At 37.8% G+C, this 144,179-nt stretch overlaps 1 protein-coding gene and 1 pseudogene across 2 annotated transcripts; both read left to right on the plus strand.

Moving 5' to 3' along the window:
- Positions 1-1,515: 1,515 nt before the first annotated feature.
- On the plus strand, positions 1,516-75,039 carry LOC133876196 (probable leucine-rich repeat receptor-like serine/threonine-protein kinase At3g14840; annotated as a pseudogene).
- A 6,009-nt stretch (positions 75,040-81,048) lies between these two features.
- On the plus strand, positions 81,049-94,586 carry LOC133875082 (probable leucine-rich repeat receptor-like serine/threonine-protein kinase At3g14840). Of its 2 annotated transcripts, XM_062313080.1 has the most exons (24): positions 81,049-81,255; positions 81,564-81,714; positions 83,457-83,528; positions 83,626-83,697; positions 83,857-83,928; positions 84,016-84,087; positions 84,263-84,334; positions 84,478-84,549; positions 84,662-84,733; positions 84,826-84,897; positions 84,991-85,062; positions 88,658-88,729; positions 89,485-89,544; positions 90,325-90,378; positions 90,467-90,496; positions 90,615-90,658; positions 90,851-91,227; positions 91,320-91,518; positions 91,889-92,035; positions 92,364-92,482; positions 92,596-92,806; positions 92,916-93,153; positions 93,553-93,703; positions 94,000-94,586. In XM_062313080.1, the coding sequence occupies exons 1-24, from the start codon at positions 81,168-81,170 to the stop codon at positions 94,396-94,398; spliced, it is 2,988 nt and encodes a 995-aa protein (XP_062169064.1). In that variant the 5' UTR covers positions 81,049-81,167; the 3' UTR covers positions 94,399-94,586. The 2 variants fall into 2 exon arrangements, with proteins under 2 accessions (XP_062169064.1, XP_062169065.1); XM_062313081.1 differs by lacking the exon at positions 84,662-84,733.
- The last annotated feature ends 49,593 nt before the right edge of the window (positions 94,587-144,179 follow it).

The following is a 144,179-nucleotide window of genomic DNA, read 5'->3' on the forward strand; positions in this document are numbered from 1 at the left end:
CTACCATGAAGAAAATACACTTTACCTATCTGAATTATCACCACATTTTTATTTATGCATTCCGACTATAAAAAGTGACATTGAAGCCCCTTAAACTACCACTTCATGTCAAATTAGACACTTTTACATTTTTCTCTTAGAAATACACTTGTAGTTATCAAAAAATAAAATTAAAAAAATTAATAATAACCATTTGAAAAAAAATTAAAGGGGCTAATATCAAAAGGGCCACCTCTTTTTGGTATTTTCAATTTTTCCCTTTTTTGTTTAATTATTTTCAAATGGTAATTTTTTAATAACTTTAAGGGTATTTTAAGAAAAAAAAATATGAAAATGTGTCGAATTTAACATGTGATGATAGTATGAGTGGCCATGATGTCACCTGTTAAAATTTGGAGGCATAAATGAAAATATGATAATAATTCAGAAGTTTAAAGTATATTTTCCCTATCTACCACTAAACATGTGGGTTTCACATATTTAATTGTGGATTTCTACTTTTTTTGTATGGGATGGATAAAGGATGAGTAATAGATGGAAAACAAACATTTTTATGATATTCAAATATATTTCACATTGTGAAAAGAACCAGAAAATATAATTTGATTAGAAAAAAAAGTTACAATTTGTATCAGGTTAGTCCACTCTGAAGTTCTTAGGCACAATTTGAATAGAAAAAAGTTCTTTAGGTTGCTGAGCCTTTAAACTATGCTTTTATGAATAATGCTAGAGTTACTTACAAACTTCTACAAAGAGAAGTTTACAAATTGACATGGAATATGAGGTCGCATTTTATTAATTAAAAAATTCATTAAATCTTCCTCAACCGCACTGCTCTAGCCACGTCACAGATATTCGGCAACCACAGGAAACCGGCGACAAAAAAAAATCAGGCGACATAGAAAGAGAGAGAGGAAGAGAGATCCGGCCTGAAACTCACGCACATCGGCCGGATCTCTTTGTCAACCCACGCATGGTCGGATCTCTCTCTGTCGCCAGTGGTGTCGGGGTCAGGGTCGGGAGCGCCGGATCTCTCTTTTCCTCGCCTGATCTCTCTCGGTAGCTGGTGGTCGGGGACTGGGTTGGGAGCGCCCGGTCTCTCTTGCCCTCGCCGGATCTCTCTTTCGCGAGTGGTCAGGGTTTGGGTAGACAGCCGGATCTCTTTGTTGCTGGTGTTTGAGGTCTGGGTCGGGAGCACCGGTCTGGGTAGACGGCAGGATCTCTCTGTAGCCGGTGTTCGTGTTCGGGTCGTGGTCGGGAGCGCCGCATCACCACGTCACCGACCACCCCGTGAACTCGCCGGATCTCTCTTTCCTTCACCGGTAAATTCTGACGTCAAGTTTATAAATAGGCTTATTAATTTTTTCAATTAAAAATACGCCACATCATATACCACGTCAGTTTGTAAGCCTTTTTTGTAAGCTTGCCTTTGTACCTGTAGCAGCTCTCTGATTTTATTGTCATATATGTTAAGAAAATTAAGCCCGGTAACTAAAAAACCTCACTCTCTATTGGATGTACAGAGTTCTCAAAGGACAAAATCTTGCAGGCACACTCCCATTAGATTTAGCCGGGTTTCCTTCCCTCCAACAAATGTAAGTAGTCATAACAGAGATAAGATGCACTATTAGAGATAAAGAAAAAAGAATAGTTTTTCTTTGTATATAGTTAGACGGTTACTCTGTTATATTAGTTCTTTTTCTGTTGTATTAACTCGACTTTAGTTAGCTTTAGTTAACTGCAGTTCTCAGTCTATATATATGTAATCTTTTAATCCTTTGTAATTAACTTTACTTCTCATAATAGAATCATCTTCTGTATTTGTGTTCTTTCTTCCTCTCTGAACTCTGAGTTCGACATGGTACATGGTATCAGAGCCAGGTCTTTGAGCTTAAAACGCTCATTCAGCAGTGAAATAAAAGAACTAACAGCATGAGAGTCATTACTTGCTATGGCAACATCATCAACATAAACAAGTAAAGCAGGAAATGAAGAACCTTGAAGTCGAGTGAAAAGAGAATAATCAGCTTTGGACTATACAAATCCAAGATCAATAAGGGTGGATGAAAACTTCGAGAACCATTGTCTCGAGGCTTGCTTCAAGCCATATAGAGACTTAGTGAGCCGACACACTTTGGATTCCCCCTTAGTGCCAAAACCCAGAGGCATCTTCATATAAACTTCTTCATGCAAATCTCCATTCAGAAATGCATTATTAACATCCAATTGATGAATAACCCAGTTCTTGGCAGCAGCAAGAGCTAAAAGACACCTAACAGTGGTCATTTTAGCTACCGGAGAAAAGGTATCATGGTAATCTAAACCCTCACACTGGGTATATCCTTTGGCTACTAACCAAGCTTTATACCTCTCTATGCTACCATCTGCCTTATGTTTTATCTTGTAAACCCACTTGCAACCGATTAGGTGTTTATTAGGTGGAAGATCACAAACAACCCATGTATGATTTGCCTCTAAAGCTGAAATCTCAGTAGACATAACAGCACGCCAGTGACTAAACTTAACAGCCTCATGATAAAATGTAGGTTCAGATTGAGCAAAAATAGAAAAACAAAAGTGTTTATAAGCAGGAGAAAGTTTATCATATGAAAGATAACTAGATAAAGAGTAAGGAATACCTGAATTTGATGCTGTGGAGGAAGGCAGAGATGGGAAAGAAGAAGCCAGTTGACAATGATATTGCTGCAGATATCTAGGTTGAGTTTTAATTCAAGTAGATCGACGAAGAGGAGATGAAGGCATAATAGGTGATGAAGAAGAAACAGGAGATGTAGAATGTTGTAAAGCAGAATGTTGTGGTGTAGAATGTTGTATAGTAGATTGTTGTGGTGTAGAAGGATGAGATGCGGAAGGCGTAAGTGAGGAAGGAACCGAATGTGTGGTAGAAATAGGTAAAGAAATCGGAAATTCAAGTACAGGTATAGGCAAAGAAATTGTGGAATGCTGTGAAGGCTGAGTGGTAAAACAACCATCAGATGAAGAATGTATGAGATTTAAAGCAAAGGGAAAAAGGTGTTCATGAAAAACAGCATCCCGAGAAACGACAATGGATTTTGTATGTAAATTGAAAAACTTGTAACCTTTGATGCCAAATGGGTAACCAATGAATACACAAGGAATGGCTCGAGAATCAAACTTAGTTCTATTGCGAGACAAAGTAGAAATATAAGCAAGGCAACCAAATATTCTTAGATGGGAATAAGATGGAGAAGTGGAAAAAAGTAATTCATGAGGTGACTTATTTGATAGAAGGGGGGTAGGTATACGGTTTATAAGATATGCAGTGGACAAAATGCATTCTCCCCAAAAAGAAATAGGAACCTAAGATTGAAATTTTAATGCTCTAGCAACATTAAGTAAATGTTGGTGTTTTCTCTCCACAACAGCATTTTGCTGTGGAGTTTCAACAGAAGACAATTGGTGAATGGTTCCATTAGAAGAAAAAAAAATCATGCATCTTGAATTCAGAACCATTATCAGAACGCAAACACTTAATTTTGAGATTGAATTGTGTTTGTACAAGGCTAAAAAAAGATTTAATAAGAGAACGAGTTTGAGACTTGCTTTTCATGAGATGCACCCAAGTAAACCGGGTATAATCATCCACAATAGAGAGAAAGAAAACTGAGCCATTTATTAATGGAGTAGCCATTGGCCCCCAAATGTCACAATGGACAATTTCAAAAGGCATACGAGTATGAGTAGTGTGTACAGGAAAAGGAATTCTATGTTGCTTAGCCAAAGGGCAAACATAACAAATGTCTTTATTAATATAGGAAATTTCAGGGAAACTATGATGTAAAGACTGCATTCGTGATGCAGAAGGGTGACCTAATCTATAATGCCAAACATCATGAGAAGAGGTCTTTATTGTGCTATTACAACTAGAAATTGAAAAAGATGAAAGAGGTGAAACCTTCAGTTGCTGCATAAGATAGAATAGACCACCTTCTTCCTTACCCACTCTAATCGTCCTCCAAGGATACAAATTCTGTATGAAACAAAATCCAGCAAGAAAGATGAGACAAGCTTTCAAGAACTTAATGATTTTACTTGCTGAAATGAGATTAAACGAAAAAGAAGGTACACAAAGAACTTCAGTCAATATAAGATTGTTTGAAATAAACACTGTCCCAATGTGTGTAACAAGGACGATAGATCCATTTGGTAATTTGACAAAAGAAGATACAACTGCGGTAATTGTGGTAAACAATGAAGGGCAATTGATCATGTGATCAGTTGCCCATGTGTCAATAATCCAGGGAGTGGATTTGGAATGAAAAGATGGAGATTTTGTTAGGAAAGCAGAGGAAAAAACTGAATACTGAGGATTAAGAGTAGTAAAAGAAGAACCACAACCTGACATTTCAGAAGAAGTGGAAACTGGAGCAGAGGAAGAGGCATGCAAACTACCTGCCATGTTTGCAAATGCCTAATGAGTAAAATTTTGCTATTGAAGAAGGGACAGAAGCTGCTGGCACTGATCAGGCGTGATGGTGAGCTGAGGTACAGCTTGTTGAGGTAGATTCTGCTGAGGAACAGAGTTTAAATCAACCTCTTGCACATGATTTGCAGAATGAATAGGAGCAGAATTCCAAAGATTCTTTGTGAACTTGAACCCCAGTGGAAAACCGTGTAGGCGATAACATTTGTCGGCAATGTGACCTGGCACGCCACAATGATTACAAATGGGCTTATCCTTGCGATAAGGCTGTTTGGTGAAACGAGCCGGTGGTCCAGTAGATTTCGTCATAAGAGCAGTGGACTCCTGATTGAGGATGTGAGACTTGACCGAAATCTCTTGTTGCTTCTCTTCTTGAATAACTAAAGAGAAGACTTTGTTAACTGATGGTAAAGGCTCCAAAAGTAAAATCTGACCACGGATGGCAGCAAAGGATTCTTTGAGCCCCATCAGGAATTGATAAACATATTCCTGATGATAGTGAGCAGCGACCACTTGCATTCCACCACAAGAACAGGGAGGAATATGCCTATAATTGCTAAGCTCATCCCACAGAGACTTAAGCAATGTGAAGTAAGAAAAGAGTTTCCTTGCGAAAGAACATAAATTGATTTCTGTAATTGAAAAACCCTAGGACCATTTTTCTGAGAAAAATGTTCCTTGAGATCAAGCCACATACCGTGACAAGAGTCGATATAGATGATACTGTCTGCAATCTCCTTCGAGACTGAATTGAGGATCCAAGACAGAATTATATTGTTGCAGCGCACCCAAGTGTGATGTTCAACACCAGCATCGATCGAAGGCTGAGGAAGACTTCCATCAACAAAAGCCAATTTGTTCTTGGCCGTAAGAGCCATTATCATAGAGGGGCTCCAAGTATTGTAGTTTTCGCTGGTGAGCGATTGAGTAACAAGAATCGCTTCTGGACTTTCATTTTGAGGTAAGTAAAAAGGACTCGATGGATTAGTGAAAACGGATGGTGAAATGGTGAATTGAAGAGGAGGATTATCAGTAGGAGGAATCTGGGAGGAAGAGGAAGAATCATCATTCGCCATTGTTGTATGCTTTGATACCATGTCAAACTCAGAGTTCAGAGAGGAAGAGAGAACACGAATGAAGAAGATGATTCTATTATGAGAAGTAAAGTTAATTACAAAGAATGAAAAGATTACATATATATAGACTGAGAACTGCAATTAACTAAAGCTAACTAAAGTCGAGTTAATACAACAAAAAAAGAACTAATATAACAGAGTAACCGTCTAACTATATACAAAGAAAAACTATTCTTTTTTTTTTTTTTTATCTCTAATATGCACACATGCTCTACTTTCTTTCATCAACTGACTCATTTCTCTCTTTCCCTCTTGTATTAGTGACCTCACTTGCAACTACCTCAAAGGTTCAATCCCTTCGGGATGGGGTTCTTCTACGCAGCTGGTCCACATGTACTCTCTGTCTCTCTCTCTCCCGTATATATTATCCATGGTTTTTGTAAGTGTTTTCTCGAATCGATTCTTTGATGAATGATGATTTTAATTATGTAAGGGTCTTATTGCAGTTCCCTTATTGGAAACCGGTTAACGGGTTCTATCCCCAAAGAGCTGGGAAACATCAAAACTCTCAAAAACTTATGAGTTCTGATCGCCCATTTGTTTCTATTTGTGATTTTTTTTTTTTTTTTGAGTTCTGTTATCAAGGAATTCAGTTTATTATTTGTAGTATGGTGGAGTTCAATCAGCTTTCCGGAAATCTTCCTCCAGAGCTTGGCAATATGCCCTCCATAGAAAGATTGTAAGACGATTTTAAATATTCCCTCTTTTATTTGGTGTGAGAATTACTTGGATTGGCTTTTCTATGGAAAGATGTTGAATCCTTAGGCTGACAGCTCAATTGGTTTACTCTTACTTATATGTTTTTGTTGATGTTGTTGCTATAGTTTCCTCAACTTGAATTATTTTACTGGGGGGCTGCCTGATTCATTTGCAGGCCTGATCACATTGAAGGACTTGTAAGCTATTGTTTCTTTCTTTCTGTATTACGTTTTTCATATGCTTGCAATTAGTTACTAATTTTTGCGTTCTGAGATTAAGTAACTAATTGTATTCTGAGATTACAAATGATATTTCTTTCCTTTTTTTTATTTTTTTAATTATTTTGTCCATTCAATGTAATGCAGTCGGATCAGTGACAATCAATTTTCTGGAAAGATACCCAATTATATTCAAAACTGGAAAACCTTACAAAATTGTGAGAGCTTTGTTGCTTTTTCTTTTTTAACTGTGTCAAATGATTTTGTCGTGATTTTTAATTTTGGCTGTTATGTGTTATCCCTCATTAAATCAAAATCTGGCGATAACAGACTGATTCAGGCAAGTGGTTTGAATGGGCCAATTCCTCCTGGCATTGCTTTTTTGGAAAACTTAACAGACTTGTGAGTATCAATCTTCTATGTCACAGGTATAAATCATTTTCAGATGGAATTGCATTTGAATTACATTATTCTTTGTTGAATTTGATATGCAGGAGAATTAGAGACTTGATTGGATCTGAAGAACCTTTTCCAAAACTTAATAAGCTAACACAGTTGACAACATTGTAAGTTAAATGTTTCAATGATATGATTTTCCAAAGTACCCATGCTTATGGTTACTCAAGGTTACATCGATACATATTTTTAATTTTTTTTACAGGATATTGAGGAGTTGCAATAATACTGGACAGCTACCTGATTATTTCGGGAATATGGCAACGTTGACAACCTTGTTAGTACAGTAGCCACTTTTTCCTCCGTTTTTCTATTTGCTGATATTTCAAAAATTCTCTTGAAAATGCTTTTATGCTGATTTATGGCTCATTCAGTATTCTTGCATGGCTCATAATTCATTTTCTTCTCCTGAATTATCTTCTCCTTGTATTGATTGACATAATCATCTTAGGTGGCATTCTTGTTATCACACATCCATAAAATTTGAATTTGAACTTCTGCAGAATTTTAAATTCTGTAGATATGGTGCTGAGTATGTTTGAGTTGAGTGCTTTGTCTGAGAACTTGGTTCCGTGAGCAATCCTCTTTCCTCTTGTTTAAATGGTTGTTCAGTATAGGAAGTCTTTTTGCAATTGTCCATGCTAGCACACCTTCGGCTGAGTCCTTATCCAATTGCACATGCTCCTTCAGCTTGTCATGCAGCAGACAAAATCGAATAGCAGCATGTCCTTTGGGGAAGATATCAGCTGGCTGATCAAGAGTGGAAATGTAACGAACTTGAATGTCCTTGTTGTTAACCTTCTCACTAGGGTCGGAACCAGGATTTTTCATCTGGAGGGGTTAAAGTATGAACGAGGGGTCAATTTTTAGCGGGGGTCTAGCCTAGTTTTTAAGCCTTAAAATACATATATATTTAACTTAATAAAAAAATTTAAAACCAAGGGGTGGCCCCCCTTGTTCTATACATGGGTTCGTCCCTACTTCTCACAAATAAAATGAACATCAACTTCAATAAGCTTAGTATGAGTGTGAAAAACTGGATTTGAAGCGAGTGCAAGAGTTCCAACATTATCACACCATAGAGTAGTGAAAAATAAATTTATGACTTCTAAATACCAAGTGTGTGTTCGTATGCAACAAAATATTTTAAATGCAGAAAATTAAAGAGACTAGATATTTGTTGATGAAGTGGAATCTTTTTGAAGAGAAAAACTACTCTGGGGCAGCCAAACCCAGAAAATCGACTATCGAAAGACAAAGCAAGTTACAAAGCACACGTACTCACAAAACCTATTGCAGTAGTCAAACCTTTAACTATAACATGAAACCCATCGTAAACACTTCCCAACCAAGTCTCCTACTTGAAGGGGTCTTTGATAAAATCATTTACCTTAGGGTAGACCCCTAAGATAGACTTCACATGAAATGTTGAGCACACACCGGCAACAGCTAGAGAGCTAGTGGATCTTCAAATCTCCCTAAACACCCTCTCTAAGCACTATGAAATTCTATACTGAATTCTTACAAATAACAAGCCTAGAGTCATCTATTTATAAGTTTTAGAAAACCTAATTCTAGACAAATTTGGACTCTGGCTGTGGAGCGTCCGGACGGTAACTTACCCTGGTCCGAACAGTCTTCTGCGACTGCCTTTCCAGAATAGCACGATTCTTCCAATAATAGGAGCACGTCCGGATGGCTTGGCTAAGCGTTCGAACGGTCTTTATTGTCACTCCTTTCCGCGTCCTTAAAGAAAACCTGGAATATTCTAGAACGTTGGGTAGTGTTCGGATGAGTTGCCACGTCGTCTGGACGTCTTGTAGAAACTTTCCAAATAGTGTCAACTGAAATCCAACTCCGTGTAAAAATTGGAGAAGCTTGACCTAGCGTCTGTACGGTGTTGCTCTGACGTCCGAACGTCTTTAACGCTGAAACTTCTAGACACTGAGGGGCGTCCGGACACCTTCAAAGGCCTGTCCGAACAGTTGCACAGGAACCGGTTGATCTGACTTGGAAAAAACATGGAATCTTCATAGACATCTTCTAGAAACTTGTGACCAGTCACATGGCTTGAAACAAAGACTGTCTATATAACTTGAAGACTTTGAATAAAACCGATAAACCTGTTTAAAAAGCAACCGTTACATAAAGTGTTTTTGTCATCCAGAATGTGGCCAACATAAAATACTAACAAACTCCCTTTTTGGCCATTCTGGGACAAAAAACACTTGACCGGTTTGGAAATACATTGCTGGTCCAAAACAGAAAATACTCTCCATTTTTGTCACAAAAGGACAAAGGGTAAACAGAGTAATAGAGAAAAGCCACAATTATTAAAATTCAAAACAACAAGAATAATAGTAAAGTGTCTCATCAAAAGCTTAAATCATCATAAGAGAAAACCACAACCTCAAGATATCACATCTTCTAAATTTGAGCCACTTCGGCTTGCTCTTGAAGCCGGGAAACCATAGACTGAAAATCTTCAGTCACTTGAGTCATCTAGCCCGAAACCAATCATTCGTAGAATGAAATCCTCTAAACAAGTGGTCTGCAAGATGATAAAGAAGATTCACTACTGAATCTCTAGCTGGTGTAAATCTAGAGGAATAAGTTACGGAAGACTCTGTATGAGCAGGGGGAATGAGCTTATCTGAAATCTGAGACCTTTGAAATTTTGAACATATGACTTCAACACTAGTCAGTTTTCCAAAGAGTCCATTGTTTAACACTATGCTGGAAGACGCAAAATGACATATTCCTGACAAGATTAGACAGAAATACCAATGGTTTTCCTTTATCCACAAGAAAATATTAGATCCTATTAGTTCAAAAAGCATATGGTATAAAGACGATTGTCAATTGGATGCACAAATGAATGCAAAAATAGAGCAATCCAAAAGACACAGATATATCAATATACATCATGTACAAAGATAGAATAATCATGCACAATATCTCAAATCAACATCTCAAATAACGATTATTCCAATATTCTCAAAAGGACCAAAGCTTAAAAGAATAAGAGAAGTCAAAGAAAATACCTTGGAATGAGAAGAGACGTACAGAGAAAATTTGCGTCCGTAAAGGAAACCCGGAATATTCGTTGGGTAGCATCTGGACGTGTTGCCATGTCCGGACGTCTTGTAGAAACTTCTCAAATAGTGTCGACTGAAATCGAACTCCATGTCGAAATTGGAGAAGCTTGACCTAGGGTCCGGATGGTGTTGCTCTGACGTCTGGACGTCTTCAACGCTAAAGCTTCTAGACACTGTGGGGCGTCTAGACGCCTTCAAAGGCTCGTTTAGATGGTTGCATAGGAACCAGTTGATTTGACTTGGAAAAAACATCTTCATGGCTTCAATCGAACACTGTCCATTTAACTTGAAGATTTTGAATAAAACTGATAAATCTGGTTAAAAAGCAGCCATTACATAAAGTGTTTTTGTCATCCAAAATATTGTCAACATAAAATACTAACAAGTAGGAGGAGCAAACGATGGAACTTGAAATTCTCAAAAAAGCATACGGAGCCAAAATAATTTTGTTGTGGCCATGGACCTCTATATTCTGCTTCGGTGTTGCACCATGACACCACATGTTGCTTTTTGGCAGACCAAGAAATCAACCAAGAGCGAAGAAAACCAAATTCACTTGTTGAGCAACGATCAACAAGATTCTAGCCCAATCAGAATCACATTAGGCATTTGAAAGAAAACATAAACCTAAAAGAAATTAACGGTAAAATGCGGAATAATTAAATAGAGACAAGAGATTTTACATGATTTGGTCTATGACCTACGTCCACAGGAGAAAGCCCAAAGCGCTACATTATACTCTTATTTCTCTTCATTTAGTTACAATACATGAGACTCCTATTTATAGGAGAATTGTGGTAGATAAATATGGTAATCAAATCAATGTGATTTGATTTGATTACCATCAAATGAATGTGATTGATTACTATATAACCTGATTACAGTCAAATCAATCTCATATATTCTCCTACCAAATCCAATCACAATTATATAGAGAATATATTCTCTAAACTTCCCCCTCGAACACAAGGTGGAACAATCTAGAAGCTTGAGTTTGCAATAAATTCTTCTTCTTCTTCTTCTTCTGCTTTTCTTTTTTTTTTGGCTGGAGATGACAATGATTGACGATGGTCAACGGTGATGATTGCAGGCAGTTGGCGACAGTGATTGGAGATGCACCTTAAATTTCAATAGGCCAACTATGAGCCCAAATCAAAGCCAATTATGAGTTAAAATGGGTTTGGATTTTAAAGAATACCACGAATGCCAAAAGAAGATGGGCTAATTATGAGTTGAAATGGACCTGGGATTTAAACAATACCAAAATGGTTAAGCTTGGATTTTGAACAATACCAGAAAGGCAAAAAGAATGGGCCTACTCTGGACTAAAATAGGAGCCAACTATGGGCTAAAACGAGTGCCAACTATGGGATGAAATGAGAGCCAACTGTGGGCTGAAATGGGCAATGTAGCAGCTCTTTTGATTTTTTTTTTCTCCACAGTATTCCTATTTTTTTTTCCACCACATCTTGTATCTTCCACAGTGTACGAATACACTTGTATTTCTGAAGCACGAAGAACAAAAATTGCATTGGTGTGTAGAGAGACGTCTTCACATCTAATGGAAGAGGCAACAGGTGTTGACGTGATATGAAGGTGGCGGCACAGCTAGTGTGACAACTTTTCTGGGTTGTAAAACTATTATGGGTCTGCCATCGTGATGCCATCTCAAGCCACGGCCAGTGAGTTGGGAAGATGACATGGAGAGTAGATAGTGAGTCAGTAGCAGTGACTCAATTGAAAGGCGGTTTTCAGAAGTTCTAGAAGGTTGTTTGGTTATTTGTTTATTTATCATTTTATCCCTAGATTCTATTTGTATTTCTTATTATTTGGTAGCCGTTTAGAGGAGAGAGAAATGATGTTATTTCCAACAGAAGCGCCTATATATGGAATCTTGTAGTAGAAGGTAGAGCAAAATTGAATATTGAATTGAAAAATAATAGACTCCTAATTTACTCTGTGTGTGTGATCAATTTGTAACAAAATATCTAAATGTAGAATTTAAAGAAGATATATATTTTGTTAATGAAGTGAAAACTTAATTAAAAGAAAAACCACTCCGGGCCAACCAAACCCAAGATATCCACTGTTCAGAAGACAAAGCTAGTTACAAAGCAATAGCACTCACATACCCCTAATGTAGTGGTCGTACCTTGAAATCTGACATTTAACCCAACGTGAACGCCTCCCAACCATTTGTCCTACCTGAAGGGGTCTTCAATGGAATCCTTTAGCTTAGGGCTCCATCCTAAGCTAGACTTCGAAGTTGATCAAATCACACAGGAGCTACCTTAAGAGAGCTAGCACATATCACAATCTCTGCTTAAACACCATCTTTTAGTACAAAGGAATTCAGTACCGAATTCACTGAATAATACAAGCCTAGAAACCTCTATTTATAAGCTTTTGAAAACCTAATACAACATAGATTTGCAGTTCTCTGGGCGGCGTCCGGACCTAAACATAGAGCGTCCAGACGACAAGTTGCAACCGACTTCCATAATGCGCTTCACTCGTTTCGTTATTAGTCTCTGCGTCTGGACGGTGTTGACCTAGAGTCTGGATGTTTGCTAGCTATCTTCACTAAACGTGTCTGCTACATAGTTCAAAATCTTCTCGAACACTGAGTAGAGTCCGGACAGTGTTGCCCTATCGTTCGAACGGTTCATGTCGTCGATGCTGAGTTGTTTAGAATATTCTCGAACACTGATTGGCGTCCGGACGCTTCCACAGGGCCGTCCGAACGGTCAACTAGGGATCCGACTTTTGCTGTGTTGTAAACTGCGTAGAATATTCCTAGAATCTGGAAATTGCTTTCTTGATGCTTGAACACTGATACTTGTCATATTAAGGCCATTTCCATATTGGAGAAATAATCTCTGAATATTTTAAAGACTCTAAATAATTACGGCGTCCCTGTTTCTGCAGCACACTTACATGACAGAGATTTTGTCAATAGAATGTAGCCAATAAAGCTAACAAATTTTCCCTTTGGCCATTCTGTGACAAAAATCACTTGCCCGGTTAAAAATACAATCCCTGTCTAAAATAACAAATACTCCCCCTTTTCGTCTCAAAAGGACAAAGGGTAAACAGAGTATCTAAACCGCACACAAAAAGTTCTAAAATCCAAAAATAATAGGGATAATAGAGAAGTGTTTGCAAGTAGCCCAAATAATCAAAAGTTTGTAAAACAGATAGAGGAATGAACAAAAATCATCCATGTACCAAACCCTGATGATCCATTGAAACCAAGTGACAGAGAGAGATCTGTACAATTAGCTGGATTTATGCTACTTCAACTTCTAGCTCTTCAAGCTGGGTACCATAGACTGAAAACCTTCAGTCGCTTGAGTTTGCAACTGATTGTCGGCAGGTTGAAATCCTCTAGTCAACTGGTCTGCAAGATAAATGAAAAGATTCACCACTAAACCTCTAACTAGTGCAGATCTGAAGAAAGATGCTATGGAAGGCTCAGCATGAGCTGGGGAAAAAAAGCTCATCTAAATCTTGAGACATTTGGAATTTGAGCATATGACTTCAAAAAAACAGTTTGTTTTCCAAATGATACATCTATCGGACATTTTGCTGGGAGCCATTGGCTGTCATATTCCTGAAAAGATTTAAACAAAAATATTTTAAAAAATACTACCACAAAGAAAGAGTAGATCCTGTTAGTTCAAAAAACAAAATGTGGTATTATGAAGGTTGTCAATTGGATGCCAAGATTACATAAGTAAATATAGTAATTCAAATGGCATAGATATATCAATATCAACCCAACACATAGACAGAATAGGATTTTCATGCACAATATCTTAAGAAAATATTCTAATCAACAAATATTCCAATATTCTAAAAAGCACAAAACTTAAAAAAACAAAAGAAGACAAAGAGAATACCACAGAACGAGAAAAGACATGCAGAGAATGCCAAAATCTCAAGAGAAAACCACGAAAAAAACACACACAACATGACATGATATATCAATAAAAATGCAGTGCTGTGCGGCTAGCCGAGAAAGAAAGCGATGGATAAACACCTGTAAGGATCGCGTCTAGACATGTTACCAACCCGTCCGGATGGTCCACTGCCAGATTAGCAATCGACAGGGCTGCTTGCATCCAGATTGTAACTCAAGTTCGTCTTGACACTTCACATTGAAAAGCTGAAAATCAAAGAAAAATTTGCAGAAAAATAATTTTCCCTAAAGTTAGCTTCAGAACACGCATGTATAAATAACTGATAAAACAGTCAAATAGCAATTAAAAAATATGCAAAGATATAGTTGGGAGTTAAGTATTCAATAAGCAAAAATTTCCCTACAGATAAAATTTTTAAACAGATGACTTAACTCATGCTATGCATGTGTGTGTGAAAGATTTCTCAATAAGTTATGATGTTCGCTGATATGATTTACAACAACTGAATTTTTTAAATAAGAGAGAAATTCAATGTTAGATCAATAAAAAGTCAAACTTTATTTTACTAGTGCCTAGTACCCTCATCTGATACACTCCCCCTAAGAAACAATACTTTTCTTTTACTTAGTCCATTAGTGACCGTCTGTTTCCACAATGAATTGGTCATTGACTGTTTCTATAAGGACAAGTCCAAGAACATTTTTTAGCACATTCATTAGTGGATCTTTTGAATCAATACTTTCTCATTTTTTTAATGGTTTATTTATTATTTGTGATGCAGCCTAGAGAGAATGCTAGAATTTATGAGTTCTAGGTTCAATTAGCGAGTTGGTCAATTTGACCATTTTAGCAAAAAAAATCTCTCTTCAGAATTTTCAGAAGCTAAAAATTATAGAGTAAAAAAAATGTACCTTAGAGGAGCTTTGGATAGTGCACAATTTTTTCATCACATGAGAAAAGCAACTATTTACCATTAACTCTCAATTATATATAAGCATATTCAATCAATGCACAATGAATTGAGATATCAGACAAAAATACATACAATATCTGAAAAGCTATCAAAAGAAAAAAAAAAAAAAAAAAAAAAAAATTCTGCATCTTCTCCGCCGATTTTTTTTTGTTATGTTGAAAAAAAAATAAGACAGGAAAACAACAAAAACATACTTATGGCGAAAAGAAATAATATCTAGTCCTAGCATGTAAGGTAAGAGCAAACTTGACCTCAGGGAGAGAGGTTTGGAATTACCAAGACAGAAAAGCAGCCGTATGATGTGTTTTTTTTGTCATCCCTATTAAATACCTGTAAAAAATTTTCTCAAGGCAAACAAGACAAAATATGGGGATAGAAAATTATGGTTCCTGACATGCACTAGAATTTAGGAACCAAAATCCTAGGCATAGTGTGACTTCACCTATACTAAGTGAGTCCACTCCCCCTCATGAGGTGAATGGTCTCATCATTCTTGACCCATACTTGCTTGACCAGTGGGCTACTCGTAAAACTCCCTCACCAGCCAGGGATAAACTGTGCAAGCACAGTTGTCTAGATAGCCCCAATGATTGTTCCTGATGGTATCAGCAATAAAATCCAAAGGAGCAACAATCACATCAACTCTAAGGACATTCCTCTTTGGAACAACTTGCTTGTTCTCCACTTTTGTTAAAGAGGCAGCGTGAGCTTCTTCGATCCTCTATTGGACCCTACGCTGAGAGTTGTTGGCAAACATAGTTCTGCAAAAGAATATTCAAACATTTTGCCAAAAAATAACACCAATGAAATTAGATTCTATTAATCCTCAAAAATTTCGGCATTACGATGGCAGAAAAATGGACTTCCCAGAAATTACAAACACAATAAATATCTCAAAATAGTCCAAATATGTGACATAACAAGTATTCCAATCTCAACAGCAGAGAAAATAAGCAATAATGTGCAATATCCAACTCAAAAAATATCTTAAAAATCTAACAGTTAAAATGAACTGAAAAGAATGCAAAAGATAGAGCAAAATACCTGAAATGGAGAGATAAAACATAAAGTGACAAAAAAGGACGAGAACTCGTGAGAAAAAGGACCAAAAAGACAAAAGACTCCAGAAAAAATCAAGAGAAAAGAGAGAAGGTGTGGCAGCTAGAGAGAAAGAGATGTGATTTTAAAACCTGTAGGGTAACCGTCCAAACGCTGGCTTCCATGTCACCCTGCGGCAGAATCGCGCGTGTCCAGACGTGTCACTTGATCGTCCAGCTGTCTGAATTGCACCTGTCCGGACGTAAGAGACTACCGTCCGAACACTTCACATTGAAAATCTGAAACATGACGAAAAATTGCAGAAAAATATATTTCCCTAAAAATAGATTAAGAACACGCATGTATAATCAATTGATAAAACAATCAAATAGGATTTCAAAAATATGCAAAAACATATTTGAGAGCTAGGAGTTCAATTAGCATAAATTTTTCTGCATATAGAAATTTTAAATAGATTACTCAACTCATGCAATGCGTGTGTGTGAAGACTTTCCCAATAAGGCATGAATTTCACTGATTTGACTTAAAGCAACTGAATTTTCTAAACAAGAGAGAAAATCAATGATAGATCAGTTAAAAGTCAAACCTTATTTTACTAGGGCCTAGCCACCCTCATCTGATACACTCTCCCTAAGATGCACCACTTTTTTTTTTACTTAGTCCTTTAGTGACTGTCTATTTCCGCAATGATTTAGTCACTGACTATTTCTATAGAGACAAGTTTAAGAACAGATTTATAGCACAATAAACAGTGGATCTTTTTAATTATCCATATTTATTGATTTTGGAATGCTTTTTATCACTTGGTGCTACAACCTAGAAAGAATACCAAAAATTTTAGGTTCTAAGTTCAACCAGTGAGTTGGTCAATTTTACCATCTTATAAAAAAAAATATCTCTCATAAGAATCTTCAAAAGCAAAAAGTTAGAGAGAAAAAAAAAATGTACCTTAGGGGAGCCTTGGATAGTACACAAAATCATCGCATGAGAAAAGTAACTATCCAGCATTAAGATGCACATGAAAACTTAGCAGATATAATGCATAAACTCTCAATCATATATAAGCAAATTCAATTAATACACAATGAACTGAGATATCAGGTAAAAATACATGCAATATCTAAAAAGCTATCACAAGGAAAAAAATAAAGTTCTCTGCATCTTCTTCCCCAATTATTATTTATTTATTTTTATAACAAAGAAACAAAAACATGCTCTACGAAAAAAAACTAGAAATTAAATTGAGCATGTGTGGCAAGATCAATCCTGTCCTCAAAGAGAGAGGTTTAGAATATCAAGACAGAAAAATAGTTGCCTAACGAGTTTTCTGTCATCCCCAAATAGTACCTGCAGTAGATTCTCAAGAACAATAAGAGAAATAGAGGGATACAACAATGATGGTTCCTAGATTGCAAGGCAAATAAAATATGTCATGGAGAAAATAAAGCAATGCAATCAAACCTGATGCTCTAGGATTAGGAACCAAATCCTCGGCATGTGTACCCTCACCATCTAAGTGAGTCCATTCCCCTTTAAGGGGTGAATGTATTCATCCTTTCTGATCCATGGCTTCCCTCCCTGTGGTGGTTGATGACAGGACTTCATCTACTGATCCATCCATTGTATCATACTCTGCATCCATTTAGGCAGCTCCCTACGGAATTGATCATCCTCAAGCTTCTGCGGCTTATTCATGTAGTTCCTTGATTTTTTTTTTCTTGGGTTTGCTATTCTGATTGGCATTGACAAATCATTGTTGATGATGCTGATGCTGAGGAGCCTGATGCCATGGGGCTTGATGTCGGGGAGCTTGATGCCATGGAGCCTAATACTGGGGAGCCTGATGTTAGGACAGAGGTTTAGTGCTGAATGTAGCCTATCTTGGCACCTCTTTCTTGACATTTGATCTCTGAGCTTTGAGAAGGGAGCACTGAGGCTGGATGTGACCACTTAACCCATAGTGGTGGCATATAGGAGGCCTTCTAACAATAGTAGGCTTCTAAGTGGCCTTAGAACTAGCCTGAACTTCTCATCAGTGACCCTCAACAATTGTAGCTGTGTCTCCAGTAGCTTCTCTTCTAGATCTTGTATCTTGAGCAGCAAGGAACTTTACTCAATTTGTAAACTGTTCAGCTCATGGATGTGCTACTTGCGAGTTTCCCTCAACTTCTCGAACTGTATATAAAGGATTTTATAGGCGTCTTTGAGTTCTTCCTCATCTTTATTACTGTGCTCAGAGTAGTAGGATTGAGAATTCTCCTGGTCTTCATATGGAGCCACAAAGGCTAGAAATTGATCTTGAGCAGAAGTTTCTTTTTCTTCTAACTCATCATTGAGAGTCGCATTATAGGCCTTCCCTTTTCCCTGCTTGAGATTCTCAGGTCCCTCATTTTAGTGTAAAACTCTCTGAATGTCTTATCCTCAAGTATCTTAATCTCTTCAAATCTAGAAATCAACATTTGGAGTTTGGCAGATTTAACAAATTTTGTGCCCTCATATGTTGTTTTTAAGATTTACCATGCTTCTTGAGCGATTTTATAGTTTGAAATTTTTGCAAATTCAGACAGTGAAAGAGCTTTACAAAGAGCATGGAGGGCTTTATCATTAGTAGGTCGTGCGTTTCTTGCAGGAATTAGTTCGAGAGTTGCATCCTCTAGTTTAGTCCAACCAAATTCAACAATTTTCCAACAATCAATAGATTTTAAAAAGAAACACATGTGAGCTTTCCAATAGCCATAGTTTGTACCATCAAAGGTAGGAACAGTATTAAGATTTTGAGACATACCAAGATAAAATAGAAGTCAAAAGGAAAACACTCAAGAATTAAATCTAAACAGAGTGTACCAAGCTTTGATACCAATTGAAAAATAGGTGACTTCTAATTTAACTGCGTGTGTGCACAACGTGTAACAAAATAATGTAAATGTGGAATCTAAATGACACAATTATTTTGTTATTGAAGTGAAAACGAAATTATGAGAAAAACCACTATAGGCAGCCAAACCCAGGAAATCTACTATTAGAAGACAAAGTTAGTACATAGATAGTAATACTCACATACCCAATGCAGTGATCATATCTAGCACTGACACGTATCCCATCGAGAACGCCTCCCAACCAAGTCTCTTATTTGAAGGGGTCTTCTATGGATTCCTTTACTTTAGGGCTCCTCCCTAAGATAGGCTTCAACAACGAGCACATCAACAGCACACAACGGAAATGGCTTGAGAGCTAGCAGATTAGCACAATATCTCCCTAAAATATTCTCTCTAAGCATTAAAGAATTGAATACTGAATTCAGTAAATAATACATGCCTAGAGACCTCTATATAGGCTACAGAAGACCTAAATCGACTTTGATTCAGTTTTCTCTAGGCAGCGTCTGGATTGTAGCTGAAAGCATCTGGATGGACAACTGTGCAACCAGCTTTCCAAAAAGCACTGAAAATCTTTCCTGAATAAGGCCGCGTCCTGACAGTGTTGCCCTAGTGTCCAGACGGTTGTTCTTCTCTTGCATGCAATTTCCATGATAAGGACTAGCATCCGGACGGTGTTGCCCTGACGTCCGGACGGTTGCAATTCTTCTCCACATCTTGCCTTATCAAGGATAGTGTCCGGACGTTGTAGACCTGATGGCTGGACGGTTGCAACTATCTTCACATATCTGTGTCTGCGAAGGAAATCCTTTTACTTGTTGAACACTAACTTATGTCTAGACGGTATTGCCACGCCGTCCGGACAAATGCACGTTAACAGTGGATTCTTCTCGAACTCTGAAGAGCGTTTGGACGTGTTGCTGAGACGTCCGAACAGATACAAGCTTGAACAGTAGACAGTGATAGGTGTCCAGACGCATGATTGGGCCATCTGGGCGGAAGCTTAGGATTTGACATTTTCTGACTTGAAATCTGCACAAAATATTCATTGAACTTTTTGAAGTACATTTCTGAAATGAAGACTCTGAAATAAAACGGTATCCATGATCAAATGACAACATTACATACAGGTGATTTTGTCAAACAGAATGCGGTCAATTAATCTCAAACTAACTGAACCATTAAAACGATCGTCATGCCCATTTCGATGACCACCAGGAGCATCAACCAGGAGACCAACTGTTCCACACCAGGCCGTTGAGGTTTGACTTTCCTCGGTTCGATGGGGACAATTGAGCAGGATGGACGTATAAGGTAAATCAATTTTTTGATTACTACCAAACACCCATATACTTGCGAATTCGAATGGCCTTTTTCCACATGAAAGGAGAGGCTCTCATTTGGTTCCAAGATGCTGAGGAGTCCGGGCAATTTCCAACTTGGGAAGCTTTTGTCCAAGCTCTCCTTGTTCAATTTGGCCCAGCGTATGATTACCCCATGGAGGCCCTGATGCGGTTGTAATAATCCTCATCGGTAGCCAAATATACATCTCAGTTTGAGGCCCTGTCCAACCGGTTATGTGGAATTTTTGAGAAGAACAAGCTCAGCTATTTCTCAGTGGTCTGAAGGATGATATTTACCTACCTGTGCGGATGTTAAATACTACAAGCTTGGTGGCAGCGTTCGGCCTGACTAAACTCCAGGAGGAGTACATCACGAATTCCAAACGACCCTTACATGCTTCTTCCTTTCCTTATAATCGGCAGTCAAATTGGAATCCTCCTACATCACAACTCCCACCTTCATCCTCCCAATTTGTTCTTCCGGCCAAACCAGCAGTAGGTCTTCCTGTCCAATGGATTACACCCGCACAAATGAAGGACCGTTGGGATAAAGGTTTGTGCTATTATTGCGACGATCGTTGGCTGCCTAGTAATAAGTGCAAAGCACCCAGACTTTATTTGTTATCTAGGTTATCATTGCCTTCAGAAGACACTAGCGAGAAGGTCTATTATAACTCCTTTGATGCCACTGGTCATATTCTCGAGTTTGACATAGTGAAGTGCAAGGAACCTGAAATCTCTCTCAGTGCCATTTCTAGCTCTCTGGGTGCTAAGTCTATGTGGTTGATGGGCCGTCTGCAAAACTAGCAAGTCAGCATCCTGGTAGATTTAGGAAGTACCAATAACTTCCTAGATCTGGCCTTCTTAAACAAAGTCCAGCTCCAATACATTTCCACTCCTCTACTCCAGGTTAAAATTGCTGATGGAACCATTGTCCAAAGTTTGGGGAAGGTCACTTTTGTCACAGTCAAGGTTCAGGGCTATTCCATTTCCACTAGCGTTTATCTAATTGCCTTGGGTGGGTGTGACATGGTTCTCGGGGTGGAATGGTTGAGCACCCTGGGACCAATCCTCTGGGATTTTACCTTGATAACCATACAGTTTACATACTTGGGTGTTCCACAGTTAAGCATACTTCTTCAAGTGTAGTACTGGGATGGGTGACCTCTTGGGAAGTCTAGTTCGGGAGAGCCAAAAGCAGACAATATTGTGTCGCTGAGGGTGGTCATGCCAAATGGTATCAGAGCCATTGCCCAGCCTGAGATGGAGGGAGTGTACACAAGCTCATGAGGGTCGCCAGCGGGCACTCGTTGGGATGCCAAGACTGGGGTGATCCCATAATGGTTGCTAGCGGGGATGTTGGGTCCTAAGAGGGGTTGATTGTGACATCCCACATGGCCTGGGTATGGGAATATGTATGTGCTTATATGTATATTCGTACCCTTCTTGACACAATGCGTTTTAAAGTCATGGTGGCAATGAACCTATCAGAACTCCGCAGTTAAGTGTGCTTTTACGACAGTAGAACATGGATGGGTGACCTCTTAGAAAGTCTGGTTCTGGGGAGCCAAAAGCTGACAATATTGTGTCCTTGAGGGTGGGTCGTTACTCTCTCCCTGCCTCCATTCAAGCCCTTCTCACCACTTTTGCTCATGTGTTTACCAAACACTCCGGTCTTCCTCCGTCCTGCAGGTTAGATCACTAGATTAACCTCAAAAACCCTTAACCTATCAGTGTTCAACCATACATATACCCCTACTTCCAGAAATCTGAGATTGAAAAAATATTTGGGAGCTCTTATAGTCGGGTGTGATCTGCCCTAGCCAGAGCCCTTTCTCTGAGCCCGTCCTATTGGTACGGAAAGTGGATGGCAGTTGGCGGTTATGCCTCGATTATCGGGCTCTTAACCAAGAGACGATTAAAGGCAAGTACCCCATCCCTATCATCGACGAGCTGTTGGATGAGCTCCATGGTGCAGTCATTTTTTCAAAGATGGACCTCCACTCCAGATACCATCAAATCCAAATGCAGGCTGATGACATCCCTATGACTGCCTTCCGTACTCACGAAGGCCACTACGAGTTCCTCGTAATGCCATTTGGGCTTACAAGCGCCCCTTTGACATTCCAGGCTCTCATGAATGATGTCTTCAAGCCTTTCCTCTGCCACTTTATCCTTGTCTTTTTCCATGACATTCTCATTTACAACAACTCCTTAGCTGACCATTTGGTTCATCTGCAGGCTGTGTTGGAGGTTCACTGCACCAAAAGCTTTTTGCAAAGCTTTCCAAATGTCGATTTGTGGTAGAAGAGGTGGATTACTTAGGACACCTGATTTCTCGGAAAGGGGTACGAACCGATCCCTCCAACTTAGAAGTCATGACCAATTGGCCTCTCCCACACACGGCCAAGTCTTTATGGGGATTTTTATGCCTCACCGGATACTACTGAAAATTCATCCAAAATTATGGAATCATGGCTGCACCATTAACGGCTCTCTTGAAGAAGAACGCCTTCAAATGGACACTTTCGGCCATGGTAGCGTTTAACATGATCAAGATGGCAATGCTTACTCCCCCAGTGCTTCACTTGCCTGATTTCAACCAAACATTTGTGATCGAGTGTGATGCCAGTAGTTCAGGTCTTAGCACTGTTTTGATGCAAACAAGGCAGCCAATAGCCTTCCTCAGCAAGGCCGTAAAGGGTTGTGCTCTCCTACTCTCCACTTACGAGAAGGAGTTCCTCTCCATAGTACCACAGTTCAGCATTGGCGTCCCTAATTATTGGGTCACACCTTTACTGTCAAAATGGATCATCAGGCTTTGAAATTTCTTCTTGACTAGAATATTGGGACCCCCTCTCGGCAACGTTGGCTGTCTAAATTAGTCGATTACAATTTTGTAATTGAGTCTAAACTGGGCAGTGACAACTACGTGGCGGGTGCTTTATCCCGGCTTTCGGAGCCCAGTTCTCATCAAGAGGAGGCCTCCATTTCCCTCATCTCTTTTCCAACCCCTGCTTGGGTTTCGAACTTGAAGTCCTCCTACCTTACTGACCCACAAACAATGGCATTATTACAGTCTCTTCAACAAGGTGACTCTGGTCCTAAAGGTTTTTCCCTGCAACAAGGGATTATCATCCGCAAAGGTCGTTTATGGCTTCTGAAACACTCTCCATTCCAACACCAGGTTTTGGAATTCATTCACTCCAACCCCCCAGCAGGCCATTCGAGGTACCACAATATTGTTCATGAGGCTAAAGCCAATTTCTATTGGCCAGGAATTCGCAAGGATATCAAGCAATTCGTCTGGGAATGCCCTATTTGCCAGGAGAACAAGCACGAAACTTACTCCCCCCTAGTTTACTCCAACCCTTACCAATCCCTACTCGGGTTTGGTCCTACATCTCAATGGATTTCATTGAGGGTCTACCCCTTTCGCAAGGTTTCTCAATTATTTTCGTGGTAGTTGATTGACTCATGAATTATTGCCACTTCATCCCTTTGGCCCATCCTTTCTCTGCCTCTAAGGTTGCTTAGGTGTTCATGGCAAATATCCTTAAGTTACACGGCATGCCTACTACGATTGTCTCTGATTGGGATCCAATTTTTACAAGTTCTTTCTGGAAATAGCTCTTTAATCTTTACCTATAAAAAAAAAAAAAAAAGGAGCTCTTTAACCTTTAGGGAATTTCCGTCGCCTTTAGTTCAGCTTATCTCCCACAATCAGATGGTCAGACTGAAGCCCTCAACAAATGCCTGGAGACCTACTTATGTTGCTATGCCGGTGCTAACCTAAATATTGGAACCTATGGCTGCCTTTCGCAGAATGGTGGTACAATACCAACCACCATTCTACGATGGTTTGTACTCCGTTTAGAGCCCTCTATGGTTACCTTCCTCCTACCCTTTTATCATATGTTCCAGGCACGTCTGGGAATCTGGCAGTGGACTCCCAATTGTGGGATCGTACCACTATCATTTCTTTACTCAAGGAGCATTTGTAGGTTGCCCAAAATAAAATGAAGACCCAGGCGGATAAACACCGCACTGAGCGTGTCTTTATGGAAGGAGATTGGGTTTACCTGAGGTTGTAGCCATACTGCCATAAATCCTTAGTCTTATGCTCTCCGAGATTTTATGGCCCTTTTCAAGTTTTTCTCTGCAATGGATCGGTAGCATACAAGCTTGACCTACCTCTGGCCACTTGCCTTCATCCGGTCTTCCACGTCTCTTGTTTGAAAAAGAAAATTCAAGCATTCTGCCTCTCCCATTCCCACCCTGCCACCTGTGGATGCCGAGGGCAAAATCCACCCTAAACCTGAGCAGATTGTCAATCGACGCCTAATCAAGAAAAATGGTTGTTATGCGACAAAAGTTTTAATTCGTTGGCAAGGGGTTTCTTCGGAGAATGACTCGTGGGAGCTACTTTGGACATTGCAATCCCAGTTTCCGCACCTTGTAGGCAAGGTGCTCTGATGGGGGAGGCCCAATTATGGGTCTGGCATGGTGATGCCATCTCAAGCCACGGTCAGTGAGTGGGGAAGATGACATGGAGCGTGGATAGTGAGTAAGTAGCAGTGACTCAACTGAAGGGCGGTTTTCAGATGTTCTAGAAGGTTGTTTAGTTATTTGTTCATTTACCATTTTATCCTTAGATTATATTTCTATTTCTTGTTATTTGGTAGCCGTTTAGAGGAGAGAGAAAGGATGCTATTCTGTTGGATATATTCCAATAAAAGCACCTATATAAGGAATACTGTAGTAGAAGGTAGAGCAGAATTGAATATTGAATTGTAAGTCGTACCTTGAGAGTTTGTGCCTCTCTAAGAGCTCTAGCTTATTTTCAGTAAAATCGTCGGTAGTTTCCCTTCTATTTCCTTACAATCTGTCTGCATTTCGCCACTTGTTGGTTAACCCATGACAGAAACAAGAGGATTTGTGCTTAGGTGGAACAAAACTAAACAATTATAGGGATGGATCCAAAGAACAGTCACCCTCTTCTTCTTTTTTTAGGAAAATTACATTTTAGCCCCACAAACTACTAGCTGTTTTAGAAGTAGCCCTCTAAACTATCAACCCTTGGATTCTGGCCTCCCGAATTACGAAAAAGTTTCAAAAAGACCCATTTTGTCAAAATATGCCCATAATACCCCTACCATGTATCATTTTTCAATTAAAAAAATAATAAATTTAAATTTAAAATAAAATAATAGATATATATATTTTTATTTTAAAAACTAAAACAAATATGGGGGTGGCCGGTCACCCCCATTTTGGCCAAGGAGGTAGCTACTGGTTTGGGGGTGGCCGAACCACCCCCATGGCCCTTAGGGGTGGTTCGGCCAACCCCAAGGAGCAAAATGGGGGTGCTTGAAACCACCCCCAAGAGCATTGGGGGTGGCCGAACAACCCCCGTTTGGCCTAGGGGCGGGGCGACGCCAGACCTGAACCATTGGTCCCATCTGAGCCTTAATTTTGGCAATGGCTTGGGAGTAAGAGTCCACTGTCTGATCCATCTTGCTCATAAATTTCAACAGCTAATCGTGAAGGTCAAAATCCAACTGAGGAAATGGTGTGGCCTAAGACTGCTGTTGTAGAGGCCTGTATGTGGAAGAAGGTTGATAGGGCTGCCTGTTAGATAAGCTTAATTGTAGACCCATGGGACTGAGTTACTTGCAGCTTGAGCCTTCCATGAGAAGTTGGGATGATTTTTCCATCCTGGGTTATAAGTATTGGAGTAAGGATCATTACCCATATGTGAAAATGCTGCATTAACCTCCTCAATTGAAACATTAGAAAAATTTGCAACCGTAGGACAATCATTGACTTGGTGCATAGGATTCGAACAAAATGAACATGGTGAGTGCTGTGTATTTGTGCGAGTACAATGAGGAGCAAAACCAGCCACTATCAATTGATCGAACTTCTTATTGATAGCATCAACTACTTGATTGGCTATATCCGAAGATTGTCCTACTTTAAAAAGACCGTCGGTCTTTGGTGCTTTAGGTGCAAGTGCTCTACGTCTAGTGGAATAAGTGGATGCATGCTGAACGGAATTATTACTCAAGTTTTCAAACAAAATCCATCGCTTCATCCTCACTTTTCATCATGAATGTTCCCCCAAAAGATGCATCTACAATTTTTCTATTAGGCTTGACGTTGGGACAGCGTGGTGTGGGCATGATCTAAGTAGGTCCTTGAGTCTTTCCCAAGTCTCATTCAATTGTTCTCCCTCATATTGAGAGATACTAGTGATAGCTCTCCTAATATCATTGGTCTTTCCTATGAGGAAATACTTCTTCAGAAATTCTTGTTGCAATTAAGCCCAAGAAGTAATGAAGTTTGGTGCTAAGGAATGAAATCAATGTTTGGCTCTTTTCTTGAGGGAGAAGGGAAAGAGATGCATACTTAAAGTGTCCTCAGCGAACCCGCTCAATATAATGGTAGAACAGATTGCTAGGAATTCACCGAGAAAGTCGTAAGGATTTTTAGTACTAAGTCCTAGAAAAGATGGTAAACTCTAGCTCAATCTCATAGTGGGCTGCCATCACATTCGGCAGCCTGAGATATGTGGGAGGAGTGTATGTGGTTGGGAGATAGTGATCTCTCAAAGCCATAGTGTTATTGTCACCCATAGTCTCAGTGGGGCACTCTCCAAGCAAATTAGAGTCCCTTTCGGATTTAAGTTGTCTAAGAGTGCGTTCAATGTCGAGGTCACAAGAAATTAAAGGCAATGATAGAGAATGACGACCCAGCATAAAACAAAAGATAATAAAGATAAAAACAGAATAAAAAGCTCACAAACTGCCTGTAGGAATGTTGGAATTTAGCTGCTACAGATGCTGATGGCACTAAGTGAGAAAAACTTAGAGGAAAAAGAAAAAGGAGAAAAAAAAAAAAAAACACTAAAAGCAAAATTAGAAACGAAAATCAAGAGTAAAAATAAAAATGAAAAGAAACATAAAATACTGAAGCTAGATTTAATCTTTAGAGCTTAATAACGCAACCGTTAAGCAGTCCCCAGCAACGGCACCAAAAATTGATGTGGTCATTTTGTATACAAAAATATCAATAATAAAATTATAACTCACAATAGTACGAATCCTTATAGGATAGGGCTATATTGAGGGTGTTGAACCTCAAGGACTGCATAAGAATTGCTATCAAGTTTTTCAAGATTAAATATAACTTAATTAAATGAAGTTCGATTTTATTTTATTTATAACTAAGTTAAATGCATAAAACTAAAGACATAAAAATAAAGATTGTAATAATGAGAGAAAGAATAGGGGATTGATTTCACTACTCACCGCATAACAATGGTGAATCATAAATTAACAAGGGAAATTTGTACTATGCATGATATAGGGCTCGTTTCACTCGAGTAGTCAAGAAATTACCTCTAAAGAATAAGTATAATCCATCTTTAGTTGGCACAGACTGTTAACCTAACCACTAAAATGCAGTACAACCCGTCTTCCTTAGATATGGATTAGCTACGTCTTTAATAGGATATACACAATCAATGAAATAGTATAACGCATCTTCTGTTGGTACGAACTGTCTACCGAAATTACACTAAACTAGGGTGTAGTACAATCTGTCTTCCCTTGGCATGGCCTATCTAACCCTCTTGATCATATATCAGTTAAAACAGTTGTATAACAATCATTCACATAATCACAGAAAATATGAAGGATTGAGTTCAATCAATATAAAAGACTTTCTAAGACAAGATAAGAAATTCATAATGATTGAATATAAACATTAAGATCAATTCTCACAGTTATACAACCATCATGCATATAGAAAGTCCAAAATTAAAATACAATTAAATCATTGTTACTTGGAAAGGGCTACATCAACACCCAATTACGAGTTTAGCTGCTCAATGTGGTGCTGGAATGACCTCTTGCCATGTCCTTCTCCTCTTCAACTTGTCAAGCCTCCAAGAATAATTTTTTGTCTAAAGGTAAGCACATCTTCTCTTGAAGCTTAAGGGTCTATTTATAGAGATTAGGAGAGGCCTAAAAGACATAACTAATTCAAATGATTAGTTATTTGTTATGCCAATGTTATTCCTCTAATAAGTTACTTAGCTACATCTAAGATATTGATAACAGACATCACTGATTTCAAATTTCATACCCCACAGCCTACGTACTAGTGTGCTTGTGAGAATCAAATTGAAACAAGTAATATCTCATGTTGCCAAAGAAAATAACAAAACTTCTTAATTTCCTAGTCAAGTGATCATGTGTTCATCATGTTAAGCTCACCAATGAAATACAAATCAAAATTAAAAGTTCAACCAAATTCTTAGAAATAACATGATCAGGCAGTCACAATATCTACAACAGGATAACAAAATGTTTTTCCCACTCCCAAACTTAAATGATACATTGTCCCCAATGTACAGATAGAGATACAATACCAGGTGGAAGGCAAAAAAAAGTGGGGATGGTTGTACTCCCCAAAACTTCAAAGCAAAACTGCTTGTCTTGAAAAACAAAGCACTACTCTAGCTGTATAATAAGTATCAAGAAAATCAACAGGAGAAGTTTTAATAAAGTGGGTTGCCTACCGTTAGTGCTAACTTTAACGTCTTCAACCAGACAAACCAAATCCACAAAGAAATCAAAAATAAAAATGAAGAAGGGTAAAAACCAAATCCACAGATATATTTGTTGAAGTTTTTATTAGCTTTCCAACACCACCATTGTTATTGGAATCCGAGATATGAGCAGAAAGTTATGATCCAAACACTGAGACGTGTGTAGAATCCAAATTTGAATCCAATCCGATTTTGACTCTTATTGGAGAAATTCCGATTTAATCATTCCCTTGATTTGATTAAACTTAACCACATCATATTAGTCTTCTATTATGATTGTTAAGCTTACCAATATCTTATAGGTCTTCTCAAAGTGTACTTTAAGCCCAAAATCAATGAAATTAATTGTATGTTTACTTAAAACCTGAAAACAATAAAACAACACAAAATCAAACAAATAACAATGCAAAGAAATTAACATATGCAAGTTAAGGGGCTTGAATGTACAACATTCACCACTTATCACGGACGGTTGCAAATTGTCTGAACATAATTTCCTTATTAAGGACCACGTCTGGATGGATGCAGGCTTTCTTTCCATACATGTCTAAAAAGGAAATCCAAATACTTCTTGAACTCTGACTGGCGTCCGGATGGTATTGCCCTGTCGTCAGAGTGTATGCATGCTAGAGCACTAAGAATCTTCTAGACACTGATGGGTGTCCAGACACATAACTGGGCTATCCGGACGGAAACAAAGGATCCGACTTCTCTGAGTTGGAATCTGCACAGAATCTGCTTGGAACTTTTGAAATAGCCTTCTTGAAGCTTGTGATACTACAACTTGTCATAATAAGGCTTTTTCCGTATTAGAGAAATAAACTCTAAATAGTTTGAAGATTCTGAAATATACGGCATCACTGTTAAAATAGAGACATTACATAATAGTGACTTTGTCAACAGAATGCAGCCAATAAAAAACAATCAAATGATATTCCAAGAAATGCTCTAGAAAAAATTTACTTTATAAGGCTTTAAACAAAAACCAAAACCATGACCTCCCAGTTCCACCCACTTGCAATCTAAACCAAGGCCTGGGATCTGCAAATGTTTTTTAAAAAAGAATTAATAATTCACTCTAAATTAGTGTGGTTTTGACTTTGTTTATGACATTCTTATATAAAAACGACTGTCTTTTCTCGTTTTGATAATTTTAATATGTTGTTTTTTTTTCCAGGAAATGACTAATTTTTAGGGTGTTATTTGTTTTCTAATTCATTTAATTATAACTTTTCTTGCAGAGATCTCAGCTTTAACAAACTAAGTGGAGAAATACCAAAAACCTTTGTCGATCTTCGAAGGACGAGTTTCATGTATGCAGTTTAAATTATATGAATATTTTCTTATATCAAATTGTAGACGACCATTTCTGTATACCTAAGAGGCATTGTGTGATCATTACCTCATTAGTGGCGATGAAAAAGAAATAGTTTGTTGGTCTGATCAATTAGGCAATCTCCAATTTTATTAATTAGATGGCTCCTAGATTCTGGCCTTAAAAGGCCTCGAGTATAAAATCAGACAAAACTATTAGTTTGACATTGAAGTTAAACTCAAAACAAGCCTTGGGCCCAGAACAGAATTATCTGTGACCAACTTGACAAGATGTTTCAAGGGTCAAATAACTGAATGGCTTGTAGAATAGAACGTGGCACTAATGTGGCTTAAATGCACCAAGTCAAGCTTTTAGTTATAAGGGTTCTGTAAAATATTTGAAGTATTATCATCCATATGGGTAATTGAGTGTTGAAGATGTATTCTCTTAAATACCTACCTAGTAGTGTGTCTGCTAAAGGCTAAAATAGAAAATATAAGTCCTTTCATGTCATTGAATTTATAGGTTTCCTTTAGTTAAATACTAAATGTTGATATCCACATAAGGATTTTTCAAATTTACTTCCTAGTTAATGTTGTTCCTCTTTCAAATTTCCATCCTCAATGACAAGTTTACCTGATGATCTGTAATGCACAAACTACAAAATGATGCTGAATTGTTAATATTGATTTTGTTTAGATATTTAACCGGCAACTTGCTAACTGGAAAACTGCCTATTGGGATGCTGAAAGCGAGTAACATGTAAGCTTCTCTACCAAATTCTATATATTCACTTTGTTAATTAACCAAAAATGTTGACATATTTTTGTCCTAATCATTCCGTGGTATTTCATTAATAATGATAATTGTGCCTCTAACATTGTTGTCTCTCTTCTGGAACTTTATTTGCCTTTTTGACTAGGTTAGTTTTACTTTAATTGAACAAAATGTATCTATGTATGACCTTTGGTAATATGTAGTTAGTTGCGTGCTTTGATAGCACTTCTTCCATTTGATTGGTCTAAATATCATGTTGTACAAAGGACCACAATTACGATAAATAAGACAAAATAATCACACATGAACACCAAGAATTTACGTAATTCCTTCAATGTGAGGTATGTCCACAGGCAGAGGCGATTATGGAGAAATACCATAAAAAATGGAAGACAAAACAATAAAAAGAAAATCACTCAAAACCCAAATCCCCAATATGCCCAAATCTCACTTACACACAAGAGATTCTTCCCCAAATGTGATGACAAACAATTTTCAAGAAACTCAAGCACGAGGAAGAGCCTTATTCTTTAGCAAGAGACAGAGAGAAACGTGATCGAAAAGCACCAGAGAGGTGTGGATTTGAGTATTTGGTATAGACATAACATCACATTTATCCATGGGTGAACTTTGATCATCAAATTCCACTTCCACGACTTGTTTCCTTTTTTGGCTATCAGTTGATGTTGCATCCTAACTGTTTCCTAACATATAGGGCTTATAGAATCTAAGAATATAATTGTTTATATTTGTTGTTGTTCCTTCAAGCTCAACGATATAGGATTGATATTGAGCTTTTCTCGAAGAAAACCAAAACGTGAGAGGATGAAAGAGGCTTTGTAAAGATATCCACTAGCTGATCTTTGTTAGAGATGAACTTGATGTTAATGATTTTTTTCGAAACCATGTCATGAATGAAGTGAAAGTCGATCTTGACGTGTTTTGTTTGTGCATGGAACACGGGGTTGTACTGCAAAATAAAGTGGGTTCAGAGAAGAGATCACCTTCAAATGCCGATAAATGAGTGGAGGAAGCCATAGGAGAATTAACCAGTTTTGCTTCAACCATCTTGGTTTGCTTAAAGAGGTCAAGGATGTACCAGTGCTAAGAGAGAATAACACCACCAGAGGAGGGAACGACTTCAATGCCTAGGAAAAAGCTGAGTTTGCCCGAGTCTTTCACAACAAAGTCATGATGCATAGCATTCAGTAGCTCATCAATTGCTGAGGAATTTGAACATGTTATCAAGATGTCATCTACATAAATCAAAACAAACGTGGTGTATGCAATAGATTTATATATGAAAAGAGATGTATCAGACTTGGAGCTATGAAATCCAATCTCTTGCAGTTTGCATCTAAGTCTGGAGAACCAAGCTTAGGGTGCTTGTTTGAGGCCATACAAGGCCTTGTTGAGTTTAAAGAGTTTTGTAGGATGCTGAGGTTGAGCAAATCTTGGAGGTTGGGATAGGTAGACCTCCTCAATCAAATGCCCATGAAGAAATGCATTATGAATATCAATTTGGTGTATAGGCCAACCACCAAAGATAGCAATGGAGAGTACAATAATTACGTTGTTGGCTTGATTACGGGGCTATAGGTCTCACCTTAGTCAATGCCGACATACTAATGGAACCCCTTGGCAACGAGGTGTGCCTTGTAGTGGTCAACGAAGCTATCAACCTTCCTCTTTAAGCGAAACACCCATGTGCACCCAATGATATTGGCAGCTGAATCGAAAGGAACCAAGGTCCATGTGTGATTTTTTAGCAAGGCATCAAATTCAACATTCATTGCTTGCCTCAATTCGCATCCTTGGTAGCTAATGAATAACATGTGGGTTCCAGATCCATTTGAGAGGGTTCAGCAAGAAGAGCATGGGGAAGAGGGTACCAAATGGTGCCATTTGCGAAATTTTAGGCCTGGAGACATTATTTCGAGCACGAGTGACCATGGAGTGAGGGGAGATATGAGGGAGTAAAGGATTGGGTATTTCTGAGGTAGGCTTGGCAACAGGTTGAGAAGATGCACTCGGGGCTGTGGTATGGTTAGAAACAAGAGGTAAACCAGAAAAATTATGAGGGACAAAAGGCAGTTGAATAGGAAGAATGAAAGGAACATCACCTTGAGCACTAATCTTGGAAGGAAGTTGTGAAGTAGCTTTATCCTTTGCAGGGAAGAAATCTTCATTAAAGATAACATGTCTAGTCAAGTAAACTTTGTTAGCAACAGGATCCAAACATTTATAGCCAGTATAGTTGTAACCTAGTAAGGTGAGGAAAACATTTATAGCCAGTATAGTTGCCCCTATCAAGCCAAAGGGTTAGAGAGGAGGATAGCAGAGGCAACCAAAGACTCTAAGAGTTTGATAGTCAGGTTCACGATTATGGAGTTTAAAGTAAGGTGACTTGTACTTAAGAGTTGGAGTAGGCAGCCTAATGATTATGTGCACAGCGGTGAGGAAGGCATCAACCCTATAACGATTTGAGAGATGGGAGTGGGCTAAAAGTGTCAAACTTGTCTCTAAGATATGTCTCAATTTTCGCTCAAAAATTCCATTTTGTTGTGATGTATAGGGACAAGATTTTCTATGTAAGATACCATGCTTGGTCAAGAAGGATTGAAAATGAATTGAGGTATATTCACCTCCCCCATTTGATTGAATTTGTTTAATCCTAGTAGTGACTTGATTTTCTACTAAGATCTTAAATTTGAAAAAAGTTGCAAAGACCTCAGATTTATGATAGAGAGGATAAATCCAAGTATACCGTGAAAAATCATCTATGAAGATAACATGGTATTTGCATCCACTGATGGACTGAATTGGTGATGTCCAAATGTTAGAGTGAATCAATTCTAAAGGTTGAAGAGTAACATGATTTGAAGCATGCAAAGGCTTCCTTTTACTTTTGCCTAATTGACATGAAATACAAGTAGATGTTTTATGGAAATCAGATTTAGAAACAAGTAGATGTTTTTCCTTAACCACACACTGAACAATATCTAAAGAAGGATGTCCTAGTTTAAAATGCCACTGTAAAATAAAGACTTCTAATTTACCGTGTGTGTGTGAACAATGTGTAACAAAATACCTAAATGCAGAATTTAAACAAGAAAGATATTTTGTTAACAAAGTGGAAACTCAATTAAGAGAAAAACCACTCGGAGGCAGCCAAACCCAGGAATTCCACTATTCAGAAGACAAAGCTAGTACCACTCACATACCTTGATGCAGCAATCATACCTTGCACTCTGAAGTGTACCTATACACGAATGCTTCCCAACCAGGTCTCCTACTTGAAGGAGTCTTCAATGGATTCTTTTAGCTTAGGGCTCCTCCCTAAGCTAGACGTCACACAATCAAGCCACACACCGGACAACTCTTATAGAGCTAGCATATTTACACAATTTCTACCTAAACACCCTCTTTAAGCTCTAGAGAATTCAATATAGAATTTTGTAAATAATACATGCCTAGAGGTCTCTATTTACAGGCTTTAGAAAACCTAAATCGAGTCTGATTCGAATTTCTCTACGCCACGTCCGAACTTAAGCTGAGAGCGTCTAGACAGAAAACTGCAACTGCCTTTCCATAACGGCCTTCACGTGTTTCCTTATTAAGGCCACGTCCAAACGGTGTTGCCCTAGCATCCGAACAGTTGCAACCTGTCTTCCAAATCTGTGTTTGTAAAGGACTCTGGATTCTTTTCAAACACTGAAGAGCGTCCAGACGATGTTGCCCTGTGGTCCAAATGGATGCTTGCTGAGTTGGCAGAATCTTCTTGACACAAAGAGGCGTCCGGACACTTCACAGGCCCGTCCATATGGAATCAAGGGATTTGACTTTTGCTGAGTTGGAAATGGCGTAGAATCTTCCTAGAACTCTAAAATAGCCTTCTTGATGCTTGTGACACTAAAACTTGTCATATTAAGGCTCTTTCCATATTTAGATAAATAATCTCTGAACATTTGAAGACTCTGAAATAAAACGTTATCCCTGTTAAAGCAACAACATTATATGATAGTGATTTTGTCAATAGAATGTAGCCTATAAAACTAACAATCTCCCCCTTTGGCCATTCTAGGACAAAAATCACTTGACCGGTTAAAAAATACAATCCCAGTCCACAAAAATAAAAATACTCTCCCTTTTTGTCTCAAAAACACAAAGGGTAAACAAAGTATTGAAAAACCACAGCAATACAATTCTAAAGTCCAAACATAGGTAAAAGAAAACTGTAAAAAGCCCAAAAGAACATCTTGTTGAACAGATAGAGGAAGACAACAAGGTTAGTCCTTCACAAGTAAGGCAATACACTTATGTATCTAAACCTAAGATGTCTCTAATGTACATTTCCGCTAACTTGGGTACCGGGTCGGTGATATGAAATGGAATGAAATGAGCACTTTTGGTAAGCCTATCGATCACAACCCAAATGGAATCTTGACCACCGGGTGCCTTCGGTAAGCCTACAACAAAATCCATGGCAATCTGATCCCACTTCCATTCTGGAATACTTAAAGGTTGAAGAGGCCCTGCAGGTCTTTGATGTTCAGCTTTCACTTGTTGGCATACATGACATTGAGCCACGTATTCAGCAATATCTCGCTTCATGCCTTGCCACCAAAACTTCTTCTTCAAATCTTGATACATCTTGGTACTCCCCGGATGAATTGTATACCGCGTTTTGTGGGCTTCATCTAAGATATCTCTTCTCAGTTCCACATCGTTAGGTATGACAATCCTAGCGTCAGCCATTCTCAACAAACCGTCATCCGTGAAATAAAATCCAGAAGCGCTGCTATGATTAGCCTTCTTCACCAAACCTTGCACTTCAAGATCATTCTCCTGTGCCACTTTGATTCTATCAAAAGTTAGGGGATGAACAACCAAAGTTGCTAAGACTGCTTGCTCCTCCGCGACGTTCAGTCGAATCACTTCTAGTCGTTGAGCCAGTTGATCTGGGGTGGTGATAGAACTTAAGATTCTACCGCATGACTTCCTACTTAACGCATCTGCTACAACGTTTGCTTTCCTAGGATGGTACATGATATTGCAATCGTAATCTTTGATTAACTCAAGCCATCTTCGCTGCCTCATATTCAATTCCTTTTGCGTGAAAATGTACCTGAGACTCTTGTGGTCAGTGTAGATCTCTACGGTTTCTTGAAGTAGGTAATGTCTCCAAATCTTCAACGCGTAAATGATGGCTGCAAGTTCCAAATCGTGCACAGGATAATTTCTCTCGTGGTCCTTCAGTTGTCTTGACGCGTAGGCGATCACCTTGCCTTGCTGCATGAGCACGCAACCTAGGCCTTGAAGAGATGCATCGCTAAAGATAACGAACTTCTCCGACTCCTTGGGAAGGGTCAGGACAGGTGCAGATACTAACCTTTGCTTCAGCTCTTAAAAGCATTCTTCACATTCATCGCTCCAGATGAAATGAGCATTCTTCTTCGTCAACGCAGTCAGAGGCCTTGAGAGCTTAGAAAAACCTTCAACAAATCTTCGGTAGTATCCCGCAAACCCTAGAAAACTTCGTATCTCATTTACATTTGATGGTCGCTCCCAATTGGTCACCGCTTCAATCTTTCTTGGGTCAATTGCTACTCCTTCTTCCAAAATTACATGACCTAAGAACGAGACTTCCTTCAGCCAAAACTCGCACTTCTTAAGCTTAGCAAAAAGCTTCTTCTCTCTCAAGATGTTCAGCACTGTTCTCAAGTGCTCTTCGTGATCTTTGCTAGTGGCAGAATAAACTAAGATGTCATCTATGAATACCACCACAAACTGGTCAAGGTACTTGTGAAACACTCGATTCATTAAGTCCATGAATACAGAAGGTGCATTAGTCACTCCAAATGGCATGACTAGGAACTCGTAATGTCCGTAACGCGTACGTATTGCCGTCTTCGGAATGTCTGCTTCCTTTACCTTAAGCTGATGATACCCCGATCGAAGGTCGATCTTGGAGTATACCGTAGCTTCCTTCAATTGGTCAAAGAGATCGTCAATCCTTGGTAACGGATACTTGTTCTTGATTGTCACTCGGTTGAGTTCGCGATAATCAATGCACATACGCAGGGATCCATCCTTCTTCTTTACAAACAGAACGGGTGCTCCCCATGGTGAGACGCTGGGGCGGATGAAACCCCGGTCTACCAAGTCTTCAAGTTGCTTCTTCAGCTCCTTCAATTCTGAGGGCGCCATACGGTATGGTGCTTTATGAATGGGTTGAGTTCCTGGCATCAGATCGATAGAGAATTCGATTTCTCGATCAGGTGGCAATCCGGTCGAGATCTCGGCGAAAACGTCTGGATATTCGCGCACTACAGGTATATCTTCCAGCTTACGTTCTCCTTCCGACTCAGCCTTGACATAGGCTAAAAATGCTTGTGCACCACAACTAATGCTTCGCCTTGCCTGAATTGCAGAAAGAAGGGGTGGAGTGGCTCGTACTCGAGATCCACAGAATTTGAATTCCTCTTCGCTTGGAAAGCGAAAGACAACTTCTTTCTTTCTACATTCGATATTGGCATAGTGCTTCGACAACCAGTCCATTCCTAGAATTACGTCAAAACCTAACATTTGAAATACGGCTAGGTTTGCCGGTAGGACTCTATCTCCTATGACGATGGGGCAATCTTCAATGGATTTCCTACAAGTAACTATATTCCCAGTAGGTGTGGATACAGTTATGCTTTGGTTCAAGGGTCGAGGAGTCATGCTACATAATTTAACGTATGTAGATGATATGAAAGAATGCGTTGCTCCTGAATCAAAAAGGGTACTTGCTATTTTACCAAAAAGAGGGATGGTACCTGTTACCACATCCGCATCCTCTTCATCACCTTCGACTCCTTCTTCTCCTCCGGGCATAAGAGAGTACACGCGTGCCTGAGTTCCGCTTCCTTGAAATTTTGCTCCTCTCGCAGCATTCATAGGGCAATCCTTCAGAAAATGCCCAGACTTACCGCATCTAAAACATGTGGATGCTCCTTGCTTACAATCCCCTTGGTGCGTCCTTGCACATTTGCTGCAGACGGTCTTCTGGTTCGAAAGATTCTTTCCCAGGGTAGGCTTGAAGCCACTTCCAACAGCTTGCCTTTTGATGGGGCGCGTCAGCGGTTGTTTCGAACGTTTCTTCAATTCATATGCTGCGGCCGATTCCCGTATTCCTGTTTCAGCTAGGGACGCCACTTCTACCAATCTGGCGTGTTCCTTTATTTCCAGACAAATCACCCTTTTCTCTAATGCGAGGGTTAAGGCCATTCTCGAATCGTTCTGCTTTCGTTTCCTCGTCAGGGATAAGATTGGCTGCGAACCGAGCTAACTCCATGAATCGGGCGGAATATTGCTCTACAGTCATGTCACCTTGGACTAAATTCTGGAATTCTATCGCTCGTAGTTGCCTCTGAGATCGAGGGAAAAACCGTCGGTTGTACTCCTCCTTAAACATCTCCCAAGTAATTACTGTCCTTTCCCCAAGCAGCACCTTCCTTGCAGTCCACCATCTCTTAGCTTCACCTGTCAACTGCAGTACAATGTACTGAACCTTCTGCTCGTCTGTACAACCAAGGGTGGTGTACAGTACATCTATATCTGTGAGCCAAGCCTCTGCAACGTTCGGCCCTTCTGTTCCTTCAAAAGTTCGGAAGTGATAGCTAGCAAAATCGCGTAATGAACAACCCACGGGTTCGGCTCGTTCATTGGGTCGTGGGATTCGTGATATCACTTCGGCCAGTTGCCTAGTGGTGTCAGCTATAAGTTGTACTAAAGCTGGGTGTACGCCATCATTGAATGGTGGCGGTGGAGGAGGGGGTGGCAGATCCTCCTCACCATTTCCTTCAGAACGGGGAACACGATTAGAGTCATAGAGGGGACGGCGTCTAGGAGGCATGATTCTGTGTTTTAAAGGAACAGTTATTCCACATTTATTGGACACAGACATTCTTTAAATGAATATAAAATGTTTAAAACCAAGCATTGAACTAACAACCTAACTATTTAACAATCAGTCACTGATAAGAAATTTCATAAATAAATCATGCTATAAATAATTGTAACACTCAAAATTACCCGAATAAACAATGATTGTAAACCACAAAATTCTAAGTGTGCATGAACATCTATCTATTTTATTCTTATTCTAACTCATGATATTCAAATTAATATCTAGCATATACATATATATATACAAGCAAAAATACTTTTATGTCCCTATAGCTCTGTGCGCCTAAGTCTTATACTAAGGTCAAACCTAAGGTCCTCAGAGCAAACTGCTCTGATACCAAAATGTAACGCCTCGCTTTTGCAAAAAGCGTAGGTGAAAATTTTTGAATTTCCACAAGACATTACTAACTTATCAGAGGTAATTATTGGCAACGGAATAAATATAATATAAATTGGAAATAGGTTGACACTTCAGAGCTACTACTGAAAATACCTCAAATATATATAAAATAAGTCAGTCAGCATAATTATACAGACAGTAATACCAGTCATGCCACTTAGGGCTAAATAATTATACAAGCCAAAGTATATATATAACTGGAGAATTATAAATATTGTTTTAAGATAGGCTAATGGACTATAACAGGGTAGTCCCAAAACTTAGGCTTTCCAGCCTTACAAAACTGAACCAGGGACCATCTACGTGTCGGGATAGTCCTGATAATCCTCTTCTTCTTCATAGCCTGAACCATTACAAGTACCATACAAAGAGAAGAAAACAACATAAAGACTAAAGTAAGTCCACTGTTTCCAATAATAATATGAGTGCTGATTTATTTATGCAACACAATGCAATATAGCTTCATGATCGTAAGTATACGCAATTCATGTTCTGCAGCCATGAAGTGAATATAAATATGATAATAAAGCAATGGTATGACAGTTTTAAGTTTAGAGTCTTAGGTATTTCCCTTTTTCCACTACTCTGTTGGCCTTGGCACGTTTAGCGTGTTATTTGAAACCTTGGTTTCCTCACTTAACTTTTAATTATAATCTTTGGGAGCCTTGGCTCCTGGAAACCTTGGTTTCCCTGGTGACCTTGGTACACCAGTTTTTGTATTTATTATTCTTTTCAGGTACCTCCTCATTCACTGAGAACCTTGGAACTCACGTGAAGCCTCGCATACCCACCGTGGATCTTGATCCAACAGCTTGTTATTAGACAGGTTATTAGAAATAATAAAATATGTAAAATCACATGCGCAAACAAGTAAATAAAATAGTAAACATAATATTATAGGAAAATCAACCAGCTTTGTCCTCAGTAAGTATAGAGATACTTACTAGTTTCTGCTCCAAAAGTCTTTCTCTTTAGCTGCATAATTTCAATCATATGGTAATACTAAATTAGTGAAATGATGCTACAAACATGTTCGCTGTATTTTATCCTTAAAGTATCATTTTAACCGTTGTCCTAATACTTCCGTTCTCTTAATCAAGATATTGAATGCCATCTTAGGTTATTGAATAATGAAACTAAGACACCCCCTTTTTTTTTACTAGCCATTAACTCCACTAGTATATTGACATATATATATATATATATATATACAACTCTCATTCATACCCTTATGTAGCCAAAATAATACTTTCCACACACACAAGCATTAGCCATATACCATTTATACTTACTTACTTACTAGTTCATACTTTAATATTCTGATTCATGTAGGGAATTCCAGCACACACACACACACACACACACACACACACACACACACACACACACACACACACACACATACACACATATATACACACACACCTTCCTTTTCATAAATCAGTACACCCATACTTCAACAGCTCACTTCCACAAAAGTATTAAAGCAAAGCTATTATCTTGCTTGTTTAAAGCTTCATGAGTGTAATTCTTTCAAGAGGAGAAATTACCCATGATTCTTAGGAACACATACTGAATTTTAGAGAGTAGAAAGGGAGATTCACTTACCAAGATTCGCACCCAACAGGTTGGATGAAAGAAGGAGGTCTAACTCCAAAGCAAGGTGCTTGAAATGAGTTGGAAGATGCTGGCCTTTGAGCTAGAATTTGAGAGAGGTTTCTGATGTTGATTATTGGTGTTTTATTGAGAAACAAGAGGGGATTCAGGGCTTTATTTCTGGCTATAGGTGTTGGCTTCCACAGAAGAATGAGAGAGATTTTTCCATGGGAGATTCAATACCAAACAGTGAAGGGGAGGGGAGCTTACGTGAGTGGCATGGGGGAGAGTTTAAGCTGATTTTTGATATCCCATGCAAGCTATATATAATAATCACGAAGGGCTGAGATCAATCTAGTACAAATCCTTCCAAGGGTCGGATCTTTGGCAGCAGGGGAGAGAAATATCCATGCAAGATCATCTAATATCCAAGATTTGATTTTCTTCCATATCTTGAGTCATGATTAGATTGTACCACCATATCTAGTTCAATTTCAACCAAACTAAGCTAACTTAGGCTAACTAGATAAGTTTCAATCATCTGGAACCGTTCATAAGCAATGGGTTTAAAATCAAAGGTAAGAATCATTTTTTTGCTGTTTACCCGTAAACTGCGTCGCACTGGATAAAATCGCTCGATCGAAAATAAGTCAATCGATCGACATCGACCTATAATCGCTCGATCGACCAGAAAGTCGCTCGATCGACTTCGACCTATAGTCACTCGATCGACTAGAAAGTCGCTCGATCGACTAACCTTAGTGATCCAATTCTCTACATGCATAATTATGTAACTTAATTAAACTAAGAGCAATTCTTAAGTCTTATTTTTATGCACATATTTCGATAACTTAAGTGGGGTGTTTTTCTCGGGTATTACAACAAGTTAAAAATATGCAAACATATATTTGAGAGACAAGTATTTAATAAGCATAAATTTCTCTGCAAGTAGAAATTTTAAATGGCTTACTCAACTCATGCTATGCGTGTGTGTGTGTGTGTGTGTGTGTGTGTGTGTGTGTGTGTATGTGTGAAAGCTTTCTCAATAAGGTATGATGTTTGCTGATAAGATTTAAAGCACTTGAATTTTCTAAATGAGAGAAAAATTCAAAGATAGATCAGTCAAAAGTCAAACCTTATTTTACTAGGGCCTAACCACTCTCATATGATACACTCCCCCTAAGATGCAATACTTTTCTTTTACATAGTCCTTTAGTGACTATCTATTTTCGCAATGATTTGGTCACTAACTATTTCTATAGGGACAAGTTTAAGAACAGATTTTCAGCACAATAAGCAATGGATCCTTTTAATTATCCATATTTACTGAAAGTGAAATGCTTTTTATCACTTGGTGCTACAACCTAGAAAGAATGCTAGAATTTATGGGTTCTAGGTTTAACTAGCGAGTTGGTCAATTTGACCACCTTAGCAAAAAAAATCTCTCTCATCAGAATTTTCAAAAGCTAAAAATTAGAGAGCAAAAAAAAAATGTACCTTAGGGGTGCTTTGGATAGTGCACAATTTTTCATCTCATGAGAAAATCAACTATCTAGCATTAAGATGCAATAAGAAAACTTAGCAAATATTAGACTTAGGATCTCAAGCATATGTAATCATATTCTATCAAAGCACAATGAACTGAAAAACTTAAAAAGAACAACTTGCAACCTTTCCTTCCCCCCCCCCCCCCCCCCCAATTTTTTATTTTTTATTTTGTTTTTATTAAAAAAACAAATCATGCTTTCAGAGGAAAAGACTAAAGAACACACTAAAGTCTAATCCTAGCATGAAGAGAGACATATCTAGGACATGTCACAAACACCATGGCTTTTCTAAGAGACTCAAACTAGCTTTCATCGAAAGGTTTGGTAAGAATGTCAGCCAATTGGCTGTAAATGGGTATAAAAGAAAAAGATACTATCCGGGATTCCACAAGATCACGGATGAAGTGATGTTTGATGTCTATGTGCTTGGTACAAGAATGCTAAACCAGATTCTTGAAAATATTGATGGCACTTGTGTTGTCACAGTGGATGGCCATGGTGTCTAGAGTGAAACCATAATCATAAAGAAGTTTCTTCATCCATAACAACTGAGTGCAACAGCTTCTAGGAGCAATGTATTCGGCTTCAAAAGTTGAGAGGGAAATAGAAGATTATTTCCTACTCATCTAGGCCACTAGATTATTGCCTTAGGATTTACTTGAAATCGAGCACATACTCCAACATTGAAGGCAATATCTGGTCGGCTGGCAGTAACGTAGAGAAGACTCCCAATCATACTTCTGCAGAGAGTAGGATCTACTTGCTTGCTTGTAAGATTAGCACTAATCTTGACACTTGTACTTGACCAGATCTTTGGCATACTTGGATTGAGAGATAGGATCCCTTTCAGAAGTTTGCTTAACTTAAAGCCCTAGAAAGTAAGTCAATTCACCAATCATAATCATCTCAAACTCTTGCTTCATCTCCTCAGAAAAATCATGAGCTTGGGAATCCAGAGTTGCTCCAAATATGATATCATCTACATAAATTTGAGTAATGAGCTTGTGATTGCCTTGATTCCTGATAAATAGAGTCCAATCAGCCTGTCCTCTTGTGAATCCTTTAGCCAAAAGGTAAGTAGTCAAATGCTTGTACCATGCCCGGGGAGCTTGCTTGAGGCCGTACAAGGCTTTCTTCAGCTTGTAGACATGTTGAGGATGGTGAGGATCTTGGAACCCTTTTGGTTGTTCTACATATACCTCTTCCTGAAGTATGCCATTTAAAAAGGCACTTTTAACATCCATCTGATAAAGTTTGAATCCAAGATGACAAGTAATGGAAAGCAGGATTCAGATGGACTCTAAGTGAGTAATCGGAGAAAATGTTTCATCAAAATCTATCCCTCCAATCTGAGTATACCCCTGAGCAACGAGACAAGCCTTTTTTCTGATCACTGTACCATGCTCATCTGATTTGTTCTTGAAAGTCCACTTGGTGCCAATGAAATTGTGATTAGAAAGTCTGGGAACAAGAGTCCGTACATCGTTTCTGGTAAATTGATGCAACTCCTCATGCATTGCAGCGATCCAGCTCTCATCTTGTAAAGCTACATCAACCTTCTTTGGTTCAACTTGTGCAAGATAACAGCTATATATGACTTGATTGGCTACTTCATTTGATGGCTGGATCACTCTGTTTCTCAAACGACGTCCTTCTTCAAGATTCTCAATTAGCTGCCTGGAATGATGATTAAGCTTGACCCATGACCTCTTAGAAGGATTAGTAGGTTCATCCTCATCTTCAAATGCACTGGCAGTATTCCCAGAAGACACAATATCTGTAGGATCTGGTAGAGAATCAGCTACTAAAGGAATGACAGGAGGATATGGTAGAGTATCAACTGCTAAAGGAATGATAGGTGTTTCTTGGGTTGAAGAAGATGGCTTGACCATATCGACTGAAGGAGCAGGCAGCTCATCCGGAAAGGACTGAGTTTTCTCCCCCTTGCTAGGTGACTCAACTTCTTCATCATCAATTACCACATTAATTGATTTCATCCAGTTTCTGTTCTTTTGTTGAATACCCTGTAAGCACGACTGTTGGTGGAGTATCCCAAGAGTATTCCTTAATTACTTTTGGGATCAAATCTTCCCAGACTTTCTCTGTCTTGAAGAATGTAGCACTTACTTCCAAAAATATGGAAATACTTGAGTGTGGGCTTCTTTCCTCGCCATATCTCATAAGGAGTTTTGTTGGTTTCTGGCCTCAAGTAGACTTTATTGATGATGTGGCAGTGTTGACAGCTTCTCCCCAAAAGTGTTGAGTTAGATTCTTTGAATTGATCATTTTACTCAAGCCATCTCTTGTATAACCCTGTTTTTCCGCTCTACAACCCCATTTTGTTGAGGAGTAATAGGGGATGAAAACTTCTGCTAAATGCCATGTGAGTGGCAAAATTCTTAAAATATGGAATTCTCAAATTCTTTTCCATAATCACTGCAAATTCTCATGATGGGGTAGTTTTGCTCAATCTGAATTTTCTTGAACAATTGTTAAGCTGCATCAAAAGCATAAGACTTTTCCTGGAGAAGAAGAGCCCATGTGAATTGGGAATAGTCATCCACAACCACCAATATACACTTTCTTCCACCTAGACTAGCAGTTCTAGTAGAACCTATGAGATCCGTATGTAGTAATTCTAAGTTTCTAGAAGTGAGAATACCTTAAGTTTTCTTATAAGCTGCTCGAGTCTGCTGTCACAGTTGACATGGACCACAAACTCCTTTCCCAATTTTCTCCATCTTGAGTAGATCTTTGACAATTTCCTTGCTGGCAGTCTTGACCATATCTGTGAAGTTTAAGTGTCCTAACCTTTGATGCCATAACTCACTGTCATCAATGGTTACCTTGTTACAGATTATCTGAGGCTCTGAAGTGAGACCAGGGAGGCCATAGCAGTTGTCAACAGTCCTTTCTCCTCCCATTAGCCATTTGCCACTACTGTCAAAGATATTACATTCTTTTTTGGAGAATTGAACCACCAAGTCATTGTCACAAATTGGCTAATGCTGAGGAGATTCGCCTTGAGTCCTTCAACATATAAGGCTTCTTGAGATGCCCCCAGTCATGGAATATCAATAAGTCCTTTCCCAATGACCTTGGACTAACTTCCATCTCCATAGGTGATTCTTCCTCCTCTGCCCATCTGAATATCTTTCAGAAGTGTCTTGTCACCTGTCATATGTTTAAAGCATCCATTATCCAAATACCACAGACAAATATCAAGTATTTTTGAAGCAGTATGGGCAACCAAACACAAGTTGTCTTCTTTCTTAATCTAGACTTGTTTATTGGTGGTATTCTTCCTTTTATTAAATGAAAAATAAAATTTGACTTCTATTTTACCAAGTGTGTGATAATGTGCAACAAAATATTTAAATTGCGGAATTTAAAAGAAACAAATATTTTGTTGATGAAGTGGAAACTCTATGAAGAGAAAAACCACTCCGGGATAGCCAAACCCAAGATATCCACTATTTAGAAGACAAAGCTAGTACATAGAAATTAACACTCACATACCCCGATGTAGCAATCTTCCCTATGACTCTGACATGGAACTCATCGTGAACGGTTCTCAACCAAGTCTTCTACTTGAAGGGGTCTATCTTATGGCCAACCCCTAAGATAGATTTCACATGAACAGTTGAGCACACATTGGCAACGGCTAGAGAGCTAGCAGATCTTCAATTCTCCCTAAACACCATCTCTAAGCACTATGAAATTCTATATTGAATTTTTACAAGTTACAAGCCTAAAGCCACTTATTTATAGGCTTACAGAAAACCTAATATTGTTCAAATTCGGACTCTGGTGAGAAATGTTTGGATGGTCACTTAGCTGAGTCCGAACAGTCTTTTGCGACCGCCTTTCTAAAATAGCGCAATTCTTCCCAAAATTGGACCGCGTCTAGACGACTTGACTGAGTGTTTGGATGGTCAATGCTGTCACTCCTTTCCGCATCCGTAAAGGAGACCCGAAATATTCAGGAACACTGGGTAGCGTTCGGACGTGTTGCCACGTCGTTTGGACGTTTGGCATAACCTTCCCAAATAGTGTCGTCTGAAATCCAACTCTGTGTCGAATTCAGAGTAGCTTGACCTAGCGTCCGAATGGTGTAGCTCAATCGTCCGGACAACTGCAACGCTGAAGCTTCTAGACACTGTGGGGCGTCCGGACGCTTTCAAAGGCCTGTCCGGACGGTTGCACAAGAATCGGCTATTCTGACTTGGAAATAGCATAGAATCTTCATGGACATCTTCTAGAAACTTGTGACTAACACATGGCATGAAAGGAGACACTGAATAGAATCGATAATCCTGTTAAAAAACAATTGTTACATAAAGTGTTTTTGTCAACCAGAATGTTGCCAATATAAAATACTAACATTAAGTATGACAGATTTCTTCATTATGGGTAAGGCTTCCTAGCTTTTCACTAATGAGTTTGACTTGATCACTTAAGGTCTTGACTTGGTTCTCAATACCAAGTTCATCTTTCCTAGGCACATGCTATTTATCCCAAGGTTTCTGAAAACGTATCTGAAAGCAATTATGGCGGATATGACCACTAACGCCATTGTGATGACATGTAGAGATAGAACTGAAATTTTTATGACCAGTCCCTTTAGCACGTTGACCCTTGTGCCCACAAGTAAAATGAGTATGATGTTTCAACATGCTAGGTTAACAAACATAGTTCTAGATGCAGGCATAGCATGTGAAGAAGAAGCAACACTATCAATACTCAAAACAGAAACAAAAGGTTTTTCCAAAGGCAGTTTTGATTTCATTAGAGCATTTTCCAAAGACTTATTTTTTTCAATAAGAACATCTTTTTCTATTTCAAAATTTTTTAATCTTTGTAGATGGTCAATGCTAGAAGTTTTAAAATCTTCAAATTGCTTGAACAATTTGACACACATCCTTTGGAGTTCATGTTTTTCCATCAAATCAACATTAATAGACACGATAAAATATAATTAGAAGTAAAAAATGATCACACTCAAGAATTTAATCTAAAAAGAGTATACCAAGCTCTGATATTAATTGTAAAGTAAAGACTTCTAATTTGCCGTGTGAATGTGAACAATGTGTAACAAAATATCTAAATGTGGAATTTAAATAAGACAGATATTTTTCTAATGAAGTGGAAACTCAATTAAGAGAAAAACCACTCTGGGGCAGCCAAACTTAGGAATTCTACTATTCAGAAGACAAAGCTAATAACAAAGCAGTAACACTCACATACCCTGATGCAACAATCGTGCCTTGCACTCTGAAGTGTGCCTATACATGACCGCTTCCCAATTAAGTCTCCTCCTTGAAGGGGTCTTCAATGGATTCATTTAGCTTAGGGATCCTTCCTAAGCTAGACTTCACACGATCAAGTCACACAAACTGGACAACTCTTAGAGAGCTAGCAGATTACACAATTTTCACCTAAACACACTCTCTAAGGTCTAGAGAATTCAATACTAAATTCTGTAAATAATACATGCCTAGATGCCTCTATTTATAGGCTTTAGAAGACCTAAATCGAGTCTGATTCGGATTTCTCTAGGTTGCGTCCGGACGTAAGATGAGAGCGTCCGGACGAAGAACTGCAACCGCCTTTCCATAACGCGCTTCACGCGTTTTCTTATTAAGGCCGTGTCCAGACGGTGTTTCCCTAGTGTCTCGATGGTTGCAAGCTGTCTTCCCAATTCGTGTCTGTAAAGGACTCTGGATTCTTCCCAAACACTAAAGAGCGTCCGGACAATGTTACCCTGTCGTCCGGACGAATGCTTGCTGAGCTGGCAGAATCTTCTCAACATAGAAGAGCGTCTGGACGTTTCACAGGCTCTTCTAGACGGAAACAAGGGATCCAACTTTTGTTGAGTTGGAAATTGCACAGAATCTTCCTGGAACTCTGAAATAGCCTTCTTGATGCTTCCAACACCTAAATGGACCATTAGAGTCTTTCAATTCATTCTTAAGTGATTTAATATTTTCAACAAGCACAATATTTTTAGATTTTAAAAGTCTATTAAGGCATGTGATTCAGACAATTTAGTAACCAAAGACTCTTTTTCAAGCTTAATATTTTTAAGCTCTTTATGGGAAATTTTATAGAATTCCATCAAATTCATACATTCCTTAGAATAGAACTCATCATCAGAATCATTCTCAGATAACGGAGAAGTTTTCATAACACAAGGATTCACGGATCTCACTCAGGAAATTAATCCAAACAGGGTGAACCCGCTCTAATACCAATTGAAAATAAAAATAAACTCCTAAGCTACCTCAACCAAACAATTAAACGTATATGTAAAACAATAAAAGTAAATAACATACAGATATTTGGTTACGAAGTGGAAACTCTTTGCACCAAAGAGGAAAACCACTCTAAGGCGGCCAAACCCAAGAAATCAATTATCAGAGGAAATAGCTAATTACAAGAAGTCCTCTCCAGTTAGACTTCAATGGTTGAATGGTTGAACAACAAAATACATCAAAGACTGTGAGAGAAATACATAAATCTGTTTAAACTTAGATAATGTTCTCCTAACACAATGAAATTCTCTACTGGAATTCTTAAAGAAACAATACCTAGAAGCCCCTTTAAATAGGTTCTTGAAACCCTAATTCTAGTCGGAAATGGATTTCTAGGCGGTGGTGTCCAAACATGTCACCGCCTGTCCGGACATTATGAACTTGAGCCTCTCTCTCTCTCTATAAGGCAGTATGAATAACTTCATCTGAAAAATTAAAACGGATTGCATTGTCAGCCTCCATATCCATCTCTTCCCACTCATCGTCGTCCATCTTCTAGGGTTTCTTTACATTTCCTAATAACGCCTTGTGGACTCTTTACTGAATCAAAAGATATTTCATCCTTTTCCAAAGAGAAAAATTGTTCCTGCTATTGAACTTCTCAACTTCATACTTGGTGCTTGCCATATTTACCATAATCATCAATCTGAATATCGAACCTTAGCTATGATAACACTTGTTGTGCAAAATGCAGCAATTACGATAAATAAGACAATAATCACACAAAAGAACACTAAGAATTTACGTGGTTCCTTCATTGTGAAGTACGTCCACAGGCATAGGCAATTACGAAGAAATTTACTATCAAAGATGCAATACAAAATAGTGAAGAGAAAATCTGACGTAGGAGCTTCACTGGGCTTTTAATTTAGTTGCATTTTTCTTTTATTATTTATTTTAAGAAGGGTTGTATTATTTTATTTTGGACTTTATGTTATTTAAGTGGGCTATTAGCCCAAGTACCATAAGAGTTAGGGTTAAGGTTTAGTCTTTATTCTATTTTAAAAGAATTTTCTAATGTATTTGATATCTTATGATGAATTGAAAATTTTGGTCGACTGTTGTCATCTCCGCCCTCTTGTCTTCTTTCTCCCCTCTTTCCCCCTCTCCCGAGCTTCTTCTCCACTTTGACTTATTTTCACCCTCTTCTTGACATCTTCCTCTTTTTTCTTCTCTCTCTATTTACTCTTGTCAATCTTGGTTTGTCCTGCATCAAAATCACTCAGAACCGAAAGTCGCAATACAAACAAATCTCACTTTCACACAAAATAGATTTTTTTTCCAAAGGAGAAAACAAAAGAAAAAAATAAGAATAGAAACTTCTCTTCTTTTCCTCTCTCACCGTGCAACACCTAGACTCTCGCCCATTTTTTCTCTCTCTTGTTTTGATTCCTCAAAACCAAGAAGAAAATGTGTGGCACATCTTTTTTTCTTCTCTTCTTCCACGCAACACTGGGTAACAAACAAAAGTCACTTATTTATAATCAATGAAATTGGTGGTAACAAAAAATACCCTCCTACTTGGAGGAGCCAAAACGTTGGTGTTGGTACAGTTTCCGGTATGGTGACGTGTCGCCTGGTGATTCGCTGCTGGGTTCTGATCTACTACTTCAATCCTGCAAAAAGAACAAACAACTCGTAGGGGGTGCCGACTACGCCCACTCCGATGCCTAAGTCAGTTCAAATCAATCTTCTGAAGAGTATTTTCAATCTCAATCTCAAGAGCTCAGAGAATTCGTAGTCTCATACCTGGTGTGACGGTTTTATTTATAGGCCAGACTTGCAGTCTTACCAGACTTCTTGACGCCTAGTTGGATTAGGAGTTTGAGTCCTAGCTTGGTTGAACTTTAACCATATCTTTAGGGAATTCGAATGGGATTGTAGAGTCCGAAGTTGATTGCGTTTGTACCTCTTTGAACTTGATTCCGTATCAATAACTACCTTATCCCATTAATTATGGAATTGTGGTTTTATCCCTGATCTTCTGGGATTCTATCTTTATAGCATTCTAAGATGACTGCGGTACACTTCAGCCAACCTCCGAGGTGATGATACCCAAGATATGTTCGCTCCGACTTAGAGATCTTGGGATATCGCCGCACCATAACAGGGTTGTGTAAGGCCGAGATGTTGTTACTCCGAGATGTTGTCGCACCGACTTGATATCACACCGAGGCGTTATTACCCGAGGCGTTATTACTCCGACACTCAAATATCCGAGATATGTTCGCTCCGATCGGACTAGGAGATCTCGGAATATTTTATATACTGTAACCTGGAATGTTAAGACCGAGACGTCTTTATACCTAGACGATCTTTTCTTTGCTGGGTCGGAACGAGTGTCCGAGACTTAACTCCGAGATGTTTCTGAATCCACGTGTCTCTAGGGTTAATTTTATCCCTAACAGTTACCCCCTTAATTCTCTAATTTCAGAAATAAATGGAAATAAGAGAATTATTCAAACCTGCCAACCTGTACCTACTACTGCGAAGGGCGCGTCTTTTCAACAGTTCAAACATTTAAACCTTGCCACTTCTTTTTCCAATGATGACGTCAGCTCTGAACCGCCGTCCTTTGTCATCATGAAACAGTACTATCGAGGTAGCGCATTTAATTCTTGAATACGGAACGCGCGCCTTTTCAACTTCGGAGATCTTGAAATGATGGCGCCTTTTGATATTTTGGACACGTAGGGGAGGGGGTATTTAAAGTTTTGAACACTTTCATTGTTCATTCCTCGTCATTTACCTATTCTCTCTCTCGATCCTCTATTGTTGCCTTCTTCTTAAACTCTTTTCTTTCTCTGTATCCTCTGTTTCTACCTTTCTTCTTTCTTCCATGGCTCCTAAGAAGGCTGCTTCGACTATTCCTGCTACGTCTCGGGCTCGGACAAAAAGGTCCGACGGCTTCGTGGATCTCTCTCCCCTGGAGAGTAGGGTGGAAACCGCCCCTTTTACGAAGCATGAGGGTGTTATTCGTCTGAACTACAAAATTCCTCCAACAGTGAGGATGTTCTATCAAGCACCTGGAGCTCGGCTTATTGATGGCGGCGACATCACCTTGTTTGAAATGATGTTTCTTGCTGGACTCCGGTTGCCATTTCCGGAGATCGCTCGGGATTTCGTCCTTTTTCTAATGGTTGCACCCAGTCCGATCATGCCTAATGCCTGGAGGTATTTGTTCGCTTCGTACATCCTTTGGAGGCTCGTGCTGAAGAAGGAGATGGATATCCTGCAGTTTTTCAACATCTACAGACCGAGGCAAACTTCAGAGGGGATGATTGAACTGTGTGTTCGTCACCCGCCTGTCTTCATCAAGCTCAAGAGTGGGCTAACAAACAACAAATTCTAGGAAATGCAATTTTTCAGAGTTTCTGGGGAGTGGGAATGCCCTGAAGGTACTCTTCTGCCTGAAAACCGTAGGATGCCTCGGACTTGGCAATTGCTACGACCTGACCGAAGCGACCCCCCTTCACTCAGCGTATCCGACCAGGAGGATGTCAAGAAGATAAGTGGGTGGTCCGCAGTTAAGGTCAAGGCTGACAAATTTGAGGAAGTTGATTTTGACAATCTTGTCACCGAGGAGAACTTAAGGCGATTTCTCGGATACGACATCCCGAGAGACAAACAACTTATTACCAAGAGAGGGGCTATTAAGAAGAGGAATGATGCCCCTCCATCTCCGAGGCCTGTTACTAAGAAGAGGCCATTTAAAAGTTCCGAAGAAGTTCCCGAAGATGTCCCTTTGCAGAAGAAACAGAACATTCCTCTAGCTGCCTTGGGTGCAAGGAGAACTCCCTCTTCGGTACCGTCATCTGGAGTAAACATTGAAGAGGGATCTGCAAGTTTTCAGGGTTTCGTTCCAGAAGTTTCTCCTACACCAGAAGCTAGTGCTGCTCCTTCCTTTGTTTTAAGGGATGAGTCTGGCTCCGAGGCATCGTATCATGGTGAGCAGGGTGCAAAAACTTCTTTTGAGGAACCTCTTCTCGGAACTTCGACAGTGATTGCTCCGGAACCAGAGAGATCTGGAGAAGGAGATGAAACGGTTCCTGAGGCCCGAGACATACAAGCCACGCGCAGGGTAAAACATCTGGCCAGAAATCGGAAGTTCACAGCCCAGGACCGAATTGCTGAAAAGATCTTGGAGGCCGAGCGGATGTGGGGCAAGGCGGTTATAAGGCCTTCTGATGCCGAGGAGGTGCGTCAAGAGCCAGCTGCTTCAGGTGGTGAATCTCTTGAAGAGAGGGATGAAGAAGCTGGCACCCCCCGAGATGAGCCTTTTATTGAGGAGTTTGAAGCCGAAGGTACTCCCCGGACTCCTTCCTCGGAACGTCCAGAAACTCCACCACCCCCCGAGGAAAACCGTGAAACGGGGCATGCCACCCCCCAAGCTCCATCTTCTACACCTGTACAACTTGAAACTCATACTGGAGCACCTGAGGTTGAAAATATCGAAGAGCCTAGAACTTCTCGGGAAGCGGTTGATCTGGATATGCCGGGCGCCGCTTCTAAAGTACAGGGTGCAAGTCAACCCAAAGTAACTCCCCATCTCGGAGTGCCTGAAGGGTCTCGGATCGACTCCGAGAACAGCATCCTGAGGCAGGTGTGCTTCTCGAGTCTTCTACTAGGAGTGGGTCTCGTGTTGAGGCCAGCCCTTCCAGATTAAGGTCTGATGGGTCCGATGCGGCTCCAAGTACAGGGGCTGTACCTCCTGTGGGTCCTAGCTCCTCTTCTAGGGTCTCAGCCGGTTTTGAAGTTTTGGGCAGAGGCCTTCTGGGTCATCCAATGGAGGCCATAAAGAACCTAATTCCTGAGGGGTATCTGGGAAATGCAAGGGTGTCTTCTCCCGAGAAGATTGCTCAAGGCATTCTTATCTCTCACTATCAGGTAAGTTTCTGAAACCAGGCCTTTTCATTCTATCCACTTTTCGGTTCTTGATTCTGAATTTGCTTACTTTTCTCTTTATAGCTTCTTGTGAAGATGACAGCTCTTTGGCAGAAGAACGAAAATCGTCCGGCGCCCCCTCCTGTTCCTGTCCCCGAAGTGCAAGCTCGCATCTCGGGCTTGGAGAACGAAGTTGCGGCACTGAAGGTCCTTCTTCAATCTAAGGATGAGGAACTCGCATCTCAAGATTCGACTATATCCGAGATGCGTTCTGCCAATGCTCTTTTGAAGAAAGAAGTACTGGAGGCCAATGATCGGTACACACGTTCTGTTGCAAGCCTTTCTACCGAGCTGGACCGTACAGACCAGTTGTCCATTCGTTTGTCGGCCGTGTAGAACGAATGCTCCGAAGCGTACAAAAACGCTCTGAATGCCTAAGCCGAAAAGGATAAACTGAAAGCTGAAGTTGAGCGTCTTGAGGCCGAGAGAAATAAAGCTGTTAAGGCGCAGGACCATTCGGAGAGCCTCTTACTTAGGCTCAGGGCCAGATATGACACGGATCGGGCAAAGCTCAAGCGTTATCTGAAACAATTGAGCTATGTACCATTCCTTCGGGACCAGAGTTGGGCTCGGGGGTGCAATTGGGGTTTCAAAAAATTTCGAACTTTGGTAACGAATCCCCAGTATAAATTCAATCCCGAGACGGTTAGGCCGCTGCTTGTTGGTTTTCCTGAAGAAGCCATCTTAGAGATGGAAGAGTTCGATAAGGACTTTATGCCCGATGTTCCGAGTTGGGGTGATGACGCGCCTGATCCTCGAGAGGATCCTCTTGACGATCCTGCAAGCTAGAAGCTGTCCTCTGGCCTGAATCTTTCTTTTTCTTTTTATCAACCTGTAAAGGACTTCAAATATGAAATGAAATCTTTTGAATGAAACTCTTACCTTTTGAATCTTTCTTCTTTGATCTTGAGTAATCATAGCATTCGGATGAGTCTTTTACTTTGATCTTCTTTCTGTAGTCTCTTCAAGTCATATGAGGAATAGACTATCTTGAAACTCCTTTAGATCTTCTAACTTTGTCGTGGTATCCTTTCCATAACCCTTTCGGGTCGTCCGAGGAAAGGATTTGAACCAATTCTTAATCTTATCCCTTCGGAAACCCCCAACCGGGGGGTTTCTTCCCATTGAATCCTTTCCATGACCCTTTCGGGTTGTTCGAGGAAAGGATTCGGGAGGATTCTAATCGGGATATCCATCATCTTATCCTTTGGAAACCTCCAACCGGGAGGTTTCAACCCTTTGTATCCTTTCCCTGGCCCTTTCCGGCTGTTCGAGGAAAGGATTCGAGTGGATTCTTCTTTGGATATCCTTAGCCTTATCCTTCGAAAACCCCCAACCGAGGGGTTTCAACCCTTTGTATCCTTTCCATGACCCTTTCGGGTTGTTCGAGGAAAGGATTCGGGCGGATTTCTTTCCCGAGCATCCCCACCATAACTCTTTCGAGTCGTTCGAGGTGGGGAGTCAGATGGACGCTGATGTAGCTTGATCATCTTTGGGGAAGTTTGATGAAGAATTGCTTCCATGCTATCCCGGACTGCTGCTCATAGATTGATCGAATCTAGGAGACCCTCTGTTCTTTCTTGTTCTCGGTGTTGGACTAACCGAGAAGCTTCGGATATTCTCAGTCTTCCCGTAACCCCTAATCGAGGGATTTCTTTCTATTGCATCCTTTCCATGACCCTCTCGGGTTGTTCGAGGAAAGGATGCAAGTGAATTCTTTTCTAAGTATAACTCAGATTGATTCTCGGATTTCTGCAATTGTTAATTTGTACTGGAAGTAGACATTCTTTATTGAATATGAAATTGTTTGGAAAAAGCAATAAATTACATAAAATATTTCTTCAGGTGCTCGGCATTCCATGATCTCGGGAGTATCTTCCCTGTCTCGGTCATTAAGTGATAAGCTCCCTTCTGATGGCATCTTACTACCTTATAGGGACCTTCCCATCCGGGTCCCATTTTGCCTTCCGCTGGATCTTTCGTCATTAAGCTCACCTTCCTGAGTACCCAATCTCCGAGCTAGAACTTTCTGGGCACCACCTGTTTGTTAAAGTACCGAGCCGTTCGATTCTGATATGCTGCCCATGTGACGTGAGCATCGTCTCTTTTCTCCTGCAAAAGATCCAGGTGTACGTTAGCTTTTTCGTCGTTGAGTCCTAGATTGTAGTGAGCTACACGGAAGCTTGGAGATCCTACTTCGACTGGTATCACCGCCTCGGTTCCATACGTAAGTGAGAATGGTGTCTCGCCTGTTGGAGTTCTTCTTGTGGTTCGGTACAACCACAGCACCTCTGGAACATATTCAACCCATGCTCCTTTCTTCTTATCAAGCTTTTTCTGCAGAGTCTTTACCAGGGTCTTATTCGTCGCCTCTACCTGACCGTTTGCCTTTGGGTATAGTACCGAAGCATAATGATTTCGGATACGGAGCTCCGAACACCACTTCCGAAATGGTTCACAGTCAAACTGCTTCCCATTATCAGTGACGAAAGCATGAGGAATCCCAAACCGGCACACCACCGACTTCCAGAGGAAAGTTATGATATTCGTTGTGGTTATAGCTGCTAATGCTTCTGCTTCCGCCCATTTAGTAAAATAGTCTACAGCTACAACCAAGAACTTCCGTCCACCTTTCCCTACCGGCATTGGGCCAACTATATCCACCCCCCATTTCGCAAATGGCCATGGAGAAGTGAGGGGGGTGAGCTTCTCGGGACTTGCTTTCATGATTCTTGAGAACCTCTGGCACTTGTCACAGGTTTTGACGAGAAGAGCCGAATCTTTCTTGATCGTAGGCCAATAGTAGCCTGCTCGGATGGTTTTTTGTGCCAGCATCCTTCCTCCTGAGTGGTCTCCGCACACACCTTCATGGATTTTCCTAAGAACATAATTCGACTCGGCCTTGGAGAGGCATTTGAGCAGGGGTTCGGAATATCCTCTTTTGTACAGTATCTCCCCGAGAAGGCAAAACCGTGCTGCTTGTATCTTCACCCTCCAAGCCGCGACCTTGTCTTCGGGCAGCAACCCATTTCTGAGGAACTGGATAATGTCCCTTGCCCATTCTGGTTCATCTGGTGCTGAGTCTGCTTCCATAACCTTGGTCCTCGGGGCTATCGACTGCTCGGTCAGAACAATAATTTGCCTCCTTGATGCTTCAATCTCTTCTTCTGTTCCCGATGCAATCTTCGAGAACTCATCGGGTCGGATGTTTTCCTCCCGAGGTATCTTTGTGATGACAAACCTTTTGAAATAGGATTGGAATCGTCGTACCTCTTCGAAATACCTGGCCATTCGGTCTTCTTGTGCTTCGAATTGTCCTTGGACTTGGCCTACGACCACCTGCGAGTCACTCCGGATTTCGACATTAGTTGCCCCCATCTCTCGGGATAAAGCCAAACCCGCTATCACCGCTTCGTACTCAGCTTCATTGTTCATCGTAACGAAGTCCAGTTTTACAGCAAAACCGAACTCTTGTCCTTCGGGATTCCTGAGGAGGACTCCTACTCCGCTTCTGCCCTGTGTGGAAGAGCCATCTACAAAAACAACCCAGGTTGACTCCTTAGGGAGTTCTTCTGCTTCAGGAATGTTGCAGAATTCTACCAGGAAATCTACCAGAACCTGTCCTTTGATAGCCATCCGAGGATGAAACTCGATATCAAATTGTCCGAGTTCCATCGCCCAGTTGACTAATCTTCCCGAGAGGTCAGGTTTTTGCAACACGTTCTTCATCGGATACTCGATTAGAACTCTGATAGCATGAGCCTGAAAGTATGGCCTTAATCTTCTGGCTGAAATAATCAAAGCGAACGCCAACTTCTCGATTCGAGGATACCTTTCTTCTACGCCATGCAGTGCTTTACTTGTAAAGTAAACTGGTTTCTGAACTCCTGAATCTTCTCGGACTAGCGCCGAGCTCACTGCTGAGGGAGATACTGCCAGATGGAGATAAAGTATCTCCCCTTCGGTTGGGCGGCTCAACAGTGGTGGGTTGGCTAGGTATTCCTTCAACTTCCCTAAAGCCTCCTCACATTCCTCACTCCACATAAATGCTTTTCGTAAAATTTTAAAGAAAGGAAGGCACTTATCTGTTGACCTTGATATGAACCGATTCAGAGCCGCAATCCTTCCTGTTAGCCGTTGGAGTTGCTTTGTTGTTCTCGGGGCTTCCATCTCAAGGACGGCCTTGACCTTCTCTGGATTAGCTTCAATGCCCCTCTGCGACACCATGAACCCCGGAAACTTGCCTGAAGAAACTCCGAAGGCACACTTCGTGGGGTTGAGCTTCATGTTGTATTTTCTTAGAGTCCGAAAAGTCTCTCGGAGGTCTTCTATGTGTCTGTTTGCCCGAATAATTTTAACCAGCAGGTCATCTACGTATACTTCAACGTTTCGGCCAATTTGACTTTGAAACATCCGGTTCACAAGTCGCTGATACGTGGCTCCCGCATTCTTCAGTCCGAAGGGCATCATCTTATAGCAGTAAAGTCCTCGGTCTGTGATGAAAGCAGTTTTTTCCTGGTCTGCTTCTTCCATGTAGATCTGATTGTATCCTGAGAAGGCATCCATGAAGCTTAAGAGCTCATGTCCGGCCGTCGAATCAACCAATAAATCTATCCGAGGCAGAGGAAAGCTATCCTTCGGACATGCTTTATTCAGGTCGGTGAAATCTACGCACATCCTCCACTTGCCGTTAGACTTCTTTACCAGCACCACATTGGCCAGCCACTCGGGATAATCCACCTCTCGGATGAATCCAGCTTTCTGCAACTTCTCTACTTCTTCCGCAATAGCCATGTTTCGTTCGGCGGCAAAAGCCCTTCTTCTCTATTTCACAGGGCGATAATTTGGGTCCACATTTAGCTTATGGACAATAACAGAGGGATCAATCCCCGGCATATCTTCGTGGCTCCAGGCAAATACATCATTGTTGCGCCTCAAGAACGCCACCAGATCTTCCTTCATAGGTTGAGGGAGTTGTGAGCCTATATGAACTTTCTTTCCTAAGTCACCTATTTCGAACTCCTCCAAGGCTTCCACAGGCTCCCCCAACGGTGATTGCTATTTTCCATCTTCCTTAGTTTTCTCCCCCCGACTGTGCTGCCTCGGGGTGTCTTTTAAGGATAGATTGTAGCATCGCCTAGCTTCCCTCTGGTCTCCCTTCACCTCTCCAACTCCTTCTTCTGTTGGAAACTTCATGCTGAGATGCGGTGTTGAAGTCACAGCTTTGAAGTCGTTGAGAGCTGTCCGTCCTATAATGGCATTGTAGGCCGAGACTTTGTCAACTATCAGGAACTTTACCATAATGACTTTCTGCCTCGGATAAGTCCCTGCCGTCACAGGTAGATCAATAGAACCGAGAGGCAACACCTTTTCTCCGGCAAAACCCTGTAATTGGCATGAGACTGGGACCAGCTTTTCTCGTGGAACACCCATGTAATCGAAAGCTGATTTAAACAGAATATCAGCCGAACTCCCTGTGTCAACAAGGATCCGCCGAGTCTGATAATTTGCTATGGTCAAGGTGACCACAAGGGCGTCTATGTGCGGAAGCGAGACCCCAGCATAATCATCATCAGAAAACCCTATAACCAGAGGGTTATATTTTTGAGACTTTGGGGGTTTCTGGACCGAGTATACTTCAAAATCGTCCAGCGGCCTGGCATACGCCTTTCGAGCCGAGTTGGACTCACCTCCTCCTCCAAATCCTCCCGAGATAGTGTGGATGATAGGGAGATTACCTTGCTGCGCCACCCGAGGTCTGCTCTTACTTCTCTCCCTTCCTTCATCCCTCCGAGGTCGAGGTGCTGGCTCTCGGCTTCTTCCTCTTCTGTCTTCTTGTCTCGGTTGATAATTCCTCCTTTCATTCCGATCCTCCTCCCTCCTGGGCCGCGGATAATAGTCTCGCTCCTGATGATTCGTCTCATTGACGAGAAATTGGACTAGTTTCCCATTCTCGATGAATTTCTCGATCAACTGCCTCAATGATACACACTGCTCAGTCAGATGACCGTATGAATCATGGAAGGCACAGTATTTGTGAGCCAAACGCGGGGGCGGATCTCCTGGAATGGGTCTCGGTCTCTGGTAATTCGGATCTCTTTTGAGTTCCATGAGCACCTCGGTGAGGGAGGCGTTCAATGGTGTCCACTTGTAATCTCTGAAATTCTTCTTTGCCTTCTTGTATTCTCCGGGACCGGCGTCCTATATAGGCTCAGGATTCTTCTTCTTCTTGGGCTTCTCGGTGGATGGCTGTTGTTGTTGCTGGGAGTTATCGAGAAGGGCTCGGAGCGTTTCTTCCTGATTGATGTACCTGTCCATCTTTACCATAAAGGTATGAAGATCTTTCGGTGGTTTCAACGCCAGTTCTGCCATCAGAGGTCCATCCTTCTTCAAGCCTTGAAAGATTGCTCCGTAGATAAAATCATCTGGTGCACTCTCTGTGTCCAGCTTTTCCTGGTTGAATCTCCATAGATAGTCTTTTAGAGACTCGTTTGGCCCCTGCCGTACAGAAAGTAGGTACCCTCGGGGTTTTCTTCTTGCTCTCCCATACACGAACTGGGCCAGGAATTTCCTTCCAAGGGTGTCGAAACAATCAATCGACCTCGGTGGGAGATTCCTGAGCCAATCTTGGGCCTTTCCTGACAAGGTGAGAGGAAAAGCTCGGCATGCCACAACATCTGGTGTCTTGTGCAGGGAGACATGGGATCAGAAATTGTCCAAGTGCTCCACCGGATCTTCACTGCCTGAAAAAACAGGGATGTCAGGTACCTTGAATCTTCCGGGCAGGTCGAAGTTGGATACTTCTTCGGTGAATATCAACTCCTTGTGCTGAAAGAGGTTTGTCAACGATAGACTCCTTCCCATCACGCTTCTGATCAATTGTTTTCGACAGTGCATCATATTTTGCGCCCAGGTCCTGAACCATCTTCTGCAACCTCCTTTCTGATTCTGTTGGTGGAGCCGGATTGGCGGGCTCTCTATGGTCTTCGTTCGACGGCCCGGCGTTCTCTCCTGACCCTTCGGGGTTGCCACCAAGGTTTGTCCCTTCGACTGCATCATGATTGAATGGCGGCGGAGTCTGAGCAGCTAGGAGTAGAGCATTCTGAGCCAGCAAATCCTCCACATTCTTCTGTGCCTGGGCCAACTGTTGACTCAATTGGGTTATTCTGGCCTCTGGTCCAGCAGATTCTGCTTCTCCACGAACATCATCTCGGCTGGTAGGCGGCACCTCTTCGCGTGCATCGTTTTGAATCGACTTGGAACGTCTCGTAGTCACCATCACGGATTTGTTTTTCGTAAGAACAACTTATCGTTCCCACAGACGGCGCCAAACTGTTGGTACAGTTTTCGGTATGGTGACGTGTCTCCTGGTGATTCGCTGCTGGGTTCTGATCTACTACTTCAATCCTGCAAAAAGAACAAACAACTCGTCGGGGGTGCCGACTACGCCCACTCCGATGCCTAAGTCAGTTCAAATCAATCTTCTGAAGAGTATTTTCAATCTCAATCTCAAGAGCTCAAAGAATTCGTAGTCTCATACCTGGTGTGACGGTCTTATTTATAGGCCAGACTTGCGATCTTACCAGACTTCTTGACGCCTAGTTGGATTAGGAGTTTGAGTCCTAGCTTGGTTGAACTTTAACCATATCTTCAGGGAATTCGAATGGGATTGTAGAGTCCGAAGTTGATTGCGTTTGTACCTCTTTAAACTTGATTCCGTATCAATAACTACCTTATCCCATTAATTATGGAATTGTGGTTTTATCCCTGATCTTCTGGGATTCTATCTTTATAGCATTCTAAGACGACTGCGGTACACTTCAGCCAACCTCCGAGGTGATGATACCCGAGATATGTTCGCTCCGACTTGGATATCTCGGGATATCGCCGCACCATAACAGGGTTGTGTAAGGCCGAGATGTTGTTACTCCGAGATGTTGTCGCACCGACTTGATATCACACCGAGGCGTTATTACCCCGAGGCGTTATTACTCCGAGACTCAAATATCCGAGATATGTTCGCTCCGATCGGACTAGGAGATCTCGGAATATTTTATATACCGTAACCTGGAATGTTAAGACCGAGACGTCTTTATACCTAGACGATCTTTTCTTTGCTGGGTCGGAATGAGTGTCCGAGACTTAACTCTGAGATGTTTCTGAATCCACGTGTCTCTAGGGTTAATTTTATCCCTAACAGTTGGGTCCCACCAACTTGATGGGTTCATGTCACCCACATCAACATGTCAAAATGTGAAGAAACTTTGACGCATTCAATGTTATTCTTAATCATTTGAAAAGTGATATGAGCAAAAAACAATATGCATCTTTAGGGAGTAATTTATAGAAACATGTGAGATACTTCATTAATTAGTTAAGAAAATGAGGGACTGAAAGCATATCAGAACAAGAGGATTAAAGGAAATGTATTGCTTATAAGTTTTAATCATTTCCAAGAATTTGTACTAGTGAGATTTCCCAACTGTTTGTACTCCAAGGGATTTTTTTTTTTGAAATATATAAACAATGGAATCCTAACTTCGAAAACAGGATCCAAAGAATATGCATTTTCATTGGCATCCACTATTCTGGTATTTGTTTATGGGAATGTTAGCAACATCATAAGACTATAAGTAGGATGATCATTTTAGGCAGTATTTGCTTAGCTTATGATAATTAATTAGCCACTAATCCCTCCAGTGGTGGAAAGAGCTTGTCGTTTTTCTGCTTAAGTTCAATTGTAATTGTATAGAATGAAGTGTGAGAACAATTAATCTGAATATTATCATCTCTTCCAGTATATTATGTACTATCATATATAATAAAAGTTTTATAGTCATGCTACATTATGGAAGATAATGAATCATGTTTTCTTCTTTTGAGTGCAGAGATCTTTCATATAACAAATTCACGTTAGTTGAATCAAGTTGTCCACAACCTAGTCCGTAAGACTTTCTTCTATGCATGTTTGTCTGAATGCAAGCGCTCATGGCTATTCTCACTAAACTTTTCTCTTGTTATTTTCTGCAGGAACTTGTTTGCAAGCTCTTTGATTGGCAATAACTCGTATGTATCAACTTCATCCAAAAAAATATATGCATCATAAATTTTTTTGATATTAACTTTCTTGTGTATTGCCTTGATATGAGTAAACACAAATTCAATTTTGATGTGAATAATAACTTGTTTTGGACCTTGATCTTTCCAACAGTGGCCTGGTTCCGTGTTATAGAAGCTTTCATTGTCCTGATCAAAGTAAGTTGAAATGCCATATAGCCATATATTTCTTCAATATTGATATATTCTCATGATTACCTTTAGTTCAATAGTGTATTGTTTAGTTGTCCTGATCTGTTGTTGCTTTTATCCCAGAATCATACCAGATTCATATAAATTGCGGAGGAGAAGTAGCACCTATTAATGGAAATACTGCATATGATCCCGATACAGATTCAGGTGGAGCTTCAAAATGCTACTTGAGTCCACAAAACTGGATATTTAGCAGCACTGGTAACTTCATGGATAACCGTCAAGCTAACTATATTGGGCAAAATTCATCCAAGCTCTCTATGACCAACCCTCAATTGTACATGAATGCACGCCTTTCTCCTCTCTCTCTTACTTATTATGCTTTTTCTATGGAAAATGGAAATTACACAGTAAACCTCCATTTTGCGGAGATAATGTTCACTGGGATGATAAAACATATAGTAGCTTGGGAAGACGTATATTTGATATTTACATTCAGGTAATTATTACAATATACTTCAACTTTCATCGACCAATTTTCAGTTACTCAAGTAATATTTGTTAGCATGACATAAATGGATTATAATATTCTAGGTAAAGCTAGTATGGAAGGATTTCAACATTGTAAAAGAGGCTGGTGGAGTGGGCAAAGCAGTTATAAAAACTGTTACTGCTACCGTGAATAATAATACCTTGGAGATTCGTTTGTACTGGGCTGGTAAGGGGACAACTGATATCCCAAACAAAGGAGTCTGTGGTCCTCTTATTTCAGCTATTTCTGCAATTGATCCTGTTAGGTTTTATGTTTCATGAGTTCGCGCTAACTTTCAATGGTTTGAAAGTGAACCATTCTCTTACTTGCTTATATCTTAGCATGTAAATTTATCTCTATTTATTTGGGAACGTTTAAGAAAGCATGATGCTAATTATATTTCATTAATTTCCTTAAAGTATTTGAGTTGAACCATTTAATTACTTTATGGTATCATAGATCGATGTATTTGTCTTTTTTTTGTCCACATTTATCATTTTATTTTTATTTTTTTTAGTTTGATGTGTACTAGTCCACGAAATGATATTCAAAAATCATATTGATGAATAAGAGAAGGAAATCATTTTCTTGTTTATTTTCATTGTAACTCTTATGTTTTTTCCTCAAGCAGATAATATATTAGAAACACTACAAGAAATTTCATCATTAGCGGCCACATTATTAGCGGCCAACGCATAGTGGCCGCTAATGATCATATTATTAGCGGCCACTTTTAAAAGTGGCCGCTAATAATACACTATTAGCGGCCAAATACAAGTGGCCGCTATTTTATAAACTATTAGCAGCCACCTAATTGTGGCCGCTAATAACTTGGCGGGAACTGTGGGAAATTCCGGGAAGCAATTAGCTAATAATAAAACTATTAGCGGCCACTAATTTTGTGGCCGCTAATAACTTGGCGGGGACTGCGGGAAATTTCGGGAAGCAATTAGCTAATAATTGAATATTAGCGGCCACTTTTTTGTGGCCGCTAATAGTTGATTATTAGCGGCCACTTTTGTTATGGCCACTAATAACTTGGCGGGAGCTGCGGGAAATTCCGGGAAGCAATTAGATAATAATAAAACTATTAGCGGCCACTAATTGATTATTAGCGGCCACTTTTTGGTGGCCGCTAATAGTTGATTATTAGCGGTCACTTTTGTTATGGCCGCTAATAATATTTTTACTTTTTTTCGTTTATTTTTTTTTTATGTTTTCAAAATTTTTAGTTTTTAGTTTTTTAAAAAAAAAAAATCTTTTTCATTTTTTTTTTGTTTTTTCGAAAAATTGGTTTTTTTTTTTTTTTTTTTTTTTTTTTTATTTTTATTTTTATTTTTATAAATTGTTTTCATAATTAATGCACTATGGTCGATTAGATGGTTTATCAATCATATTAATCAATTAAACCTTCATTGTGTGAAGTCTGATCAGTCGAACTCTATCACAATCGATCAAATGATCTATCGATTCTATTGGTTTATCAAGATCGATATATGATCTATTGATCCTATTGATTGATTAGGATCGATCGGATGATCTATCGGTCTTATCGATCGATTGGATGATCTATCAATCCTATTGGTCTATCAAGATCGATCGGATGATTTATCAATTCTATTGATCGATCACAATCGATCGGATTATCTATCGATTGTGATCGATCGATCTATTGATCTATCATGATCGATCGGATGATCTATCAATCCTATAGGTCTATCAAGATCGATCGGATGATCTATCGATCATATAGGTCTATCAAGATCGAATTGGTCTATCAAGTCGGATGATCTATCGATCCTATTGATCGATCGCGATTGATCCATAGGATCGATAGATCATCCGATCGATCTTGATAGACCTATAGGATCGATCGATATTGGATGATTTATCGATCCTATAGGTCTCTCAAGATCGATCAGATGATCTATCGATTGATCACGATTGATCAGATGATCTATCGATCCTATTGGTCTATCAAGATCGATCGGATGATCTATCGGTCTTATCGATCCTATTGGTCTATCAATATCAATCAAATGATCTATCAATCCTATTGATTGATCACGATCGATCGGATGATCTATCGGTCCTATTGATCGATCACGATCGATCGGATGATCTATCGGTCCTATTGATTGATCACGATCGATTGGATGATCTATGGATCCTATTGATTGATCAAGGCTGATCTAATGATCTATTGGTCCTATTGATCTATCATGATTGATCGGATGATCTATCATGTCGATTGGATGATCTACCATGATTGATCGGATGATCTATCAGTCCTATTGATCTATCATGATCGATCGGATGATCTATCATGATTGATCGAATGATCTATCAATCATTTTGATCTATCATGATTGATCAGATGATCTATCGATCCTATTGATCTATCATGATCGATCGGATGATCTATCAATCCTATGGATCTATCAGGATCAATCGGATGATCTATCGATCCTATTGATCTATCGCGATCGATCGGATGATCTATCGATCCTATTGATCTATCGCGATCGATCGGATGATCTATCGATCCTATTGATCTATCGTGATCGATCGGATGATCTATCGATCCTATTGATCTATCGCGATCGATCAGATGATCTATCAATCCTATTGATCAATCACGATCGATCGGATGATCTATCGATCCTATTGATCCATCACGATCGATCGGATGATCTATCGGTCATATTGATCCATCACGATCGATCGGATGATCGATGGATTCTATTGATTGATCAAGGCCGATCTAATGATCTATTGGTCCTATTGATCTATCATGATTGATCGGATGATCTATCATGATCGATTGGATGATCTATCAATCCTATAGATCTATCATGATCGATCGGATGATCTATCGATCCTATTGATATGTCATGATCGATCAGATGATCTATCACGATCGATCGGATGATCTATCACGATCGACCCAAAATGTCACCGCTATTGACTACTTATCAGTGGCAACATTTCAAATTTGACAAAAATGTTCCGAAAAATATCATTAGTTTGACCATTTAAAAACCAAAATTACCCTTTGTCTTTTTCTACTAATTAATAAATAAAAGGGTAATTTTTTATATGGCCGCTAATAATGGATTATTAGCTAATAATATTTTTACTTTTTTCTTTTTCGGTTTTTTGTTTTTTTTTTTTTTTTTATGATGTTTTCAAAATTTTCAGTTTTTTTTTTTAAAAAAATCTTTTTCATTTTTAATTTTTGTTGTTTTTGTTTTTCTTTAATTTTTTTAATTTGTTTGTAAAAAATAATTTTTTTTTCCGAGAGAGGGAGCTGTGGGAAATTCCGGAAAGCTTAATAATAAAATTATTAGCGGCCAAAAAAGTGGCCGCTAATAATATTTTTACTTTTTTCGTGTCCCGCGCGCCCCCTGTTTTTTGGAAAAAAATTTCAAACTCCTTTTCTTTTTCCTCTTTTCTCTTCCTTTCTCCCTGGCCTGCCCTTTCTTTCTTCAATTCTTTCTTGTTCTTCTTTTCTTTTCTTCTTCACTTTTCTTTCTCCCGGCTTCACATAGAGTGGGATTGAGAGAGAGAGTGAAACAGAGAATGAGAGGGATCGAGAGAGTGAGAGATTGGAAGAGAGAGAGATGCCGAGAGAGGGAAAGTGAGAGATCGACGGGAGAGGAGAGAACTAGGGGCGATCCGGCGACCTGGGGCTCGACTTCCGGCGTTGCAAGGCAGTCCGGCGGTTCCTGTGGAGCGGGGTTGACGCCGGAGGAGCAGGAGGCTCGACGCTCGGTGCTAGGTCGTCGGTCGGGGGCCAGAGACGCTGGATTTTCCAGTGGGTCGACGGAGGTGCGATTTCCGATGGCCAGAACAGAGATCCGGCGAGGCAGGGAGCGAGGGGTTTAATAGTATGCAGCAATTTTTTTTTCTTTGGCAGATTTCGATCTATGAATATGCTTTGATTCCCTTGATTAGTTTTTTAGAGTTTTATGGTGGAATTTTTTCTATTTGTTTTAAATTCTCTTTTATCTTTACTTTAGAGTACTATAAAATTTTATTTACTTATAAAAAAAAAGAGTACTATAAATGCTATATATCTTTTGTGTGTTCTTCTACTTTCCTTGAATAAAGAGGAGCTGCTTTTGTTCCATAAGAATGGAGAGGTGAGTTGGTTTACTGCGATACTTGCTTTATGGTGTTTGTGTGTTGTTGTGTGGATTGCTTATACTTGGGTTTTGGTTTATTCTAGGTTCAATCTAATTAAGGAAGTTGGTGATGGAACCTTTGGGAGTGTCTGGAGAGCTATTAATAAGCAGACTGGTGAAGTTGTAAGTGTTTTAAGCTTCATTGCAACCAGAATATTTAGTAATGTATTTTTGTGAAGTCACCATTTGTTCTATTTGTGACAGGTTGCAATTAAAAAAATGAAGAAAAAGTATTAGTCATGGGAGGAGTGTGTATCTGAGAGAAGTGAAGGTAATATGATCTGCTATTTTTCTTTTTCCTATTTTTGGCTTTGCACTATTACAAATACATCATGGATTTCTTCTAATGGCAGTCGCTACGTAAAATGAATCATCCAAATATTGTGAAACTTAAGGAAGTCATTAGAGAGAATGACATCTTGTATTTCGTCTTTGAGTACATGGTTAGTGGCATTTCTTTCCTTGACAATTGCTTGCTATAAATGTGTGATTTGATATTTAATTGGTTATTTACTTTTAGTTGCTTAATAACGTTTATACTTCAGGAATTCAACGTATACCAACTCATGAAAGACAGAGAAAAGCTTTTCTCTGAAGCTGAACTCAAGAATTGGTGTTTTCAAGTTTTTCAAGGTCTTGCTTACATGCACCAGTGTGGATATTTTCATCCTGACCTTAAGCCAGGTAATTATCTATGTTGGTGGAGTAACTTGATTGGCAGAAGAGAAACCAAAGATATTTCCGAAATATATGTGGAAGAACATAAATACCCTGTTGGCTCTTCAGTCATACCTCTATAGTTCTGAAGTTGGTAAGTGTCATTGGAATGAAAGTGTGGTTTCTTATACAAATGCCAATTGTTCTGTTGATGTAATGCTTACGAATGATTATTTCATTCAACCTCTAGATATGTGAGCAATGGGGGCTATCATGTCTGAGTTGTTCACTCTCCGTCCTCTTTCTCCTAGTATTAGGTATGTGTATTTTATTTTCTAAATATTGTACAATCCTTTCAATTGTTAGTTATTGTACATGGAGAGACTTACCTGGCAATCAATTATGCTGATTGATTTGATGAGGGATAAATTTTACATGGAACCATATAAATATTTTCCAGATTCACCTTTTTTTATTATAATTTTTTTTTTCTTCCGAATAAATAATTGCAAGTTCATTAAAAGCGCAAAGGTGCAACTATTTTCTTTATTCACTCTTTCTCCGATATTCTTTCTATCCCTTTTCTTTTTGTATTTTGTTGTGAATCTGTCAAAAGGTGCAATTTTTTTTTATGATTTGAATCTTGTTTTGAAATCCAATAAATATCTAGGTAGAGACATGCTAATTGGATAGTCACTAAGTGGTGGTTGTCTTCTTTACTACTATTGCAGTGAAGCAGATGAGATATACAAAATATGCAGTGTTCTCGGCACTCCAACCAAGGATTCATAGGCTGATGGACTTCATCTGGCAAGGGATATTAACTACCAGTTTCCTGAGGTCAGTTTTGCTTTCCTAGGTGTTGTGCATGCAGTTTATGCTCCGTTTGTTTCGACGTAAAATGGTTTCCGTCGTAAAATGATTTTAGGGAAGTCATTTTTCAGGAAGCCATTTTCCGTCGAAAGCATTTTTCGGTGTTTGGCGCGTACAGAAAATCGCAAATATTTTTTTATATTTTTATTCAATCATATTAACTTATAAAAATCAATTTTTATTCGCAACATAAAAATATTAATGTAAAATAATATAAAAATCATCGATGACGAGATTCCGTTACTGACCGACTAGATTCTGACTATTTTCACCTGATTCTGGCTAATATAACTAGAATTCGAGATAAAGGCCGGAATCCGGACAGTTTCGTCGGAATCTGGGATAGCCGGATTCCGGCGAAAGTGGCCGGAATCCGGCGGTTTCGCCGGATTCCGGCACAAAAGGCCGGATCCCGTCAGGATGGCCGGATCTGGCCAGATCCGTCCGGCCAGCCGGCCGTTCTGGCCAGGGCCGGCCGGGAACCGGCCTCCCTGGCCAGGGCAGGCCGGAATCCGGCTCTCTGGCCAGATCCGGCCAGATGGCCGGAATCCGGCCTTTCTGGCCAGATCCGGTCAGATGGCCAGAATCCGGCCGGTCTGGCCAGATCCGGCCAGATGGCCGGATTCCGGTCAGATTCGTCGCCGGAATCTGGCTGACCGGATTCCGGCGAAGGTGGCCGGATCCCCTCGCCAGATTCCGGCGACATTAACGGATGTTGGATTCCGATACCGGCAATATTTCGATGGTGGTCGGCTGCTTGAACGTGAAGGTCGACTGTGCCGTTTAAAATAGATCGATTGTGTCTGGCGTCTTCGGAAAATGATTTACGCTTTTAAAAAGCGTAAATCATTTTCCGAAATTTACTAAGCATTTTTGGTCAAACAGAAATCATTTTCCAGTTGACTATTATTTTCGCCCCTACCAAACATCGGAAAATGCCGAAATCATTTTCCAGAAATCATTTTACGCCGAAACAAACGGAGCATTATATGCATTTGTAAAAGGACGTGCTAGACTCTTGTAATTTTCAGTTGGCATGCTCTAAACATAATGAAAATAGTTGTTTATATTTTCCAGCTGAGAAATTCGTAGAGTGCTTTTTGGCTGGATCCTGTTAGCTAGATATGCTAAACACAGTTATTTTTCTTGTCATTTTATGATTTGAATGTAGAGGAGCATTACCTAACCCCTTTGAGGAAAGTTGCGATGTTGGCACTTGATACATTGTTGTTTTTATGGAAGTTTAAGAGTTAATAATCCTTGACTGTTTCAAGTTTGCAAGCCAAGTGACTAAATGTAATCCCGTTATTTACTTCCCTGTGAACAACTCAGTTTGATTGTATTTATTAAAGAAAAGTACATGGGTTTTTTTAGTTTGTAAGCTTAGGTGACCATGTGTGATTGTATCCCTTATGTGAACAGCTGGGTCTGATGTTTACTTATTCTAGAAAGTAAAAACCTTTAATACTGTTTGTAATTGGACATTGCAGTTTGCGAGTGTTCATCTTTCTGTATTGATTCCCTCTGCAAGCAATGATGCGATCTGCCTTACTAAGCAATCATCCAAAATGAAGATACACATATATTTTTGAAATTTCAACTCATGATAGAAAGCTTGTGCTAATTTTAATTTCTAATAGTTTGGTTTGATCAAGTTAGTACCTTATGAGCAGCGTTATAATCAACTCAATCAATGTGGGCAATTTATTCACCTAAGAGGGACCAACTCTTTGGGGTATCACAATGCCCTTCACACAAATCTCTAACATCCTCGCTAAGACTCAAGGCCTATGTCATGTTGTGCTTCACCGCCACATGGTGTTATTAACTTACTATGATATCATTTGTAATAACTCAAGTAGTAGCATAGCCACATGAAGACTAGTGGGCCATGACCCCAACAAAAGTTTATATATATATATAATTGTTTAAACTCAAAACTATTTTTAAGGAGATGGCCCCTTAAGCAAATTCTTTTCTTCCTATTTTTATGTGAGACAGAATTAGTCTTTTTTTAGTTTTGTTTTAGACAAAAGCAAGAGGACACAAGCTTGCTTTCAAGTCTTTTAACTTTTGCATAGGAAGGGTGATTGTGTCACCAGTTTATAGGTAGTATAAGTGGCATGACACTTGCTTGCTTTCAAGTCTTATTTTGTTAGCTACAACTATACATTGTTACAATTAGTAGGTAGAGAGCTGACATTTTCAAAACAAAAAGAAGCCAATAGGGTATGTTAACTCTGTTTTTTCTTCTTCTTTTTTTTTTTTTTTTTTTTTTTTTCTGCATACTCTGTTTTTTCTTATTTTGTTAGCTACAACTATACATTGTTACAATTAATAGGTAGAGAGCTGACATTTTCTTCCTATTATATATATATATATATATATATATATATATATATATATATATATATATTTATATTTTTTTTTTCATTTTTTAATAGTATTAGTTGCATATAGAGATTTAATTAATGCAGTGAGGATGAATGGATCTTAATTTTTTTTTTTTAATTTTTTTTTTCCATTTTTTAATAGTATTAGCGGCCACAAATGTGTCGCTGCTAATAATCTCGTATTAGCGGCGACTTTAGACTCGGTTAACAAAAAAATTGCGGCGGATAAAATTATTTTTAGCAGCCACCGAGTTTGCCGCTATAAAATAATTATTAGCGGCGAGTCAAAAAAGTGGCCACTAATAGTCTTTAGCGTCGGACTATTAGCGGCCACTCTTTAGCGGCCAAAATAACATCATTAGCGGCCAAATTTGTTGGCCGCTAATGATGAAATTTTTTGTAGTGAAAATAGAACTGGTATGTCTTTGGGTGCAACGGTCGGGATTGTCGTTGCCGGAGCTTTTGTTATATTTTTGGTTCTGGGTATCCTCTGGTGGAAATGTTGTCTTGGACAGAAAAATAAGATGGGACAAGGTACGTGCAAGGCAATTAATATTGTTATTATATTCTTTTCAAAAAAAAAATTTGTTATTATATAGATAAATATTTATTTCTAATTTGTTCTTTGGATTCTTTTTTCTGTTTAGTTTTTTGTCTTTTCCCCATGTGTATGTATGTTTGAACATGCAAAAGGTGCATATATACACCTGTAGGATGAAATAAATTCCTTATATATATATATATATATTTAGAAGGTATATATATCAAACTATTTGCCAACCCCTAATTCTTTCAAGTGGAAACAACTAACTTACTCATCATCTGTTTAGTTATGGTTCGCTTTAAACTGTCTCAAACTATGAATGTCAAGAATTTTGTAAATTTCTTAGACATGCTTCCGTATCTGACTTGGCATCTCCCTCAGATTTAAAGGGTTTGAACTTGCAAACGGGTACATTCACCTTAAGGCAAATCAAAGCTGCAACAAACAGCTTTGATGCTGCAAATAAAATTGGGGAAGGTGGTTTTGGTTCTGTTTATAAGGTATTTGCATAATAAATAGTTTCTTTTCATTGAATGTTTCTTATTGTAGTTCTTTCTCTTATTGAAGTCTTCCTTACTCATTTATGACAAAAGTTTATGTTTCCCAAATGCAGGGCATTCTGTCAGATGGCACCAGAATTGCAGTCAAACAACTTTCTTCCAAATCAAAGCAAGGAAATCGTGAGTTTGTGAATGAGATAGGCATGATTTCTGCTTTGCAACACCCTCATCTTGTTAAGCTCTATGGATGCTGTATTGAAGGAAACCAATTGTTGCTAGCATACGAGTACATGAAAAATAATAGTCTTGCTCGTGCTTTGTTTGGTAATCTTTTAACTTCATGCACTTAATTGTTTTTGTTGTGTATTTGTAGTCATTGATAAGATGCATGTGTGCATGGTCATTTACTATTTTCTATTAATTTGATTGATTAAAGGGCCAAAAGAATATGAGTTGAAATTGGATTGGCCAACGAGACAAAAGATTTGTATTGGTATAGCAAGAGGTTTGGCCTTTCTTCATGAAAAATCGAGATTGAAGATTGTTCATAGAGACATCAAGGCTACTAATGTTTTGCTTGATAAAAATCTCAACCCAAAGATATCTGACTTTGGTTTGGCCAAGCTTGATGGAGAGGATAATACCCACATAAGCACCCGAGTTGCTGGAACTTAGTGAGTTGCTCTATATTAATTTAATGTCACAATGTTTCGTATTATCTTTTTTCTTGTTCTCATGTGATGCTAGTAGACTAAAAGAAAGAGAGAACAAAAAGAAAATGGAAAATTGCACTATTGGTCTCTGGGGTTAGCCTAAATTACAAATCACTCCCTGTGGTACAAAAAGTTCTTGGAGGGTCATTGTGATAAAATATAATTACAAATCAGTCATTAAACACGTTTTTCATCCACCAAGTTAACAGATCCCGTTAGTCAGTCACGTCACTCCCAATAGGAAACCGACACGTGTCCATTACAATAAAAAAATATAAATAAATAAAACAAAAATATTTGTTTTTAAAAAAAAAAAAAATTAAAATACTAACCAGCAGCCACCCTTTTGGGGGTAGCGCGCGGCCACCCCCAGGGCCTGAGGGTGGCCTTAGACCTCCCCCAAAGGTATTTAGGGGTGGCCTGAAAAAACAAACATTTTTGTTTTATTTATTTATATTTTTTTTTATTGTAATAGACACGTGTTGGCTCCCTATTGGATGTGATGTGGCTGACTAATGGAATATGTTAACTTGGTGGACGGAAAACGTGTTCAGGGATTGATTTGTAATTATAGTTTACCACAATGACTCTCCATGAACTTTTTATACCACATAAAATGATTTATAATTTAAGCCAACTCCAAAGACCAATGGTACAATTATCCCCAAAGAAAATTCAAAGTAGAGGAATTGTTAGTGAATTTCAATAGTACCAAAAAATTTCAGCTTGAGAAATTTCATTGTCTGAATTGTTTAATAAGCTAACTTGATTACTTCATGGTATTGATTTTTGTTTACACCGGCATTAAGACCAAAAAAAAAAAAAAATGGAAGGCACATATAGAAATTATTGCCCTTAAAATCAACAACTTTACAAAATCTTAATGCTGAAAATTTTACCCATTATTTTGTGATTTGACAGTGGATATATGGCACTTGAATATGCAATGCGGGGTTATTTAATCGACAAAGCATATGTTTATAGTTTTGGAGTTGTTGCCTTGGAAATTGTTAGTGGGAGGACCAACACTAGTTACTGGGGAAAGGAGACCATATTCTTGATTGGGTAATTTGAATCTCATTCTTTCTTGCATTTAGTTCTTTGACACTCTTTTTAATTTTTATACACTTGTGTTTGTTAATCTTAAAATCTAGATTAGGGAATTGTTTCGTGATGAGTATCCACTATTTGGAGAGCAAGAAAGTTGACAAGGTTCCTGACCAGTAGCATGTTGCTGCTAATTAGACTTTTCTACAATGTCTTAAGAAATTTTATACCCTGCTCCTATCTCCCTGTTTGCAGGCACTGCATTTAAAAGAGAAAAAGAGTTTATTGGAACTGGTTGATCTAAGGTTGGGCTCAAACTACAAGAAAGATGAGGTTATGGTGATGATCTATGTGGGTCTCCTATGCGCTAATGCTTCTGCAGCAGTTAGGCCTACCATGTCTTCAGTGGTGAGCATGCTTGAGGGCAGGGCTGTTGTTCCAGTGCTGGTTCCGGATCCAAGTGTCTCAAATGACGAAATGAAAGCGTAGGCAATGTGGGAGTATCTTCCACAACGTGAAGAACAGAATATGAGTGAGAGCGAGACACAGAGTATGCGGCAGAACTATATCCAGGCAATTTAGATTCTGATTACAGGGAGAAAAGAGATTTGTATGGTGAAATGATATGTATTGGTTCATTTGGAAGGAAACCAAATAACTTTCAAATAAAAATGTCAACCATTCGAAAGGAATTCAACTTATGGTGATTTCATTCACGTAGAATGCCTTAACATATACTTACAAGAATTATAAAGATAAACAACTAATCCTAACAAATGATTATTCTCCGTTATCAATAGATCGAAATAACTTATTTTATGATTTGATTAAAGAGATAAACATTTAGAAGAATGCTACGCATATTTTAAAGTGTTCACTTTTAAGTATTCACTTCTTAATATAGTACTAAAAAATGAGGAATGCTAAACCGTAAGACTCGTGTTCTCCTTGCATCTTCTAAAACTGATGTAACTTTTAAAATTATTATTAGATCAACTAGATTATTATTAAATTTTGATCCAATTATGATTTTAAAATTTACATCAATTTTGAGGTGACGTCTAGTATTACTTTTGAAAATTACTCCTTTTATGAAACACAAAGTACAAGAGAATTTATCCTGAAAGCGAAAAAACTGCTGAAATTACTGGAAACCATCGCAAAGGGTTTATGTACAAAGAATATAAAAGGCAGTCATCTTTGTCCCACAGGAAGACTGAGACGACGTAAACAAATTTACCTCATAACTAAATTAAACACGGCATTGACTTAAAAACATTTGAAAAGAAATACAGCCTCCCATCCTTTTCAGTCATTCTTGATGGCTGCAAGACACAACTAAAATTGGCCTACTTGATCAGTCTATGACCCACAGCGGAAACTTTAGAATATTTAGAGTAAAAAAAAAATATTTTTAATTATTTTGGTGAGTAGACAAATCACTAAAAATCAACAAAATAGTGATTTTTGTTTGGTGAGTGAACCGTACTCTCAAACTTTGGCGAGTACTATTCACTCACCAATTAAAGTAATAAAATATATATTTTTTTTTTCTCTTTTTTGTTTATTTATTTCTTTTCATATTCATAGCAAACATTCATTTCTCCCTCCATTTTTTATTTCTTATCCTAATGTTTATTTATATTGAAAGCATATGACATTTTTTGAAAAAAAAATAAAAAATATGACCATTAGGATGAGACAAATATTTCAAAAATATATGATCGTTAGGATATGATAAATATTTCAAAATATAACCATTAGGAAAAGACAAATTTTTTAAAATATAACCGTTATAATAAGACAAATGTTCAGAAATATGATTGTTAGAAAAACTATACATTCAAAAATATAAATGTGTTGAAAGGGGTTTGACTTCGTCAACAATATTTTGTGTTCTTGATGTGTGAATGTTTTATTGCTTTGGTGGTTTGAGTTTATTATTGTTGCAAAATTCTATTTGTAAAATTACTGCATATTGCGTGTTTTGTGCATTGGGGTTGGATTTCGGTCCCTTTTAGAGACTCAAGTCTGTAATAAACTCTACTACGTTCCATGCAACATATGCTTCTTCTACTGTTGGGTCTATTATATAAGGTTTAAAAAACCACAAAGTTGCCAATACATTCTCCTTATAGTCTCTAACAATTGCTCACACACCCATGTTCTTGTTTGAAGAATCTCTTGTACGTTGCATACCAATTTATCTTAATCACTCCATTTGGAGCTACAATCCATTTTAGATTTTTCATAGCTCGGTCCCTTATTTTCTGAAGGGTCCGAAGCCATTTATCTTTTCAAATTTTAATTTTTTTCAATCTATCTCCACCCTCTATATTAGCCCAGCTTTCATAAGATCTTGAGAATTTCATATGCTTCGCCGCACTTATGATGGTTTATAGTCCGGTTAAGACTTCAAAAAAGTACCTTGTACGTGGATAATACTTTTTAAAAATTTATGTCACCAGCGTATTCGACAAACCGGCCAACTGCTTTGGTACCCGGTTAGAAATAACTAGTAATCGGCCATCTCAGAATCGTTACCAATTTTAGAAATGATTTAACCTAGTTATAACCCGTAACCGGATATATATATATATATATATATATATATATATATATATGTATATATATATATATATATATTAAAATGATAAAATTAGCCTGTAGGATTTTAGTCTTTTACTTTAAAATTAGCCTATAGGATTTTAGGCTTCTACTTTCCGCATCTTTCAGCAGTTCTCATGACTTTACTTTCTCAGTTTCTTCTTTCTTCAATTATTTATTACAAATTGATTGATTGACCTGTCAATGAATTCCTATTTGTATGATTTTGAGGATCAAAGGGAAAGACATTTTTCTTTTGCTTGTAAACAGAAAGTAGCCGAGAGAATTAATGGGTTTATCTTTTACACCCACAAAATTAAACATCAGCAAAGATAGTTTTCTAGGCCTGCTCACAATTGCTTGGGGTTGGGAAAAAAAATCTAGAGACAAAGAGCAAAAAGAGGACAAGTTTTATTAAATGCAAAATATTGTATGTATTCTCTGACATCCAGAAAAAAAAAAAAATTAATATAACACCACCAAAGCACGAAGGGGACTTTAGAGACACTAGAGATCTCTCTCTCTTTGCTGCTCATCTCCTATCCTCTCAAGCTCCAAGCTCCAAGCCTCCAACGGATTAAGTAAGAAAAATATTTATCCCCAAACACCCCGGCCATACTGACGTTTCTGTTCCTATTTTCACTGTGCAAGCTAGAATCTCAAGGATAACTTTGTCAAATATTAGACAGACAACCTCAAGAAATAAAAATAGGTATGCCGTATGCCTCCTTTTTTATTTTACTGATCTCATATTTACTTCACTGCATGTAATCTGGGTTTTTTTTTGAAATTCCAGCGTATTAGGCCAAAAAAGGTGGATTTTTTTTTTTTAAAATGGCTAAGAATGGCTAAATGAAGTCTAAAAAGTAGGCTCAATACTTAAAATATGCTCAAAAAATGCAATTTTTTAAAATTTTGGATATCGGTGTAGATAACTGGGTATCAATCGGTAACCACCGGTTATTTGATATCCGATTAACCGACTACCTGCTTATTGAAACTAGTTAGAGATTTTGGCTAACCAGCTACTCCAGTTATTGTTACTGGTTTTAACTAATAACTGATAACTATAACCAAATTTTCACTATATAATTACCGCTCGAATAAAAATTCCCACCCCGGCTTGTGTTAAAAGAATTTCTTTCGAACCTTATGAGGTACGCTTTTAACGTGATGTATTTTTGAGAGTCTATTTAAAATTGGGTTAAATAGCTAAAAAATTGATTTTTTAGTACTTAAAAAGATCTGCCAAGTAAAATTTGGTTTGTATGGTAAATAAATTAAAAAAAAAAAATTGCAGTATTTTTTTTTTTTTTTGCTCTAAAAAATGTCCAAAATTGTGTTTTGAAATAAACTTGAAAATGACGTTTTTTTTTTCGAAGAAAACAAAAACTCTCAGACTTTTTTAGACTTTTTTCTTTAAAAAATCTTATAAGCTAGCAGTGACACATGCATGAACGTACCCATCAAAGGCTGCCTCCCTCTGATTGCGGAAAAATCTTGAACAATTATGAGGATAAGGATCCCGGTTGTCTTTTTATATTATGAGGATAAGGATCCTTATCCTCATAATATAAGAAGACAAACGGAGCATGGGTGTAACAATATTAAAAATATCCTTTTTGTCATAAGCATTAATGTAACAATGAGAGTATAATTATTTTTTTATATTTTTATAAAATATAAAAAAATAATTACGTCCTCACTGTTACATTAAATAAAGAGAATTCACCCATTTGACATTGAAAGGATCCAAATCTGAATTTTATCGACGCTAGTTTGAAAGAATTATCAACTACAAGAATTTTGTAGCCGTACGCACACATACGTAGCTTTCTGTAGATGTAGTCCTTCTCACCTTTTGACCAATATATATCCATTTTTTCTTTTTTTGATTTTTTTTTCGTATATTTAATATTTTGTTGATATTGTTATATTTTCTATTTACTAGATCAATTGTAATCAAATTTAATTATTATTATATTTGTACTTAGACATTATCTTATAAATAAGGATATTTGTATCGTAAACAATCAAGTTAATGAGAACAAAACATAACTCTAAAGGCCATGCATTCAAAGTGGTGGACGTACGTATTTAATGCCAAACCACTCATTAGTCTTCGTTTCTCATTTCTTTCTATATTTAATCAGATCCACTTTTATTTTGTTATATTAAATTTGAGTAATGATTGAATACCACCTAAAGATATAACTTTTTAACACGTTGCCTATGTGGCAAGGTGGTTCCATACCTTAATTTATTTTTAAAAAATAAAAAAATTCAAAAAGTAGTGAGGGACCACCTTGTCACATAGGCAAGGTAGTGAAAAGTTGTATCTTTGGATGGTATTCAATCATTAGTCATTAAATTTATAAACAAATCTCAACATCATCTATCCCTATATTACTGATTCTCATGTTTCACAGCATGTTAATTCCCTGCATTAATTAGAGCATCAATCTGAGTTTAGAAGTTGTCCACAAAATAATTATACCAATAATATTGCTTATAGTTTACACGATAATATAAACTTTGACTTGTCTTTGAGGTCTACGATGATCTCTTTATCACTCTCAAAGCAAAACCAGAAGTTAGTCCCTTGTTTCCTCACTGCTTACATTCTGTGTAATATGGAACTCCTATCTGATTTGATTACTACCAAGATTTATCACCCACGTCAATGAAAAAATAGATGTAAAATTAAGAGATTTATTAGTAGAAAATGATGCAATAAGAGAATAATATAATTTTATTTTATTTTTTTAAAAAAAAGAACTCTAGACATTATTCTAATACATTTTATATACCAAAATTATTAAACGGGAAGAAACATGATAGAAAATGGCTAGTCTATTCAACAAATTTAATTAATATTTAATTTTAAAATAAAATGTCTCATTTAAACTTCTTGCCTTTGAGCCTTTCGCCCTAAAATATATTGAACCAACCTTGACTGCAGTATTGGCCTGAAAGTTTTAAGAAGTTGTAGTGCGGTAGTCTAAGAACCTGTTTGGAATTGTATTGGCTAGGAAACAGAGAATTCTATAATAAAAAAGCGTTTGAGAAAAAAGTTTATTTTTAAGCTTTTCACAAAAGTGCGTTTTAGCCTTTTTAGAACAAAAAAGTTATAGAAATACTTTTTGAGATTACTACCAAATAGACCTATTTTTATTTTGCACAACTTTTTATATATTAAAATTACTTTCTAAATTTGTTAACACAGTTCCAAACTGCTCTTAACAAGTCTAGTAAGACTGCTGCCTACCAGCAGGGACATATAAGGCTAAGAAATTTTGAAAAGGACACGTGGACCCATCAAGGGCTGTTGCCTAGCTCCTTCTGGTTGTGGAAAAATCTTAGGAGAATTATCAACGCTATTCTGAAAGAATTATCAACAAGAGTACCATTGCTTAATTATTGTTTGAATTACCGCTATGAGAAAAATCGTAGCCGTAGCTTGTGTTAAAAATGTTTCCTTCAAAACATAATGATGTAGTATTCTTTAATTTCTTAGCCCCCGTTTGAAATTGTATTGAAGAGCTTAAAAATTGATTTTTGCACTTAAAAAGATTTGCCACATAAAAATTGGTTCGTTTGGTATTAAAAAAGTTTAAAGCATTTTTTCTTATTATCTTTTTGGTCTAAAATAACTTCCAAAATTACATTTTTATATAAACTTAAAAATGATGTTTTTTCAAAAATAAATAAATAAATTCACACTTTTTTAGATTTTTTTTCTAAAATAAAAAATAAAAAATAAAAAATCTTATATATGAGCTAGCAGTGAATAAAAATAAGGCTAAGGAATTTCCGAAAGGAAACATGGACCGGTCAAATTAAGGCTGCCTCCCTCTGGTTCTTGAAAATGAAAAATCTGAGAATTATCAACGCTGGCTAGGTAGCTTTCAGTTGTGTAACATCATCAAAAAAGTTACACGACATGTACGTTCCATGCATTAAATCGAGTATCAATCAAGTTTATTGTACTTTAATTGACTTTGAGGTCGTCCACGAGGACCTCTTTATTTATCACTCTCAAACCAAAACCACAAGTACTTACTCCCTTCTTTCCTCACTGCTTTCATCTCTCTCTCTCCAAACTCCTTCGGCCACCATTTTTGGGTGGGTAGCTGAAGGTATTTTGCTTGCCAAAATGAAGATGTTCCTTGTTCCAATATTAATTCTCCTTGCTTCAACTCTCTCCTTTTCCTTCGCAGCAGCTAGATTGCCGGATTCTGAAGGTATATATATATATATATATGCTCACCACACAGATGTGTATATATATATATATATATATATATATATATATATGATCTTTAAATTTTATCTTCTTGCCTTTATTTGTTACCTGAATAAATCATATATAGTTTCATGGGGATCAATCGATGCAAATAATTCAAATATTTTCATCAGGAAAACGTGCAAATTTTGATGGGTGGCATTGATTAGCCTTTTAATTCCTTTTTCCACTTGGCAATTAGCTGGCTTGATTAATGTAGCGCTGATTTGATCACAAGTACTTGTGTTGATTTTCTAACTTTTGCAGTGGAAGCTTTACATGACATAGCAAAGAGTTTAGGGAAGACGGACTGGAATTTCAGCGTAGATCCATGCACTGAATGGCTCCCCTTAATCGACAATAATATTACCTGCAGTACTGGCTGCTCCAATGGAACTGAGTGCCACGTTCTCATGATGTACGTCAGATCTCTCTCCTGTATACACACACGCATCATCCACCGACATATATGTGTTTCACTGAGATTGTTTTTCACACACATTTTTCGTATATATCTCATCTACATCTTTAATGAAAATGTATTACTAATAATCGGAAATATTTACAAAAATTCAAAAAGTTTTTGAAGTATGGGAAAAAAATAATTTACTACAAATACTAAATTTAAAAGATTTTGTTAATATGTCACATGTCATAATTTGATTAGCTTTCACGTGTTATATTATCAAAAATTTGTTAAATAAGTGAACGGTATTTAATTATAGAAAATAAATTATTTTTTTAATATATCTTAGAAATCTCTAAATTTATTTTCATAAAAAAAAGTTAATTAATTATTCAATCGAACAATTTTGCAATTGTTTTCCTTTTATCTTTAACTTTGGCCGTCCAAAAATATTCTAAATGAGTGCCGAGGACCACACCTTTTAGTCGCATTCAACACTTCTGTCAAATCGTAGATGGGGACAGCGTATTAAATGGGTGTCGATGGCCACATCTTTCTTCTTTTTTTTTTCTTCATTTACTCTGCTCATAGAATATACATATCTATTTTCAAAGCATTTTTAGTAGGCTTATTAAATTTTATCAGCAAAAATAGTTAAAATTTATTTTTTATTTTTTATTTTTTTAAAGCACCCATAGAAGTCTCACTATTTTAACTATTCACTATCACTATTTCATTTAAATAATATTTTTCAAAATGAAGATTGTATGTGATGCATGAGATAATAAAAAAAAAAAAAAAAACGAAGTTTTAATAGTTTTTTTAATAGATTTGGTGAGTAAATAGTATTCACTATTTTTGGTGAACTATGTTCTTTCAACTAATTAGTGAGGTTCCTGAAGAGCCATTTTATACACTTTCACCAAAATAACTAGTAAGAATGCTCTCATTAACTCTCTGTCCAAACCCATCTCGTTGGCATTAACTAATGCACAAAAATTGTATTGGGTTATGGAGTCTAGAGTAATTTTCACGTCATCATCAACATTTTTCTTTTCATTAGAGAGTTGTTTAGACTTTGTTGTATACAGTTTTTTTTTTTATTATTATTATTATTATTATTTCTAGACTAATGCTATACATATAGAGACGGAGCTAGGGTGGCAGTATAGGTCAAGGCCCAAGTTTGTTTGAAAAAAATAATTTAACAACCTATAATTTGATTTTCAACATATTATTATAAATTTTGGCGAGAGGGGATATTGATTGTCGTACCAAGTACTCCTCTAAACGGTTATTGTGTACCAAGTGCATAATGTCCACTGGAATGCCCGTGTATTTTGTCACAAGCTCGATTGATGAATTAATTTCAAGATATAAACTTTTCTATTATAATAGGTTGTTCAAAAGGATTCCCATTTCTTCTATCAAATATTATGCTTTTTCTCATATACTCGGGTTCAAATACTCATGGATTTGCTGTTTGCTTACTCGGTTTATAAAATTCAGAAAACACTAGAGTATAGCATTACTTAGAACTGAAAGGGGGCTGGGAGTGGCATGACACCTCCCACCTCTTTGAATGGGAAAGGTGCAATTTGATTAGAAAATAGTTCTTTAGGTTTCTTTAGCCTTTAACCCATGATTTTATTGTCATATATGTATTCATATATATATGTATTCATATGTATATATATTGAGAAAGTTACGCCCGGTAACTAAAAAACCCCACTCTCTATTGGATGTACATGCAGAATTCTCAAAGCACTAAGTCTTCCCGGCACACTCCCACCAAATTTGACTGGGTTGCCTTTCCTCCAACAAATGTAACTACTTCACTTTCTTTTACTCATAACAGAGATGCACACATGCTCTCCTTTCTTTCATCAACTGACTCATATCTCTATTTCCCTCTCGTATTAGTGACCTCACTCGCAACTACCTTAGCGGTTCAATCCCTCCGGGATGGGGTTCTTCAACGGAGCTAGTCAACATGTACTCTCTCTCTCTCTCTCTCTCTCTCTCTCTCATATATATATATATATATATATATATATATATATATATATATATATATATATATCCATATGTTTGTGTTCTCGAACCAATTCTTTGATGAAGGATGATTTTAATTACGTAAGAGTCTTATTGCAGTTCGCTTCTTGGAAACCGGTTAACGGGTTCTATCCCCAAAGAGCTGTCAAACATCACAAATCTCAAAAGCTTGTGAGTTTTGATCGCCCATTTGTTTCTATTTGTGAATTTTTTATTTTAGAGGTCTATTATAAAGGAATTCGGTTTTATTCTTTGTAGTACGGTGGAGTTCAATCAGCTTTCCGGAGATCTTCCTCCAGAGCTTGGCAATATGCCCTCCATAGAAAGATTGTAAGATTATTGTTGAATATTCCCTCTGACAAGAACCTTATCTCTTTTTATTAATTTGGTGTGAGAATTGCTTGGATTGGCTTTTCTATAAAAAGATGTTGAATCCTGATGCTGATATCTCAATTGGTTTTCTCTTACTTATGTGTTGTTGTTGTTGATGATGATGTTGTTATAGTCTCCTCAGCTCGAATAATTTTACTGGGGAGCTGCCTGATTCATTTGCAGAGCTCAACACATTGAAGGACTTGTAAGCTACTATTTCTTTCTTTCCGTATTACGTTTTTCATATGCTTGGAATTAGTTACTAACCTTTGCATTCTGATATTACATATGACATTTCTTTCCTTTTTTATTTTATTTTATTCCTTTTGTCCAATCAACCTAATGCAGTCGGATCAGCGACAATCAATTTTCGGGAAAGATACCCAATTATATTCAAAACTGGACAAACCTTACAAAACTGTGAGAGCTTTGTTCCTTTTTCTTTTTTAATTGTGTTTAAGGATTTTGTCGTGATTTTTAATTTTGGTTGTTACGTGTTATCCCTCATTAAATCAAAATTTGGCAACAACAGACTGATTCAGGCAAGTGGTTTGAACGGGCCAATTCCTCCTGCCATTGGTTTTTTGGAAAAGTTAACAGACTTGTCAGTATCAATCTTCTATGTTACAGGTATAAATCATTTTCAGATGGAATTGCGTTTGAATTACTTTGTTCTTTGTTGAATTTGATATGCAGGAGAATTAGTGATTTGAATGGATCTGAAGAACCTTTTCCACCACTTAATAATCTGACACAGCTGAAGACACTGTAAGTTAAATGTTTCAACTACATGATTTTCCAAAGTACCCATCCTTATGGCCACTCAAGTTACATGGATATATATTTTTTATTTTGTTACAGGATATTGAGGAGTTGCAATATCACTGGACCGCTACCTGAATATCTCACAAAAATGACGAAATTGAAAGCCTTGTTAGTATAGTAGCCACTTTTTCCTCGATTTTCTATTTGCTGATATTTCAAAAATCCTCTTAAAAATGCTTTTATGCTAATTTATGGATAATTCAGTATTCTTGCATGGTTCTTAATTACTTTTCTTCTCCTTGTGTTGACTGACCTAAACCGACTTAGGTGGCATTCTTGATTTGAAAAATAGCACTACCTAAAGTACCTGTCCAGACCAGGCTACATACCACAACAATCTCCCACTTGGAGACTGGTCCGCAACCGCCTTCACCTAGGCGGTTAGCAGTTATTTTTATAACCGCCAGTTAGTAGTTATTATGTTATAATCGGCAGTTTGAAAACTACTTTTTAATTTAGGCTATGGGCTATGGGCAAGGAGAACAAACGCAAACTAAAAAAGGAATGTGATCGGAGAACCTCTGTTTCGATTTGAGAGTGAGGGACGAGAGGCTGCGCCGCTGCTGATGCCTGTGAGAGACTGAGAGGAGACGAGAGTTGACAGCCGCCCGGTGCCCAGTCGCCTAGCTGTCATCCTACACCGCGAGAATTGAGAAGTGAGAAGACAAGTGTTTTAGGTTTTCAAAAGATTGAAAGTTGAAACATCAGATTAGGTTTTAGACTCAATAGTGTTTTAGGTTTAAAATCAGTAACAATACAGCGTCGTTTTGGTATTTTTAATAGCAAGACAACGCCATATCGACTGTGTAGTCATAGGGCTGTACAAATTTTTTAATATATATATATTACAAGGGTAGGCGGTTAGCGGTTACTAACCGTCTCCGCCTACCCCTAAAACTACTAACCGCCTTCACCTAAACGGTTAGCGGTTATTTATAACTGCTTTCGAAAGCGGTTACGCGGTTAGCAGTTGCGAAGCGTTTATAACCACCCCGTTTGTATAAGCCTAATGCTTCTTGTGGTGTTTTGTTCCATAGGCTTTTTGTAGGACAACGGTTTGATAAATATACAGCCCAATCTATAGCTTCCGCCCAAAATTCTTTAGGCATTCTGTTTGTCTTCAACATGCTTCGAGCTATATTGAGAATTGTCCTATTCTTTCTTTCAACAACACCATTTTGTTGTGGCGATCTTAGAACCGTTAAAGGTCGACGTATTCCATTTACTTCACAAAATTCTTTAAATTCATTAGATATATATTCGCTTCCTCAATCGGATCTCAATGATTTAAAACAATAACCACTTTGTTTTTCTACAAAGACTTAGCGGCTCATTTGCTCTTGTAGTAGATTCTTTTGGAAAGCTTTTCCGGAATTGTTTGCCAACAAGACATCCTTTGCAAAGTTGATCCGGTTGATTAATGAAAGGCGAGCCATTCACCATCTTTTTTTGTGCCAACAATTTTAATCCGCCAAAATTTTCATGTCCAAACCTCAAATGCCAAAGTCAAGATGAATCTTTCAAACAAGTCTTGAGACATTTAGCCACATTCATTTGAATATTTAATAAAAACATTCTATTGCTTGTCATGGTAACTTTGGTTATCAATTTCTTCTTGTCATCTCTTAGTAAAAGACTACGATTTTTCATATGAATTTCAAAGTCTTTTTCCAAGAATTGTCCCAAGCTCAAAATATTACTTTTCATACTTGGAACAAAATAAACATTTGTAATAAATTGGTGTTTTCCATTTTTCAAGCGAATTAAGATTGTACCTTTCCCTCTTATTGGAACTTTAGACAAGTCTCCAAAAATTACATTCTCGCTCACCGATTCATCAAGCACCACAAAGTTGTTTTTGTCTCCACACATATGGTTATTTGCCGCGTTATCAAGATACCACGAGTTCTTCTCTTCTCTTTCTTCTCCTTTATAAGCTAGCAACAACGTGGGCTCCGCATCATTATTTTCAGCATAATTAACTTTCTCTTCAACATTGTTAGTGTGGCTTCTACACTCCCAAGCATAATGACCATATTTTTGGAAATTATAACATTTAACTTGAGATTTATCATACCTTCTTCCATATTGCTTCAAATTATTTCCTCTTCCTCGTCTTCTTGATGCTTGACCTCTCTCTCTCTTCGTAATTGAAACTATTACGTCCGCCTCTTCCTCTTCCTCTACCGCGGCCACGGCCTCGTCCACGTCCATGTCCTTGTCCTTGTCCTCTTTGACTCATTTCTTGTTCTTCTTCCTTATTTTTGAAACAGATCTTTGTAGCTAAAACTTGTTCCAATGGCTCTTCTTTCTTCTTGTTAAGCCTCTCTTCATGGGCTTGAAGAGATCCCATGAGTTGATCAATACTTATGGTTTCTAAATCTTTTGACTCTTCAATAGCGACAACAATATGGTCAAATATTTGATGCAAGGAACGAAGGATCCAATGACTCGAACATCTTCCAATCTTTCTCCATATCTCTTCATTTGATTTACTATGACCAACACCCTTGAAAAATAATCTGCGATCAATTCGGATTCTAGCATTCGCAAAATTTCAAATTCGCCTCTTAATGTTTGAAGGCGAACTTTCTTCACTTTATCAACTCCTTGGTAAGAGTTTTGGAGAATCTCCCATGCTTGCTTAGAGGTAGTTGCATTCGCCACCTCTCGAACCCAGACTCATCCAAACATTGATAAATAAGGGTGAGAGTTTGTTGATCATTCTTTCAAAGTTTCTGCAAAGCCCCTCTTTGATTAGGACTCAAAGGAACTTCTTCACTAGGCTCATCGTAGCCTTTTTCTACAATTTCCCAAGTATCTTGCAATCCAAGCAATGCCTTCATACGAATGCACCAATTATCAAAATTGTCTTTGAAAAGGTGAGGGAATTGAAATGGAAAGGTTGAATTGGCCATTTCTCTAGGATCAATAAGCTGTGCTCTAATACCAATTTGTTGGAAATTGGAAACCACACACACACACCAAGAGAGAGAATGAAAAGGAAGAGAGACAATAAATTGATAGAGGACTTTATATTCTTTTATTCAACTTAATTAAAAGTAACTTGCTTACATGGGTATTTATAGGATACAAATGACCCTTCTAACTTTTTCACACTAACTTCATTCATTTACATCTCATATAACTCCCATGTAACTCCTATGTAAAATAACTCTTGAAAACCCAAAAGACACAACCTCTTCAAGTCACTTGGTAACTTACAAGAATAATAAAAGACTCAAATAAATGTTATTAAAATTAAGTTTATTATTCAACAAGGGAACTTATGCTAACAAAGAAACAAATTGTCCCACTAGAAATGAGTTAACAACTTATTTAATTGACAAGCAAAGAGATGGGTAGATTAATGTGCTGCCACAATCAAGCATGAATGATATACCAGGAAAACTTTTATTTTATAAGATTTTAAACAAAAACGAAAACTATTACCTCCCTTTCCCACCCACTTGCAACTCAAACCAAGGCCAAGGATCTGAAAATGATTTTTAAAAGATTTAAGAATTCCCTCTAAATTAGCATTGTTTTGACTTTGTTTATGACATTCATATATAAAAATGACTGTCTTTTCTCGTTTTGACAACTTCAATATGTTGTTTGTTTGTAATACTTTTCAGCAAAGAATTGGTTTTTTAGGGTGTTATTTGTTTTCTAATTGATTTAATTATAACTTTTCCTGCAGAGATCTCAGCTTTAACAAACTAGATGGAGAAATTCCACGCAGCTTTTCCAATCTACAAATTTCAGATTACATGTATGCATTTTAAATTATATGTACATTTTCAAATTACAAAACCATTTTGGTATAGATGAGAGACAGTGTGATCATTACCACATTACTGGGGATGAAGAAGGAAAAGTTTAATGGCCTGATCTATTAGGCAATCTCCAATTGGATTAACTGGATGACTCCTAGATTCTGCTGGCCTTAAACGACCTCAAGTATAAAATCAGCAAAAAAATAATTTTTTTCTTTCGGCATCAAAGTTAAACTCAAACAAACTTTGGGCCCCAAAAAGAATTATCTATGGTGAAGTGAATGGCTTGTAAAATATAACGTGGCACTAATGTGGCTTAAATACACCAAGTCAAGCTTTTAGTTATAAGGGTTCTGTAAAAAGTTTGAAGTACGTATTTTCATTGGATGTATATATCATCCATATGGGTAATTGAGTGCTGAAAATGTATTCTCTTAAATGCATACCCAGTCGTGTGAATACTCAAGGCTAAAAAAGAAAATATAGGTCCTTTCATGTCATTGAAATTATAGGTTTCCTTTAGTTAAATACTGAATGCTGACATCCATAGAAGGATTTTTCAAATTTACTTCCTAGTTAAAGTAGCTAACTTAACACTCCATTCCATGTAATTTATCATTGTTAATATGAAATCATCCAAAGCATAAATATTCATTTAGTCATTTAGCCATTGGATGAGTTTTAACAAGATCTGATTTGTAATTCACAAACTACTTAATGATACTAAGTTGTTCATATTGATTTTGTTTAGGTATTTAACTGGCAACTTGCTAACTGGACCTGTTGAGATGCTGACAAAAAAGGCCAGCATGTAAGCTTCTCGTCCAAATTCTATATATTCAATTTGTTAACCAAACATTTTGACGTATTTTTTTTTATTGTAATCATTACGTGGTATTTCATTAATAATGATAATTGTGCTTGTATCTGTGTATGACCTCAGTAATATGTAGTCACTTGCGTGCTTTGCTAGCACTTCCTCCATTTGATTGGTCTGAATGTCAAAATGTGAAGAAAATTAGACGCATTTAATGTTTTAATTATCTTTATCATTAATTAGAAAATTGACAATATGCGTCTTTTGAGAGTAATTTACTGAAACCTGTGAGGTACTTCAGTAATTAATTATGAAAATGAAGGACTGAAAGCATATCAGATAAAGGAAATTTATTTCTTACAAGTTTTAATCATGTCCATGAATTTCTACTCCTGAAAGTTCCCCAACTGTTTCTACTCTCCTAGATTTTACTTCCAGAGGCTTTTTCTAAATATGTCAAAAATGGCATCCCAACTTCAAAAATAGGATCCAAAGAATATGAATTTTCATTAGCATCCACTATTCTGGTATTTGTTTATGGGAATGTTAGCAACCTGATCCCCTTATGAGTGGTGAAAAGAGCTTGTCGTTTTTCTACTTAAGTTCAGTTTAAAGTGTAATCTCTTGGATTGTATAGAATGAAGTATGAGAACAATTAAATCTGAATATTATCGTCTCTTCCAAGTATATAATGTACTACCATGTATATTAAATTTTTCTGGTCATGCTACATTATGGAAGATAATGAATCATGTTTACTTCTTTTGAGTGCAGTGATCTTTCATATAACAAATTTCCGGTTGGAGGATCAAGTTGTGAACCTACTCTGTAAGACTTTATTCTAATTAAGCATGTTTGTCTGAATGCAAGCGCTCATGGGCATACTCACTAAACTTTTCTCTGTTATTTTCTATAGGAACTTGTTTGCAAACTCTGGCAATAACTTGTAAGTATCAACTTCATCTATCAAAAATATGCATCACAAAATTTTCTGATATTAACTTAACACAAATCTAATTTTGATATTAACAATAACTTGTTTTGGACCTTAATTGTTCCAACAGTGGCCTGGATTCATGTTTGGGAAGCTTTGGTTGTCCTGATCAAAGTAAGTTGAAATGCCATATATCTCGTCAAGATTGTTATATTCAATAGTGTACCAACTCATCCTTTCCTCTCCCCACTCCTCTCTCAATTGAAAGTATTGAATAGATTTTCTTCCTTTTCTTTTTTGATGAATATGAATGCTATAACGTCTACCTGTTTAGTTGTTACTAATCTGTTGTTGCTTTTATCCCAGAATCCAAGCTTCATATAAATTGCGGTGGAGAAGAAGTAACCATTAATAGAACTACATATGATGTTGATACGGAACCAGGTGGACCTTCAAAATTCTACATGTCGAGGTCACAATACTGGGCATTTAGCAGCACTGGTCACTTCTTGGATAATGATGACGAGACTGACATTTATATTGTGCAAAATTCATCCAAGCTCTCTATGACCAACCCTCAACTGTACAAGAATGCACGCCTTTCTCCTCTCTCTCTTACTTATTATGCTTTTTGTATGAGAAATGCAAATTACACAGTAATCCTCCATTTTGCGGAGATAGTGTTCACTGATGACAAAACATATAGAAGCTTGGGAAGGCGTATATTTGATATTTACATTCAGGTAATTATTACAATATACTTCCGCTTTCATCAACCAATTTTTAGTTACTCAAGTAGTTGTTAGCATGACAAAAATGGATTATAATAATGTAGGGAAAGTTGGTATGGAAGGATTTCAACATTGTAAAAGAGGCTGGTGGAGTTGGGAAGGAATTTATTACAAATTTTACTGCTGTCGTGACTAATAATACCTTGGAGATCCGTTTGTACTGGGCTGGGAAGGGGACAACTGATATCCCGAGAAAATCATACTATGGTCCTCTTATTTCAGCTATTTCTGTGGTTGATCCTGGTAGGTTTTATGTTTTATGAGTTCGCGCTAACTTTCAATGGTTTGAAAGTGAACCATTCTCATACTTGCTTATATCTTAGCATGTAAATTTATCTCTATTTATTTGAGAACGTTTAAGAAAGCATGATGCTAATTATATTTCATTAATTTCCTTAAAGTATTTGATTTGACCATTTTAATTTCTTTATGGTATCATAGATCAATGTATTTGTCTTTTTTGTCCACATTTTGTGATTTTATTTTATATTTTTTCAGTTTGATGTGTACTAGTTCACGAAATGATATTAAAAAATCATATCGATGAATAAGAGAATGAAATCCTTTTTCTTGTTTATTTTCATTGTAACTCTTATGTTTTTTCTTCAAACAGATTTTATACCGCCATCAGAAAATGGAACTGGTATACCTCTAGGTGCAACGGTTGGGATTGTCGTTGCCGGAGCTTTTGTTATATTTTTGGTTCTGGGTATCCTCTGGTGGAAATGCTGTCTTGGACAGAAAAATAAGATGGAACAAGGTATTTGAAAGGCAATTACTATTGTTATTATATAGATAAATATTTATTTCTGATATGTTCTTTGGATTCTATAGTTTTTATTTTTTCTCCATTCTGCATTCTGCATGTACACTGGTGGGATGAAATAAATTCCCTATATATATATATTTTAGAGGGTATATATATCAAACAATTTACCAATCCCTAATTCTTTCAAGTGGAAACAACTAATTTACTCATCATCTGTTTAGTTACAGTACACTTTAAAATGTCTCAAACTATAAGGAATGTCAAGAATTTTGCAAATTTCTTAGACATGCTTCCGTATCTGACTTGGCATCTCCCTCAGATTTAAAGGGTTTGAACTTACAAACTGGCACATTCACCTTAAGGCAAATCAAAGCTGCAACAAACAACTTTGATGCTGCAAATAAAATTGGGGAAGGTGGTTTTGGTTCTGTTTATAAGGTATTTGCAGAATAAATAGTTTCTTTTCATTGAATGTTTCTTATTATAGTTCTTTCTCTTTTTGAAGTGTTCCTTACTCATATATGACAAAAGTTTATGTTTCCCAAATGCAGGGCCTTTTGTCAGATGGCACCAGAATTGCAGTCAAACAGCTTTCTTCCAAATCAAAGCAAGGAAATCGTGAGTTTGTGAATGAGATAGGCATGATTTCTGCTTTGCAACACCCTCATCTTGTTCAGCTCTATGGATGCTGTATTGAAGGAAATCAATTGTTGCTAGTATACGAATACATGGAAAATAATAGTCTCGCTCGTGCTTTGTTTGGTAAACTTTTACCTTCATGAGCTTAATTGTTTTTTTTTTTTTTTTTGTGTATTTTTTGTCATTGGTGTGCCGATCATATATTGTTTTTTATTAATTTGATTGATTAAAGGGCCAGAAGAATATGGGTTGAAATTAGATTGGGCAATGAGACAAAAGATTTGTGTCGGTATAGCAAGAGGTTTGGCATTTCTCCATGAAGAATCGAGATTGAAGATTGTTCATAGAGACATCAAGGCTACTAATGTCTTGCTTGATAAAAATCTCAACCCGAAGATATCTGACTTTGGTTTGGCCAAGCTTGATGAAGAGGATAATACACACATAAGCACCCGAGTTGCTGGAACTTAGTGAGTTGCTCTGTATTAATTTAATGTCACAATGTTTTTTATTATCTTTTTTCTTGTTTTCATGTGATACCACTAGACTAAAAGAAAGAGAGAACAAAAAGAAAATTGAAAATAGAGGAATTGTTAGTAAAGTTTAATAGTACCAAAAAAATTATAGCTTGAGAAATTTCATTGTCTGAATTGTTTAACAAGCTAACTTGATTACTTCATGGTATTGATTTTTGTTTATCCATGCCACTAAGACAAGAAAAAAAAAAAAAAATCTTGATATTAGCAATTTACAAAATCTTGTTTAGGAGAAGAAAAATAAGGCACATAAAAAAATTATCCCCCTTAATATCAGTAATTTTACAAAATCTTGATGCTGAAAATGCTACCCATTGTTTTGTGATTTGGCAGTGGATATATGGCACCTGAATATGCATTGCGGGGTTATTTAACTGACAAAGCAGATGTTTATAGTTTTGGAATTGTTGCCTTGGAAATCGTCAGTGGGAGGACCAACACTAGTTACCGGGCCAAGGAGACATCTTTCCAACTTCTTGATTGGGTATTTTGAACCTCTTTCTTTCTTGCATTTATTTCTTTTAAACTTTTGGTTAATTTTTATTCTCCGTGTGTTTGTTAATCTTAAAAAGTAGATTAGGGAATTGTCTCATGATGAATATCCAGTTGTCATATTTGCAGAGCAAGAAAGTTGACAAGGTTTCTGACCAGTAGCATGTTATTGCTAATTAGACTTGTCTAAAAAAATTTCTCAGTGTCTTAATTTCTTGCCCAATCCCTAGTTTTTTCCAAGTTTAAGGCTACAAATTTTTTACACTACTCCTATCTCCCTGTTTTCAGGCACTTCTTTTAAAAGAGAAAGAAAGTTTATTGGAACTAGTGGATCCAAGGTTGGGCTCAAACTACAAGAAAGAAGAGGTCATGGTGATGATCAATGTGGGTCTCCTATGCGCCAATACTTCAGCAGCAGTTAGGCCTACCATGTCTGCAGTGGTGAGCATGCTTGAGGGTGACATTGTTGTTCCAGGGTTGGTTTCAGATCCAAGTGTCTCAAATAATGAAATGAAAGAGGCAATGTGGGAGCAATATCAACAAAGTAAACTACAGAATAGGAGTGAGAGCCAGACAGAGAGTATCTCAATGGATGACCCATGGACTGCTTCTTCTACCTCTGCCGCTGATCTATATCCAGTCAATTTGGATTCTGAATACTGGGAGAAAAGAGCTTTGAGAAGTTGAAGGAGCTCCATCTCTCAGTTTGGTCGTCAATATAAATCTTAACTTGCAATGGTTTGTGGTATATTTTTCATTTTTATTTTACAAGTTCTCTCAGATTACCCTTGTGAAAGAACAAGGCATGATTACATGGATCAAACTCATTAAGTGCCATTATTATTATTATGGGATAATATTTTAGTTTCACAAAACTCCTAGCCACATAGGCATCATTATTTGCGTGTGATTTTGTATTGTGCAGTGTTTTCATTCAAATCCTATTATGGAAATGACGATTAGCATGCATTAAAATTGTTTGAATATATATATATATATTGAAAATCAACCCTAGCCGCACAATTAGGGGTAATTTTGTCCAAATCAAAATAGACGTGCTATATACATACTCACATTGTCGTTCTCTATCCTCTCACTTTTTCAAAATTACTATTGAATATGTAATGTCTATATGTGGTACGGGCTCCATGAGAGGTGAAAATACGGGCAGCTAATAATTGTCCACATTCGCTATCCGCACCTAACTGCCATTTACTATCAATGTATACGGATGCAGAAAGCGGTTTTAGGGTATGCAGATACGATTAATAACCGTATCCTCATTCTCTTTATATATAATATATATTTAATTAAATTCACTATAATGTTGTCGTCTTGAATTTGGTAAGTTAGGACCTTTAGATTATGTTATGTTTTTTTTTTTCACTATCATCTTAAAGTCATACCTCACTACATTTACTCATTTATTTTCTTCTTTTCTTCTTTTCTTCTTTTCCTTTGAGTAATCCAAATCATGATTACTCTATGAGACAGACCTTCTATGGTTGATAATCATAAATTGTGTAACAAGTAAAATATTAATTTATGGGAAAACTATATTTAAGCCCTCAAACTACCAGTCGTTTTTGAAGAAGCCCTGTAAACTACTAATCATCGCACTATGGCCTCCCAAACTATCAAATAGTGCCAAAAATACCCATTTTGTCGAAATATATCTATAATAACTTTGTCACGTGTCATATATTCAATTTAATAATAAAAAAAAAATCAAATTTAAAATAAAATATTCAAAAAAAGTTAAAAAAAAAATGAGGGGTGGCTCAAGCCACCTCTTCATATATATATATATATATATATATATAGTTTTTTTTTAATATTTTTATTATTTTTAAATTGTTTTAATTTTTTTTAATTTCTAAATTGAATATATGACATGTGGCAAGGATATTATACGAATATTTTGACAAAAGAAGTCTTTTCGGTACTATTTGGTAGTTTGGAGGGCCATAGTGTAAGTATTGATAGTTTAGGGGGTTACTTAAAAAACGGCTGATAGTTTGGAGAGCTTAAATGTAGTTTTTCCTTAATTTATTTATACTTGCATAGAGTAATAGCTGCATTATTTAATCTTACATATAGATTTAGATAATAATCCAAAACGTTCATTACATCATCCGCAGATAGCGGATAATAACTGCAATAACCACCTGTATGTAGATACCTAAAAGTAATAACCGCATCCACATTTTTATACTTAGGCCCCATAGTTGTAGTTTTTAATCAATCATAATTACACTAGGACTTAAATTCTAATCCTTTTTTAGCGAGAGAAGAAAAACCCTAGCTATAGAAACCTCAACATACACTGCCATCTCGATTTTTCATAAAAAAATTTATTGACAATACTTGTTACATTTTTAAAAAATTAAAGTTGATAAAATCCTACTTAAGATCGATAATATCATCAAAGGGATTATGTGAATTAGCCATATTATCAATTGAAAATGAAATGCTAGAAAAATTTAAACATAAAAACTTAATTAATAGTTATGCATCCCAACAGGTGAGAAGAATGATTTTTACATAAAAAATGTAATGTAGAAATCAAAGTAAAATATTATTACTTAATTAATATTTAAATATATTTTTAGGATAAGTACAGATTTAAGAAAAAAAACATATAGGATTAAATACATTTTTGGTTCACGTGGTTTGTAATTTTATCAAATGACAATCTCGGTTTTAAAAACTATCGAAAGAGGTACACCACAAACAACCGGCATTTTATGTCCTTTTTTTTTTTTTTTTTTTTGGGTCAATTTAAGCAAGTGTTATTAATTTGTAAGTTGATTTCATTTATTTTTAAACAGTGTAATTTTGACGTCCTTTATTTATAAATGACAAAAAGTTTAAAAATATAGCGTCCTTTTACCATAAAGGACATGAAATGACTTTATTAAGTCGTTTTTTTAGAATAAACAATGTCAATTATTGGCGTCCTTTATTAAAAATGAAGTAATTTCATGACCTTTTTGAAAGACTTTTCTGTATACGAAGTGAATAATTCACGTCGTTTATGTTTGTGTAAGCGACGTGAATAAACATAGTGGTTGTATTCACGTTGTTTACACAGTTAAAAGGGACATGAATTATTCACATACCTAACTTTGTTTTCAGGAACCTAACGTTTCAAAACTCGCGCGGTGTTTTCTCACAACTCAGTACTTCAACCTACCTAAGTCTTTATTATGAAAATTTTATGATTCACTCTCTCTCACACACACACATTGCAAGGGTCGATACAAATTTATAGTTCACAACAGAGTTGTACTGGAAGGCTCTATTGTATAAGGTTACATTGCGGACGAACTATTGACATTTTGTTCGCGGTATTTAGTTAACACTCAAACATTCCACAATAAGCCTCCAAGGAACCCTGATGAATCTAGAGGGCCGATCACTCCTATCAACCTCGATGGAAACACATTGATACAGGCACATAGATATATTCTATTCAACTCCAACTCCAACTCCAACGAGCTCCTTCAATTTCGAACGTGAGTATCATTATTAATTTTAAATCCCCCTCAGATTATACAGTTGATTGTAACTTTTACCTTTGGATTAAACGTAGTATGCACTTGGAGACGCTAAGGCAAACACAATATAGGGAATGCCATTCAAATAATGAATTGCTTCATAGGCATAGAGACCAATTATGTGGTTGGTACCATGAATACATAAGATTTATGTTCTATATGATAATATAAGACAAATAAGCATTTTTTATTCCCTCATGGTTGGTTATGCTAACTCTATTTAACTCTTTCCAAGTATCTGGTTGACCAATTGGATGAGATTCACATAAATGTGTTGGGAGATACGCTTGTATGGCATGCCAAAGGGCGGATGCGATCAGCCGTAGAATATAGCCGCTATGTTATTAATAGAGGTGGGCATGGGGTGGCACCCGCACAGTGTAGATTCTAATGAGTGTCAAATATTGTATATTTGGACCCCTTAATTTGCATTTGTTAAACTTTTAGCTATGTTATTTTCTAATATTTTTGGTTAGTTTTAGTGTTTTGCAAGTCATTGAGATAAAGTGACAGTATTTTATGTGAAATTGCAAAGAAACAGAAAATCAATGGTTGATTGTGGACCTTGTTAGACTGCTTTCATCTGGGACGGGGCACTTAATTGCAGAGATAGCTCAATTGACTGTCTCTGATTTTACAAGGGCAGAATCCTAGACATAAATGGAAGGAAAATGCATGGAAAAATATTCGTCTCAGCCAAGATAGATATGCACGGACAAACTCTTCTCAAGCACGTGAACTGGCAGCTGGTCTAAGCAAAGCATGCACCGAGAGACATGTATTTTTAGGAAAGTGCAGCATTTGAAGACCTAGAGCCGACGTGAGCATGGGAGGTGCAATTCTTTCCAGTTCAAGACCGAAACATGTCTTTCCATAATATCTTGCAGCAGACCTGGGCAACACACGTTTCTATCTCCAGATTTAATTGACAACGCATGCACCTTCGGAAATCACAGCTGAGGCAGAAATAAAGGCACGTGTTTCTTTCCAATATTGGCAGCACCAAATTCCTTCCAAACCTGGCAGCAAAACACACGTTCTATTTAGCCTAGAGCCACTCATGCGTTCCAGAGTTGGGCACCAAATTGATCATGCATGTGATTCTTTCCAAGACTAATTACTTTCCAGTTTAAGAACTGAATCATTTACGTGGAGAGTTGGGCAAGAACCGAAAGACACGTTGTCTACTTGTCTTAAGAGGGACCAAACGCACAGCTACAGGCAGACCAAATGCACGTTTTCTCCAAATCTGCAAGGCAAGATTTCCTTCCATAACTGGGCAGCACGAAGACATAATTTCTTTCCATATTTTTATCAAGACACGTCAGTCTCGATCTAGACCTGGGAAGACCGAAATGGGCATGTTCTCTCCATAAATTAAAGCACCGAATAGCGAAAATGGAAGTTTTTGTTCTCTCTTGTGAATGTTGTAGCGTCGTGCAGACATGGAAGGCACCGTGAATTGGCAGCAATAATTAGGAGGACACGTCGTGCGGCAAAATTGGACAGAATAATCTCTTATTTCCAAACCTGGCGAGTACCGAGAGACACAAAACACAAGTTGATCTCTTTCCAAAGCTGAAGCACTGAATTCATGCAGCGCCACACGTGTTTAGCATGCACCAAAACCCAAGCTTATTTCCATTACTGGCAGACCAAACAATCAAGTGAAACTGCAGACCCGTGCACCGAATCAACGCACGATTCATTCCAGAATTAGGCAGCAGCTCTTAATAAGTTGGAGGACGTTTTTTTATTTCCATACTTGCAGAGCACCGATTGAGGCAGCACATCAATTCTTTCCAAGGCAGCACCGAGAAATCAGGAGTACGAACGTGTTGAGGCGCGCAAGAGAGTTAGTGTTCATTCGCATGTTTTCTCTATGACCTGGCGGGCTGGCAGCCCAAAAACCCTAGGGGTTTACTATATATTTATGCTGTCTTTGCTCTTGTAAAGGTGTAGGGGGCCTCTCTTGTACATAGGCGGCATAGCAACTTCAATTTTCTCGCAACATTTTCTTTTGTAAGTCTTTTATTTTATTTTATTTTATTTTAATAAAATTTAGCTCGTCGTTTTCAATTATGAGAGGTTAATTTTTTAACTAAGGTCGAAAATGAAACCTCGCCATTGATTACAATTATATTCTTGTTATTTTATTTCTATAATCCCGAATTTTTTTTACCACTAAATTGTTCAAGTCCAAATTGAATTATTTGATTTATGTCTTTTGATTGAATGTTCATTTACAAAAATTGGATATTCAATATGTTTTAACCGATGGATACATCGAATGATTTGATTGAAAGATGATATTCATTGTGAATTATTTGTCAAAACAGATACATTGGATGATTTAATTTCAATTGGACATTCGTTGTGATTTATTTAATGGTTGGATTCATTGAATAATTTAATATGCATTTTCTTTGGGACTTTGAACGATCAATAAGACATAATTGTTTATCAGGTGTATGAATAAAATACAAGAATGTGTTGTTTGATATGGCAAGGTGCATTCTAAAACCTTAGTATTTTTTTTTTTTAATTGTTCTTATTCAGTTTTAATTTAATTTATTATTTTGTTTTATAAATAAATAATAAAAAAAATCTCAAAAACTCAGCACTGGGTTAAAATAGAATTAGTTTGAATAGAAATTAATTTTTGCAATGTAATTCCTTATGAATTCGACATCGCACTTGCACTTACACTATATTGCAAACGATTTGTGTGCTTGCGATTATTAAAATTTGCACATTAGGTTCCAAGAACCCTACATGTGGCTTGGCTACTATTCACAGTAACTGCAGGGTTCCAGGTAGGTCGGGGCAGGGCGGGGTGGGAATTTAGGGTTCCTAGTAGACCAAAAAGAAAAGAAGGTAAATAGGCTTACAATTTCTAATTGATGACGGCAGCTCCTTTGCTCCGCGTGAGACATGAACAAAGTCGACAATGGAAAACCGTTGACTCAATCACTCGAAGACCCGTGAAGCTCTAAAAATACTTGCAAACCCAGCTCAAAACATCATCTACCAACACAAAACTCAACGATAAACAATGAAATTGAAGAGTAGAAGACAGAAATTACCAAAATGAAGATAGATCAGTTTGTTTGTAACAAATCTTGGAAGAAAAGTAATAGAAAGCTGGGATTTGAGATTAGGGTGAAAAAGCCCTTTATAAAGTTTATAGACTAATGTTGGGCGTGTTGCTACCTTACAAAATGTTGGTTTAGGCGCTTTGTATATATAGAGAAAATGGAACGTAGTTACATGAGAGTAGGAGAGTACAGTTGTGATGAGAATGAAATATTACAATCTGATCTAAGTATTTGAATTCAAACTAATTATCTTATCATTAGCTCCTATCATTTAGCTCTTATCTTCGTCTTCAGAACGCATAGATGTAGCATCTTTATCTTGGGAACACATGTCTAGCTTAGGGCTAGATATGTCTTTAACATGCCCCTGCAATCTCAACAGTATAGAAAGGACGTTGAGATTGATACGAAGTAAAGCAAACAATGCGAATGAGAGGGGCTTTGTAAAAACATCCACTAGTTGATCTTTGCTAGAGATGAATTGGATGCGAAGTGTTTTCTCAGCAACCATGTCACGAACAAAATGAAAGTCAATTTCGACATGTTTGGTGTAACGACCCGCTTTTTATAAAAATGTGTAAGTGAAAATTTTGATTTCCACGTGTCGTTATGACATCAACAACAACGACATCATCAAAGTTTTTTTTTTTTTTTTTTTTTGATAGGTACATCATCAAAGTATAAATTGACAGCGGAATACATTTTTTTCTTTAAAAACTTAGAAACCATTACACGTCAGAGCTAACTAAATTATCTCATTATATTAAAATACAAACCATTAGTTCTGATACAATAAAAAGAATCAAATATCTTATATGTGCCACATGCGGCACTTAATAATAATACAAATGTCTCATTCTTAAACCTAACAATCCTAATGACTTTATCCTTCGTCCTGACCTGCATAAACTTGTATGTGATTGTGATTAACACCACAATTCCATACTGTCGGAATAGTGAGTAGAGAAGAGCAAAAACCCGCGAACCCGCCCCAATCCGCACCCCCCACCCCCCCACGCCCCGCCCCTAAAAATGCGAGTTTTGGTGTTTTTTTCGTGGATAGGGGTTGGATTTTAACCAACCCGTGCAGGGCGGGGCGGGGCGGGGCGGGGCACGGGTTTTTTATTTTTTATTTTTTTTTCCCCACGGATCCCCGCCCCTCCCTGTGTAAATTTTTTAAAAAAAAAAAAAATAAATAAATAAATAAAAAAACCCTAATTTGTTAACCCTTCTCTTCTAGTGCCGCCCCTCTTTCTCTCTCTCTCTCTCTCTCTCTCTCTCTCTCTCTCTCTCATATTTCCCTTTTCTTTTCTTCTAGATTCTTCTTCCTAGCGCCGTAACCGTTCTTCTTCTCTTCTTCTTCACTGAATCAAGAAGAGCTAGGTCACCTCCTGCTTGAGGGAGGAGTTTGTCAAGAAGTGTTTCCCCATATGGGTCTCCCAAGCGAATCAGAAGGGGGTGTGATTTTAGTCCCTCTTCTTCTTCTTCTTCTTCTCCAAAGCCTTCCTCAAGTACTGCTCTCTCTTCTTCTCCAGGTTCTGCTCTCTTCTTCTTCAAGAATTGCTCTTTCAAATTTTAGTTTCTTTTCCCGCCCCTCCTTTTTTTTTATTATTATTATTATTAGGGATAATTGCACCGTTGGTCCCTGTGGTATACCATAATTATTTTTCACTCCCTATGGTTTAAAAAGTTCATGGGAGGTCCTTGTGATATGCAATAATCACAAATCGATCCCTGGCGTCAAATTCTGTTAAAATTTTTAACAGATTCCGTCAAATGCCACGTCAGCGCCACGTGTCGTCATCTTATTGGTGACACGTGGTGCTGACATGTCTAATCTTAATAAAATAATATAAATTTATTAAAAAATAAATAAAAATACTTATTTTTTATAAAAAAAAAAAAAAAAAAAAAATTCAAAAAAAAAAAAACAAAAAAGAAGAAAAAACAAAAATGGAGAAAGGGGGTGGCCCGGCCACCCCCAGCCCAAGGGGGTGGCCGCGCGCCACCCCCAGAGGCCGCCGGGGGTGGCGCGCGGCCACCCCCAGGCCATTGGGGGTGGCCCGAAGGCCACCCCCTGGGGCTTGGGAGTGGCCGCGCGCCACCCCTTCAGCTTTTTTTTTTTTTTGTTTTTTTTTTGAATTTTTTTATAAAAAATAAGTATTTTTATTTATTTTTTAATAAATTTATATTTTTTTTATTACGGTGGACACGTGTCGTCATCTTATTGGCGACACGTGGCATTTGACGGAATCAATTAAAAATTTTAACACTTTGACGCCAGGGATCGATTTGTAATTATAGCATATCACAAGGATCTCTCATGAACTTTTTAAACCATAGGGAGTGAAAAATAATTATGGTATACCACAGGAACCAACGGTGCAATTATCCCTTATTATTATTATTATTTTCTTTGATGCTGAAAAAGTGTGGGAAAAGGGAAAGAATTGGAATTTTGAATTGTGGGTCTTGTTTTTTGGTTTTTTGGTTATTGGGGGAACTAAACCCGCGGGGATCCCCACATACTCGCGGATCCCTGCCCCGTTCATCCTCGCCCCATTCCCACCCACCTTGCACGGGTGCATGGGGTTTTTCACAGGGTGCGGGGTCAAAAAATCCTCATCCCCGCCCCCCCCCCATGCTCAGCCCTAACAGTGAGTCAACTGCATCCCATAATATAACGACATATTGATACATTTAACAATACACAATACTATAACATGATGTATGATGGATTCATATGCATAGTCTTTTTGACACTTCAATATTCATATCGTGAACTACAACCATTCTTTTTTCTTTATTGAATACAAGGAACTTTAACCCTCCTCTTGTTACTGTGGACTTTAACCATCCTTTTGATTCTTTCATTCATCCCTTAGGACTCAAACTTTCAATTCTTCTTATTAACAGATTCTTATCTTATGACAGTATAATATGCAATACCATTTATATCACATACTAACTACAATATAATCAACATTACTACATAATCAAACAAACCAATCACATAGTCAAACAAACCACATTCGTAGTAAGTATTCTAGAAAACACTTACCTACACATATGCCTAAACTTAAACGATTGCATACCATCAAACAAACCAATCACATAATCAAACAGACTAACATCACCACTTAATCAAACAAACCAATCACACAGTCAAACAAACCACATTCCTAGTAAGTATTCTAGAAAACGCTTACCTACACATATGCCTAAACTTAAACGATTGCATACCATCAAACAAACCAATCACATAATCAAACAGACTAACATCACCACTTAATCAAACAAACTAACATCACCTCTTAATCAAACAACCACATTCCTAGCAAGTATTCTATGAAACACTTACCTACACGTATGCCTAAACCTAAACAATTGCATACCATTAAACAAACTCATATATCATCATATTAAAAGACTTTATATCATTCTCAGTGAGTGGAATACTCACAATTATCCCAGCAGTTTCTTAGCTCGTTAGCTGCAATAAATACATATACGTATATAGGCTATTAATATCATTATTCATAAATCTTAATTATATTCACATAGATCCAATTATCGCTTTATCTAGAAGATTATTCATATCTATCATTTATGAGTTTAAGAAACTCAACATGATAGTCATGCTTTTATATTTTAAAATCATCAATTATCCGTTCAGTTATTCTATCAAAATCCCTAAAATACACATCCCTAAAATACACGTAACTGACCAAACCCTAAAATCACAACACTCAATTGGGTAGACATTACAATCCTCAAAACCACTCCACCAAAATACCCACACTCAAAATACCCATAACACCAACCGGCCAACATACAATCAATTGAATCCCAAGTCAGTACACCCTATAGCCAAAATAGGGGAAATTCTTAATAAACACAAGTAATAGGAATCCAAACTAAAAATCAATTCAACCAAACCCTAGAATTTAACATAATCTGAAACAGGGACCCAAAATCCATATACGCATATACATAATCAGAGAACCACCCAAACACACTGTTGGCCAATCACCAAAACAGAGGAAGAACCACACTCAGCCGGTCAACAGTACACACAACCACAACCCGCCAAAACACAAAACCCACTCACGGCTCAGCCGATCAACTAACAAACTGAAATACTAAATCAACTATGAATCATCAAATTAAACCAATAAATTAACCTAATTTACAGAATAACTCACATTAAGGATTTTCACCAGAAAATCCACTCAAAAACAGTGAGATCGGTCACAGGGGTGAATCGCCGGAAATCGCATCACCGGCCACCGGAAATCGATCGGGGAATCGGGTCTCTCTCTCGGTTTGGTCTGGGTTGCACGGGTTCTCGGGTCTTCTCCAAGTCACGATCGGGTCTGCTTTGGCTCTGCCGGCGACGACTCAGCACCACTACCGGAAGATCGGCCGGCAATCGGTCCACCCTGTTTCACCGGCCTCCTCAGCGTCACCACCGGAGCATCGGCTCATCTGGACGGTCGGATCTCCCATCTCCCGATCTCCCTCAATCTCTCGGTCTCTCTCTCTCTCAATCTCCGGCTCTCACTCTCTCTGTCTGAGCATCTGTCTCTCTCCCGTCTCTCTGATATCTTTCTCCCTCTCACTCTCGGGCGCAGTGGCAGACCAGCCTTGGAAATATGGGAGGGCCAAATTGAAAGAAAAAAAATTTGAGGGGGCAAAATTAAAAAAAAAAAAACAAAATTAAGGATAAAATTTTATTTATTTTCTTTTGAAAAAAATTTTGGGGGTTGGGAGCAGAGCCCCCTGGCTCCCATATGTAATATATTTATATTTTCTGTATATATTCTGTAATGCTAAATTGTAGAGAAGGATAAAGGACGATGATGAGAAGGAAATGATAGAAGAAGATGAAATGCAAGCTGAACACTTCGAGAGGTCCAGAATCTCCAAGCTTTATTTAAGGAAAGCCTAAACTCCATGGACAATGTTTACACATTGACAAATTCGATACAGATTCATTCGTGGACCTGAGTTATATACAAGCTTCCAACTATAACTACCCCTAACTACTAACAACCCAATCCACTAGTTCTAAAACTAACTTCTAACAGTTTAACCCATCATGCCATCTTAACGTAATTAACCCCCCGTTAAGCCCACTATATTATTCCCTTACATTCCCTTCCCCTTCAAAACACCTAGCCTACAAGGTGTAGTTTTTACAAGAAAAGCCCACTTAAGGAAATAACAAAACGCAAAGTACTACCAATAAAACGCAAGCAGTCTTCTAAAATTCTCTAATGTCTTCTAGCTGTCCACGTGTATTGTCTTCGCTAATCCTCTGGAATTCTCTATTGTGTGCCCTCTACGAATTTTACTGGAAATGAGCTGGATCAGACAATATTACCTTCCAGTAGACTTACAAAAATTTTCATCTCTTTTGTCTCTTCAACTGACAGTACTTCTCTACAGCCTTTAGCAACTTGTCACTTTTCCTTACATTTGCTGCACACACTACAACACACTAAGCATCAGACCATTAATCTGCCACAAGTTTGCTTGCTTGAACCAAATTGACAGCTATCACACTATTTCCTGTAACTTGTCTTCCCAATGCTATCTTCTTCTCTGTCAATTTATTGCTTTGCTCTTGCTTTGCCGTCCCATTTCTTTTTCCTTCTTGAGCTTCTGGGCTTTTTCTATTTGTAATCTTCCAACGCCATCGATGCTTAAAAACCACACAATTATTTCGATCATCACCACCAATTCCTCTCTTTGCAAGTCTCCTCCCAAACAGCAAACTCAAAAACCCGTTGCCCTCTTCATCCCCTCCTGTATATGTCAAACCAAAACGAAAGTCAATTCTCATCCTCTTCTTTCCCTTAACCAAAATTACACCTAGCCCAACATCACCAAAACCCATCGAATCTGTCTCTTCTTTCGAACCCGACCCATTTCCACTGAACCTACAAACCAGGTCATTCTTCCGCATCTTCAATGGCTGGTTTGAAGGAGGGATTGATGTCGGTAAACGCTTCTCGATTCCTGGATCAAAATTCCATCTGCCACACCAAAGAAAGAAGATACCATCCCTATTTCTTCGTAATTGTTTAACAAACACATTCTCAGCATCACAATTCTACGCCTCCCTGTCTGGAAAAAATTTTCCGAACCCTTGCTCCAACAAGTAGTCTTTCTTGATTTCTTGATATTGCTGGTCGTCCTGCTTCCTCTGCTTGTCTTCTTCAAATTGACTTTGGTCTTCTTGTTCTTGAATTTCTGTTTCAATAGATTCCACTGTAGTACTGGATGCCACATCTTCGTTCTTGATCGACTCATTTCGTGCTTCTTGAATTTCCTCACCAGAAACTTTTTCCAACTTTTCAATTGTTGATGGACCAAATCTGGTGTGCAATTCCCTCACAAAAGCATCCCAATCGGGAAACAGCCCACTATCCTCCCCATTTTAGAACCATATTAAAGGAATCCCTTCCATATAAAAAGAAGCTACTTTGATTTTTCGATTCTCAGGAATTTGATAGTAATCCAAGTATTGAATAGCCTTAGATACCCAATTGGATGGATTTTCACCATCAAAACTAGGAATGTCTACCCTCATTTGGCAAGGTTGGGAATTCCTACCCCCGCCACCTGAAGATCCAGGCTCCATAATATCCATACTAACTTCATTTTCATTAGTAAGAGGAACGTCGAATTGAACCAATTTTTTGATGTCTTCTTCAACTTCTCGGAACTGCAACTGCATATCCTCTACTGCCCGGGACTGGGAATCTTGCAAATGTTTCTGCATTTCCAAATTAGATTTTTGAGCTTCTTGAAACTGCCTGTGATTAGCCTTCATGGACTCCTGCGTCGCCTTAATGGACTCTCGGACAAATTTCTGGAACTCTTTTTTGACTTTCTTGCGCTGCTTTCACTGTTTCCGCCAATTGACTTGTCTATTTTATTCAGTCTTAAATTCTAATTTAAGATATTTTATTTATTACTTAAAATTTGGGGTGTTACATTTGGTTTGTGCATGAAAAACAGGATTGGAGGTTAGGTACGTAGCTCCTATGTTGTCACACCAGAGGGTTGGAGGATGTGTGAAACGTAGCCCAAGTTTAGAACATAGAGACATTATTCAAGAAAACTTTGATGCAGTATTCGCAAGGGGTTTGTATTCGGCCTCTGTGCTTGAGTGTGCGACAATGTTTTGTTTGCGATAGCTCCATGAAATGAGATTGGTTCCAAGGAAAATACAATAGCCACCCGTGGAGGGACGATGGTCACAATCTCCTGCCCAGTCAACATCGTAGTAAGCTTGGATGGTTGTTGGATGTGAACGGTTGAATTTGAAAATTAAAGAAACTTCTAATTTAACGTACGTGTGTACAACGTGTAACAAAATATCAAAATACGGAATTTAAAAGAGACAGATATTTTGTTAACGAAATTGAAACTCAATTAAGAGAAAAACCACTTTGGGGCAGCCAAACCCAGGATATTCACTATTCAAAAACAAAGCTAGTTACAAAGCAGTAGCACTCACATATCCTTATGCAGTGGTCGTACCTTGAACTCTGACGCTTAACCCAATGCGAACGCCTCCCAACCAAGTCACCTACTTGAAAGGGTCTTTAATGAAATCCTTTACCTTAGGGCTCCTCCATAAAATAGACTTCACACGAACACAGCAACAGCACTTCGGCAAAGGCTTGAAAGCAACTGGATTTAAGCACTATGGAATTCAATACTGAATTCTTACAAATTACATGCCTAGAGGCCTCTATTTATAGGCTACAAAAGACCTAAATCAAGTCTGAATCGATTTTCTCTAGGCGGCATTTGGACGGTAGCTGAGGGCGTTCGAATGGACAACTATGCAACCAGCTTTCCAAATTCGCTGAAATTCTTTCTTGAATAGAGTCGCGTTCGATCGGTTGCACTTCTGCTGCACGCAATTTTCATAATAAGAACTGAGCGTCTGGACAGTGTAGACTGACGTCCGGACGGTTGCAACTCCTCTACACGTCTTGCCTTATCAAGGATAGCGTCCGGACAGAATAACTACGTCGTCTGGACAGTTGCAGCTGTCTTCCTATATCTGTGTTTGGAAAGGAAATCCTTTTACTTGTCAAACACTGAAAGGCGTCCAAACGTGTTGTTGAGACGTCCAAACAAATGCAACTTGGAACAGTTCGAAGCTTCTGGATACAAATGGGAGTCCAGATGAAAAAATCTCATTGTTTGGACGGATGTTGCTTGACTGATGAGTGTTCGAACGGAATACCACGTTGTCCGGACGGATGTGAGGGACTTGAACTTCACTATCATGAATTCTGCATAGAGTCTTCTTGAAGTACATAACCAAAGTGCAGACTCTGAATATAACAGTATCCCTGATTAAAAAGTAACATTACATAGAAATGATTTTGTCCAACAGAATCCAGCCAATCACAAACAAACAAACTCCCCCTTTAGCCATTCTGGGACAAAAATCACTTGACCGGTTTAAAAATACAATCTCGATCAAAATAAAAAAAATACTCCCCCTTTTTGTCCCAAAAGGACAAAGGGTAAAATAGAGTATTAGAAAAACTACAAATACTCCCCTTTAAAGTAGCAACAAGACAAGGGTAAACAGAGTATAAATAAAATCCAGAGTTTAAAAGTATTACAATCATCCCAAAAAAAAAAAATACAACTGTCTCAAAATAAAGCAAAAAATCAAAACAAACACAAGAAATCAATCCTCATTAGGATGATGATGCTTGAGGCACTCCTGGATATCAAGCTGGCACTACTCAACTCGAGTGCTGATAGAGCGGACCTCCCACTGAATGGAGCTGATATCTCCCTGCATCGCACTTATAACTGCCAGTACCTGAGCGTAACCTACATCATACTGAGGAGGAGCAGTTTGAGATGATAAGGCTCCTGTAGGTATCTCAACCTGGACTGGAGGAGGCTGAGGCGCTTCATCGTGACCTTCAAATCTCAACTGGGCATTAGACTTCATGAAAGTCTAACTGCCAAGAGGATCCTGTATCCTCACCACTGGCTAGGCAAAGACGTCTATCTCAGTCTGAACAATAAGCCTAGTGATCAAACATGCAAAACGGAGCCCAGTAGAGTGCTCATCTCTCATCTCAAGCATCAGATTGAGGATGTGCTTACATAAGCAGAAAGGCATCCTCATATAGAGAGCATATAAGAACTGGGCCCTCTTCAAAACAAGCTCACTCCTACGAGTTGTGGGTCATAGATTGTGTAGCACAATTTTTGCAAGTAGTCGATGCGGGGGAGGAAAGGCACCAATCTTGATGAAGGCATGTGCGCGCTCATGGCCTTGAGGATGGGCATTAAAGTACTCTCTGAGAAGGGACTGGCTGAAATGGGTAGGACTAGAACATCAATAAGATCACTGATCACCTGAGGATCAATCTGAAGCATGTGACCCTGAACATATGTTTGAAGGATGATTCCCTAGTCCTCATCCTGAACCACCTCCAAATATCCATAAAACTCCCTCGCTAGCCTAGGATAAACTGTGCAAGCACAGTTGTAGAGATAGCCCCAATGGTTGTCCTTAATGATATCAACAATAAAATCCAGAGGAGCAACTATCACATCAGCTCTGAGGACATTCCTTTCTGGAACAACCTGCCGGTTCTCTATTTTTGCCAAAGAGGCAGCGTGAGCCTCATCTGTCCTCAATCGGACCCTACGCTGAGAACTGTCTACAGACATGATTCTGCAAAAGAGTATTCAACCATTTTGCCAAAAACATAACACCAGTGAAATTAGTTCTTATTAGTCCAAAAAAAAAAAAAATGGCATTATAACGGTAGTAAAATGGACTTCCCAAAAATTACAAACACAACAATTTTACTCAAAATAGTCCATATATCGAATAGAACAATCTCAGTCACAAATGCAGAGAACATACTAAAAAATATGCAACAATTATCTCAAAATATATTCCAAAATATTTAAAATATTATCAGTTAATTAAAACTAAAAATAGTACACAAGATGAAACAAAATACTTGGAATGGAGCGAAAATGCACAAGAGGACAAAATATGCCGAGAACTTGTGAGAAAACATGATAAAAACGCAACAAAAAGTATAAAAAACACAAGAAAAACAGAGAGAAAAGAGATGAGGTGCGGCGGCTAGAGAAAGAGATGCGATTTTAAAACCTGTAGGGTAACTATCCAAACGCATAACTTATCTCGTCCGGACACGGGCTGCCATGTCATCTACGACAAGATGAAAGCTGGATCACTGCCATGCATGAAGAATTACATCAGTTTACCAGAAACGATGTATGGACTCTTGTTCCAAGACCTGCTAATCACAATATCATTGGCACCAAGCGGATCTTCAAAAATAAATCAGATGAGCATCGTACAATGATCAGAAACATGGCTCGCCTCGTTGCTCATGGGTATACTATAATTGAAGGGGTAGATTTTGATGAAACCTTTGCTCCAATTGCTCGGTTAGAGTCCATCAGAACTCTTCTTTCCATTGCTTGTCATCTTGGATTCAAGCTGTATCAAATGGATGTTAAAAGTGCTTTTCTGAATAGCATACTTCAGGAAGAGGTGTATGTAGAACAACCAAAAGGGTTTCAAGATCCTCATCACCCCCATCATGTCTACAAGAATTTTGCAGGTAATACATGGGAAAGACAAAAAATGAATGTCGGAGACTGTTTTTCTGTATTGGTAATTTTGATCCTTCATAGGTTTGATCTTACCTTACATGCTTATCTTATGATGTTTTCTTTTTCATACAGCATGGGTTTATCTTTTTTACATAAAAAAATGGGGAGAAAATGCAGGAATTTTTATTTTTTTCTTTTCTTAGCATGTCAGATATTGCATGTATTTTTGCCTGATATCTTGTTCATTGTGCATTAATTGACTATGCTTAGATATGATTGAGAGTTTATGTCATTATATTTGCCAATTTTTTCTTGTGCATGTAAAAGTTGGATAGCTACTTTCCTCATGTGATGAAAATGTGCACTATCCTAAGGCTCCCTTAAGGTACATTTTTTTTTTCTCTCTAACTTCTTACTTTTGGAGATTCTAATGAGAGAGATATTTTTGATAAGATGGTCAAATTGACCAATATGCTAGTTGAACCTAAAGCCTAAAAATTCTATCATTCTCTCTAGGTTGCAACACAAAAAAGAAACAAGCAGTTATTCTTCTGAATTTCCTATTATATGCTTATATTCACAGCTTCTGTGCTAAGTTAGGTTTATATCTTGTCCTTCATGGTGCAAGTAAAATTTTATCTTGTCCTTCATGGTACAAGTAAAACAATTAGGTGCTGCATATTAAGGGGAGTATATCAGATGATGGTAGTTAGGCCCTAGTAAATAATGAAGTTTGACTTTTGACTGATCTTTCATTGATTTTCTCTTCTTTTAGAAAATCTGGTTACTTTTTGTCATATCAATGAACTTCATGCCTTATTGAGAAAGTCTTCACACACACACACGCATTGCATGAGTTTATTAATCTATATAAAATTTCTATCTACAGGTAATTTTTGTGCTGATTGAACTCTGAACTTTCTTTTATATCTCTGCATATTTTTCCAATGCTATTTGACTGCTTTATCAATTGATTATACATGCGTGTTCTGAAGCTAACATTAGGGAAAATAATTTTTTTGCCAATTTTCCTTTAGTTTCTATTTTTCAATGTAAAGCGTCCGGACTGGTGCGGCTAAGACGACCGGACAGTCAAGGTACATTTCCAAAAGTGCTTGGCCCGTCGCATGCTTATGTGGCAACACGTCTCCGGACGAGTTAGTGATCCGTCCGGATGGGGTCCCCACAGGGTTAAAGCATCACTTTCTCCCATAGCCGCCGCATCCCTTTTCTTTATCTCTTTGATTTTGTCTCATTTGGGTGCGTTTTTCTCGAGTTTTTTCACGATTTCTCGGAGTTTTTTTTTGTCATTTTGTGCTTATTTCTCTCCATTCCATATACTTTTTTTAGTTCTCTTTATTCTTTTTAGTGTTTTGTTAAACTGTTAGAATATTTGTTAGTTTGTAATTGGCTACATTCTGTTGGACAAAACCGCTTATATGTAATGAAAACAGGCATTCAACTATTCAGAGGTCTTTTAGAAGATTCTGCACAGTCTACAAGTCAAAGAAATCGGATCTCTTGCAGTAGTTTGGACGACGTGATATACCGTTCGAACACCCAACTGCCCAAAGCATCATCCGTCCGGTCGATGAGAACTTTCCGTCCGGACTTTCCTCTGTGTCGAGAAGCTTTGAACTGCTCTATCTTGCATCCGTCCGGACGTTTCAGCAGCACGTCCAGATGACACTTAGTGTTCAACCAACTATGGAATTTCTTTCCAAAACACAGATATGGGAAGATTGCTATAACCGTCAGGACGATGTGGATTCCGGTCCAAACACGCTCATCCATAAGGCAAGTCGCGCATTCAAAATTCAGATGTCCAGACGCCAGCCTTCATGATTTGGACGCGCTAGCTACTTATATGGAAATTGTGTGCATTAGATCAACCGTCCAGACGACCATTCCCTTGGTCCGGACGCACAAAGCCCTGATATGGAAATTGCGTGAGGCTGAAGTGTGACCGTCTGGACGACAGGGCAACACCGTTCGGACGTGGCTCAAATCTGGAAAGAATTTCAGCGAAATTTTGAAAAGCTGATCGCACAATTGTCCGTCCGGACGATGCCTAGGTTTATCAAGCTAGATGCTCATTTGAACCTGCAACCTATAAATAGAGGTCCCTAGGCTTGAGAATGGCAAGAATTCAGTATTAAATTCCTTAGTGCTTAGAGAGTTATATTTTAGAATTATTGTGCTGAGTTAGTCTCTCTCAAAGCCGTTGATGTTGTTGCTACGCTGATTTGAAATCTATCTTAGGGGTTGGCCCTAGGGTAAAAGATTCCATTGAAGACCCCTTCAAGTAGGAGATTTGGTTGGGAGGCATTCGTGTTGGGTTATACGTTAGAGTTCAAGATAGGACCACTGCATAAGGTTATGTGCTACTACTTTGTAACTAGTCTTGTCTTCTAAATAGTGGATATCCTGGGTTTGGCTGCCCCGAAGTGGTTTTTCTCTTGACTGGGTTTCCACTTCATTAACAAAATATTTGTCTCCTTTGTTAGTATTTTTGATTGGCTATATTCTGGTTAAAATAAAAACACTTTATGTAATAGTTGCGTTTTAACAGGACAATCGGTTTTCATTTCAGACAGTCGGTCTTCAAGAATCTTCATGTATTCAAACATTAACTATCCACAAGCTTCTAGAAGATATCCATGAAGAGTCCATTGCAAAAACCAGGACAAACCAGCCAATTCCTGTGCAACCGTCCAGACAAGCCTTTGAAGGCGTCCGGACGCCCCCGAAATGTCTTACAGATAAACATTGAAGACGTCTGGACGTCAAAGCAACACCGTCTAGACGGTATGTCAATTAGTATTCAACAAGGAGTCTGTTTTTAGAAGTCGACACTATTTGGGAAGTCTCTGTAAGCCGTCCGGACGATGTCCAATATTTGCAATCCGTCCGAATGACTCAGGAACACGTCTGGATGATATCCAGTAATTCAGAATATTCCAGAGTTACGTTCGAACGCGAAAAGGATTTTAGCGAAGATCGTCAGGATGCTTAGTCAAGTCGTCCGAACATAAACCCGATAAAGATAAAATTACGCTGTTTCTGAAAAGATATCGAAGAAAACCGTCCGGACGTGGTTAACTTCCGTCCGGACGGTCGCCAACCAGAGTCCGAATCTCAGCAGTCTTTGAGGTCTTTTGAAGCCTATAAATAGAGGGCTCTAGGCTAGTGTTTTGTACGAAATTCGATGGTGAATTCCATAGTGCTTTGAGAGGGTGTTTAGGGAAAATCGAAGATCCGCTAGCTCTCAAGCTAGTGCCAGTGTGTGCTCAAGTGTTCGTGTGAAGTCTATCTTAGGGGTCAACCCTAAGGTAAAGGAATCCATCAAAGACCCTTTCAGGTGGAAGATCTAGTTGGAAAGCGTTCGTGTTGGGCTACACGTCAGAGTTAAAGGTATGACTACTGCATAAGGGTATATGAGTACGAGTGTCTTGTAACTAGCTTTGTTTTTGGATAGTGGATTTCCTGGGTTTGGCTGCCCCAGAGTGGTTTTTTCTCTTCATAGAGTTTCCACTTCGTAATAAATATCTTGTCTCATTTAAATTCCGCATTTAAGATATTTGTTTGCACAAGCACACACTTGGTTTAAATTAGAAGTCAATAAATTATTTTCAATTGGTATCAGAGTTTGGTACACTCTGTTTTAGATTTATTTCTTTTGAATTATTTCTCTTGGCAAGTTTTGTTGGTGTCTTTTGTAGAATCATGTCTGTAGGCAGTCCACAGTGTAGGGTTCGCTAGAGGACAGAGGGAGGTAGGGTAGCCCTCAGAACCAAAATTATGGACCGACTAGTCATTGCCAAGAGGAATGTGGTCCGTTCTGACATTATGGTGGCTCCTCTGGATAGTATCTATGACACTATCCAGACTTATCATTGGGGATATCTTCACAGCTGTGCCTGTGTTGTCTACACCAGCCTCGTCAGACTATTCTATGCCAACCTCGAGGTGGTGCAAGACGATGACTGCGGGTTGGTGCTTCGGTCCACTGTTTGCGGGCATACTATCACTGTTGATCCCCAGATCATCAGTTAGTTCATTGGAGTACCTATTCTCTAGATCCCTGGTAGCCCATATAATGAGTTCGTCATTCCTTCTTATCTGGATGATCTCAGAGAGTTTTTCCACATAGTTCCACAATGAGAGAAGCGCGCCACCACCATCAGGATTGGTGCCTTATCTGCCCCTCACCGCATGTTGACCAAGATTGTTCAGCACAACCTATGGCCTGTTGTCAGACGCAGTGACCTGATTTTGAAAAGGGCCCAATTTGTCTATGCTATCCATCTTCGCTTGCCCTTCTGCCTGTGCAAGCATATTCTGAGCGTTATTCTGGAGGCTCGTGATGAGGGCAATATCGGTCTCCCATTCGGCTGCCTGCTTACATAGATTATTCTACAGTCAGGCATCAGTATTGCTGGCGAGCCGAAGATGAAGATCCAGGATCCAATCAGCAAGCAGACCCTGATGAACTCCAATGCTCAGTTGCGACGAGATGATCCAGATAACGATGATGTGCCCCCGCCTCATTCTATTCCTGTAGGCATACCGAGTGTGGCGTCTTCATCTCAAACTGCTCCACCATCATAGCAAGATGCTAGTTATTCACAGATTATGGAGGCATGGGCTGCTATTCAGGGAGGCATGAGTTCTATGCAGCTCTCCATGTCATCCATGCAATAGTCCATCTCAACCATACAGCAAGAGGTTCATTCAATCAACCTCCGTGTGGAACATAATCAGATTGATCTCCAGGATTGTCTCAAGTTCCACCACCCGTCTAGCTGTGATGACGAGGACGATGCGCCGATGGCCGAGGATACTTGAGCTTATTTATTTTTGTTTTGTTGTTGTTTTACTTATTTGAGACATCTGTTTTATATTTTGCTACTCTTGTTAAACTCTTGGATAATGTTACTCTGTTTACCCTGGTCCTTCTGAGACCTATAGTGGGAGTAATTTTTGAAGTGTTTGGTTTTTATTACTCTGTTTTACCCTCTGTCCCTTTGTGACAAAAATGGAGAGTAATTTTTATTTTTGGATCGGGATTGTATTTTTAACCGGTCAACTGATTTCTGTCCCAGAATGGCCAAAATGGGAGTTTGTTAGTTTGTAATTGGCCACATTCTGTTGGATAAAATCACTTCTTTGTAAAGATGTTTTTTAACAGGGATTCCGCTATTCAGAAGTGATTCTAGAAGATTCTGCACAACTTGTAAGGCAAAAATTTTGGTTCCCTGTCAGCTAACAGGACGACGTGTCATACCGTCCGGACGCACATCAGACTAAAGCATCATCCGTCCTGACGACGAGAACTTTCCGTCCAGACCTTCCCCTGTGTCGAGAAGATTTGAACTGTTCCAGCTTGCATCCATCCGAACGTTTCAGCAGCACGTCCGAACGACACTTAGTGTTCAACCAAGCTTCACGATTTCTTTCCAAAACACAAATATGGGAAGATCGTTGCAACCGTCTGAACGACATGGATTCTCGTCTGGACGCACTCATCCATAAGGCAAGTATCGTAATTCAAATCCAGACGTCCAGACGACAATCAGCATGGTCTGGACGTGCGAACAACAGATATGGAAATTGCGTGAATCAAATCAACCGTCCGGACAACAATCTCCTGGTCCGGGAGCGTGAAGCCTCTATATGGAAATTACTTGTAGCGGCGTGCAATAGTTCGAACGACAGGGCACCATCATTCGGACGCGGCTCATTTCAGGAAAGAATTTCAGCAAAATTCTCGGGAAATCGATCACACAGTTGTCCATCCGGACGTCGCCCATTTTTATCAAGCCAGATGCTTATTTGAACCCTCAGCCTATAAATAGAGGCCCTTAGGCTTGAGAACTACAAGAATTCAGTACTGAATTCCACTAGTGCTTAGTGAGCTATATTGTGAGGTTAGTGAGCTGAGTTGGTCTCTCTAAAGCCATTGATGTGTGTGCTGTTGTTGCGCTTAATCTGAAGTCTATCTTAGGGGTTGGCCCTAAGATAAAGGATTCCATTGAAGACCCCTTCAAGTAGGAGACCTGGTTGGGAGGCATTCGTGTCAGGCTACACGTTAGAGTGCAAGGTACGACCACTGCATCAGGGGTATGTGAGTGTTACTACTTTGTATCTAGTCTTGTCTTTTGAATAGTGGATATCCTGGGTTTGGCTACCCCGAAGTGGTTTTTCTCATCTTGAGTTTCCACTTCGTTAACAAAAATCTTGTGTTATTTTATTTCAACATTATTTTGTTAACACGTTGTGCACACACACACTTGCTTTTTAGTAGAAGTCAATTTCAATTTTTCACTATTGCACACACTTGATAAATTAGAAGTCTATAATTTTCAAAAATAATATTTTATATAGTACCATGATCTATTTTATGGGTCGATCTACCGACTGCGACGGGGGTATTAACCTTTACTCGATATTGACTGATAGATCCACGTATTCTTCTTCATAAGTGTCGTCGAAAATGAGAAGGTATACCCGCGCTTGAGCGGTATTATGTACTTGTTAAGTACACTCAACCGATAAAAATCTTACCTGACTTTCATGGTGTGAGCATAGAGATCCGCATTAATGATGCGTAACTCTGTCTTTGCTATTTGTTGCTTCCCAAGGATAATCTCCAACCAAATGAAGTTATGTACTCTAAACGAGATTGACTTTTCCCAAAAATGAGAATTGTCAATACGCAGAAGTTTTCCGTCATCATCCTCTTTGTCGATGCTGTTTGATTGCAGCGATGGTCAATCCATCAAAGTAAACAGGCAATCATCCAATCAATCAAACGAATATTAGTGATAGAGATAAACATTAAAAAAGAATGTCAGTCACAATTTCTGAAACCTATTCGCCTTACTTATTCTAATTACGGCTTAAGACAAATCAATCCATATCTCAGGTCTTATATCCAACTTACATTGAGATTACTGTCTAGGTGGGGAGGTTTCGGCACTAAAACATCTAACTCATTAATAAAAAGTGTTATTCTAATCTTGTCACACATACAATCTTAATAAAATTTCATGTGATTGGCATAAACAAGCAAAATGAGAAATTCCTAAATCACAGGTAAAATGCTTAATGCTATCTTTTTAAGGAATGGTAACTACTACCACATCGATATTTTCCTCTTCACTATCATCTTCATCTTCACCGTCTCCAAGAGTAAGTGAATATACCTGGGCTCCGCTTCCTTGGGGTTGTTGTTGTGTTCCAATAGTAAAATTCTTAGGACAGTTCCTTGAAAAATGGCCAAGCTTACCACATTTAAAACAATTCGGTCTTCCATTTCTACACTTTCCTGAGTGAGCCTTTCCACATTCATTGCAGAAAGATCCCTGATTTCCAACTACTGGTGGACTACTCTTTCCTGCGGATGGTTTGGAACCACATCCTATGGCTGTCCTTTTAGCCAGATGTGACTTATGTTGCTTTGTTCGCCTCTCCAGATCATAAGCTGCTGCTGACTCATGAATTCCTCTTTCAGTGAGCGAGGCCACTTCTACCAATCTAGCGTAGTCTTTTATCTCCAAGCAAATCACTCTCTCCTTGATACAAGGATTGAGGCCATTTTCGAATCATTCTGCTTTCGTTTCTTCATCGGGGATAAGGTTGGCTACAAACTTGGCTAATTCCATAAATCTAGTAGAATATTGTTCTACAGTCATATTACCTTGAACGAGGTTCTGAAATTCTATCGCACGCAACTGCCTCTGGGCTCTGGGGAAAAAGTGCCTGTTGTATTCAACCTTGAATAACTCCCATGCAATCACTGCATCGTCAACTAGCATCACCTTTCTTGAATTCCACTATCTCCTAATAAGTCCAATTAGCTTTCTGTTCATCCTTGCAACCAAGAGCATTATACAATACCTCTATATTCGTAAGCCAAGCTTCTGCTGCATTTGGCCCTTCAATGCCTTCAAAAGAACGGAAATGGTAGGTAGAGAAATTGCGAAGGGAATAGCCTATGTGTTCGACTCGTTCAACTAGTTGTGGAATTTGTGACACGGCATCAACAAGGTGCCTCGTCATGTCTGTCATAAATTGTATTAAGGCCGGATGTACTCCGTCATTGAATTGTGGAGGTGGGGGTGGAGGTGGAGGTGATAGTTCCTTATCACCATTTTCATGGTGAGGTGCCTCTTGGTTAACATCATACATTGGGTGCCGTCTAGGCGGCGTAGTTCTGTCTTCCAAGACAATTATAATCCATATACATAATAGGACAGTCATTAAAATATAAACAGAGATCACACTACCAACAATCCTATCACATAAATATTCTTCACATAGATGCAACTAAAGAGTTCTATCTAAGAACTATACTCTTAAGGTTTCTTTATAAAATTCTTCTAAGTAATGAAAACAAATGCGTATATATGCTCTCATCAAAAACCCCTTTTTATTTATTAATAGCTACTACTTATAATTAAATTGCAAAAAAACACCAAATATACATGGATCGAAGCTAGCAATCGGAAATTAAAAATAATAATAATAAAAAAAAATCAATCACAAACACAAACTTTAACAAAAACAAAAACATCCACAAAATATGCAAAATACTATGGTCTTCAATTTAATGGGTCTTGCAAAAAAAAAAGTACAATAAAAAAAAAATTATCGGCTATGTTTGGCAAAGGCATGACATGGACAGAATAGTGGATTGTTAGTGAGTAGTTAGTTTTGAAATTATAAAAAGTGATAGATGTGATATAAAATAAAAAGTGTTTGTATAGAAAAGTGGAAAAATTTTGTATTGTACTGAATTTTTTATTTGAATAATAATAAAAAATTTATTGATGTAATATAAAAAGTAGAAAAAGTTGGAATGTTTTGATGTTGATTGTTATTGGAAAATGTAAAAGTAAAATAAAAAAATGTAAACTCTCTCTCTCCCATTACTCTGTCCCTGGCATGCTTTTGCCAAACATAGCCATCATCCAGCTAGCTAGCAACCAGAACACATATGCAGGGGGAGAGAGAGAACGCACATGTAGGGGAGAATGAGAGAGGTAGAGAGAGAGAGAGGACTTACCGACTGGTACTGTGGTCATCGACGGTGAGTGTGCGTTGCCGGCGGTCTGAGAGAGAGAGAGAAAGAATGAGAGAGATAGTAAAGTGAGAGAGAGAGAGAGTACAGACAGTTCGAGAAAAAGGGGGGGACGCGCTGCATTGTTCCCCGCTCATGCACACCTCCCCAAGAAAAATTGGTGAAGTGGCAAAATGCCATGTCACTAATCAATGACGTGGCATTTTCCATGTCACTCAAATTATTTTCCCACACACATGCATGCGCGCCCCATGAAATAAATGGTGACGTGGCATTTTGCCACGTCATGAAAATTGTGACATGCCACTAATGGCAAGTCACATATTTTTATCTCGCGCACATGGACGCCTGGCCCCATGAAATAAATTGGTGACGTGGCAAAATGCCACGTCACTAAGATTGTGACATCCCACTTATGGCACGTCACCAATATTTATTCTTTTAAATCATTTTTTTAGTACTAAATATATAGTATAAATATATATATATATATATATAGGGTTTAAACCCAAACCCTAGCCTATATACCATACTTGCTATATATAGTATATAGGAGAGGGTTAAGGTTTATATATATATATATATTAAAAGTTGATAACATTAATTTACACATATATATAGTACATATAAATTTATACATATATATAATATAAAATTTTAAACCCTAACTATAGCGTATATATATTCTATATATAGTGTATATGTTGGGGTAGGCTTTATACCCTATATATAGCACTAATACATATAAAACAAAATACATAATTTATATACTCTATATATATATACTATTCAAATATAAATCTTAACCCTACGTATACTATATATATCACTAATCTAGGGTTAGGGTATATAAAAAGAATATATACATGTATATAGTATTAAAAGTTGTTAAATTTAAACTATATTATATCTATACTATACAAATGTAATCCCTAACCCTACGTATACTATATGTAGCACTAATCTACGGTTAGGGTATATAAAAAGAATATATATTATATATATAGTATATTAAAAGTTGTTAAATTTAAACTATATTATATATATATATATAGTATAGAAATGTAAACCCTAACCCTACATATACTATATATAGCACTAATCTAGGGTTGGGGCATATAAAAAGAATATATACATGTATATAGTATTAAAAGTTGTTAAATTTAAATTATATTATATATATAGTATACAATTGTAAGCCCTAACCCTACGTATAGTATTATATATAGCACTAATCTGGGGGTATGGTATATAAAAGGAATATATACATGTATATAGTATTAAAAGTTGTTAAATTTAAACTATATTATATATAGCATACAATTGTAAACCCTAACCCTACGTATAGTACTATATATAACATCAATCTAGGGTTAAGGTGTATAAAAACAATATATACATGTATACACTATATAAAGATATGATATTTTGCCACCTCAAAACACAAAGGAAGAAAAAGCGGTCGTTCCATCTGATGAGGTGAATGGACTTGAATCTGTGAATGCTGAACTTTTAATATCAAATATGAGCTCAATCACAATAATTCCAGTGTGGACACAAATTAAAGATAGAAATTGGGGTTTCGTGGATGACAAACTGTTAGTATTTTGGCCTCATTATGGACAAAATCACTTGTGTGTAAAGATGTTGTAAACAGGGATTCCACTATTCAGAGCACTCTCAAAACTCTGCACTACGTGAAAGATCGAAGAAATCAGTTCCCTGTCAACCGTCCGAACGATCGTGCCATCCCGTCCGGACGCTCATCTGTCCCCTGTTCCATCCTTCTGGACGACGTGTCATACCGTTCGGACGCCAGACAGACCAAGCATCATCCGTCCGGACGACGTGCATTTCCTTCCGGACCCTCCATTGTGTCGAGAAGTTTCTATCCAGCTTGCATCTGTCCGGACGTCTCAGTAGCCCGTCCGGACGTCTCTCAGTACTCAACCAGCTTCAGATTCTTTCCAAGTTCAAATATGGGAAGACTGATTCAACCGTCCGGACGATGTGGTATCCCATCCGGACACGCGTCTCTTTAAGGTAAGAATCGCAATTCAAATGTCACCGTCCGGTCGTCAGTCAGCCTTGGTCCGGACGTACGTTCAACAGTTAAGGAAATTGCCGATTCGACTTCAACCGTCCGGACGTCTGTCAGACTTGGTCCGGACGCACGCATAGTAGATATGGAAATTGCGTGTTGAAGTTCAGCCGTCCAAATGTTCATCCCCCATGGTCTGGACCCGCGAACCCTTATATGGAAGTTACTTGCAGCAGACGTGTGACCGTCCGGACGCGGCTCTTAAACAGGAAAGATTTTCAGCGAAATTCTCAAAAAATCCTGTCGCACAGTTATCTGTCCGGACGGCGTCCGTACATATCATTGCAGTCGCCCATTCTGCTCCCCAGCCTATAAATAGTGGCCCCTGGGCATTGAGAATTGAAAGAATTCGGTATTGAATTCCCCAAGTGCTTAGAGAAGTTATTTTGAGAGATTGTCGAGTTGTTCTAGTTTCCTCTGAAGCCATTGCAAGTGTGTCATTGCTGCGCTACATCTGAAGTCTATCTTAGGGGTTGGCCCTAAGGTAAAGGATTCCATTGAAGACCCCTTCAGGTAGGAGACCTGGTTGAGAAGCGTTCGTGTTGGGTTACACGTTAGAGAGCAAGGTACGACCACTGCATCGGGTATATGTGAGTGTTACTATCTTGTATCTAGCTTTGTCTTCTGAATAGTGGAATTCCTAGGTTTGGCTGCCCCGGAGTGGTTTTTCTCTTGATTGATTTTCTACTTCGTTAACAAAAATCCTTGTGTCTTTTATTTTCCGCTGTGCTTATTTTTGTTAACACTTGTGCACACACTTGCTATTTACTTTTAGAAGTCAAATTTCAATTTTCAATTGGTATCAGAGCTTGATACACTACGTGTAGATTTAATTCTTGAGTGTTATTTTTGACTTCTATATTATTGATATGTCTCAAACTCTTAATTCTGTTCCTGTCTTTGATGGTACGAACTATGACTATTGGAAAGCCCGGATGCGTTTCTTTTTAAAATCTATTGACTGCTGGAGTATTGTTGAAACTGGTTGGACTAAACCAGCGGATGCAACCCTCGAGGCAGTCCCTCAGAAAAATGCATGGCTTTCCAATGATAAAGCCCTCCATGCTCTGTGAGGAGTCAGAAGAAGAAGCTCCAGAGTCTGAGAAATTTCTGGCCTTTGTAGCCCCACACGTTGAAGAAGAAGACTCTTATTACTCTGAGCACAGTGACAATGGGGAAGAGCTAAAGGAGGCCTACAAGACACTTTACTTAGAGTATGAGAAGCTGAGGAAAGGTCGTAAGCAGCACCTCTATGATCTGAACAATTTGCAGACTGAGAAGAGTTCATTGCTGCTTAGAATATAAGATCTCGAGGAAAAGCTACTAGAGACACAGCTCCAGCTAGAGTGTGTCACTGATGAGAAGCTGACTCATATGCTGTCTATCCAGAAGAGCCCAACTGACAAGACTGGTCTCCTGTATGTAGCTCCCTCTTCTGATGCTCCCTCTTCCTCAAAGGCTGTGTTTGTAAAACCTACAATCCCAAAGCCTCCTCCCACTGTTGAAGATAAAGGGAAGGACAAGGTCAACGATGATGTTCCAGGCACTCAGGAGCCTCATTCCATCAAAAGACCTCCCATATGCCATCACTGCGGTCTAAGTGGGCATGTTCGTCCTCAGTGCTCCCTCCTGAAAGCACAAAAGGCCAAAGCCAAGAAAGAAGTGCCCAGACAAGCTCATTATGGCACTAGACTTGCGACCCAGAATCAGACTCCATGGCATCAGGCACCTTATCAAGCACCATGGAGACAAGCACCAAGACATCAAGCTCATCAATATCAAGCACCTTGGTCTCATGCTCCTTGGGTCCAGGCATCTCAGCATCAGCGGCCTCAGCAGCGGTTCGCACTGGCCAAGCACCTTAAAAGGCCACAGAAGGTGGAAGCTGATCAACACCACAATGAGCCACCTATCTAGATACAGAATGTGATGGAGTGGATGATGACGTCATACCAGCAACCACCCACAGGAAGGCAGGCTTGGATCAAGAAGGACAACCACCCTATGAGGGGGAACAGACGCACCTAGCAGGTTCAGGTGTTCATGCCTAGGATTTGGTTCCTAATCCTGTGGCATCAGGTTTGATTTCTTATTTTTCTGTTATATGTGCAATCTAGGAACCAGTGGTACTGTGTTTTGCCCTCTATATTTTGCTTGGAGATCTTTGCAGGGATTTATTGGGGAAGACAGAAAAAGCAGGTCGAGCGACTATTTTTCTGTAATGGCATCATCAGGTTTGATTTTGCTTTGCATATGATGTCATTTCCATATTGCATGTTTTGTTTTTCTTGTGCTTTTTTTTAAAAAAAAATAAAAAATAAAAAAAATAAATAAAAAAAATAAATTGGGGGAAATTTTTGCAGGATATTTTTTTTCTTGGCATATCAGATATTGCATGTATTTTCTTATGATATCTCAATTCTTTGGGTATTAATTTACTTTGCTTAGATATACTTGAGAGTTTCTGACTAAAATTTGCCAAGTGTTTTCCTGTATATGCAAAAGTAAGATAGCTTCTTTTCTCATGCGATGAAAAATGTGCACTATCCACGATTCCCCTAAAAGGTACATCTTTCCTTCTCTGACTTTTTGTTTCTAGAATTTATGGATAAGAGAAGAAGCCTTTGATAAGATGGTCAAATTGACCATATGCTAGTTGACCCTTGAACCTAAAAATTCTGACATTCTTTCTAGGTTGCAGCACCATAAGAATCAAGCAGTCAATCATATGAATTCTGTGCTTTAATTATTCACTACTTTTGTGCTAAATTTGATTTATGCCTTGCCCTCTACGTGCAAGTAAAACATTTACTTTGTCCTTCATGATACAAGTAAAATATTTAGGGGCTGCATCTTAGGGGGAGTGTATCAGATGAGGGTGGCTAAGCCCTAGTAAGATATAAGGTTTGACTTTTGATTAATCTGTCACTAATTTTCTCTCTTGTCTAGGACATCCGGTTGCTCTTTGTCATGTCATCGAAAGTCTTACCTTGTGGGTTTTTGTCTTCACACACACACGCATTACATGAGTTGAGATTGGCTGTTTGAATTTTGCATGTTTAGGAATTTATTTGTGCTAATTGAATTCTCAACTCTCTTTTATATCTCTGTTTAGTATTGAGATGCTTTTTGATTGTGTTATCAGTGGTTTATACATGCGTGTTCTGAAACTAACTTGAAAATTTTGATTTCTGTGAATTTTTCCTCATTTTTCTGATGTTTCAGTGTGGAGCGTCCAGACGGTCTCTCTAGGCATCCGGATGAATTAGTTGTCCGGACGGTTTCTCTTGGAGTCCGAACGGAGATGGAGCTCAGTCGTCCGGACAAGACCTGCTTGAGTCCGGACGGGCGCGGCCAGCATCGGCCAGACAGTTAAGATTAATCGTCCGGACACGCACGACCAGTCTGCTCTTTTTCGAGGCAAAGCGCGTCCGGATGGCATTAATACACCGTCCAGACGGGGACCCCACAGAGGCTATATATGGCCTAGACTGCCGCACTCCTTCTCATCCCCCACAAAATCTCTTCTTAGTTTTTTTTTTTTTTTTGTGAGTAACTCCTTTGGTGTTTTCTTTTTGGAGTGGTCTTATCCCTGCTTATATTTTTGTGCATTCTCTCTCACATTCCAGGTGTTTTTCTATTCTTTTTCTTTTCAGTTTATTTATTTTTAAACTGTTAGAATTTTAAGGAATGTTTTTGAGGTTATATGATGCATATATTTGTCTTATTGGAATTATTTGTGATGATGCTTTTAGAACTAAATTGTGCTAAATTCTGTCTTAATTTTTGCGAAAATCCTTTTTATTGCTGTTATTCTGCCCAAGTTTTTTTCATGACCTAACAAGACTATTATTTTGGATTTTTGTTGCAAATCTTGTTGGTTTCTTGTGCAGAATCATGTCTTCTAGTAGTCCACAGCACAGGGTCCGCCAGAGGACTGTGGAAGATAGGGCCACACTCCAGGCCAAGACCATGGACCGCACAGTCATTGCTGAGCGGAATGTCATCCGTTCTGATATCATGGTGCTGCCTCATGATAGCATCCATGCCAGTATCCAGACATACAATTAGGGATATCTACACAGCTGTGCCTGTGTGGTGTACACCAGACTGGTAAAACTCTTCTACGCCAACCTGGAAATGGTGCAGAATGATGATCGTGGATTGGTGCTTCAGTCCACCGTTGCAGGCCATATCATCACTGTTGATCCTCAAGTCATCAGTCACATCATCCGAGTCCCGGTGCTCGAGATTTCTGCCAGTCCATATAATGAGGTGGTGCTCCCTCCTTCCCCGGATGATCTCAGGGAATTCTTCCATGCTGTTCCCCAAGGTGAGGAGCGTCCTACCTCCATCAGGATTGGTGTTTTATCTCCCTCCTTGCATGTTGGCCAAGATCATTCAACAGAACATCTGTCCTGTTGCTCGGCGCAGTGATCTGATCCTGAAACGGGCCCAGTTTGTCTATGCAGTTCATCTTCGCTTGCCTTTCTGCTTGTGCAAGCATATTCTGGGTGTTATGTTGGAGGCCCGTGATGAGGGCAATGCCGGTCTCCCTTTTGGCTGCTTGCTCACTCAGATTATCCTTCAGTCGGGAGTCAATGTCACTGGCGAACCAAAGATGAAGATCTAGCAGCCCATCAGCAAGCAGACATTGATGAAGTCTAATGCACAGCTGTTGAGGGATGACTCCGATGATGAGGTGCCCATAGTTGCTGCCATGCTTGTTGCTTTTCCTGATATGGCTTCATCCTCCCAGACCGTCTCGCCATCTGAGCCGGAGATCAACTATTCACAGATCATGGAGGCTCTTGCTGCTATTCAAGGAGGGATAAGCGCTACGAAGGTGACTATGTCCTCCATGCAGCAGGAGATACACTCCATCAACCTGCGTGTAGAGCAAAACCAGCTGGACCTTCAGGAGTGCCTGAAGTATCATCACCCTAGCAGTAGTGATGATGAGGATGATGCAGCTAGGATTGCACCCGTGCCTGAGGATGTTTGATTTTTTTTTTTCTCTTGCTTTGTTTTTGTTGTCTTTTTGTTTGAGACATTTAACTTATATTAAACATTTTGACTTATATTACTCTGTTTACCCGGGTCCTTCTGAGACCGTTAGGGGGAGTAATTTTTATTACAGTTGGTGTTTTTATTATTCTATTTTACCCTTTGTCCCTTTGTGACAAAAGGGGGAGTAATTTTTATTTTTGGACAGGGACTGTATTTCCAAACCGGTCAAGTGATTTTTGTCCCAGAATGGCCAAAGGAGGAGTTTGTTAGTATTTTGGCCTCATTCTGGACAAAATCACTTGTGTGTAAAGATGCTGTAAATAGGGATTCCACTATTCAGAGCACTCTCAGAAGACTCTGCACTGTGTGAAAGATCGAAGAAATCGGTTCCCTGTCAGCCGTCCGGACGATCGTGTCATCCCGTCTGGACGCTCATCTGTCCCCTATTCCATCCGTCCGGACGACGTGTCATAACATCCGGATGCCAAACAGACCAAGCATCATCAGTCTAGACGACGTGCATTTCCGTTCGGACCCTCCACTGTGTCGAGAAGTTTCTATCCAGCTTGCATCCGTCCGGACATCTCAACAGCCCGTCTTGACGTCTCTCAGTACTCGACCAGCTTTAGATTCTTTCCAAGTTTAAATATGGGAAGACTGATTCAACCGTTCGGACGATGTGGTATCCCGTTCGGACGCACGTCTCTTTAATGTAAGAATCGCAATTCAAATGTCACCGTCCGGACGTCAGTCAGCCTTGGTCCTGAAGCGGGTTCAACATTTAAGGAAATTGCTGATTCGACTTCAACCGTCCGGACGTCTGTCAGCCTTGGTCCGAACGCGCGCATAGCAGATATGGAAATTGCGTGTTGAAGTTCAGCCGTCCAGACGTTCATCCCCCATGGTCAGGACACGCGAAGCCTTATATGGAAGTTACTTGCAGCGGACGTGCGACCGTCCGGACAACTGTGTCTCACCATCTGGACGCGGCTCTTAAATAGGAAAGATTTTTAGCAAAATTCTCGGAAAATCCTGTCGCATATTTGTCCATCCAGACAGCTTATGTCCACCGTCCGGACAGCGTCCATACATATCACTACAGTCGCCCATTCTGCTCCACAGCCTATAAATAGAGGCCCTTGGGCATTGAGAACTGAAAGAATTCGGTATTGAATTCCACAAGTGCTCAGAGAAGTTATTTTGAGAGATTGTCGAGTTGTTCTAGTTTCCTCTGAAGCCATTGCAAGTGTGCTGTTGCTGCGCTACATCTGAAGTCTATCTTAGGGGTTGGCCCTAAGGTAAAGGATTCCATTGAAGACCCCTTCAGGTAGGAGACCTGGTTGGGAAGCGTTCGTGTTGGGTTACACGTTAGAGAGCAAGGTACGATCACTGCATCGGGTATATGTGAGTGTTACTATCTTGTATCTAGCTTTGTCTTCTGAATAGTGGAATTCCTGGGTTTGACTACCCCGGAGTGGTTTTTCTCTTGATTGAGTTTCCACTTCGTTAATAAAAATCCTTGTGTCTTTTATTTTCCGCTGTGCTTATTTTTGTTAACACTTGTGCACACACTTGCTATTTACTTTTAGAAGTCAAATTTCAATTTTCACAAACTTTGTTATCTATATTCATTCCTGCCTAAATAGAAAATAATCCGAAAGAGGGGTCTGAAGCTAGCTTATCAATGTTCAAAACTTGGTTGAATTGTGACTCGCTAACTCCATTAATGTAAATATGGTTACTAAAAACTAAAATGTTTTGACATCAAAGGAAGAAAAAAACGGTCGTTTCATCTGATGAGGTGAATGGACTTTGATAAGTGTCGAATGTTACACATTCAAGCCCCTTAACTTATATATGTTAATTCTGTAGTATTGTTATTGTTTGATTTTGTGTTGTTTTAATGTTTTCAGGTTTTAAATAAAGATACAATTAATTCCATTAATTTTGGGCTTAAAGCACACTTTGAGAAGACCTAGAAGATATGTTTAAGCTTAACCAATCATAATAGAATACCTATATGATGTAGTTAAGTTTAATCAAATCAAGAGAAGGATTAAATCGGAATTTATTCATTAACAGTCAAAATCGGATTGGATTTAAATTTGGTTTCTGCATATATCTTAGTGTTTGGATCATAATGTTTGCTTCAGATATTGGATTGCAATGAAATTGGTGGCGTTGAAAATATAATAAAAAATGCAACAAATATGTCAGAAATAGCTTTTCCCTAATTCGGATGTTTACTATGCAAAAATCGTCCCATAATAAAAGACCGTAATTATGGCCGAATTTGGAATCCTTTTCCTACTTGGATTGAGATTTCAATCTCCTACTTGGACAAGAAGACTCAAGATATGATTTTTTTGGAATTCCAAGAGCTTCTAGGCCTCTCCTAGTCTCTATAAATAGACTCCTAAGCTTCAAGAGAAAGTGTGCTTGGTGCTTGTGCTTGTGCTTATACTTAGCTTTAGATAGAAAATTCTTCTTGGAGGCTTGACAAGTTGAATAGGAGAAGAACATGAGGCCATCTCAGCACCACGATGAGCGGCTAAATTCCTAATAGGGTGTTGATGTAGCCCTTTCCAAGTAACAATGATTTAATTGTATTTTAATTTGGTATTTTTCATATGCATGATGCTTGTATAACAGTGAGAATTGATCTTAATTTTATATTCAATCATTATGAATTTCTTATCTTATCTTAGAAAGTTTTTATAATGATTGAACTCAATCCTTCATATTTTCTGTAATTATGTGAATGATTGGTATACAACGATTATAATTGACATATAATCAAGAGGGTTAGATAGACCATGCCTAGGAAAAACGGATTGTACGACACCCTAGTTTAGTGTAATTTAGGTAGACAGTTCGTACCAACTGAAGATGGGTTATACTATTCTATTGATTGTGTGTATCCTATTAAAGACGTAGCTAATCCATACCTAAGAAAGACGGGTTGTACCGCATCTTAGTGGTTAGGTGGACGGTCCGTGCCAACCAAAGATGGATTATACTTATTCTTTAGAGGTAATTTCTTAATTACTCGAGTGAGACAAGCCCTATATCATGCATAGTATGAATTTTCCTTGTTAATTTATGATTAACCATTGTTATGCGCTAAGTGGTGAAATCAATCCCCTATTCTTTATCTCATCCCTATTCTATTTACATTTATGTCTTTTGTGCAATTATTTTTAGAAAACAAAAATGAAATATCTTTTTAATTAAGTTATATTTAATCTCGAAAAACTTGATAGTAATACCCCTGCAGTCCTTGAGGTTCGACACCCTCAATATAGCCCTATCCTACAAGGATTCGTTTTATTGCGAGTGGTCATTTATTATTGATATATTTTGGTACACAAAAGACCACATCAGACTTGAATCTGTGAATGTTAAACCTGTAATATCAAATATAAGCTCGATCACAATCATTCCAGCGTGAACACAAATTAAAGATAGAAATTAAGGTTTCGTGGATGACAAACTTTGTTGTCTATAATCGTTCCTGCCAAAATAGAAAATAATCTGAAAGAGGGGTCTGAAGCTAGCTTGTCAATGTTCAAAACTTGGTTGAATTGTGACTCGTTGATTCCATCCCTATAAATATGGTTAATAAAAACTAAAATGTTTTGACATCAAACGATGAAAAAGTGGTCGTTTCATCTGATGACGTGAATGGACTTGAATCTGTGAATGCTAAACCTGTAAATCAAATATGAGCTCGATCACAATCATTCCAGCGTAAACACAAATTAAAGATAGAAATTGAGGTTTCATGGATGACAAACTTTGTTGTCTATAATTGTTCCTGTCAAAATAGAAAATAATCTGAAAGACGGGTCTGAAGCTAGCTTGTCAAAGTTCAAAACTTGGTTGAATTGTGACTCGTTGACTCCATCCCTATAAATATGGTTACTAAAAACTAAAATGTTTTGACATCAAACGAAGAAAAAGCGATCGTTTCATCTGATGAGGTGAATGGACTTGAATTTGTGAATGCAGAACCTACAATATGAAATATGAGCTCGATTGCAATCATTCCAGCTTGAACAAAAATTAAAGATAGAAATCGGGGTTATGTGGATGACAAACTTTGTTGTATATAATAGTTCCTGCCAAAATCGAAAATAATTTGAAAGAGGGGTCTGAAGCTAGCTTGTCAATGTTCAAAACTTGGTTGAATTGTGACTTGTTGACTCCATGCCTGTAAATATGGTTACCAAAAACTAAAATGTTTTGACATTAAAGGAAGAAAATGCGGTCGTTTCGTTTGATGAGGTGAATGGACTTGAATCTGTGAATGCTGAACCTGCAAAAATTCAATCAAAGGGGTTCAATTTACTGCATACTTGTGTTGGCTTCAATAGGGGAAGGCTACATAAATAATTAACTTTGGGTATATACAGACCATTTGTTCGATATATATTATCTAACTCATGCAGAGGATACAAAACTCAACAAAAAAACATGGAGTTGTATGCATTCTCCTGTAATCTGGGCAGTTGCAGAATAGTTATAGCTCCAGCAGATCTAGATTTCAAACCAATGCATTAAGGAAATAACTCGAAACCTCAAAAAAAATATCAAATTGATGTTGGATCACAATCATTCCAGCTTGAACACAAATTAAAGATAGAAATCATTGTTACGTGGATGACAAACTTTGTTGTCTATAACCAGTCCTACCAAAATAGAAAATAATCTGAAAGAGGGGTCTAGAGCTTATCAATGTTCAAAACTTAGTTGAATTGTGACTCGCTGACTCCATCTCTATAAATAAAGTTACTAAAAACATGTTTCACATCTTCTATGTATATATGTTGAACATGTTTCACAAATGTAAACCCTAACAATATAAATTTACTATATAAATAGCAATAATATAGCATTAGGGTATATAAAAAATACAATATACATATATATAGTGTTTGTTTTTTATTGGCAGCATTCTGTTGACAAAATCACTATTATGTAATGTTGCTACTTTCACATATGTGATGCAGTATATTTCAGAGTCTTCAAATATTCAGAGTTTATTTCTCTGATGTGGAAAGAGCCATATTATGACAAGTTGCAAGTTTCATGAAGGCTATTTCAGTGTTCAAGGAAGATTCTGTACAGATTTCAACTCAGAGAAGTCAGATCCCAAGCAACCGTTCGGACAATGTGGTGTTCCCGTCCGGACGCTCATCAGTTAGCAACATCCGTTCGGACGATGAGAACTTTCCGTCCGGACGCCCATTAGTGTCTAGAAACTTCGAAACTGTTCAAGATTGCATCCGTCTAGATGTAATGGCAAATCGTCCGGCCGCTATTAAGAGTTCAAGAAGAATCCAGTGTTCAAGTGCATCCGTTCGGACAACATGGCAATACCGTCCGGACGCCATTCCATGTTAGACAAGTAATAGGGTTTCTATCTCAGACATAGATATGGGAAGACAGCTGCAAACCATCCGGATGATGTGGTGTTCCCGTCCGGACACTATCCTTAGTAAGGCAAGTCATGCAGCAGAAGTGCAACCGTCCGGATGTTAGGGCAACACCTTCCGGATGCAGCTTTGTTATGGAAGTTTTTATCGCTATTTTGGAAAGACGGTTGCAGTTGACCATCCCGACGCTCGGTCAAGCCGTTCGGACGTTCTCCAGTATTTTGATCATAACTTTCTACTCAACTATCGGATTGAGATGAAATTGGTGTCATTGGAAAGCTAACAAAAAATGTTACAACTTGACCATCCGAACGGCCAAGAAAAATATCTGGAAGCACACTCAGAGTCCGAATCTTTGTTGGTGTATGACTTCTTATTTGAGTTGATTTAGGTTTTTGTAAGCCTATAAATATAGGGCCTTAGGCTTGTGTTTTGTACAGAATTCGACAGTGAATTCCATAGTGGTTAGAGAGGCTGTTTAGGGAGATATTGAAGATCTGCTAGCTCTTTAGCCATTGTCGTTGTATGTTGTTGTGGTGCTAAAATTAAAGTCTATCTTAGGGGTTGGCCCTAAGGTAAAGGAATCCATCAAAAACCCCTTCGGGTGGAAGATTTGGTTGAGAAGCGTTCGTGTTGGGTTACACGTCAGAGTTAAAGGTATGACTACTGCATAGGGTTATGTGAGTACGAGTGTCTTGTAACTAGCTTTGTTTTTGGATAGTGGATTTCCTGGGTTTGGCTGCTCCGGAGTGATTTTTTCTCTTCATAGAATTTTCACTTCGTAACAAATATCTTGTCTTATTTAAATTCCGCATTTGAGATATTTGTTTGCACACAAACACACACACTTGGGTTGTTTAGAAGTCAATAATTATTTTCATATAGTATTACATAGAGGTAAATTTAAACTAAACTTGTAAATAGTCTAAATTTATACATACATGTATATGTATAGTACATATGTATAAATTTATGCACATACAAAACTATATAGTTTTGTAAATTTAAAACATAATTATATATATATATATATATATATATATATATATATATATATATATATATATATATATATATATATATATATAAATACATAGAGTATATACATAGGGTTAGGGCTTATATATAGTATATACAGTACTATACAAATACATATGGGTATATATATAGTATATATATATATATATATATATATATATATATTTATGTATATGTGTGTATATGTGTGTGTGTGGTATATAAAGTTGCTAAATTTAAACTATATATATAGTATAAATTTATACATATATATGGTATTAACAATCATATAACATGTATTAACTATGTCAACAAATTCTACAAACTAATTATTAACCAGTTATTTAATTATAACTAATTATTAACTAGTTATTAATAAATTAATTAATTATATTAAATAAATAATTTAGAAACGTGCTAAAAATCAATTTGTAATCAATTATATTACAAATTAATTGATTGACCTGTCAATAAATTTCTATCTGTATGATTTTGAGGATCAAAGAGACAAACATTTTCCTTTTACACCCACAAAAGATCATCAAAGCTAGTTTTCTAGAACTGCTCACAATTGCTTGGGGTTGGGAAAAAAATCTAGAGACAGAGAGCGACAAGTTTTATTAAGTGCAAATATATATATTTTTTTGAAAAGTATTAAATGCAAATATTATATTATCTGACATCCATAATAAAATTAAGAAAAATTGTATTATTGATTTTTGTAATTAATCTAAATTATAAATTACTTCTTCTGGTATTAAAATTAATTTAAAAATTTTTATGGTTAGCTTAATTTATAAATCGCTTTCTAAAATCAGATTCTGTTAAAAATTTAAATAAATTCCGTTAAGCGTCGCGTCAATACCAATAAGATAGTGACAAGTGTAGATCATAATAAAAAAATATAAATAAATGTAACTTAAAATATAAATGTTAAAAATTGTGTTTTGAAATAATCTTGAAAATAATGTTTTTTTTCTACAAAAACAAAAACTCTTTCAGACTTTTTTAGAGTTTTTTTTCTAAACAAAAATCATATTAGCTAGCAGTGGCATATAAGGCTAAGGAATTTTGAAAGGGACACATGCATGATGCAGATGCAGATGCATGGACCCATCAAAGGCTGCGTCCCTCTGATTGTAGAAAAATCTTGGAGAATTATCAAACTTTAGTTTGGAAGAATTATCAACGACATGAATTTTGTATCCGTACAGACACACACACGTACGTGGCCTTCGGCAGATGTTTTGTCCTTCTCAGCTTTTTGACCACTATATATCCAATTTTTGTTTTAGATATTTTTCATATATTTAATATCAATCAGAATATTCTCTATTTATTAGGTATCGTAATCAAATTTAATTACTATATTTGCACTTGCACGTTATCCTATAAATAACGATATTGTGTTGTAAACAATTAAATTAGTGAGAACACAATGTAACCGGGGGAGCTACCCTGTGCCCAATGTGGTCGCCCTGAAAAAAAAAAATTTCAAAAAAAATAAAATTTTATTCTTAAATTTTTTTATTTTTTTAGTTTTGGACACCCAATTAATTAATTATTTATTTATTTCAATTTTACATTCCTAAATTTCATATCTCAGCTCCGCCCTGAATGTTACCCTAAGGTCATTTATGTAGAGTGGTGAATATATATAAGTGTCTAATACCAAACTACACATAATTTTTGTTTCTCTTTTTTCTACCTACTTTTATTCTTGTATTTTAAATTTCTACACAAATCTAAGTACCATCTATCACTATATTACAGATTCTCATGTTTCACGGCATTTTCCGTGGATTAATTAGAGCATCAATCTGAGTTTAAAAGTTGTACACAAAATAATTATACCAATATCGCTTGTAGTTTACACGATAATATAAACTTTGAGTTGTCTTTGAGGTCTACGATGATCTCTTTGTCACTCTCAAAGCAAAACCAGAATTAGCCTATAGGATTTGTTGATGCAGTTTCTAACCAGCGACGTGGAAAATTCGACCCCTTGAGAAAGACTTCAATGACCTGCAAGGATGACAAGAATGCACTGTAGGTTCAGTGGTCCTCCTCTCTGATGCTCAAGTTAGATTGATATATCTGAGAGAGAAAATGAGTCTGAAGAAGAAACTTAATACTTGGGTCCTTACTATTTATAGCCTGTCACCCTGATAGTCACGCAGAGCTACACCTGCTTTTAAGGGACATGGCCTCTTCTGGTATGAACAATATTCGAGTACGCTCTAAATAGTGACGGACAGACTATCCTATTACTGATGGGCCCGTTTGAAATCCCCTTTCCCTTTCCCTTTCCTTTGAAATTTTTTTTAATGATTAAAAAATAGGATTGATGTGATATAAAGTTGAAATAATTTATATGAAAAAGTGAGAAAAATTTGTATTGTATTGAATTTTTTATTTAAAAAGTAATAAAAAAAGTATTGATGTGATATAAAAAATAAGAAAAGTAAGAATATTTTAAAATTGATATTTTTTGAGAGAAATAAAGAGAAGAGAAGGGGAGGGGATGGGGGATTTCAAACGAGGCCAAAGCAAAGGCTTCCGGTGAATCCCCAATTTTCATGTAGTTCGTCACCTAATCGTATCCTTTTGTCAATCTCCATAATTATCACTTCCTGTTGGTTATCGAAATATTTGGTTCTTGGACTATTCGGGCGATTCTCGATAGGTGGATAGCACTGTCGGGAAAGGTGGATTTCCCAACAGGATTTTTAGGCTTTTACTTTCCACATCTTTCAGTAGTTCTCGTGACTTTACTTTCTCAGTTTCTTCTTTCTTCAATTATTTATTACAAATTGATTGATTGACCTGTCAATGAATTTCTATCTGTATGATTTTAAGGATCAAAGGGAAAGACATTTTGCTGGTAAACAGAAAGTAGCCGAGATAATGGGTTTATCTTTTACACCCACAAAATTAAAAATCAGCAAAGATAGCTCACAATTGTGATCGGATCCGGCTACTGTGCGGTACTAAAAAGTACCACACAATCTGCTGTAATTTTGGGAACGGCTGGAATACAGCCGTTCAAAAAAATTGCCCAACAAGAAACGTATATGGTACGTGCCACACATGGATACAGCCAGCCTGTTTTTTTTTTTGGGAAACGTATAGTCACTTTGTGGTTTTTTTGTCTTTTTGTTTTAACTCTGTAACCTCACCTTTGTTAGCCAGCTTTTTTTTTTTTCTCTCTCTCTCTCTCTCTCTTTCATTCAGCTACTGGAAACCAAACAAAAATTGCCAAACAAACGTCTCTTTGCTAATGCTACGCGGGAAACCAAAAGTACTGAAACAGTGAAGTCTCATTTTACACCGCAATTCTGGTCATGGAAGATGAATTAAGCTTCTGACCTCTGGTTTGTTTGACCTCCAAAATCAAATGCACTCTCAAGACCAAGATCGACCACCCTCTTGTTTAATTTGATTGAAGGCACAGTCATTTTCACTGGCAAAGTCTAGCAGGGGTATTGTTTGTGCTAAAATTGAAGAGTTGGTTGATGACATGATCACTCCCTGGAAATGGTGATCTTGGTGTTGCTGAAAGCCCGGGAACGGGAGAGGGTCTCGGAGGAGAAACTCATTCCAATTGAAGGAAGCAGATGGCAGAATTTACGCTTGAGATGATTGTGTAACGTTAGAAGAAGATGATGAACAGGATGAAGAGGTAGCTTCACTAAAGAACTGTGGCTGGATAGTCTCAAATTGGTTAATGACATGAAACTGAGACGGGAAGTAGTCCCATGAGGCAATATTTTCATTCAAGATGCTATCATAAACTTGCTCTGCCATAGGCCTTCTGATCATCGTGTCAGGATTTGGAAATGATCCTATGAGGAGGACTGAAGAGGGTTCTACTAGTTTGGACATTGCTGTGTAGTTTATGTTTTTATTGAGAGATCCATGGCTTCCAATACTGTTTTGGAGGCTACTAATGTTTCCATAATCAGAAAGGATCTGTGAATGAAAGAGAGAGAAAAAAAAAAAAAAAAAAAAAAAGGACAAAAAGTTTTTGTTTAACGGACGTCACAGTGTTAAACACAAATAAAATAAAAAAAAAAAAAACAAATACGGTTGGCTCTTTGGAACGGTTGTATCCCAGCCGTTCCCAAAATTACAGCAGATTGTGCGGTACTAAAAAGTACCGCACAGTAGCTGGATCCGCTCCCAATTGCTTGGGTTGGAAAAAAAAATCTAGAGACATAGTGCAAAAAGAGGACAAGTTTTATTAAATGCAAAATATTATATATATATATATATATATTCTCTGACATCCAGAAAAAAAAATTAATTATAACACCACCAAATTAAGCACGAAAGGGACTTTAGAAACACTAGGAGATCTCTCTCTCTTTGCTGATCTTCTATCATCTCAAGCTCCAACCCTCCAACGGTAATCATCAAGAAAATATTTATTCCGAAACACCCCATGCTGACGTTTCTGTTCCTATTTGAAAGAAATCTAAAACTTACAAGAAATAAAATGCAGAATAATAAAATAAGAGAGACAAGAGATTTTACGTGGTTCGGTCTATGACCTACGTCTACAGGGTAAAGCTCAAAATGCTACATTGATACTCTTATTCCTTGATTGATTTACAATACAAATGATCCATATTTATAGAGATATAGAGAGAATACAAAATGGTATGTAAAGAGAATACAATCAAATCAGAATTGAATGTATTCAAATCTGATTTGATTATAATCAATTACAATTAATGAGGATTAAATCAAATCCTACAATACATGGAGAGTACCGTAATATACAGTATCGTTATATTCTCTAACATCTATATGGAGAGTACCGTAATATACGGTATCAATATATTCTTTAACATCCCCTGCAAACTCAAGGTAGAAGATTTTGAAATCTTGAGTTTGATTTTTATTTTATTTTATTTTATGTTGAGTCGTATATAACCCAGTTTGGAGAACATATTTCTTCTTCTTCTTCTTCTTCTTCATCTTCATCTTCATCTTCTTCTTCTTCTTCTTCGAGACAACTGTGGGCTAAATAATGAGTCTGGGTAGCGAGGTTTCAGGTAGTACCTCAAAGGATAAATACATAATGGGCCATCTATGGACCAAAGAAAATGAGCCAACTGTAAACTGAAATGGGCATGGATTTTAGAGAATACTTCAAATACCAGAAGAAAGGTGGGGCCATATATGGGCCAAAGAAAATGAGACAACTATGGGCTGAAATGGGCATGGGTTTTAGATAATAACTCAAATGCCAAAAGAAATGTGGAGTCATCTATAGGCCAAAGAAAATGAGCCAACTATGGACTGAAAAAAAAATATGGGCAACTTAGCGTCTTGATTTTTTTTTTTTTTTTTTTTTTTTTTTTTTTTTTTTTTTTTTTTTTTTTTATGTCATTGCATCCGCACGACGCTACATTCATTTGATTCAAGTCATGCACATAAATAAGACAAAATAACCAAGCCTTTCTCAGTCTCTACACATTTCCCTTTTTTTTTTTTTTTTTTTTTTACCAAGAAAACACTGAACTGAACGGTTTGAAAAACAAAACAAAATACCTGCAACCAAAAGGAGACCTTCGTCTCCAACAGCTCGCCTGAAACCTGCCGGCAGGACTAAATCTTGCCGGAGAACACCATAGATCGCCTGGAACGTCGCCGGACAACTCAAAAGTTGGCGGAAAATATCAAAATACCACAAAAACCGCTAACAACCATGAAAACACCATTAATGGCCAAACGTCGCCGGTGAACACAACAGAACTGCCGGAAACTCGACGGAGGCAACCAGACGCCACCTCAAACGATCTGAAACTGCCGGAGCAGATGAGAACTTGCCGATGACACCAACTAGGATCGACAAAGAGTCAATCTACAAACACCCACCGTGAAAACACACGGAAAGATTTTTTTTTTTTTTTTTTTTTCTCAGGAACAATAAGAAATCTCCCCATATAGAAATACAATTTTTCTTTTTCTTTTTTTCCTTTGTCAAATACACTGCAATATCTATGGGCATGAGATTTGCAAAGCATTAACTATAAGAAAACTGAAATACAAGAAATTGAAAAACAAGAGAAATAAATCACAGGACCATTGGATCGAACACTGGCATTAGCCTATAGCTCTGATACCATGAAAGAAATCTAAAACTTAAAAGAAATAAAATGCGGAATAATAAAATAAGAGAGACAAGAGATTTTACGTGGTTCGGTCTATGACCTACGTCCACAGGGTAAAGCCCAAAATGCTACATTGATACTCTTATTCCTTGATTGATTTACAATACAAATGATCCCTATTTATAGGGATATAGAGAGAATACAAAATGATATGTAAAGAGAATACAATCAAATCAGAATTGAATGTATTCAAATCTAATTTGATTATAATCAATTACAATTAATGAGGATTAAATCAAATCCTACAATATATGGAGAGTACCATAATATACGGTATCGTTATATTCTCTAACATCTATATAGAGAGTACCGTAATATACGGTATCAATATATTCTTTTACACTATTTTCATTGTCCAAGGATAACTTGGTCAAATACTAGACAGACAACTTTAAGAAATAAGAATAGGATCTATTAAAAAAAACAGAATAGGTATGCCGTATGCCTCCTTTTTTATTTTACTGATCTCATATTTACTTCACTTCATATTATAATGTGGGTTTTTTTTTTTTAGAAAGCCTAGCATACTGGGCTAGAAAATGTTGAAATGTTTTTTTTTTTTTTTTTAATGGCTAAAAACATTTATATGAAGCCTAAAAGGTAGGTCAAAAACCTAAAATATGCTCAAAAGATGAAATTTTTTACAACTTTGGATACCGGTGTGGATAATGAAGTATTAACTGATAACCGCCGGCTATCAAATATCTTGTTAATTGGCTACTTGCTTACTGGACCCGGTTGGAGATTTTGACAAACCGGTTGTAGTTACCGGTTTTAGCTTGGCAGGCATGGAGCCAGCTTTTATAATTTGGGGAGGGGGGAAATTGAAAATAATAATAATAATAATAATTTAGGGTTACAATTTTAATTTCTTTTTAATTTTTTAATTTTTTGTGAGGAAAACCTTGAGGCTTGGGGGGGCCACGCCCCCTCCAAAGCCTCAAGTAGTTCTGCTCCTGATAACTGGTAACCGTAACCGAATTATCATTCCTAATTATATTATTGCTTGAAGAAAAATCTCCATTCCAGCTTGTGTTAAAAATATTTCCTTTAAACCTAATGACATATTCTTTGGTGTGATGTATTTCTTAGTGCTGGTTTGAAATTGCATTAAAAAGCTTAAATAAAAATTGATTTTAGTACTTAAAAAGATGTGCCAAGAAAATATTGGTCCATTTGGTTAAAAAAAAAAAAGAAGAAGAAGAGTAATTTTTTCATTTTCTTTTTTTGCTCTAAAAAATGTTCAAAATTTTGTTTTGAAATAAACTTCAAAATGATGTTTTTTCTTAAAAAACAAGAACTCTTTCATACTTTTTTAGACTTTTTTTTCTAAAAATAATCTTATAAGCTAGCAGTGACATATAAGGATAAGGAATTTCCGAAAGGCTGCCTCCCTCTGATTGTGGAAAAATCTTGGACAATATATTATTTTGAAAGAATTATCAACGACAAGAATTTTGTAGCCGTACTGTACACACACACGTACGTACGTAGCTTTCGGTAGATGTTGTCCATCTCACATTTTGACCGCTATATATCTATTTTGTTAAAAGATATTTTTCAAATATTTAATATTTGGTTGATATTAAAATATTCTCTATTTATTTATTAGGTTACATGTAATTCTCTGTCTCTCTTTTTTCTATCCACTTTTATTCTTGTATTTCAAATTTACACGCAAATCTCAATATCATCTATCACTATATTACAAATTCTCATGTTTCACGGCATGTTCCGTGCATTAATTAGAGCATCAATCTGAGTTTAAAAGTTGTCCACAAAATAATTATACCAATAATATTGCTTATAGTTTACACGATAATATAAACTTGACTAGTCTTTTAGGTCTACGATGATCTTTTTGTCACTCTCAAATTAAAGCAAAACCAGAAGTTACTCCTTTGTTTTCCCACTGCTTACATCCCGTGTAATATTGGCCTACTATCTGATTTTGCTACCAAGATTTATCACCCACGTCAATGAAAAAATATTGATATAAAATTAAAAGATTTATTAATAGAAAAGGATTCAATAACATAATAATATAATTTTTTTAAAAAAATAAGAACTCGATGTAGACATTATTCTAGTACATTCTATATACCAAAATTATTAAATGGGAAGAAGTACTATGACAAAAAATGGCTAGTATATTCAACAGATTTAATTAATATTTAATTTTAAAATAAAATGTCTTACTTAAACTTCTAGCTTTTCGTCCTAAAATATATCGAGTCAACCTTGACTGCAGTATTGGCCTGAAAGTTTGAAGAAGCTGTAGTGTGATAGTTTAAAAACCTGTTTGGAATTGTGTTTGCCAAAAAATAGAGAATTTTATAATAAAAAAGCGTTTGAGAAAAAAGTTTATTTTTAAGCTTTCACAAAAGTGCGATTTAGTCTTTTTAGAACAAAAAAGTTAGATATGAAATACTTTTTTAAGTTATTACCAAATAGACCTATTTTTATTTTTCACAATTTTCTATATACTAAAAATTACTTTTAAAATTTGTTAACCCAGTTCCAAAGAGGTCCTAACAAGTCTAATAACACTGCTGGTCCGTCCCGGCCGCCAGCAAGGACATATAAGGCTAAGAAATTTCAAAAAGGACACGTGGACCCATCAAAGGCTGCTGCCTCCCTATGGTTGTGGAAAAATCTTAGGTGAATTATCAATGCTATTTTGGAAGAATTATAAACAAGAGTACCATTATATTGCTTAATTATAGTTTGAATTACCGCTTTAAGAAAAATCGTTGTCGTAACTTGTGTTAAAAATATTTCCTTCAAAACCTAATGACGTAGTATTCTTTAAGGGAAAAGTACACATAACCCCCTTAAACTACCACTCAATTGTCAATGTACTCCCCAAACTACCAATTGTGTCAATGTCCCCCCTTAAACTACCAAAAAATGTCAATATCCCCCTAAAACTAACAAAAAGACAAAAAGGACCTTAATTTTTTTTTAATAAGACAAAAATGTCCTCATAAATTCAAAAAATTAAAACTAAAACTAAAAAATTAAAAACTAAAAAAAAAAATTAAAAAAAACAACGAAAAAGGAACAATTTTTTTTTTAATTAAAAAAAGAAAACAAAAAATAACCGATTTTTTTTTAAAAAAATAAAAAATAAAACAAATGAAAAAAAGAAAAAGAAAAAGAAAAACCTATTTTTATTAAATTAAAAAACGGAAAAGAACAACTTTTTTTTTTAAAGAAAAAAAAAGAAAAATAACATAAATTTATTTATTTATTTAAACAATAAAAGAAATTAAAAAAAAGCCAGTTTCTATTAAAATAAAAAAACGAAAAAGAACAAATTTTTTTTTAAAGAAAAAAAAAACTGAAAATTATTATTATTTTTTTAAAATAAAAATAAAAAACAGTTTTAAATTTTTAATTATTTTTTGGAAGAAATTTTTGTTATTTTATATTTTTTTTAATAATTTTTTTTTTTTAGTTTTATTTTTTTTTTAATAATTTTATGAAGGGCATTTTTGTCATTAGGGAGACATTGACATTTTTTGGTAGTTTAGGGGGGGACATTAACATAATTGGTAGTTTGGGAGGTACATTGACAATGAGGTGGTAGTTTGAGGAGGTTATGTGTACTTTTTCCATTCTTTAACATGATGTGTTTCTTAGTGCCGTTTAAAATTGCATTAAAGAGTTTAAAAATTAGTTTTAGTACTTAAAAAGATTTGCCACGTAAAAATTAGTTCGTTTGGTAAAAAAAAAAATATTAAAGCATTTTTTTCTTATTATCTTTTTGCTCTAAAAAATTCTCCCAAAATTACGCTTTGACATAAACTTAAAAATGATGTTTTGTAAAAAAATATGATAAGCTAACAGCAATGACGGAGAGAGGTGGGGGGCCGGTGGGGCCATGGCCTCCCCTCAACTCTTTCTTTTTTTTTTTTTCTTTTTTTTTTTATTTTATTTTTATTGGCCCCTAGCAAGAAATTTTTTTTACCCCTTCTCTTTTATCATCTCTTCAATTGGTTTCATCTCATTTGGAATGATAGTTTTATTGTCAAATTTTTTTCCTTTAATATTTTACGGGTAGCAACGGATATGTCTGAGAATGTAATAATGGAATGAGCTTTATAAAGTTGTAGATGCTTTATTCAAAGTAAATGAAAATGGTTTACTAAAGCAGTGCATTAAAAGAAGACGAGTATGGATTTGATGAGTCACATGCCTGACAAAGCTCGATTTCCTAAGGTTGTATGGCAAAAATAACGTAAAATGGGCAAAAATAACTAGATAGCATTAGAAAAATCTAAAAGATATGCTTTTAATTTGTTTTGTGATGTGTTTA

This window comes from Alnus glutinosa, chromosome 8 (assembly GCF_958979055.1).
Source record: "Alnus glutinosa chromosome 8, dhAlnGlut1.1, whole genome shotgun sequence".
NCBI lineage: Eukaryota > Viridiplantae > Streptophyta > Magnoliopsida > Fagales > Betulaceae > Alnus > Alnus glutinosa.

What these genes read in the sequence shown, in the direction of transcription:
- LOC133875082 (XM_062313080.1), top strand. Translation starts at nt 81,168, where the DNA reads ATGAAGATGTTCCTTGTTCCAATATTAATTCTCCTTGCTTCAACTCTC. An exon ending in TTGGAAAAGTTAACAGACTT is followed by an intron (nt 84,734 to 84,825) that starts GTCAGTATCAAT and finishes TTTGATATGCAG; the next exon opens with GAGAATTAGTGATTTGAATG. An exon ending in TCTCGCTCGTGCTTTGTTTG is followed by an intron (nt 92,807 to 92,915) that starts GTAAACTTTTAC and finishes GATTGATTAAAG; the next exon opens with GGCCAGAAGAATATGGGTTG.